At 40.4% G+C, this 136,599-nt stretch overlaps 1 protein-coding gene across 1 annotated transcript; it reads right to left on the reverse strand.

Annotated features, from left to right (window-relative positions):
• Positions 1–20,077: 20,077 nt before the first annotated feature.
• Positions 20,078–65,194, reverse strand: LOC148031808 (uncharacterized). Its single transcript, XM_087685478.1, has 6 exons — positions 64,653–65,194; positions 63,316–63,461; positions 35,082–35,250; positions 34,248–34,346; positions 21,190–21,272; positions 20,078–20,332 (listed from the first exon to the last, which is right to left on the reverse strand). The coding sequence occupies exons 1-6, from the start codon at positions 65,136–65,138 to the stop codon at positions 20,227–20,229; spliced, it is 1,089 nt and encodes a 362-aa protein (XP_087541604.1). The 5' UTR covers positions 65,139–65,194; the 3' UTR covers positions 20,078–20,226.
• Between the last annotated feature and the right edge of the window lie 71,405 nt (positions 65,195–136,599).

Consider the following 136,599-nt stretch of genomic DNA (forward strand, 5'->3'; position numbering starts at 1 on the left):
TCATGAAAGCATGGTTTGTGTAGACACGATTATGGTACATTATTTCAAGAGCTATTCTATGGCCCTATACTCCAGTTTGTGTAGACACGATTATGGTACATTATTTCAAGAGCTATTCTATGGCCCTATACTCCAGCTCCACTTCTCCGATTGGGACCATAACAACTATGAGGAAGTTGTGCTTGCATGGGATATAGATTATGCTTATGCATATTACACTCTTCTCCAATGCATTTTTAAAGAGGTTCCATCAACAATCACATCCTACAAGATAGCTTCAAAGGCATGGGAGAAGTTGTAGTTGTTGTACAATACGCTCCATTGGCTATGCATGTAGTGACCCTCTATGGATAGCTTAAGTAGATGAAGTTTGAGACTAAAGATACTCTTTAATTCTTGTTGTAGTGGAGGGAGAAGATAAGGGGATAGAGAAAGGCAATGGAGGGAGATGAGGGGGAGGTGAGTGTATGTAAGGATGAGAGAGAAAGAGAGAGAGAAAAGAATAAGAAAGAAAGAAAAGAAGAGAAAGAGGGGTTTTTCTTAATGTAGTTTAATTTAGATGTGTTAAATTGAAGTGGTTTTCTTTTTAATTTTTAAATAAATTAAAGAAAAGAAGATAAGGAATGAGCCACCCTCCCCCCCAATCCCATTAATGGGTGGGCATGGGGCGAGGGGATTTTAAAAAATTGGCATGATAAGAGGCAACATAGCACTAGTGGCACAAGGAGTAGTAGGCAAAGATGATGGCGAATCAAGTGGGAATGATACGACAAGAGAAAACAAGGGTAGCTTGGATTGCTATGTAGAAAAAAAATAGGCAAGTCAAAGGGAGAAATAGTGTGGGCATATCAAATCTTGGTTTCAACATCAAATAGGCATGTACACATGGAAAATGGACAAAAACACAAGAAAATCACACAAAAACTAGATATTTTAAATAACGAAAAATCTTTTTTTCAAAACAAGCAATAAAAATGAAAATGTCTAGTTCAAAGGGACAAATGAAGTCATAATGTCAAACCCAACTTTCGATAAGAAAAATACTTGATCTCATGGAACTTTCTTGAAATCATACTAAAAGCCTATTAAATCCTATGTGAAGGAATAACAAATGGTCCATAATGCAGAATGAGAGACAAAAAAAGATAATTATTCAATTCGAAGGCATAAACAGGACTATAAAGTCAAAATTCACTTTCAAGGAACAAAATGTGCATTCATATGGACGAAACAAAAGTGAAAAAAATAACAAAAGACCCAAGAAAAAGCCTTGATTAGTAGCTGTAATTTGATAAGCAAGTAGGAAAAGACCCAAAAGACATAAAGCAAAGAAGAAAAATCCATGTGGAAAGTTGGTGAGAGCATTTACATGGGAAAATGTAAAAATGATGCGCAAGGACACATCCCTACACTTAGCATGATAGACACACACTTATAGACATTGAGGATGGGGTTAGAAATATTTGACTCTCTTTTTTTTAAAATACTTGTGGGGTCAGAGAAGACTTCAAGATGCACCATAGCTCATCCCAACATAGATTGATCATGGTAGGGATCATTAGGGAGCACCCAAGGAGGTAAATTCACTATTGAAGACCGCCATGTTCACACCACTCAAAGAAGAAATATAAACCCTTGTTGCACACTCAATTTAGAAAATGACAAGATTGAAGGTTTAGAGGGACTATGCCAAGGTGCACAATTGATGGTGCAACAATGTACTCAACCCAACTAGCCTAGATGTATGATGGAAGGCTATGGAGCCTTATATTGTGATGCATACAACAAATGTATCATGTCATTGTGTTTGCATAGGCCCATCATGTGTGTGCATAGGAAAATGAGATTGTACACGTCTCCATATGTCATAACATCCCTCAATCCTCACCACTCAGTTGATTGAAAATGCAAATTTTATATGTCTTGTGTACAATTAATGATACAATCGTGCATCTTGCCCTACAAAGCTTTGTTTCACACATCTCACCTCACATTTGATTTTAAGAATAAAGATTGGTCATTTGCCCCACCCTTCGTCTGTCTGAGGCTCATCGAATAATTATAGAGGACAACCCATATATCCCCATCTAGTTAGGATAAAAACTCATGCCACTCTATTGTCGATGAAGGTCTGCTTGTTGATGACATCAGATCTTGATTATTGAGAAAGAGGTGTACCCAAAGAGTAGCTAATAAATCAAGAATTTAGTTGTAATAGCAAAGAGCATCTACTCAATAGTAGGGATAAGGTATAGATACTACTAGATCATTAATTTGTAGAAGGAAGTACATCAAAGTTTGAGACATATAGAGGAGCTGCAGGATAAAATGTACCAAGGGAGGTGGCTTATAAAGTGCAACTTGGAAATATCAGTTGATAATTCAAAGGGTCTATGGAGTGTCTCCATATTTTTTTCACCCAGCTTTCCTCCTGAAGGGTGTGATTACATTTTCTTGGAGTGGAGCTTGATATTACAAATAATTTATTCAATTTCTCCCATAAAATTTTTTTTTTAAATCATTCAATTGTTTTTTTTCTTTTTCTTTTTTCCTACTCCTGAATGTGTTTCCATCGTTTCTCAAGAAGCAAGGTGGCATGGCAGGGGAAAGGACTAAAGTCCTTTTCTCTCATAGCTAAATATTTTTCAAAAAAAAAAATTGTGTAAGTCATCTTAGTACCATTTATCGAATCCATATTTGCCACATTTGTACAATTCAAGGGGAGGTTAGTAAAATAGTGATAAGTGCTGGTGATAAGGGGACAAAAGAACTATAACACCATATCCAAATGAAAATAATAGATATCGTTAATAGTATTAGAAGCAATAATAAGTGACAACTAAGAAAGAAAGGGACTAACCATTATGTTCATCTCAATATCCCCAAGAAGGGAAATATTTCTTCAAGCAATAGCCATTAATCAAGAAAGAATCATCAGAAGCATCAATGGCTTGTACTTGGATAGAGCCATTAAGGTTGACTATGAATACTTTGTAAGGGACCCATCCAATGCTACTAGAGTTTTCTAGGAAACTTGTTGAAGTGAAAATTTTATGTGAGAACAAGATCACCTTCCTTGAATTCTTTGTGCTTCATGAAGCTATCATGGTAGGTTTTGTGAGGGGTCTATGTGACTTCCATACAATGTAAGCCCATTTATCAAATCTCATGCAAGCATTCCAAATAAAAAAGACAATGCTGTAAAGACACTCTTTGATGGGCACTCACGGAGAGGGTAGTTTGAGTTCAACCGAAAAAACTTTTGTGCCATAAACTAATCAAATCTCCTAAAACACATATTTGCAGTACTTTATCCTTGCCTTTCTTGTAGAGTATATCACCTAGCAGGGTGTGGGCATGGATTCCATCAAAAGTTTTTTTCTCAACCAGAGAATCCAGGAGTGTGTTCTTCTCTAGCCAAGAGATTGATGATATCGGTGTACCATGGGGTAAGAATCTCCATTAGAAATAAGAAAGCATCAAGAAGGTTTGAATCATCCTACTCCTCTTTTTAAATTCGAGGGACGCATAATAGATGATCAGCCAACACATGGGAGTGACCACACTTTGTGACCACTTCACTGGGATAGGAGTAACCACCTCATCATTCATTCTTTCACATCTGCCTTATTCATCAAGAATGGCAAAGCCTCATAATCCACGTAAAACTTGAAATGCATTGACAAAAGGTAGTACCAAAACTTCTCTAGAGCAAACATCATTGCCACGCACTCCAATTCTATCACTATATAGTTTCACTCCTTATCATTGACTTTATAACTTGCATAATCAATGGGTTAGTCTAGCTTTGATGAACCTTTCTGGCATATGAATGTGCTTAACCCTTCGAGTGATATATCAATGTACATATGAAATTCCTTCATCCAATGAGGGGGTTGTAAGATGGGTGCTTTAATCACAACCTGCTTCAAGGTGTTGAAAGCTCCTTCACAATCCGGCATCCAAATAAACTACCCATCCTTCGTTAAAAGCTTGTGCAAGGGGGATGCCTTTGTCACAAAACGTGCAATAAATCTTCTCTAGTAGTCAACATGGCCTAGAAATCCCCTCTACTATTTGAAAATTAGTTTGCGGTTAGGGCTACAACCTTTTCAATCTTCACTAGATATATCATTATCTCCTGTGCGGAGACAATATGGCCCAACAGAACTCATGAAGAAACCCCAAAGATGCATTTACCGGGGTGTGAGGAAGATTCCATACTCTCGGTATCGATCAAAGCATTGCTGCAGATTTCCCATTGCTTGCAAAGCAAGCTAAAGACACAGAAGTCATCCAAGTATACCTCACTGAAATCATGCAGATGGTTTTGGAAAGCGTCCATTATCACTTGTTGTAAGGTGGATTGGGGCATTGCAAAGCCCAAACAGCATCACTATGTAGGCATAGGTTCCCCATCCAATTGTAAAGATTGTCTTAGATTGATCTTCTTCTACAATGTCCACCTGATTGTATCCACTAAGTCCACCCAACAAGCAATATAGCTCATGTTGTCCTGCCATTGTGTCTAACAATTGGTCTGTGAAAGGAATAGGAAAATGGTCCTCCTTTGTCTTGGAATTCATATTTTGAAAGTTCATATATATTCGCAACTTCCCACTCTTCTTGGGTATGACCATGATACATGGCTTCTAAAAGTTTCAGCAACTCTGTTTCAATCAAAGTGGAATAGGTTGGATTCATGTATCTCTGATGTTGCTGTCCAAGTTTGGCATCAAGCTCTAGATCAATGTGGTGTTGGCACATTGTGGGATCAATCCCCTCAGATCCTTATAGGACCAAGTAAACACATCCAAGTTTTTTTCAATAGGTCATGGAGGACCGATAACTCCTCATCAAGAAGACTACCAGCCACTTTGAGATGACATCCAATCCTATCTACATCAACAAAGGTCATATGCTTTTATAATAGGGACCATCTAAGTTGCTTTTCTTTTGTGGCACTGGTGCTTGTTGGCACATCACATCATCATCATCTTTTCTTGAGAAAGGTAAATCAAGGTGACAAGAGCCACTTGTGAAGGAAATGAGTGTTTGCTTAATCAATTGTTTATGCATATTTTGCATATGATGAGATCCATTAATCAACCTAAAGGATACCAACATCATTTCATCCAACAACATGAGATCTTCATCCTTTGAGGCCTCTATGGCTACAACATCATTTGTATTCTCTTCTGATTGAATTGGTTCTTCCCCGGTGCCAATGCCCACCTAGTCCATGACTCATTTTTGTACATGATTATCTCATGTTTGGTATATGGATTCCATTTCTTGAGCATAATTTGAGCTCTATGCTCTTGTGTTTGCTCTTTTCTCGTAGTCTCTATTTCTTCTCTTACATTCTGTAGTGCCTTACAATAGTCTTATATGCTTCCATCATTGCACCTATTTTGACAAGCAAATCTTAATTATGCAATTTGAGTCCTAAACAAGTTCTAGATTGAACCTTGAGAGAACCATTAGAGAGTAGGGATGAGGGTGTCAAATGATGGACTATGGCATCACCTTATAGATCTAGAAATACCTTAGTTGGAAAAAGTGATTCAAATTGGGAAGGAGATATTGATTCCACTAAACCAATGAAGGACTATGGCATCACCTTATAGATCTAGAAAGACCTTTGTTGGAAAATGTGATTGAAATTGGCAAGGAGATACTGATTCCACTAAAACATTGAATAGATTTTGCTTCTCACTTGGATCACATTTAGCCGATTCGAGACTGATCGGACCAACAAAACACAATAAGGGGTTGTGAGGCATCAATGTCCCTTAATCATGTTGTGAAAATTGACTAACATACACGCTGAGACAAGGTTTAGGATACTCTCCTAGCCCCTAATTGTGTTATGTTGGTCCACTCCAATTCTAAACCAACACTACACGTTAAGGGCTTGGGGGAAGTTATTATGGCCCCTAATTGGGTTATGTTAGTTCAAGTTGTTAGTGGACCAATTGGATCAAGTCATATTGACCAACACAATGTGATAAGGGGTTTTAAGACATCCCCATGGCCCTAAATCATGTTATGTTTTTTCAAGCTATGAGTACAACAACAAGAACATGGTGATGAGGTCCAGGACACTTCCATGGCCCCTGATTACATTATGTTAATAAAATCCAAGATCAAAGCAACACAATATGGGAAGGGATTATGTGACATTCCAATGTCCCTTAATCGTGATGTGTTGGTCTTTTGAGGAGGCCATATCATTTTGCATCAGCTTTAGGCATCTCATCTCCTCATAAACAAAAAGGACTAACAATGCAATAAGGAGTTATTGTTAATGTTGGAAACCCCAAATCATGTTTTGTTTGCTAGGTCCACATACTAGGTGTATGAGACAAACAACATGATATAGAGTCCTCAATACCCTTGCGGACCCTTGATTATGTTGCATTGGTTTGATCTATGGGTGCACACCAATCCAACCAATACAACACACTATAGGGCCTTCAAGATCCTTGGGGATGCCAATTGCATTGCATTGCATTGGCTTGGTCTAAGGTTTAGATACATAATTGACCAATTAGGTGCATAGGACCAACACAACACTATATAAAATACTTGATGCTCTTAAGGACCCTTAATCATACTACGTTGATTTGACCCACTATTTAGGTGAGACCAATATAACATGATATGGATTCCTCAACACTACTAGGAACTCCTAATCTCATAGTGTTAGTTTGATACAAAGTTTAGGCTCATGGGCAACACAATGTGATATAGGGGATTTGTCTTCAATGGGAACTTGCAATCAAGTTGTATTGATTCAAAGACCAACATAATGCAATAAGAGCCATTGGCCACCATTGGAGACCTCTAATCGTATTGTGTTGACTCAATCCATAGTTTAGGCAAGTGAGATCAACATAATGTCATATGGGATCCTTGACACTATTGGGAACCCCTAATCGAATTGTGTTCACTCAATCCAAGGTTTAGACTCAATAGTTGTTTAGGGCCAATTTCTTGTGGTTGATACAATTAAGGTATAAAAAGGTATTCCATCATGTTAGCATACCAAATATCAAGAGATTCTCGTCGATGGGCCTAAAGTGAAAATCATCGAAGTCGCTAAGGATCCAATTCATTCTCATACAACTAGATTAAATGTATTGAAGATGGGGAGAAGAGACATCTTGAAGAAGTAATAGAGAAAGCCTTGTTGAGTACAAGGCATATGACTATACATATAGAGATTCTACTCCATTGAAAATGCTTGTCCCAAATTTAATGTTTTGCTTTCTACACATGGAAATTTTTGTTATCTGCCTTTCACAAATATACACATAAAAGTGAATGAAATAGTAATAATAGTTATTTAATCTATTGTTATGACTCCTCATTTAAGATGCTTTGCATTTTAGGAGTGAGCAGCACTTTCCAATTATTTTGCACATCTTACAAATAGCAAATATTGCATTCAATCATTAGCCAAGACTACACCTAACAAATTCACTGTTGTCCTAAAAAAACTTTTAATGTTTCTTTCTATGCCTAATTTATACATATGAATATTGCGATATTGAAGTTTTTATTAATGACTTACCATGAAGGGTTGTTGACATAGAGAAGTTTCTATTAACAACGTTGTTGTGAGTTTAACTTTTAGTTATTTAAACTCACTACATTTTATTACTTGCCATATAGACTACATTGAAGTCTAGTTGTATATGATTTGGAGAGAAGTTGGAGCCACTTAGAAAATTCAATTCAACGCTTCCAACTTGCAGTTCCATGAAAAGGTTGATGAGTTATTTAAGCCCTTATGGGAGCGGTAGGGGGAGGGAGGGAGGGATGAAGGTTGCCTCGGCATATTATTACGAATCTATTAGAAAACTAATAATCAGCTATGAAATGGCCATGAGGTTTCCACACAAGAAGATTTTTTTGGATGAAATAAGAATAATGCATTACAAAGCAAATAAGGTAATGAACATAGCTGTGGATGGATAGTTCATTGAAATGTAAAATTGCTCAATGAGAAGCTTCTGCATACAAATACAAATAATGTAAATGACTTTCTTTTATATTCACCTTACATATCTTTATTAGATACCTCATTCACTAGGCTTTGGGTATATTTTACAATTGGCAAACCATTAAAAGGATATCTTGATGCTATACAAATGATAGGCTATAGAAAAGATTCTTAATTGTACTAAAAGTAGCAATCCTTCTATATCACATGCTTTTGTGCATCCAACCCCATGATCACCACCCAAACTCACACCAAGGTATTACCTTATATTGATATCCTCTAACCCAGAAGTATATATAGATGTAGGTGATATTGACTTAAGAAAGGAATGACAATGCTCCTTACAATTAAAGGAACAAATACTTTCATGAGAGTAACATGTTGCAAATGCATGGACCTTCGGATGCCTAGAAGAGAAGAATGCACCTTCAATTTTTGCTACCCTAAAAATACATTTTTATGGTCACAATTTTGTAATCAATGTCATTATATAAGTCTTGCAACTTATTGATATAATACTTTCACTTATATGATGTAATTTCATATATATAAATATAAAATAATATTTTATGAGATAATCACATTGAAAGACCATAGACCTTTCTTGTACCTTACAAATAATCCCATGTTCCTCCTTCACATTCCTACTTTGACCTAGAAAGTTGCGCATTTCTATGATTTGCATTTAAATACCAATGACATTGTGTGGTTCACAAAGACATGTATTGGAATGAAGTTTGTGTTCTTCACTTGATGATTTGCTATGTTAAGTGCAACATCTTTGAATAGACTTTAGTTCTAGTATTGGCTATTCTAAATTTTCCAAAGGAAGGAAGAGGCTTTAGAGATCCATGTCTTACAACCTTTTAGGATGCTCAAAGGATTGTCAATCGTCCATACTTGAACATATATCTCACATCCCAACTTTGAGCTAAAAAGTTTTGTCTCTATGATTTGCATCTAAACATTGATGACATTTCCTGGTTCACAAAAACATGCATTGGCATGAAATTTGTGATCTTCACCTGATGATTTGCTATGTTAAATGCAACATCTTTGAACACACTTGTTTCTTGTTCTAAAATTGGCCATTCTAGATTGTCCAAAGGAGGAGGCTTTAGAGATCCATATATTGTAACCTTTGGGGATGCTAGATAGATTGTCAATCCTCCAAACTTAGATTTGTAACTTCAAATATACACATAAGACAACTTTACCAAATGCCTCAAAAACAACCTAATGCAAAGTCTTATTGACACGCTTTACTTTGCAACATGGTCCATGGAGTGACATTCAAACGGATCAATTCTATCAGCACAACTTTAAATGCATATAGATAATTTTGTATGAGCACCTGGTCTTTGTCCCTAGTCCTTTGAGCTTGAAGCTTTTGACTTAGCCCTTACGAGTATCAATGAACTTGTTTCTATGCCTCGTCTTCTTTGTCACTCACTCTTAATCTCAAAACACGCGCAATATAGATGCACGATGTAGATGAATATGTTCAAAAGAAATATCCTTTTAATTGGGCTATAAATATTGATCCACTATTATAGCTTCAAATTGTCAAGACAATATCTATTCAACTCATCTAATTTTTATTTGGTAGATTAGTAATAGGTGATTCCATGCCTTTCAAGATCTCCTTTATTCCAAGTTACCATGTAGCTTATCAACAAAGGGTAGAGGCTCACAAAGGTTTAAAATGATATTTTATGATACCTCTTGGAGAAAGGATAGTATTAATGCTGTTAAAGACAAGCGTATACAAAAGGAGGGTTAAGGCATGCTTAATGATACATCTATGAGGCTTCCAATTAAAAGCAAAGGACAAAGTCATTAATGCTCATACAAATCTCTATATAAAAATATAGCTATATAGGTGAAGTATTTTGTGAATCGCAACTTTCCATAGCCCAATACTTGCATCTTCATACAAATATGTGTATGGGCTACTAGCGTTTCATGCACGCGACTTCACTGCAACTTCACTGCCTCAAAGCGACAAGCGAAGTTGCTTCATTCAACAATCCATTTCTCCTCTTTCTCTCTCTTTTCCCTCTTTGTTTCTAATTTTTTTCTTCATCCTCTCTCTCTCTCGCCAATTCCTTGTCTATTTTTCTCTCTTTGCCTTCTATTTTAGTTTATTTTTCCTCTTGGTTCTCTCTCCTATTTTTCTCTCCATGCTTTTCTTCTTTCTCTCCTCCCTTTTATTCTCCCTCCTCTACTCTCTTTCCTTCTCTCTCCTCTTTTTTCCTTTTTTTCTTCCCTTCATTCTCTTTTTAAATTTGTTTCCTCTCTCTCTCTCTCTCTCTCATTTTCTTCTTTGTGCTTTCTCTCTCTTCTCTCATTTTCTTCTATGTGCTTTCTCTCTCTTTTTCTTCTCTCTATTTTTCTTCTCTTTTTAATTCTCTCTCTCTCTCTCATTTTCTTCTTTGTGCTTTCTCTCTCTTCTCATTTTCTTCTATGTGCTTTCTCTCCTCTCTTTTTCTTCTCTCTATTTTTCTTCTCTTTTTAATTCTCTCTCTCTCTCTCTCTCTCTCTCTCTCTCTCTCTCTCTCTCTCTCTCTCTCTCTCTCTTCCTTTTTTCTTCTCTGCACTCTTTAAATTTTCTTATTTTCTCTCCTTTCCTTCTCTCCCTTTTATTCTCCCTCCTCTACTCTCTTTCCTTCTCTCTTTTTTCCTTTTTTTCTTCCCTTCATTCTCTTTTTAAATTTGTTTCCTCTCTCTCTCTCTCTCTCTCTCTCTCTCTCTCTCTCTCTCTCATTTTCTTCTTTGTGCTTTCTCTCTCTTCTCTCATTTTCTTCTCTGTGCTTTCTCTCCTCTCTTTTTCTTCTCTTTTTAATTCTCTCTCTCTCTCTCTCTCTCTCTCTCTCTCTCTCTCTCTCTCTCTCTTCCTTTTTTCTTCTCTGCACTCTTTAAATTTTCTTATTTTCTCTCCTTTCCTTCTCTCTCCCTTTTATTCTCCCTCCTCTACTCTCTTTCCTTCTCTCTTTTTTTCTTTTTTTCTTCCCTTCATTCTCTTTTTAAATTTGTTTCCTCTCTCTCTCTCTCTCTCTCTCATTTTCTTCTTTGTGCTTTCTCTCTCTTCTCTCATTTTCTTCTCTGTGCTTTCTCTCCTCTCTTTTTCTTCTCTCTATTTTTCTTCTCTTTTTAATTCTCTCTCTCTCTCTCTCTCTCTCTCTTCCTTTTTTCTTCTCTGTACTCTTTAAATTTTCTTATTTTCTCTCCTTTCCTTCTCTCTCCTCTTTTCCTCTATCACTCCCCTCCCTTTTCTTCTCCCCCCTCTCTTTTCCTTTTTTCGTTTTCTCTTAAATTTTATATTTCCTCTTTATAATTGTAACATTCCGTCCCCTCTCCGCATAGAAACCCCCTTAAAACTAATTGAAATTTTTTTACTTCTTCCCACCTCCTATCGTCGCCGAACAGGTGGCGGGAGGAGGGAGAAGACAATGAAGGGGATGATAATGACAATGGAGAGGGAGGCCAAGGGCCTACCACCCCTCCCTAACCTTCTCGACCAGTCCGTTCCAACGCCATGCAAAGAGGGGCATGACAAACATGGCTACCCATGTGGAGGGAAGGGCCTCCATCATGCCCCCCAATAATACCCACCTCTCCACCATTATTACCCCTCCTCCCATTGTAAGGAGGGGAGGAAGGCCTCGACGCCGAATGACACTATAGAGAGAGAGAGAGAGAGAGAGAGAGAGAGAGAGAGAGAAGGAACCTTCCAATTGGTTTCCCCCTTTCCCCTCCCTAGAGGGTTGCTACACACATTTTCTATTTTCCTTTTCACCAAGTTCATCCCCTAACCCGCAAACCGATTTTCCCCAATTGCCCCTCTTCTTGAGCAAGTGGCTGTTGAAGTCTTCTGTGAATCATGTCTGAAAGGGAAGAAGATTGAGGATGGCCCCCAAGCGGAAAATGTCGCATGTGGATGGCAATCCCTCAACGAGCAACGAAGCTTCAAGCGAGAGTATAACTGCCAACCCAACTGCAGTACCGGTCATAAGAGATGTATTTTCAAATTGATGGATGCTTGCTTTGATTCCCGCATGAGATGCATTAGACCCATACTATGCCACATGAGAATAGATCATAAAAAATGATCAATTTCATATCACATATTCAAAAGATAGAGTTTGCAAAGTGCATATATCAAGAGAAGTAAATTTGCATCAAGATGATATGTGACAAATCCATACGTAGCATGATCAGCATATAAGGTTCCAAGGTATTGTTGACTCCCTCTTCTTGCAAATCAATAGCTATGTTTTTGACACATTGAAGGGATATGTTGAGCTTGTGCACCTGATGGATTGCATGGCAAGCAACTTAGTCTAAATGAGAATTATTTTCAAAGCTCTCGACCCTTGCCCAAGCTCTCACTAATATCACGAGCTGATAGCTCATGTTCAATAGATTGGGATCTTGACGATGTGTGTAGCTAGTACAACAATGGTCATAAGAATTAAAACTAAGATGCCTCGAGATCCGTGGGATAACTACTATGTTGTCAATTCAATTCGAGGTTAGGCTAGGTACAAACAACAGTTCTCGGCTTCAAAGGCAAGTGGAGAGCTCTAGGGATAAGAAACCCTAAGTCAAAGAGAAGACTAATACTTTTATACTTATTTAGGAAGAAGATTGGGTTATCAATCAATGTAGGTGCTCTATAAAACTTACATCTTGTATAGTGTTTGAACTCTTAGCATATGCCTTAGCCAAAGTGTTAAGTAAAATTTTGTATAATATCACTCTTAAATCCCAAGGGGGAGAGCAAATATACGATGGAAATGTTATCCCATCTATTCTTGCATTGTTCGAAAATACAACTGGTTTGGTTGGTTGTTTAAACATGCTTTTACATTTAGCTGATTGTTAAAATTGGCGTTTGGATGATTATTCCAAGTGCTTGTGATTGATGGTAAATGCATGGCAAGGGTCTGTGATGAGATTGCCATGGGAATAAGAAATGATTTCTTGAAAGATGATATTAGGTTGCTTGCCTTGATTGTGCTTGATTCTTAACTGGATTAATTAAGCAAAGGATATTTTACACAAGTGGATCATCTCCAAGGTCACACCGCAGTTCAATCCAAGAGGGCATTGCTCGATTCATGGGCCAAAGGTCGAGTGGTGAAAAGATCAACCATGGAAATTGTATTTCACTCCTAAGCAGCTTGTGGGTCAGGTGGAGCTCCTGACACCCCTTGCCCATCCGAACGGAGTTTAGGATTGTCGTGGCCCCAATGCCTGTGGCATTAGAAGATCCTATAAAAGATAAAGGACAGAAATTTTCGTGCCATGTGATTTGAACCAAGTACTTCTGCAGGGCAAACGGAATATATAATTTCTCCTGTATGGGCAAGAGACAAAGATTAACTTGAAGATAAGTTAAGGAGCTTGTTTAAACTTGGATGTCAAAAGGACTGCTTGCACTGTTTTCGTATATATGCTGTAAATTACACGAACAAACCCTTTTTCCTAAAAGGCTTAATTAAGGAAGCTGATTTTAAATGTTGCACATAAATGTGATAGAACCTAATTAAATAACTAAAGAAGTCTACTGAGGGAAACGGATGGGCAGAAACCCTGACGAGTCTGTCCTATGGCAAGGTGGTCCCAAAGAACTAGAAGGCTTCTTATAAGGTTTTACCATCGTCCATAGTAATTGTTAGGTTAGAACCCTGATTCATGCCATTTTAAGGGACCGAAATGGAGCTATGCCCTACGGTAGAGAGGTTAAGCGACGCATCCCCCTTGTTTCCCATTCTCTTTGAACCAAGTGCCGCATGGATTTGCTTCAAATTGGGTATCTCTGCGTAAAGTAAAATATCCAAGACCTGACACTAGAATGCTGTCAAGAGACCTTAACCACTAGGAACCGGAATTTCAGGTTGATCCTAATGCATTCGGCTCTGCAAACATTCCATTGCGAGGCGGACTCGACAAACCCTAGGCGACAAACCCCGTAACATTCGCTTAGATTCCTCTTGATGGACCGCTAAAAACATACCTGGACACCTGGGTGCGTTACAGTTGGTATCAGAGCGAAACTTCGTAATGACGTGTGATTAATTTATGTATCGCTCATAGACATATCCTAAACAAAATAACCTAAGTGGTATGGCTTGATTGCCATGCACCTTTTGCATCCACGAATACTAACGTGCAATAGAAGAATTTCTTTCTTAAGCAAATTAAGGCACCTGAGTTTGGTGAAAAAGTAATAGATGTCGCGGCGGAGGTGGAGATATGGATTGAGTCGATAAATGATTATTTCTCTACTGTGAGAACTTTTTCTACAAATCAAGCAATGATAGCCAAACTTAAGTTAGTTGGCTAGGCTCGGATATGGTGGAAGCAATGGTGCAAAGATTAAGGTATTTCTGAAGCCACTGTCATTTGGGCTCAGCTGAAAGATATTGTACGCGAACGATACCTTCCACCAAATCTACCAAAATTTGAGAATGAATGAATTCTTCAAGCTAAAGCAGCTGGAATTGACCTTGGAAGATTACTACTCAAAGTTTGTAACCCTCCTAAAATATGCACTATCTATGGGTATTGCACATCAAGTATCCAAGTTTTGCCATGGCTTAAACACTCCTTCGAACCACCATCTCGAAGCAATGCGTCCAACACACTTGCAAGATGCATTACTTCGAGCAAAGCCAATCATCCAAGAACTTAATTCGAGCAATTGTGACAAAGATGATTCCCGAGATTAGAACAGGAGATACCACACGTGCGGAGAGATAGGGTATATCTGTAGGCAATATTCTAATCGTCGATACTACCACTACAATGAGCTAGGACACATCCAAGCAGACTGCCCTAAATTAAGTCCTGAAGATATTGAGCCTCCCAAGAAATGAAGCTACACAAGTGCAGTCTTCATATATATAAAGGAATCAAATGAAGACAAACTTAGAACCCACTATACCTCTTCAGAATGACTAGAAATCTTCAAAATTTTATCAGCGTAAAATACAACTTGTATTGGAATAAACTTTACTCTTGTAACTACAGTTAACCCGAGTAATATGAGTTGCATCAATTTTGAGCTTAGAACTTACAAGTGATCAGAGATACTTTAGCAAGTATGACAGTTATAACTTACAATGAATTTCTCTTAAGCCGTTCCTTCTCAACTAATATAGATTGGGTCTTACCAAAATATCGAAGCTTGGGAGTATTCTTTGATGTTACAAGCAAAGTCGAATGTCCATGGATCTCAGTCTAGATCTAAGAAGAGGACGATCTAGAAATAGAGTTTCCAAGATAAAAGACCACTTTGGTCTGCAAAAAGAATCCTAGAACAATTTAGTCTACAAAAGAAAATCATGTCAAGGACAACCAAAAATCTTATAACCCCAAGTGATAAAGCTTCGTGTTGTTTCTATTGCAAGGACTTAGGTCATTTCAAAAGGAAATGACCAAAAAAACCTAGAAGATATTCATGAGATGTAACTACAAAAAACTTCTCTTATAATCTAGACTCCAATGATGTTTTAAAAGACCGTATGCTTATGAGTGAGCAACGAATGTGTGAGGGGTCCAACCCCACAGGTTTCAGAACAAAATCCCTAGTTCCTCCAAGATGAGGACATCTCGAGTTCTCTAAGGGGGAGAGGATGTAACATTCCGCCTCCTCTCCATATAGAAAACCCCCCTTAAAACTAATTGAAAATTTTTTTATTATTCTCACCCTCCTACCATTGCCGAATAGGTGGCGAGGGAAGAAGAGAGAAGACGACGTGGAGGAAGAAGGGGATGACGGAGAAGACAATGAAGGGGATGATAATGACAATGAAGGGGGAGGCCACAGACCTACCACCCCTCCCTAACCTTCTCGACCAGTCTACTGTAGCACCATGCAAAGGATGGGATAAACCTAGCCGCCCAAGTGGAGAGAAGGGCCTCCATCATACCCCCCAATAATACCCACCTCCACCATTATAACCCCCCCCCCCCCCCCATTGCAATGAGGGGAGGAAGGCCTCGACATTAAACGGCACTACAAGGAGTGAGAGAGAGAGAAAACCTTCCAGTAGATTCCACCCTTTCTCCTCCCTAAAGGGTGGCCACATGCATTTTCTCTTTTTCTTTTCCCCAAGCTCATCCCCTAACTCGCAAGCCGATTTTCCTCAATTGCCCCTCTTCTCGAGCAAGTGGCTGCTGAAGTCTTGTGTGAACCGCATCTAAAAGAGAAGAAAATCGAGGATAACCCCCTAGTGAAGAATGTTGCGTGCAGATGGCAATCCTTCAATAAGCAATGAAGCTTCAGGCGAGGGCATCACTACCAATCCAACTGCCATACCAATCGTGAGTAATGTATTTCAAAATTGATGGATGCTTGCTTTGATTCCCGCATGAGATGCATTAAACCCATACTATGCCACATGAGAATAGGTCATCAAAAATGATAAATTTCATCTCACATATTCAAAAGATGAAGTTTACAAAGTACATGTATCACAAGAAGTAAATTTGCATCTAGATGTTATGCAACAAATCCATACGTAGCATAATCAACATATAAGGTTCCAAGGTATTGTTGACTCCTTGTAAATCCATAGCTATGTTTTTGCCACATTGAAGGGATATGTTCAGCTTGCACACATGATGGATTATATGGCAAGCAACTTAGTCTGAAAGAAAATCATTTTCGAAGCTTTAGATCTTTGCCCAAGCTCTCGCTAATATCACGAGCTAATAGCTCATGTTCAATAGATTGGGATCTTAACGATGTGCGTAGCTAGTACAACAATGGTCATAAGAATTAAAACTAAGATACCTTGAGATCCGCGGAATAACTACTATGTTGTCAATTCAATTCGAGATTAGACTATACAAACAACAGCAAGTGAAGAGCTCTAGGGAAAATAAACCCTACGTCAAAGAGAAAACTAATACTTTTATACTTGTTTAGGAAGAAGGTTGGGTTATCAATCAATGTAGATGCTCTATAAAACTTACATCTTATACAGTGTTTGAACCCTTAACATATGCCTTAGGTGAAGTGTTAAGTAAAATTTTGTATAGTATCGCTCTTAGATCCCAAGGGAAAGAGCGAATATGTGATGAAAATATTATCACATCTATTCTGGCATTGTTTGGAAATACAATTGGTTTGGTTGGTGTTTCAAACATACTTTTATATGTAACTGATTGTTGAAATTATCGTTTGGATGATTATTCCAAGTGCTTGTGATTGATGGTAAATACATGACAAGAATCTATGATGACAAATTGCCATGGAAATAAGAAATGATTTCTTGAAAGATTATATTAGGCTATTTGCCTTAATTGTGCTTGATTCTTAATTGGATCAATTAAAAAAATGATATTTTGCACGGGTGGATCATCTCCAAGGTCACACCGTGCTTCAACCCGAGAGGATACTGCTCGATTCATGGGCTGAAGGTCGAGTGGTGAAAAGGTCAACCACGAAAATAATGTTTCACCCCTAGGCAGCTTATGGGTCAAGTGGAGCTATGGATACCCCTTGCCGACCATTGGAAGATCATATTCTAGATAAATGATGAAAATTTTGGTGCTATGTGATTTGGATCAAGTACTTCCGCAGAGCAGAAGGGATATTTAATGTCTCTTGTACGGGCAAGAGACAAAGACTAACCTAAAGGTAAGCTGAGGAGCTTGTTTGAACATGGTTGTCAAAAGGATTGCTTACTCTTTTTGTCTCTATGCTCTACATTACGCGATCGAACCATGTTTCCTAAATGGCTTAATTAAAAAAGCATATTTTGAATATCATACATAAACATTATAAGATATAATTAATTAACTAAAGAACGCCTATTGAGAGAAGCGGATGAACAGAGCCCTCAACGAGTCTGTCCTACGACAAAGTGGTCCCAGAGAACTGGGAGCTTCTCACAAGATTTTACCAACCCTTAGCAAATGTTAGGTTAGAACCCCGATTCATATTGTTTTAGGGGACCAAAATGGAATTGTGCCCTATAGTAGAGAGGTTGAACGGCGTATCTCTCTCGTTTTCTATTCTCTTTGAACCAAGTGCAACATGGATTTCCTTTGGATTGAGCATCTCTATGTAAAGTAGGATATCCAAGATCCGATGCTAAAATGCTATCATAAGACCTTGACCACTGATAGCCCAGATTTCAAGTCAATCCTAATGGGTTCGACTGCGAACGTTCCGTTGCGAGGCGAACTCAACAAACCCTGTAACATTCCATGGAAGTGTCGGACAGCATCGCTTAGATTCGTCTCTCGATGAACCGCTAAAAAAATACTTGGACAACCGATAAGCAAACACGTTACAATAATTCTCTTTTTCTTTGTTCCCCTCTTCTTCTTTTTTCTTCTCTTCTTATTTTTCTTTTCCTCTTTCAAGTAATTTTCTCGTGCTCTTCTCTCTATGTATTTTCTCTTTCCTCTTCCTCTTTCTCTTCCCCTATTTTCTCTTTCAAGTTATATATTTTCTCTGTTTCTCTCTAAGTCAAAAACTATATCAAAAAATATTTAATTAAAAAACTATTCTCTTTATTCTTTTCCTCCCTCTCCGTCTTTTTCTCTTCTTTTTTTATCCTTCTTCTCTCTCTCCTTTTATCTCCCTCTCAATCTGAAAAACTATGCCCAAAAATTTTTAAATTTAAAAAAAAGCTTTTACAATGTTTAATTTAAAAATAAAATTAAAAAGTTTAATCTAACAAAGAGAGAGAGAGAGAAGGGAGGGGGAAGGGAGCAGGGACAAAGAGAGATGTATGAAAAAAGAGATTTGGAAAAAGAGATTACAAACTTGTGCAAGGATTATGCTCTACCTAAGCCTTTGAAGGCTAGGATCTCTAGCAAGGCCTCTGCCAATCTAGTATGTGCAAATACTCCAAACAATATAATTTTGTGTGATCTTGTAATATGCATATAGACCTAAATTATATAAGGGTTGCTATGTTACTTTGAGCAAAGGTTCAGAGGCCAAAGGATTTCTAGAGTGCTCTACAATACACGACCATGATACTTTGTTTTCTCAACCCTTGACTTTTCACTGTCATGGCGGTTCATTTCCAATTATACTTGGCTAGCACTGCCCTGTAAGGCATAATATATGCTATACAATGGTGTGGTGATAACGTGCCGCAATTCCCAAAATAATTACGCAATGTAAAATACAATTAAGTTGTCCACTTGGTCCTGACTTAGGTTTATTTTTTAAAATTTACAAAAAAAGGCTGTTCTCTCTCATCAAGGCAATGCTCTTGCATGCGATGGCACGCCCTTGTTTTTCTAAACCCTGACTTTTCCCTCTATAGCCCTTCATTTCCAATCATCCTTGAACGTCCATTAACATAAAGAGGAAGCATAAAAGGTTGGCCTATGTAACGTTAACTGTTGATTGAATAAATAATTTACAGACCTGAAACCAGTATTTTGGAAAGGCAGGCAGTATCCCAAAAGAGAATGAAACGCCTTTCGTGTTGTAGGGCTTAGGCAATGACGTCGCGACTCGCATACAAGGGTTGCCGACTTCCATACGCACAGTAGACCCCATGATTGCATATTGGCCTTCCTGCCAATGCTGGTAACCGCACCAGCAAAACCAGTCGACGTTCGTAAGGTCTGATACAGTGCTGCAAGACATCTCTAGTACCAACAAAGGTTCTGCAACTCAGCCATGTTGGGTGAAATTGCAGACGCTGAACGCAAGCTTTCCGAGTTTGACTGCCTGCGTGCAAAACTGTATGTGTGCCCAATCTGTGTTCAAGGCAACTTGACTCTTCGCAGAAAATTTCCTCCATCTCTCAAAGTACCCCTCTCCAAGTTTATGGAATGACTGTACCACCGACATATCCGAGCTTCAACGATAGCTCGACCTAGGTGCGGATATGCACCTTGATTCACAAAATTTCAATCCACAGTCCTCTACCCACAAGATTGGATCTCATTGGTGCTTACTCTGTGATGAGAAACACTCAAATTGATGGAAGTGCAGAAGTCCCAAACCACAGTAATACATCTTGCTGACTTTTTCCTTCTTATTCATGGTACACAAGGACACGAGGACTTGAGAGTGAGTGAAACACAAGACCAAAGAAATGAATTATTTTATACAATGTGAACTTCGTGTATAATCACATATTACTTTTGCAGTTGATCATTATTTTGCAGTTTCATACATCTGGATGTCAAAATCAACTGAACAAATGTGCATCATGCTGTTCTTGTTATTCTGTGTTCCCTGTCCTTAAAGCAGGACGTATTATAAGATATATAGCAGGTCCAAAAAAGGGGATGTACGCTAGTGCTGATGCCCAAGAGCCTCGATATGGCCTACAGATATACAGCTAAAGTCAACAACGCTGATATACTGATTGTAAACATATAAGGTTCACAAGAGGCTGCTATTTAAAGGAGTGTGAGAAAAATGAGAGAACACTAGGCTACAAACAGCAGAATGCATCCCACAGAGAGAGAGAGAGAGAGTGAGTGTGGTGTGTGTGTATGTTTTTGGGTGGGGGGTCCGGGTGCACGTTCTTGCAACGTCTTGACATAGGCTATGTTCACACAGATCACAACTCACATTGTACACTAAAATAAATACAGCGGTTTCAACTAACAACCCAAACGCAAACCAACCCAACCCCCCCCCAACCCCCTGCGGAAAAAAGAAAAGGTATATGCTTGTAATCTACATGTGCACATGAGTTCGCAACATTCCTTGTATGTTCTACTATTTGGCACCTTATCATTCTGTGTGCTTTCTCTATTATATTTTGTTTTCTATGAATCTCCTAGCCTAGTTTGACTTCCTGAGCAGCAAAGATGCAAACCATCACCTATGACTATGCAGAATCAAACATTCTACAACCCACTTGCAACCTTCAAATGTTTTGGCCTCTGCTGCTTACTCATAGAGCCATATGGCATTTGGATACCTACCTGAGAAAGTAAGGATCATCATGGAGCACTCGACAAAGAATTCAACCAACCTACATTTTTTACCATTTGTGGTGGCTATGGAGTGGGTAGACTTTGTGTTGAGGAAGTGGTACTTTAGAATGCCACTAAGAGCAGGCTGTCTGAAATGTCTACTCATATTGATATCGTGCAAAGCAATATCCGTAATGCATAGGTGTTTGAGTTCACGTGCATGCATCAAGAGGAGGTTGTGAGGGTGCTTAGCATACCATTTTCGCACTTCCATGTCGTTGATTACCCAAAATGGGGCTAATAGACTCAATGTCAAAAAATCGAGGGATGTTATATGAGTCTGCATTATCATCATTGCTGCAATTAGTGATCCCAGTCAAGCAAACAAAATATAGAAATCATAGCTAGCTTTTTATCATATGATAATGACTAAAAAAGAGAAGCAATTGTCAGTCTCACTAAGATGCATTACTGAAAAAGAGAACACAAAATCTATACTCGTGATCTGGTGCCCCAATGACCTGTCCTGCCCTGCTGCTTGCATCTCTTTCTCAACTTGCAGCACTTGCACTGCCAAGCGCTCTTAGGGTCCTTAAACATTGATCAATCATCCAAGAAAAGGGATATCCACATACCACATCAGTCTCTAATTCACTCCTATAATCAGAAAACGAGCTTGCCACAGAAACTCTCCATGCATGCCGCTACATAACATCCTTGCGTGCACCACAAGGAGAAAGGAACCTTAATTCTTGAAACATTCACAGATGACAACAGTAGCCCGCGGGCAGCCTGGGAGTGTCCATCCCTGTGCATTGTTTGTGTGGATTCCTATGCTGCATTCCACCACCTTAGTTAATTATGATCTTTATCACTGAAGGTTTTAGAGAGCCTTCTTTTCCTTGAAATGAAAACAGTTAGCAGGTGCTCTATCCATTGTGAAATTTATGTGGTCATATGTTTTCAAATTTGCAACTCCCCAGATTCTATTTTCTCTCTACACCTGCCCGACACAATGCGCCTATTTACAGCAACTGGGATATCCTCTCCACTTCTCCCTTTCCTCTACACGTTCTGTCTTCAACACTGCAGTAAAGGGCTTCCGTCTTTGGCCAGCCCACCTACTGCCCGGTCTCTCCTGCCTGAGCCTTACCCTCATTCGTGCCCCACCTACTTGTGAACCCATCTAATTCTTCTTTTATTGATTGAACTCCGAGTAACTATGCTTCAAATTCTAGCCAAACGCCAACAGCAACCCCCGTGAAGCTTGATTACGGGACATCACAAGGCAGCATATGTTATTTCTCAACAGAAACCTGAAAAACATTGTTACTTGTCACCCCTTGAAGAAATTGATTCAAATAGCAGTCAAATGTGCAACCAATACTCCATCAAGGAAGAACCAACCATTTACTAATGAAGTATTGGAGAGGCACCCAAAGATCTTCAGAGAGATTGTGAGCAGCTAACCTAGTGCAAAAGCCAGTTAGCGATCGTGTGTCCCAAACACTTCAGGTGTCATTTGTCCCATACAATTTAGGTGGAGATCCTTCCTGCATTTCTCACTGGGCAGCCTGTTTCCCTCTCATTTCAGGCATGCATTTATTGCCTTGGGCAGGTTGGACATTATTTCAGGCATGGGAAGCATTTATTGTTTTTTTTGTGGCATTTCAGGCATCTGTGACAGGTCAACATAAGACTTAGACCCCCGGCCCTCAGTCGGGTAACCCTTATCAGAGGAGGCAGGGGGGTGACAAACAAAATCAGGGGCAGCGGCAAGCCAAACCAACACTGCTACCAGTTAGTAATCACAGCCAGTGTCGTTCTCAACTCCAAAGGGCATGTCCATCTTCGTGAGTTACCTCCTGATGAGGTGATTGCAGAGGCCCACTCTACCCAACCAAGCACATCTTCACCAGTTTGGATCGTGGATTGCAGAGACCCACCCTACGAAGCACATCTTCACCAGTTTGGATCATGGATAGTGGAGCCACACATCATATGCCCCCCATCCAAGACATTTTTTGTCTCTCAAGGCCCTACAACATGGAATCTTTGGTGTGGGAACACCTCCTCAGTCAAGATCCATGGTCTAGATTGTGTCAAGTTTGATACTTGCTAGCACCGGGATCTCAATTCACTAGGTGATATCTATTATATCCCCCCCAACTTGGAGAGAACCTTTTATCCGTTTAGCAACTTTACCAATTGGGGCAAGCAATTTTCTTTACAACAACCATGGTCTAGGTCATAGACTCTCATACTGGTTTAGTGACTGCTCGTGGCAAGGCACAGCCTAGTGGCCTCTACATGATGACCTAATTCCTTTCCCGGGCTGACAGTTGAGGACTCAAAGTTCCACCACTTCCAAGCTTTAGCCACTACAAAAATGAATGCGTTTGGCATTGTAGCTTTGTACACCCTGGATATGACTCATTTATGAGTTGTCATGCCATCAATGATGAGGGCCTTCTGAGCCTCAAGCTATCCAAGGATGTTTTTCCAGTATGTCAACTCAAGAAATAGCATCACACTCTATTTCCTCAATAGACCGCCCATAGAGTTGAGGCGCCTCTGAGATTGCTTCATGTTGATCTTTGTGGGCTGATATCCACCACTGCCCTTAATGGCAAGCTGTACTCCTTTTTGTTGGTGGATACCTTTTCTAGATTCAAGGTGGTGTCCTTTCTAAAGCACAAATCTGACACTTTCACCTACTCATCATGGGTGCTTCTAGTGCATAATAGACTAGTCGTCATGTAAGTTATATGAGGAGTGATCCTAGTGGTGAGTTTATCTCCCACGAGTTCACCAAGTTTCTATAGGAGCACCGGATTTTTTGCCAACTCACCTCTATCAACTCCCCTTCTCAAAATGGTAGAGCATAGGAATCGCATTGTGATGAATATGGTGCACTCTATGTTGTTCGCAACAAAGCTAACTATAACAATTCCCCAAATGACCCCCTTTGAGGCATTTTTTAGAACTCCACCTATGATTTTCCACTTTAGAGGCTTTGAGTGTCATGCTTATACACATACTTTTGATAATAAGATAGGAAAGCTTACTCCCCAAGCTAATCTCATGATTTTTGTTGGCCACTCTTAAGGCAAAAGCCTATTGTCTATTTGATGCTCATACAAACAAGGTGATTTTTTGGAGAGAGATCATTTTTTATGAGATAGAGATTGTACAAACTACTGCACCGGCCCCTAAGCCAATACCTCCACCTACCATATCAAAGATAGTGCCATCAAAGCCGAGTCTGCTGCCGACTCCTAACCCACTGGTAGAGTCTTCAGTACCCAAGCCTCCTTTGCGAGACCCATTTCCTCACTGGTACCAACAGGCCATGCAGGATTTGAAGATCAATCCATTGAATTCCATTATAGAGAGACCTAGAAGATCTACCCGGCTTGCACCTAGGATATCGTTTGTGTCTATTTTTATGGCAAATTATATAGCGCATCTAAGCTCAAGTTGGCAAGAGGCTCTAAAGCATCCCCAGTGGCAAGAGGTCATGGAAAAGAAGCTTAAGAACATTGATTGAAATGAGACTTGGACCTTGTGAAAAGTCTGAGCCACAAGGACTAAGTGAATCTTCAAGACTAAATAAAAAGCTGATGGAACTTTAGATAAATACGAAGCTCACCTTGTGGTACAAGGTTTTCCACCAAAAAATTGGCATAGATTATAAGGAGACCTTTGCATCCGCTATGTGGTTGACACCCTTTCATTTGTTGGTTGCACTAGCACCTCTATCAAATGGATGTCAAAAGTACATTCCTAAATAATTATTTGGAGAAAAAAGGAAGTCTATGTGAAGCAATCTCCAAATTTCCTTCTGCAAACCATAAATACAAGGTCTTTCATTTGATGAAAAGCTATTTAGAGCTAAAACAAGAACCGCGTTCCTTGGTCCATAGGATGGATGAGCTCCTTAGAACTCATGGCTACCATTCTATCCCTTATGATCTAAACCTATATGTAAAATCGACTTCAGAAGGAGTCACCTATATTCAATCATACGTTGATGATTTATTTATCACAAGCTTAGATTCTACTACCATAGCGTGTAAAGAAATATCCTAATGCACAAACATAAATGAAAGTGTATGACAAAGCATAAACTCAAAAGACAAAGCATAAACTCAAAAGAACACAGTTAGGTTAGAGTAACTCAAAGACAATGAACACATTGGAATTTGAATGAATGACTAACTATTGAATATGCAATGCTCATGCAACAAACAAACTGTGTAGGAATGAAAACTATACCCCAAAATCTCGTGTCTCAAGGACCAAGGCAAAGATGCTGAGCAAAAGAGTGTCATACTCCTCAAGGATTCCAAAATGTAGCAAAGATAACCTTCGAGAGTCGAACACCAACAAACGCAGCTATGGAAGCTTAATCTAGTACAAACAGGCAATGAGAAGAGACGAAGACTAAAAATGCATATACCTGAGGAGAGAGAAAAATTGGGTGACTAAAGAGGAGTCCAAATGCAGCCGCAAAGATCCACATGATAGGCAATGGAGAGAGAAAACACCAAATGCAGCCAACAGATGATGAGGCGACAGTGTAGGAGTACCGGCAATAGCCTGCTTTGCCCCCCAAACAATGCAACGGTGAGAGAGTCGCATGGAAAATAAAGCGCCGTCAGTAAGCTCCTCAAGTAGATAGCCTCCGTGGTACCATCAAAAAGAGCCCGATATTCAATCTTGGCTGTGGAAGCCACCACCGTCTCCTACGTACGGCTCACCCAAGAGATGGGTATTGTGCCCAAAGTAAAGAGGTAGCCGCCATGGGAACGCCGGGTGTCAAGATCTCTTACCCAATCAGAGTCAGTGTACCCCTACAAATATAAACAAAATCCATAAGTTAGGCCATAAGAATAGGTACACTACAAATATCTCAAAGCACGAAGACGTGCAATCCAATGTGACATCCTAGATACAGTGAAATACTGACTAAGCAAACTAACTGAGTAAGCTAAATCCGGTCTAGTATGAATCAACTAAAGAAACTTCCCTACCACAGATCTATGGGTTGATCTAGGGTATCCTTAGAAAGATGAACAATGGGATCAAGAGGCATGGCCACAGGGTATGTTTGGTCCATGCAATAGTGGTCCACTAACTGAAAAGCGTACTTCTACTATGATACACAAATACTACCCCCAAATTGAACAACCTCCATCTAAGACAACAGACCAAGGTCTGTCATCTCAGAAGTATAACAAATTTAGGCCTTTATTTCTGCTATAGCAGCAAATCTGAGCCAATGATAAGTATGTACAACAGGATATAGCTGATCCCCTCTAAAGTAGTACCAACATCTAAGTTCGAGTCATTAGGAGTTAGAATGGTATCCATGAGTCTTAAGGAACTCATCCATCCTTTGGAACCAAGACCACAGTACTTGCTTCAACTCATAAAGAGCTTTCAACAAGCAAAAGACCTTGTCTTTCTGGTCAACACCAAAAAATCCGAGAAGTTGCTCGACATAAGCTTTCAAGAAAATCCAAGAAGCTACTCGACATACGCTTTCTCCTCCAAATAACCGTTCAAAAAGACACTTTTGACATCCATTTGATAGATTGGCCAACCATACGCGAGCAACAAGCACAACCAATGGACGAAATGATGTCAACTGCGCAGTACGAGCAAAAGTCTCTTTATAGTTTATACCTTGCTTCTATCGATACCCTTGCATCACAAGGCAAGCCTTGTACTTATCTAAAGTCCCATCAACTTTTAGCTTAGTCCTAAAAATCCACTTTGTCCTTATAACTTTCTTGTGGCTCGCACGACCCACCAAGGTCCAAGTCTCATTTGGGTCGATACTCTTGAGCTCCTTTTCCAATGCCTCTCACCATTGGGGATGCTAAAGAGCCTCCTGCTAGCTATCTCACACAAAATGCACTATATAATCAACTATAAACAACAATACAAATGAAACCTGAGGTACAAGCCGAGCAATTCTTCTAGGACCTTCCGGAGTGTAATCAGTGGAAAAATCCCCGAATCCCACATGGCCTACAGATACCAACAAGGTAACCAATCTAGCAAAGGGGACCTAGGAGGTGAAGAATTTATGGGTGGATCAAAAGCAAGTAGGAGACCTAGCTCAGAAGGCACTATCTCAAAAGGAACAACGTGAGGAAAGAGCACAAAATTTGATATAGAAGATTGCACAATACCCCTCTCATCAAACACTACATCTCTCCTAATGATTATCTTGTTTGTCCAAGAATCAAATAGATGATAGGCTTTCGCTTCAAAGGAGTATCTGACAAAAATCAAGAAATTAACTTGAGGAGTGATATTTCCTATTTTGTCATTAGGGATGTGTGTGTAAGCATGACTCCCAAAGACTCTAAAGTAGAACACTACATATCAAGAAACCAAGAATGTCTCATACGAAGTCCTCTAAGGAACACCCGCAATCAAGCAACGGTTGCGGATAGACACCTAAGTGTAAACAACCTCAATCCAAAGGCACTCAAGGAGCTCTACTTTGAACAGCATAGAGCATGCCATGTTCATGATGGGCCAATTTCTACACTCTATGAGTCCATTTTGGGAAGGGGAGTCAATAGAGGTCAGCTAGTATGAAATGCATCATGCCATGCTCTTGTAGAAACTCAGAAAACTCATGGAAGGTAAACCCACCCCCACTATCACTCATGCATCCTACACAACGACTAGTCTGATTATGCACTAACAATAACCAAGTAAAAAAATATGTAAAGGCATCGAACTTATGCTTGAGAAAGTACACCCACATGTAACAAGAATGATCATCCACAATCGAAAAGAATTACAATGCCCTATTCAAAGCAGCAATGGATATCGGCCCACAAAGATCAACATGAATCAATCTAAGAGGTGCCTTGGCTCTATGTGTTAGACCGCAGAGGAATGGGATACAGTGTTGTTTTCAGAGTTGACAAGCTTTACAAACACCTCATAGTAGCTTCAAGTAGGGAAGGCCGTCAACCATCTATTGATACGACCACTCATAAAGAGGGTCATATCCAAGATCTTCCAAGTGAAAATGCCAAAGATGCTTAGTGATCTCATAGGCCCCCATGTAGCAACTAAAGCTTGGAATCAGTGGAACTTAGAGGCCTCAGCTATGTCGGCTCAAAAAGAAACAGTGTCATGTGGTACAAGCCACTAGATGTGCCTTACCACAAGCAATCACTAAACTAGTCTATCAAGGACCTCGACTATGGTCACTGTGAAGACGGACCTCAACTGTGGTCACTATGAAGAAGACACCTCAACCTAACTGACAAAGCTATTGAATGAATAACAAGCTCACCCCTAGCTGGGAAATATAGTATACATTATCTAACGCAGCACAATCCAAGCCCTAGTCCATGGCAAAATTCACATGACTATAAGCTTGAATCGTGACTGAGGAGTTGTTCCCAACTCAAACGTGCCCGATTGCAAGGGTTCAAGAAATAAAAATGTCCACGATGGGAGTCATATGATGGATAGCTCCACTGTCCACAATTCAAGGAGTAGCTGAAGTACTCAGGTGTGACAAGTGGGCCTCTATAATCACCTCGTTAGGGGACAACTCGTAAATATGGATGAGACTCACATCCTCAAATGTCTCTATGGAAACGATCTGGGCCTCTACAGACCAACTAGACAAGCCCTCTGGCATTGAGAACGTTGTCAACTGTGATGGCTGACCGATGGCAGCCTAGGTCTGCTGGCCTCGCCACTACCCCTACTAAGGGTTGCCACCACTTTACCTCCCCCAATGGGGATTTTCCAACTGAAAGGGGAGGGGGGGGGGGGGGGGGGGGGGCGGGGGGCGCAAGGTTCTGAGTCTTAGCTTTTGGTGTTGTGCTTCTTGCCTTTGATAGACATTCGTTGTCAAAGTGGCCAACCTTCTGACAATGTTGATAGTATCGATTTTTCTTCAATGCATTCTAAGAAGAAGCAACGAGAGCCCCCTCTATAAAGATCAAACTAGTTTGGTCTCACTAGTTTGGTTTTGATTTTGATTTTGAGTTTGTTTTTTATTTGGATTGGAATTTTGATTTTGTTTACCCTTCCCTTGCTACCCCTTCTAAAGAAGCAACGAGATCCCCCTCTATTGAGGTCAAAAACCGATCAAACAGCTAAGCACACCACAGTAGTTAACACTCAAATTCATAGTATGTGGGCATGGTGGAACGTGTCGTACTCCTGACAAATATCCCAAAATGCAACAAAGATAGCCTCCAAGAGTTTACCACCAACAAACATAGCTATGGAAGCTCAATCTAATGCAAACACGCAGAGAGGAGAGAAATACTAAAAATGCAAATACCTGAGGAGAGAGAAAAATTGGGCGACTGAAGAGGAGTGCAAACACAGCCACCAAGAGTCAAGCCACATGCAGTGGAGAGAGAGAGAGAGAACACCAAACCCAGCCAAAAAATGAGACAACAATGTAGGAGTGATGGCGATAGCCTCTTCTGTCCCTAGACAGTATAAATGCCGCACCATAGTAGTTGCCTCCAGCTAAGGATGAATGCCTAGCAGCAAATGTAAATCTGGGAGTGAGTGGGCCAATATGCAATAGCTAGATGGAGGAGACGGCGGCTAGAATCAAGCACCAATGGTAGCAAACAACAAGGGGAAGCTCTAACTGAGATGTCCTCCACGAACGGGGTGTGGGCAACAAAGATATAGCTCCTAAAACCTACAAAAACGAGATTGGGCTAAATGGAGGGCAACTTGCCTATTCATAGAAAGTTTCAAGACCTCATACGGCACACCGTTTTTAAACTCTCTTGAACCGCACAACATTTTAGGGTCTTGATTAATTAAGCATTTTTTGAGGCTCTAATACTTATGTTAGCTCAACATAGCAGACATAAAGGCCTAGCTTTGTCCCATATTCAAGATGACTCACCTTGGTGAGTTGTTCTATTTCTCGTGGATGGAGATAGTTTGATTTGGGGATAGGATTTTGTCTCACAACAAAAGTACGCCCTTCAGTTAGTTGAGCAATATTCCACCGATTAGACACAATTTATGACCATGCCGCTTGATAGCTTTTCCCTAGATTAGTTGTAGGGAAACTTCTTTGATTGATTCCTAAACGTATCAATCAATTGTAGAAAAACTTATTTGGTTGATCAACGCACCTATAGATCAATTGTAGAAAAACTTCTTTGGTTGAATCCTAGACCTTGTATACTTCGTCTCATTACTCAATCTGTATTTCACCACACCAAAAATGTCACATTGGATTTCTTGCATGCATATATTGAGATATGTTCAATGTACTTATTCTTATGGTCTAACATATGGTCATGGTTTGCTTTTGTAGGGGTACACTGATTCGGGCTGAGCTCGAGATCACGAAACCTGACATTCTCACAATGGCTACATCTTTTCTTTGGGCACGACTCCCATTCATGGTTAAGTCAAAAGCAACACAGGATGGTTGGCTCCAAAGCGAGCCAGAGTATCAAACCCTCTTTGACAACACCTCAGGGGCTATCTACTGGAGGGGCTTACAAGCGGCGCTTCACTTCCCATGTGCTTCACCAACTATCCCATAGTCACAAGTGACATAAAACAGGATGGGAATGAGGAATGGGGAACATGCAAAAATTGCCATCACTTGTGACTATATAGTGACATGGAATGGGACATGGGACAGAAAGAAGCTTCCATCCCCACAATCCGTAAGTCCAAAAATGACCATTACTTGTGACTATCCTCTATTGCGATAACTAGAGTGCCATTGCACTAGCTAGTAACTCGATCATTGGTCCACATATGCGACATATTGGTGTTCACTTCCACTTCACGTAAGAGCAATAGGTCCCATCTATCTAGAGTTTGTATCTAATAACAATTAGTTTTAGAAACATCTTGACCAAGGCGATCGATCATCTCGTTCTTTACTACTTGCTACCCAAGATCGGCGTGGTGAGAGAGGACGGCCTTTTTCTCTTGAGGGTGACGGGATTTTGATTCATTATTGCTTCATAGACATTTATTTTTTGTACATTGTATCATTATTCACATCCTCCGAACGATGATGATTGTAAAAGAGTGCTTGGGCAAGTGAACAATTCCCCTACAAAGGCACTTGTCCAAGCGGCACCATTGCATAGCATTTCGCATAAGCATGATGATTTGCATTGCCTCTTGCATAACCCTATACATTGGCATTCTGTTCATATAAACATGCATTCGTGTGCATTTATCCCTTTTCACTCAGAGTAGTCAAACTCTAGATCCACCATATTCACAGCAACTCACATGATAGTCTTCTAAGGTAGGCAGTCTCCCTTTGCTTCCACCTATCTTTTGTGCTTCACCGCATATCCCCCCATAGATTTCTTCATCATTGACACCCAATGGTGGTTGGGATAGCTTGTCTATTTTATGATGTATAGAGCATAACCATCCCTTTACTCTCCCCTAGGGGCACAAATTACTCAATAGGACAAACACTGATTAAAAAACCTATACTTAATGCTAAATCCAATCAAAGGTTTAAAGCCCTCAAAGGGCGGGGGAAAAAGGTAAAGTCCAATGTGGTTTCATCTACCTTTGCAAGTCCTAGTAGGCCAATGGACAGCCGACAAGCACCCTTTGTTCAATGCCTTGGCCTCTTTGGGGTGATCACTTGGAATCCCTTCTTGGAAGATGACCATCGCCCCTCTGTAGTCTTGGTAGGCCATTGGGGAGTTGATGTGCACCCTTTGTATGATGCCTTGGTTGCTTTGGGATGGGATACCTTGGGGAAAAGAAAAAGTTATGGGCTTAGGCTAGTGCAGTCCCTTTCGAGTTTCAATTTTGGGCCTAAGAGGGATATTTAGCTAAAAATGCATTATGCGCTGATTAGCCACTTAAAAACAACACCAAAATAAGTTTAATTAATTAAATTAGTGAAACTCTTATTAAAAGAAATACATCCATAGAAAAGTGTCTGTGTCCCATAAGCCAAACCCTAATTTGGGAGGACCCGGTCATCTATAAATAGACAAGCTGCCCACCACTCAGCCTCAATCTCGTTTTTACAGCTTGCAGGTGCCTTCTCTCTGTTGTCCACACCCCATCGCCAAGGATATTTCAATTTGAGCTGCTTCCCGCTCTACCTATCATTAGGTGCCTATTGTTCAGCCTATCTACTGTTGTTCATGACTATTTCCATCCTTCCAGCTTCTTGTCCAGTCAAATAGCTGCCACCTGCTGCCACATGGCCCATTTCTTGCATTTGCTGCACTGTACAACCAGCCTGATTTGTGGTTTGATGTTCCTGGAACCACCTAACCTGCCACGTCATCATACACATCTGCGTTTTCTGTTTCCAAATCTGCCTGATCTACCACATCATCAATAGTGTTGTGTCTACCAGATTTGCTGCATCACCAAGCTGCCACATCATCAGTACTTGCCGCATTTGCTGTCCATCTACTCCGACTGCCCATCTATCACTAGGTTGGCCATCATAGAGCTGCATTTGCTGCTACCAAACATCTTCGGGGGCTGCTTGTTGCGTTTCAAGATCCATCAAAGTACAACACACTCTTCTACTCATACTCTCTACCCCGGTCCTCAAGACATGGGAGTTCAGGGATCGGCTTTCACCTTACATAGAGCTTTTGTTGCATTGAGCATTGTATCTGTTCATTGTCTCTATGTTAACCCTAACCCTTGCATAGAGCGTTTGTTGCATTGGGCATTGTATCTGTTCATTCATCATTCTGATACCATTATCTTCTATGTTCATTGTCTCTATGTTAACCATAACCCTATCTGTGTTTCATTATCAGTCTATGCATTTGTCATAGAATTGTGTTTGTATTTTGTACACAAGCATTTCTTTAAAGAGGATGGTTGTGTTGTGTGGCTTTCATTATTCATGATGCTTTGCAGATATCAACACCTATGGAGACTGCAACTGTGTAATATTGAAATTTGATAGAGATCATTCCATCCTTTTCTTCAAATCTCATTCTTTGTTTTGGAGCTATCATCTTTTCTCTTCAAGTTCATTTCCTTATAATGAATTTCTACAGGGTCAAGCCATTTTTGGGAGAGTTGGGGTATGTTATCTTGGGGGTCAAACTCGGCAATAATTTTCGTAGCATACACCTTGCTGCTGTTTAGCTAGTTAGCTCAGTTTAGTTATGACCAGGCACCATAGCAGATTCATTGTTAGATGTTAATTTAGGAGTTTCACCCAGCAACAACTGGGGTATCATTTTCTTCTCAAGCTGCTACTTTGGTTTTAGTGCTAAGCAAGGTTCCACAAGCTTGCTGTTTGGCCAGCTATGGTGTAGACTTCTTAGTCACCCGAATCCTCCTGATACCTTGGGCTACCAGTAATGCCTTGAATACCCATCTAGGCTCAACTGGCTTCCATCTATACCTCCATGCATGCCTTCTTTGATGTCAATGGCTGTGCTTACTTGCAAAATTCTCCACCTAGATTGGCACTTGCACACAGTGGAAACTATTTCCTGTACTCTTGCCTTTATGGAATATTCTTGATCTTTGCAGTTGGCTTGTGCTTGCTAGAGAGGTGATTTTTTGTACTCAGTCACCTTTCTTTATGGGTGACACCTTTTCTCACTCTTGGTACCCTCTTTCTCATCTCTTGCATCCCGTCTGCTCTGTAATTTTCTGCATCTGCTGCCCCTCTTTTTTGTAAAAACCTATTCCTGGGCATAGGCAAGGCCTTTGGCACTGCGTTTCACCCTGGCTTGCTGTGTTTGGTGCTGGGAAATCCTCTTTTCAGATGTGTTTTCTATGGTTGCTAAGATCTCTCACCTGCTCAATTCCATCACCTTACTTCTTAGCCTTGCATTAAGGGGTTCAAACTTTCAACTCTGTTCCATTAACATACATCTACTCTTGCTTGGGGTTTAATTCTGTGTTAGCATGTCATTGAGTTGCAACACTATGCACTCCATTTGCTACTTTTTCTGACCAAGATACTTGTGTTAAGTCATTCTTTTCTCATTCCACATCATTGTCATTCATGCTCAATTTCTTACAATAGGAGTAACTTTGACTCTCTTAGAGTCAACTATGTTTTTCACCTTGTTCTGCAAAGGCTGCCCAGCCTTCCCATATAATGAACGTAGGTATGTCTCATGAACCTGGCCCTAACAGCTGTGCTAAACCTTTTCAAGAGCTAGATCTCCAAGGCAATTAAAAACCTATGGGAAAACATGCTCAGCAGGTAGCTGCACTTGAAGGGGACTGTGAAAGTGAATTAACACACCTACTGGAATCTTTTCTTAGCCCAAACAATCGGAAAAATGGCTCTTACCAGTCTACTTGAATTGAAAAGTTGAATGAATTCAGTCCATGACTCAGCACCAGAAGTAAGGGCCATTCCAATCAAGATTGATCCTGTGGCAGCCAAACCCTGCATAGAGACTTCATGTGTGAATGATAAATAAATTGAAAACAGGTTCAATAACAAATTCAACTCTAGAACTTGCCCGACATCAGAAGGAGCTGATGTAGCTGCAATATACCAATCCTTAAGCACATCACATAGCACTATCAGGATCAAATTATAAACAGCTATTTCATCAGACTCCATGGTGTTTAATCAATCACGCCCTTATACCATCCATTTAGAACATTTTAAACCTAGAAGCCTTGACTAGCCCAGGGCCCATATAGCAAAAACCATTAAATTCAAACCAGATCCTGTGCACATCTACAAGGAAAACTGAAGACCTTGATCATATTTTCATGTAACACCTACCAGCCCCTATATGCTAAATAATACGAAACTATCTCTGATCCTTCCAGAAAAAATTAAATGACAAGTCACTTCAGTAGTTAGCCCCACTATGCTTCAAACCAAGATAAATAACTCTTGCAGTGCAAAAAGCTCCTACAACAGGCACAAGTGAAAAGTGCTTTGTTTTTATCTCAGTTGCAAGCCAATCTGCTTAATCCTGTGAGAATGATGCAGAATTGGGATCTGACAAAAAACAGAAATTCACACCATTCTAACTGACCATTCAATTAAGTGCAAACAGCTGATTACAATCCCCCAGCCATTGCACTGGAATGGTGTACAATAAGATTAGCTTATTTATCTGGAATGAGACAGAGAGTATAAATGTTGATCAGGAATATGACTCACCACAGAGAACAGTTTAGAGTCCAAAATTTTCAGAGGCCATCCATTTATCTCTTCCTCTGAAACACTTGGAGCTGCTGGCCGCCACAAACCAAAATAAGGTAAAAGTGCAAAGGCACCAACAAATAACGACAAAGTTGCAAAAGGCCAAACTGGTACTCCCCCCTTTGAGCTGCGAGTAACATTTCACATCACACCTCTCTCTCTCTCTCTCTCTCTCTCTCTCTCTCTCTCTCTCTCTCTCTCTCTGCATACAGGGTAATTACATTAGTTAATATGAATGCACACTACAAGAGTCACAAGAGAGCTATATGCACGACAAAGGAACTGAAGAAACTGCAGCATGCCAAGACACCAAATCATCCTAGAAATGAGGCCCTCATATTGTATGATGCTAAACTGCCAATGTAGAAGACCTCTCAAGCGGCCAATATGATTGTGCATTCCAAAATGGAGATTAAAAATGAACACGTTCCGGATAGTCCATTTATGCCAACAGGCACAAAAGCACAAAAAGTGGAAAACAATCATATCATGTGTGGCTGCTCTCTTTTTCTTTTGGTAATGAGTAGTTTGATTATATCAAATCACAGAAGTACAAAAGTCAATGTAGGATCACTGAAGAGACTGCCCATCACCAGTGTGGCTGCTCTCTCTCTCTTTTTTTTTTTTCGTAATGCTCTCTCTCTTTTTTTTATTCGTAAATCTCTCTCTCTCTCTCTCTCTCTCTCTCTCTCTCTCTCTCTCTCTCTCTCCAACAAATAATTGTTTGGTACTATATTAATGGATCAGACCAACAGAGGCTCAAACTAATTCATGAGAGACACACACACACACAGAGGAAGAAAAGACAATGAGACAGAGAGACAAAAGTGTTAAGAGACCTAGAAATTGCCACAAGTTTATCACATTTTTCTGGCTCTCAAAACATTCCCAAAAACAATATTTCATAAATATGATTTTCTGGAACTTTGATAGGATAACTAGCTCAAAAGGTTCTACAAAAGGGAAGCTTTGGTATGCCACTTTTATCCCCCACTATTGCAAGTGCCAATTCTCCTATCACTCCCTATTGCCTTCACCATCCGCTTTCTTCTTCTATCATCATCGCCATCATCTCAGCCTGCTGCCTGCAATCTCCACGCAAAGTCACCTGCTGTTTTTGTCATATTCTCAGTAATTTCCAGCCCTCTGCAGCTGTTGCAATCATCAAATTTGTTGTGTTCATATTTCACCTTGCCAGCCCACCTGTGGCATCATTCAGCAACTGCATCCGGGCTTCTGTACTGAACTCCAAGAGAATGTTCAATACAATGTGGACTGATCAGTCCTTGCACACAGCCCAAAGCATCAATGAGGACTGGAATGCCACCAAAAGTTGGAGCGTGCTATGACCAGCCACCAGAGGGACTGCTATAAATAGCCAAAGATTGAAAAAACTGGCTGACTGCTGTCTCTACGGCCAAAAATGCTGGCTAACCTGATCTAGGAGATGAAAAGGCAGAAGAAATGCTGATTGCAATCTATATACCAGTCACCCTCAAACATCATTGTGAAAATCAGTTGAAAGGAGTATCTTTTGAATGGTAGCTTTGATGGCAATTCTATTGGTGCCAACAGCGTCGAAAGTGGAATGGCAGTTCAATTGATGAGCCCTCCTCTCCTATCGCTGCCTCACTGAGGCTGGGAAGGAAACCTGCAGCCCTTGTCCTATCACAATGCGTGATCAACTGCAGCCTCTCTTAGAGCTCATCTAGCTGTGGCTCCTTCCTCTCTCAGCCTCTGGATGCTGGAATGACCCTCAGCCAGCCTGCAAGCAACCTTCTCTCAGCTTGCTTGAGTAATTTTAACAAGTGGCAGCCTTTTAATTGTAATTTCCAGCTTTAACTAACTTATTTTCAGAATACAATTTCCAAACATTAATTAATTAACTATTTGACCCTACCCAATAACTGGCTAGTGCCCATCCACAATTAGTGTGCTAACCCCCATGGGACATCTAATGGTCCCAACATTGATTGGCCTTGGACTAGCATAATTCATTAATTAATGCATAGAATGCCTGGTCCCACAATGTTAACACTAGACATTTAATGGCCCAATTAATGGCCTAGACCCCAAATTGATTCCAAGTATCCACAAGTACCTGCCCCACATAACCTTGTATAACTTTTGCCGATGTCACCCATTGTTCACTTGGGTTACTTACACCATCACCATGACTTAACTGACTTGCACTTCACATGTGTACCTCGCATGTGCATAACTTAATAATGCCAAAGCTAAGCATTGAAGACACACATCCTCGTGGCACATGGAAGCATGAAATGAAGGCTTCATGCAGAGGTCCATTGTATTGTCCTTTGTGGGACAGTGGGCCACTACTAACTCCGAATTGAATCTCCAATCTGCTCATTAGCAAAATGGTACAAAACCTTGATGTGCTTTAGTGAGCATGAAACAAAAGGTTCTTAGCGATCATATCATCTACATAAAGGATGACTAAAACACATCTCCAACCCACAAACTTATAGTAAAGGTTGGGATCATGGTTTGATAGGTGGAAGCCACTCTATAGAAAGAACCGATTGATCCATTGGTACCAAGCCCTAGGAGCTTGTAGCAAGCCATAGAGGACCTTCCGCAACCTATAGGCATGATCCTCCTTACCCTACACATGGAAACGAGGAGGTTAATCAACACAAACCTCCTCCTCAAGGACACCATTCAAGAAGGCAAACTTGAAATCCATCTAAAACATAGGCCACCATTGATGGGCTAGAAGGATCAAGCTATCCCACATAGTCGACATATGGGCCGTCTGTGCAAAAGTCTGAGTAATCCAAGCCAGCCCTCTATGCAAAACCCTTGGCAACAAGCCTGGCTTTGTACTTGTGCAAGGTGCCATCGGTCAAGTATTTGGTCTTATAGACCCATTTCACACCTATCACCTTTTACTTTCCTAGACACATAATCAACTCCCAAGTATGATTTCACTCGATACAATCGAGTATGATTTCGCTCAATACAATCGAGCTTCCTACATAGCATGGTGCCAAACATCCTCTCCTAGAGCTTCCTCAAGGGTCAACGGTGGTAGACTCAAAATCTTGTAGTATCTTGGATACGGGCATAGTTCACACAAAGTGAATTACCCTGCTTTATATGTAGCCTAGCTTATCTACGTGGGTCCACTAGTGTCTTGGGAAAGTGAGTAACTCCCAAATCTCACATAAGCTATTGAATCCACCAGGGAAACAACAAGATGATCTTGCTACAATGGAGACCTAGAAGCCTCGTGTTCTTATGAAGTACATGTCTAGGTAAGAGACTCACTCTCACAAGGCAAAGATGCATCCCCCTCATCAAAAGAAGATGGATCCCCCTTTGATGGCTCAACACCCGCTAAGGAAACCTAAGGGGATGGGGTAGGGTTAGGAATACTTGGTGAAGGAGGAACCAACAAGACTGGAGGAAAAGCATTAGAAGGAAGAGAAAAAGAGGGGCGGTCAAAGACAAAGGAATAGTGCCAAGAGGTATCTTGGAAGCAAGTGGAGAGGCCGATGACAAAGACTCATTTGATAAAGGACCACCTGCAAAAGAATCACCATCAATAGGAGGGCTACTATCTAAAACATCATCAATGCTATCAACTCATATTACATGGCTGAAACTTGCAATTTCTATAGCAACAAAGAATAAAAGAACAGCTATCTCTAAACTTGGGCTGCTCAAAATAAGAAAGAAGCAGCCCCAAATAGCCAAGTTAAGCTTTCCAAATGAGTAACCAGCTACTCCTTAATCAAATCTCATTTTTTTAATAAGGACTAATTAATGACTTAGTCATTAATCATAAGTGAGTTGCTCACCGAACCAAATTTAAGCTCAAGGCTTACTTTATAACTCTAGTGCCCTAACTAAGCTGCTAACTAGGCAAAACTTTCAATGTAACTTAATTCTAAGGTGCAAAGTTTCAATTTAATGAAAGTTTCACATTGCACCTTGTTACTTTTGCCTTGCTCTTGTACCACACAGCCCATACACTTGTCCATTGTATGCCTAGTGTCCAATCCCTCCTTACTTGTGCATTGGTCATTTCATCATGCCAAGAGCTAGGGGTACCAAAATCAAAGTTTATTTTACTTAAAAATCTTCGTAAAGTTCAATTAAATCATCAAGTTCATTTTCCATTATAGTAACAGAGGTAGTCCACAATGCTCTACCATTAAATAGGTCATTTCCAACATGGTCCCATTCGCATGCTCCACCACACTAGTCTCTAATGCTATATTTGGCTAGGAGAACTCCATCCAAATCCCATGCTCCTTGCAAAACCTATCAATCATATCAGATCAAAACTTGTTGCCGTGATCAACTTAGACACCTCAAATTGTGAAACTAGCTTGCATTTCAACAAACACCTTCCAATCACAAAAGTTGGAATATGCCTCATGTTTTGTATTCTAGAAAATAGGGCTCTACATATACTCGCTAAAATCATCAACAGTTGACATTAGATACTTGGTCTCCCTGAGGGAGACTCTACTCATAGGTTTGCACAAGTCAACACAAACCGATTGAAACAAAGTAGATGCCTTCCGAGAGGCAACTTGTGGATGAAATTGCTAATGCTGCTTATCCCCAATCACCAACTTCCTCTAAGATACTTGTCAAATGGAATCAGAATTCAAGTGCCCATAAGGAGCATGCCAATGTAACCCAAGCTCATGTGATGACTGCGCTGCAAAGGTGATGGGCCTATAGAGCATACCCCCTTGAGTACTTACTCATAGCACAATACTGGTAGATACATCTTCAATGGTAACTGCATCTTGGGTCAAGATCTCTCAAGTCCCTAGCTATGTGAAACCATGAACACACGAGATTAAAAACAAATCAAAAACATAAAGTATTTCAGCAAAAGAGTCCTAACAATCTAGTAGAAGGGGTATGCTCCTCGCTCCTTGACTCACAAAAGAATTGTCACCAATGGTAACGAAACCCCCTTTAGAACAAGGGTCCTAAAGCCAATCCTAACAATGAGTCATATGGGGTGAAGTGCCACTATCCATGAGCCATGGCTTCTCTAATGTGGAAGAAGCAAGTGCAATGTCCTCAACCTTGAACAAATGGACGAAGACTCGACTCTCTAGTCATCGGTGTAGCCTTCAAATCTTTAGTATTATTCTTGGTGCTTGGCTTTAAATGGGAGTATTTTTTCCAACACTTCTTCTCAAAACGAGTGCCTTTCCCATACGATGGGCACTTCGGCTTTGACTTCATTTCATCTTTCTTATCTTTCCACTTCTTGTTCTTAAACTTCTTGTTGTCCTCGTTCCCCCCTCCCGAACCTTCAATAAAAGCCTTAGTAGAACCAGATCCACTAGCTCCAATCTCCTTGGGTTGCTCTTTGTGCTCCAAAACAAGCAGAGCTGATTCCTCCCATACAACAATGTCTTAAACTCAAGAGGTGAGAAATCATACTTTGGAGATGAAAGATGGGTGATGAGAATCATCATCATATATTTTGATGAGCTCATCTTACCAAGGGATGCAAGCTCGTCCCATAATTTGTCCATCTTCTTGATGTGATCCTTCGTACAAGGAGAGCCATCAACAAAAGTCATTTGGAACTTCTTTTCAATGACAATTCGATGAACAAAGGTCTTCTACTAATAGAGATGAGTTAGATTTATCCAAACCTCCATTGCAGTCCAAAATCAGCACATATGTACAAGGACAAGATTCTACAAACTCATAAGAGAAAATATCGTGCTCTAGAGTTGATACAAATCCAAAGAGTTGTTGGGTGTTGTAAAGGCCCTTACACTACTCCAGCATATATATTTATTTACACATGTGGATACATCCTTGCAGATGTAAGTGTATCGTACCCTAAGTATAAATACATTCTTTTATTCTTTGTGTGTACCACACTAGTACACACCCATTTCTCGACTCTCCACTCTCTCTCTACACTACATTGCTAAATACACTTCGATTGACGCACACACTATCTAGGTGCTTCCTCTCACACCCTTCAAACTAGTATTTGAGCATTGGCAAGAGTGTGCGTACTTCCCAAGGAGTGGATCGGTCAATCTCTGCATGAGTGTGAGCTGACATGCAGTCATGATCAATGAGCAGTCAATTTAACTAGCAGGAGTGAGACGACAAGCAAGCGTGTAAGTCTGTAGCAAGCACAATCGCGACCAAGCAGGCAACAACCAACAGCACCCCGGACCCTGGGAAAGTCTACCTAGGGAATAACCATGCATGTGATATTGAAGGAATGGGCACCATACACCTAGCTCTTGAAAATGGTCAAGAACTGACTCTTCATGATGTTAGGTATGTACCTGGCATTAAGAAGAGCTTGTTTTCTATTGGGCAGCTAGAGAGCAGCAATTACTTCACTACCTTTGGTGGTGGAATGTGGAAGATACAGAAAGGATCTATGCTAGTCACTAGAGGCGGTAAAAAGGCAACTCTATTATCTTCACTGCAAAGCACTTCCTGAAAGGTTTATTGCAAATGCAAAAGTGCAATCACACATGGAGTTATGGCACAGGCATCTTGGACACATGAGCCAAAAGGGTTTACAAAAACTTTCTTCACTTGGAAGAGTTGATGTAAAAAACTCAAAGCTTAACTTTTGTGATGACTGTGTTTTGGAGAAACATGTAAAAAATTCATACTCTCATGGAGCCTCTGTTAGAGATCATAGCCTGATCAGGGGATCAAGGGCAGCAGGGCAGGTTTGGTGGCAGTCTGCACAGTCGGACTGCCACGTGGCAGTCCGACTGCCTGCAGCCCAGTCAGCCGAACGACCTGTTCTGGTTGCGCCCTATTTCTGGCAGATCTCGGCTATTTATACCCGACGTTCCCAGCAGTCTTACACACTTCTCTGACGCAGATTACAGACCGGTGGCGCGCAGATTCTGTCTCTGTTCACAGATTTCAGACAGCAGACAGTGCAGACTGCAGCAAACTTCGAGGTGGACAGCAGGTTGCATCGTCGAGGTGGAGACACGCAGTCCAGCGCACTGCGCCCGTGTATATCTTTGTATTCAGCATTCTTTATACAGCAGATCTTCATCATCCACTATCTCTCTCTCTCTTCTCTCTCTGCGTTCTCTCTCTCTCTCAGTCCTACGCTTCCGCACCGCTGCACTCTGACATGGTATCAGAGCAGTTTTTAAGGGCTGACTGAGCGCAGAATCGACCTGAAGAGGAGTTTCCATCGCGACACAAATTTGCGTTTTTTGCGTTTAAGGGCAGACAGGAGGGCTGCGCCTTGGAACAAGGCTGAAACGAGTGTGGGCGCACAGGAAAGGAGTACAGGTGGTGGATTTGCTGCTGTTTACTGCTGTTTGACGCGGAGGAAGTTTGAGTTTTCAGCCTACAAGTGCAGGTTTTGCTTTTTCATCGCCTCCGGCGGGTGAAGAAGCTTCAGGACGCGGAAGAGCCTTAGCAGGCTGAGTTTTCCCAGTCAGAGGGGACTGCTTTTGCGTTTGTGAAGGCATTGCAGGTGAAGATGTCTACAGAGATGGACTTGGAGTTCCAGGTGATTATGGACCGGAAGGTGCCTGTCTTACCGGCTCTTCCTACAGATCAGAAGCTCGACGGCGACAACTATCACATTTGGCGCGTCATGATGTTGGCCATCCTTGAGTCCTATGATTTGGCGGAGTTGGTACAGGAGGAGATTGACCGGCCCTCGGTAAGAGATGAGTCCAAACTCTCTTCCGATGCTCGTGCGGAGTTGGCCAAGGCCCAGTCTCATTGGGACAAACTGAATGCCAGGATTCGATCCTTTCTCTTTCTATCATGCACTACAGCCGTGATCGCTCACATCGAGCACTTGACGGTGGCTCGGGAGATATGGCAGGAGCTTGATCAAATGTACAATCGGATGACCCTAATGAAGAGGGTTTCTTTGGAGGTACAGATGCGGACCTTGTCCGTCAATAAGTCTTCTTCGCTACGGGAACACATTAACAAGCTAAGGCAGCTACAGATGCAGGTTCAGAATGCGGGGAAGCCGATTTCCTCCGAAGACATGGCGATCACACTATTGTCCCAGTTGCCGCCACGATTCGGTACATTTTACTCTACCCTTATTGCTTCGAGGCAAGAGTCTACTCTTCGCTGGGAAGAGTTAGTTCCTATGGTTTTGGACCAAGAGGAACAGTTAAAGGGACAGAATGCTTCCAAGTCGGAGGCGCTGACAGGTCAAGCCTCTCAGAAGAAGGGGAAGGACCAAAAGAAGAAGAAGGGGGATAACAAGTCCAAGAATGACAAGGACAAGGACAAGGACAAGGACAAAGATTCCACATGCCATATTTGTGGAAAGATTGGCCATTGGAAGAAGGATTGCCCTGACAAAGACACGAAGGACACCAAGAAGAAGGACACTAAGGATTCTGGAGCGGTGGCTGCACCCTCATCAACTGCATTTCTTCATCTAGCTGTCATTGAGGACGCTTCACCGAATGCTTCTGATGTTGCGATGACGGCTCCCCAGGCTCGAGAGTGGATTGTTGATAGTGATGCCTCACGGCACGTGACTCCTTCATCAGATGGTGTTGCCCAGCTGCGACCCTCGCATGGGCAGATTCTCATTGGAGACAGCTCTTCAGTTTCTATTGCAGGTCGGGGTAAGATGCAGCTTATTCCGGATGGACGAGGTGGTACCCATACCTCAAAGGTTCTGCATGTTCCTGGATTAGGGTACCATCTCCTTTCAGTTCATAAGATTTGCTCCCTTGGTCTTTTGGTGGAGTTTGACAGTTCTATGGTGCGAGTCCTTGATCGTGGATCAAGGAAGGTTCTCTCATCCGGATATGAGGAGAACAGCATTTATAAACTGAAGTCTTCCACTGCCCTCTCTACTCTTCTTCTTACCTCACAGTCACAGTCAGAATTATGGCATGCTCGGTTTTGGTCACCTGAACTATGACTATCTTCGGAGGGCGTCACGTGGACAGCTTGTTCGAGGGTTGCCGGATATAGTGGTGAGCCAGCAGCCATGTGTCTCCTGCATTCGAGGGAAGCAGCATAGGGATCCCATTCCCCACACAGCTTCGCGGCGGTCTACTTCACCAATGGAGCTAGTATCTACGGATCTATGTGGCACTATGAGGAATGAGTCCTTGCGTGGGAGCTCATACTTCATGCTGATCGTGGATGACTATAGCAGGATGACATGGGCCTACTTTTTGGCATTAAAGTCAGAAGCTTTCTCGCACTTCAAGGATTGGCTTCTCTTTGAGGAGAATCAATCAGGCCGGAAATTGAAGACCTTGCAATCCGACAAGGGAGGTGAATTTGTGTCTAATGAGTTTGCTCGGTTTTGTGCAGATAGAGGAATTCACCAGAAGTTTGCCAATACTAATACTCCTCAAGAAAATGGTATTCTTGAACGGAAGAACCGCAGTGTGATCGAGATGGCGCACACCATGATGGAGCACCGACAGACCCCTCAGGTTCTATGGGCCGAGGCTGTGGCTACTGCCGTCCACATCCTCAATCGATCCCCTACTTCGGCCGTGGAAGGAATGACCCCATCTGAGGCTTATTTTGGAACGAAGCCAAATGTTTCTTACTTTCGGGTCTTTGGGTGTGATGCCTATGTTCACATTCCCAAGGCTCACTGTGATAAATTTTAAGCGGCTTCCCGAAAACAGGTATTTGTTGGCTACAGCTCCCAGTCCCAAGGCTGCCGACTGTATGATCCCGTCAAGCGGGATGTGTACACTAGCTGTGATGTGCGGTTTGTGGAGGTTCCGGCTACTTCAACGTGTGAGGAGCATCCCGTTCTTGGAGATCCAGGGGAGAGTTGGGCTCCTTCTACAGTTCCACTGGAGCCCGTGCCTTTTGATTATGATTTTGTTTCTGACACAGAGTCTACTGTTCCACCAGACACCTCTGAGGAGTTGCCGCTGGTGGATATTCCAGAGTCTTCTGCTGATGGAGAACGTCGAGGGGAGGTTCGGCCTCCTCCTCGCTGGGCCCGTGACACACTCCGTGATTCAAGGATCGAGGGTGTTCTTGAGGAGTGGGGACCGCAGGATGGTCCGCGGCGGTCACGGAGGCACCAGGAACATTCTACGAAGCTTGTTTGCTCCAACTATTGTTTGATGACCCGTGTTATGCAGGATCGAGAGCCCACCTCCGTGAAGGAGGCTTTACAATCCGCCCCATGGAAGAAAGCTATGAAAGCTGAGTTGGAGGCTACTGAGAGGAATGACACTTGGTCACTCGTGCCTCGCCCCCTGAAGAAGAAGGTGATTGGAGTCAAGTGGGTCTTCAAGACCAAATACCTCAGTGATGGTACTTTGGATAAGCACAAGGCTCACCTTGTTGCTAAAGGTTTTGCACAGCGCCCAGATATTGACTGTCATGACACTTTTGCCCCCACAGCTCGTATGGCGACCATTAGAGCTGTTCTTGCTTTGGCTAGCCATAGGAGATGGCCTGTTTATCAGTTGGATGTGAAGTCCGCCTTCCTGAATGGTGATTTGAAGGAGGAGATCTATGTTGAGCAGCCTCCTGGCTTTGGTTCTTCAGATGGGAAAGTCTACAGGTTGAAGAAGGCCTTGTATGGCCTCAAGCAGGCTCCGCGTGCATGGAACGAGAAGATTGATTCGTTCCTCCAGTCTCACTTGGGATATTGGCGGTCCAAGGCCGATCCGCAGCTGTATGTTCACACTTCCGAGGATGGTTGTGTGTTGTTTGTCTTATATGTTGATGATTTGATTGTCACAGGTGATGCTGCACAGCAGGTCCAGGAGACGAAGTCAGCTTTACATCGGACGTTCGAGATGACGGATTTGGGTCTACTCCATTTCTTTTTGGGCCATGAGATTTATCACTCTCAGAGGGGGGTCTTTATCTCTCAACAGAGATATGTACAGGAGCTTTTGGTGTCTTTTGAGATGGAGGATTGTCGGGCCCTCTCTACTCCTATGGATCCGAACTGGAAGGCCACTTCCCATTCAGCTTCTCCTTTGGCGGATGCGTCCCGCTATCGACAGTCGATTGGGTCCTTGATTTGGCTTCTCAACACCAGGGTTGATCTATGTTTTGTTGTTGGGCTCTTGGCAAGGTTCATGAGTGAACCTAAGACGGTGCATTGGCAGGCTACTCAGAGGATACTTCGGTATCTGAGGGGGACGTCTGATTTAGGGATTCATTACCCCGCAGGGACAGATGGGTCAGATCTTGTTCTTGCAGGTTGGAGCAACTCGGATTGGGCCGGTGACGTAGACCACAGGCGGTCTACTACAGGTTACTGTTTTACTTTGGGTGCAGGTGTTATTTCATGGAGTAGCAAGAAGCAGCCCACGGTAGCCCTTTCGTCTATTGAGGCGGAGTATCGGGCCGCGTCTTCCACCACCTGCAAGGTTGTGTGGCTTCGGAGATTATTGGAGGAGCTTGGGTGCCCCTAGACTCGTCCTACACTGCTGCGATGTGACAATGAGAGTTGCATTGCCTTGGCAAGGAACCCTGTTTTTCATACCCGGACGAAGCACATTGAGATCCAGTACCACTTCATCCGAGAAAAGCTTCTGGATGAGACCATCACTGTGGAGTATTGCAAGACGGAGGACAATCTTGCGGATTTGTTTACGAAGGCACTTCCTCAGGCTCTACTTCGGAGACATTCCAGATCCCTCAGGCTTCTGCCCTGTCCAGGCTCTGAGAGGGGGTGTTAGAGATCATAGCCTGATCAGGGGATCAGGGGCAGCAGGGCAGGTTTGGTGGCAGTCTGCACAGTCAGACTGTGCAGACTGCCACCAGGTAGTGTTAGAGATCATAGCCTGATCAGGGGATCAGGGGCAGCAGGGCAGGTTTGGTGGCAGTCTGCACAGTCAGACTGTGCAGATTGCCACCAACCTTAGAGATCATAGCCTGATCAGGGGATCAGGGGCAGAGGTTGGTGGCAGTCTGCACAGTCTGACTGTGCAGACTGCCACCAAACCTGCCCTGCTGCCCCTGATCCCCTGATCAGGCTATGATCTCTAACACCCCAGACTGTGCAGTCGGACTGCCACGTGGCAGTCCGACTGCCTGCAGCCCAGTCGGCTGCATTTAATGCAGCCGACCGACCTGTTCTGGTTGCGCCCTATTTCTGGCGCCCTATTTTCTGGCAGATCTCGGCTATTTATACCCGACGTTCCCAGCAGTCTTACACACTTCTCTGACGCAGATTACAGACCAGTGGCGCGCAGATTCTGTCTCTGTTCACAGATTTCAGACAGCAGACAGTGCAGACTGCAGCAGACTTCGAGGTGGACAGCAGGTTGCATCGTTGAGGTGGAGACACGCAGTCCAGCGCACTGCGCCCGTGTATATCTTTGTATTCAGCATTCTTTATACAGCAGATCTTCATCGTCCACTGTCTCTTTCTCTCTCTTCTCTCTGCATTCTCTCTCTCTCAGTCCTACGCTTCCGCACCGCTGCACTCTGACAGCCTCTAGGAAGGTATGTATCTTGGATTTAGTCCATTCTGATGTATGTACCATGCCAATAAAAACTCATAGTGGTTTTCATAAAATGGGGGCTTTTATTGATGACCATTCTAGAAAGCTATGGTTTTACTTGCTTAAGCTAAAAAGGCCATTGGACATCTTTAAAAAGTTTTATGCACTTGTTATTACTCAAAAGGGCTTAAAATTAAAATGCATAAGGAGAGACAATGGAGGAGAGTATGTATCTAAAGAATTCACTAAATTTTGTGATGTCAATGGGATTAAATGAGAGCTTACAGCTCCTTATAATCTATCATCTAATGGTGTGGCTGAGCGAATGAATAGCACTTTATATGAGAAGATTCGGTGCATGCTGTCCACAGCTAATCTCCCGCAATCATCTTGGGGAGAGACACTTAAACCATAGTGCATATTTGCAACCGATCTCCACATTGTGCACTTGAAAGTGACATCCCTGAAGAGGTTTAATCTGGCAAACCTGCTTCACATGACCACTTAAGGGTCTTTGGTTGCAAATGCTATGTCCATGTACCTATTGATAGCAAAACCAAACTTAACATGAAATCCCACAAAGGCATCTTCATGGGTTATGGAGATGAAGGTGAAATGGGCTATAGAGTTTGGGTTCCAAGCATGAAAAAGATGCTACGCAACCGAGATGTGGTATTTAATGAGTCAAAGCTGCTAAAAAATGCCACATCTAGTGACTTGGACAAAAAGAAAGTGAAATTTCAGTATGATCGGCCACTTGAACAGCCATCAACCACCACTGAAAATTCGGCTCCATTTGATGTTGGTTATGATAATCAGTGTATCATCGTTGAGCCAAAAGACATTGGGCAGCAAAGAGATGCCAAAAATCAGCTTGGGCGACAAAATCAACATGCTGAAAATGAATTACAGCAACCTAAACATGTACTACAGCAACCTAAAAATGCAGTTCAGTAGCCAAATAATGAGGTCATTGACATTCCTTTGGATGTGGATCCATTACCTAATAGCACAGTTCATTGGGTGAGAAGGTCTACACGTATCAAGAGACTCTAAATAGACACGAGCCGCTCTTCAAAGTAGGGGATATGGTTTTTATTCGTGTACGACCCTAGAAGAGTTCCTTATCATTGGGAGAATTTAAGAAACCGAGTCCAAGGCATTGCGGGCCCTAGAGGATCCTCAAGTGCCTAGGGCCCAATGCCTATAAACTCCAACTCCCCGAGACCGTAAAAGTTCACAATGTATTTCACATTAGCCTACTAAAGAAATATGTATCCAATCCTAGCCATATACTCAATTATCAACAAGTTGTAATGCCAAGCCAAGGAGTGCTTGAGCTCTGGCCAGATAGAATCTTAGATATTCGAGAAAAGAGATTGAGTAGAGCCCTCAAAGAGTACCTCATCCAGTGGAAGGACTATCCAGAAGAAGATGCCACATGGATCAACGAGAGTACTCTCAACCAACAATACCCCCAATTCCTTTCGAGATGAGGACATCTTGATTCCTTAAGGGGGGAAGGATATAATACCCCCCCCTCCCTTGGTGGCCCCCGTAAGACTCCCCCCCCCTTTTTTTATAATCAAACGAAAAAAAATTTAACGCTCCCCCCTGTCCATGCCGCCAACTGGCGGACGGAGGGGGAGCTGCAATGAGATGTCAAGCACAACGACAAAGCTGCAGATGTGGCAATGATGTCGAGGGCGCTGATAAGGACAACGGGCACACCACGATTCCTTCTCTCCCCCTCAACCATAGTCTACATGGCGGCAGCCCACCTAGTCGCCTAAATGGAGATAGGGGGGAGGGGGCTCCATGCCACACCATTCCCCCTCTCCCCCCCCCCCCCAATAATGCTATAAAATCCACCCCCCCCCAGGCGAGACCACACCATTCCCCCTCTCCCCCCCCCCCCCCCCCCAATAATGCTATAAAATCCAACCCCCCCAGGCGAGAGAGGGGGGGATTCCCCCGCCCCCCACAATAATGCTATAAAAATCCCCCCCCCCCCCCCAGGCGAGAGAGGGGGGCACCTCATTTTCCATCCCCCCCTGCTGTCGGATTGAATGTGAGAGAGAGAAAGAAAGAAAGTAAGTAAGAAAGTAAGAAAGATATATTAACGTCTACATAAGGCCAATGTGGCCTATGAGACAAAATCCAAAGTACATCCATGTCTAATGTCATCTCATCAGTAAGGTAAAGATAACATTACAAATAAGTGGGTAGCCTATGAAACAATACTGAAAATAACTATACAATGGGACTATACTAGGGTTGAACCATGTGTAGTGTTGTTTCATCGATAGAAAAGAAAAGGAAAGGAAAGGAAAGGAGAACCAGATCTGATAGAGCCATGTACAAAAGTGTGGTGGAGACTATGGACTGTAGCTAATCTCAAGATCTACATATGATCTCAGCTATGATGCGGTCCCTAGCTCCTTCACTGATATGCCTGGTGGTGAGTCTTTAGTGTCTTGTGATAATGGCTCCAATCCAACTGTGGTGTGGCCTCCTCGGACGTGGTCCTGGTAGACAGGGTCGTCGTGCTCGACGAAGGGAAATGGCTCTATCCAATGTGACTCCACGGCGTAGCCTGTAGGGTGTCTGGCAGGGTGGCTCTGTCTCTACTAGGCTGGTAGTGTCAGTAGGGTCGGCTCTGTGGAAAAAGTCTGTCACTACTCTCTGTGTGTATCCTTCTGGATGAGCTGGCCTCCTGTCTCGCAGTCGTGCAGTTCAGCGTCTCTCAAGCTCCAGGAGGAAAAGACCTAGGCATCTCTATTCCTCATACTCCATGACGCAACGAAGAGGTCCAAATCCATCATGGAAGAGGCAGTGGTACCGTCCTCGTATGTCATAGTATATTGTGCATCTGCATATGTAATGCTTCTCCGTCTCAGACTCTCGACCACAAAGCTAGCAAGTCCTATCCTCCGCTAAGGTATTTGTCCATCTACCTGTCTCCATCTAAAGCCTATGTGAGGAGGTGCAAATCTGTCCGATAGCAACCCGTACGCTATGGGAGAGATGGGTGTCCATATATGCTGGCCGAATAGTGAAACCATCATCAAAGAGACACAAGAAATGACTCCTATAGAACTCCATCCTCGATCCTAGAGGGAGTAGTGAATGGATCCATGCCCTTGCTGTCTCAATCCTCAAGATATCAGCTCTGATCACCTGGTTTAACTTTGATCGGCTGAGAGAAAGTGTAGGGCAATCAATGCTATAATCCAAAGGTGGAAGACGATCAATATCCAAACCATGTAGACTCATCCAAATAGCCATCTGTGAAAACCAACAGTTATTCTCGCCTCCTCCTGCTAGTTGTCTAGATGAGGTTAGTGCCAATCTAGAGTATCTATGGCATGGAAGTTCCCATAGTCTGTGCCAAAAGGTCACTGCCCTAAAGAGTGCCTCCGTAACTATAGGTGTTGCCCCTAGCTCTGCTCTGACAATGGGATGTGGAGTGGAGGGCTTACTCCTAATCATGTGTGCTATCATCATGATCAATGACCTTTCCATGCTATCCCAACCATCATAATAATCCCTCTCTACTCCGATCTGATCAATGAGTGGGCTAAGACACTTGTGGACAAGCTGCAACCCCATACCTCTACTCCATATAGTAATGTAGATGTGACTAGGGTGTCAAACAACCAGAGTTTGGTGCGGGGCTCCTGGAACTGTATGTGAGCATATTGACTCTCGAGTGCCCCTAGTGTTGCATATCCAAGTGCCAGATGTGCCTCTAATGCCCCTCTCAACGAAAAACGTGGGCCAGAGAAGGTGACTCCCAAATAGATATATTCCCTCACGTTCTCCAATATGTCTCCCCCAAATGTGAACTGGTACATAGATCTAGTCACCCATGCTACTAAAGTATTGAAAACCATGGTTTTGGTCTTTCCAAGGTTCACTGTGAGGTCTTTATCTCTACAAAAGATATGCAAAGCATCTAGATGGCACTACAATCCCTTCCGTGAATCTGAAATGAGAACAATATCATCTGCATACAGTAATATTGGTATCAGCACCCTTGCCAGGCTGGCTCCAGCTCCTCCTCTTTGATCTATGTAATCAAACACTTCATCTATGTATAGACCAAACAATGTGGGTGAAAGTGGACATCCTTGTTTCACTCCTATGGTACTGTCAATCCTCTCTAATAGCCCCCCAGGTGCTCATACATGACCTGTCACTACCTCATATAATGCATAGACACCCCATCGTATACCCTCTGGTACTCCAATGTCCTGCAATCTCTGCATGATGCGTGTACGAGGCACTGTATCAAAAGCTTTGCAAAAGTCTACAAAGCAACAATAGATCCTCTTGTCTCGGGCTCGACCCTCCTCAATAATGGCTCTAAGTGTGAGAATATGGTCCAGCGTGGTATATCCTCATCTGAAACCTGCCTGTCCTTGTGCTCTCTTGCCTTGCATTTCAGCCCACTCACTGAGTTCATGCTCCAATATAGATCCATATATCTTGGCCAAAGTATGACCGATCATGATAGTCCTGTAGTTGCTAGGAATCAAGGGATCACCACTTTTAAATAGCGGGATTATAGTATTGTCTGACCAAATCATAGGGAAACCTTCACATACTACTCTATTGAACATATGTGCTAATATGGGTGCTAATATGTCACAAGCATGTGAGAAATGTTCTACTACTAATCCATCCTCATCCTGTGCCCTCCCATTTCGTAATCTATACATCGCATCCCTGACCATTTTCCACGTGAAGAAAGACCACTGTGTTGGCCTACAAGCTTGTGGGGGCTGCATAGGTGGCTGTCCTGGCAAGTCATACAGCTGTCTCCCATAGTCAAGCCAAGCATCTGGTGATGTAATTTGTATGGGGGGCTATCTTTCATGAAACATCTTCCATGCGCTCTTGCTATCCCACCCCAAAAATAGTTGATATATCGCTGCTTATGCTTTTGCTAAGTAGTCTCGTTTCTTCTTCCATACAAGGCGTTTGAAGAACGCCTTTGCTTGGCAATGTGTCTGAGTGCCTAGCTCCACTTCTCTCTGTAAGCGAGCTCGGGTGACTCTACACTCATCATCATACCAGCTATTTTGGGGAGCAGTAGATCGTGTGGGTCTACATCAGGGCAAGGTGTGTGAGAATGCATACATGGCTGATCCATGTATAGCCTCTGCTAAATCCCTTGTACATTCTTCGAACGATCTACTCAAGTCCAATGTATGTAAACTGGTCTACAAAGAACCACTATAGATATGTGAGGTGTCTTCTGTAAAGTAGTATTTGGGATGCCTAGGAAGGCATGGTGTTTCATGTTTCATATGTACACGAGAGCATGAATGTCGAAATAGTATGATCTGCTGCTATGCCAATTGGTCTCTTAGATATCTTAAAGTTTTGGATGTCTGGTATCAATGCTGGTGAGCCCATCAAGTAGTCCACAGTACTTACCCCTCCTTTGTGATTCCAGCATGTCAAATTGTCATATCTTGGCCATTGTGGCAGACCATTAAAGATGGTTAGTCTATGTGCACTTCCCAAAGTCAATAGGTGTGTCCCATAGGTACTCACTTCTTTATCCTGGGCTCTCCTACGTAGGCCTATTTCATCTATGTCGATCTCTTTGAACATGGCATATCATGCATATAAAAGTCACTCTGTCTATCTCCAGTTCGTGCATTGAAATCTCCTACTAATAATATGTGCCCAATGCTAGCATATCTCATGATATCTTCATGAAGTACATCAAAGGGAGATCCATCTCATGTGGCATAGGTAGAATTTGCAGGAGGGAAGTAGCATATTGCGATGAATATATCCCGTGGTCTTCCTGTATGTATCCTAATTCATAAATATCGTGCATCATCATCTCTTTTCATTACTTGCACTATCCCTTTGAGGTCTTCCCGGTATAGTATGGCCACACCTCCAAAACCCCTAGTGCTTCTCGGTTTTCTAGCTATTGGACGAAATGCGCTTTCCCACATGTATCCCCGCACGTCTGGTAGTCAGCTACCTTTACATTGATGTGTTTCTGTGCACATTGCTATATCTATGTTTCGAAAGCTATCTTCAAAGGAACCAACATCCAAGCTTTGGGCTCCATTACAATTCCATATTGACATCCAAAGTGTCTCATAGGCCTCATACTGTCATGAAGTCCTTTTGTCAGTGAGGATGACTCATTCATCCCTATAAACAGCCCACTTTCCCTCTTTCAGAGCCTCCAATACCTTGGGCATGTGTTCTCTGCGATGTGCTATTTGTGTTGGGGTAAGGTCCTCATCCAAATAGATCTTCTCACTCTTGAGGGCTCTCCTCTTGGAGAGGAATGCCTTTTTTTCTCTATATCCCCAAAGCGAAGAATTAGAGCCTTGGACTTAGAGTCCTCTTTCCCCACTCTCCAAGCACTGACGATAGATACGTCTGAAGCCCCAATTTTGTCAGCAAGTGTCTTAGCATCTTCCTGTGGGCTGCTCTTCTCCTCCCATCCTACTACCTGTACGTGTAAAACCCTAGCCCGTCTCCTAGCCTCTTCTTCCAAGGTAGCATTCATTACTTCCGTCTTATTCACGGATGTTCCCTTATTCTTTTTTACTACCTCAATCCATGGGCTGGCTTCTTCTATTTGCTTCTGTGTTGTCTTTGTCACTTCTGCCCATAAGTGAACCTCCCTTTCACATGCCTTCAAAGCCTCTTTCTCTTTTTGTAGTTATTCTTGCACATTTATTTCTTTTTTCTTAAATGTATTCAATTCTTTTCCCAGTTCTAAGATTTTAGATTTGTAGGCATCTACCACTTTCAACATTTCAGTTTTCAGCGTATGCATTTTGGACAGCATTTGTGCCTGCAAGTCGTTCTTAATCTTTATCTACATATCTTGCATTTCTGCCCTCTGATTTACTATTTGTTCAGCTTTGACCTGCTCTTGTATTCTTTCTCCAATTCTTGTCTCATAATTCGTAGTTCAGAGTAAATCATGAGATGAATTTCTTCGTATTTCTTTTCATTCATGATGTGTGAGGTCTTTTCATGCCTGTCAGATGCTGGGGAGACGGTCCAATCACAAACCCTTCGGCCATACGTCTTGTACTGTGTGTGCTTAGAAGGGGTGTTGAACATTGCTTCCATGGACGGTTGTGTTAGTTCTTGATCAGATTCGTCTCCCAGATATTCATTTTCCACGGTTTGATACTTGCATTTGTCTACATTATCCATCTCTCACATACTGTGTGCAAAGCCACTTAGCTTGTACTTTGTACTATCAAAATTAGAGCAAATTCTATGATTCCTACAAATTTCCACGGTTTCCCTAACCCCTCACTAAATTTTTGCAAGCCCAGTAATCTTTTACGAGCCCAAATGCCTTCACATTGTTTACAGTCACTTGCAGAGCAGCTCCTTCGGGTCAGCACTCACGCCAATCCCGCCAGACTACTATCACTGCCGTTGCTTCCACCAAACCACCGCCTCTTGTAGGACGGACATGACAGTCACGTCAGCTTTTGTCACTCGCGCCAAACAAGTCCGTCACGCCAGGCACATCTCGTCATGCAAACATCCCGTCACTCACGCCAGCATCCCCGTCAGCAGTTTGTCAATATTTCATCAGCAATCACGATCACGATAGCTCGGGCGATCCCGTCACAGCATCCCCGTTAGCGATCATAGTGTCACACTAGAGTCACGCCAGGCCCGCCACGTCACTCCAGGCCCATCCCGTCACACATGCCAATGTCCCGCCAAAGTGACGCCCGTCACGTCACGCACGCCACAAATGTAAGACCATGGCATCTATGGCACGAATTTTTTGCGAGTGCATCTTAGGTTACCAATATGTATAATATGCAAGACCATGTAAGACCATGGCATCCTATAAACCATTAGAGAGATGTGGCTTGCACTTACATTAGGCATGACGAATTCATGTACCTCGCACAAGGAAAAATATAAGTCACAATTTATGATTTTCCTGAGTTCATTGAAATGAATTTCCAAGAATAGAAGCTCCGCATTGCATCGCCAACTTAGGAAAGACTTGTATCTGGGCTTGCGTAGCATCATGGATAGTCCCGATTGCACTACATGATAGGGACTCATCCTAAAAGATAGACTTGGGATGCGCGTGTAAATTGTTAAACTTAACTGCGAGAGACAGTTCAGAGAACAAAATCCTATACGATAAGTAGGGTTAGGGTTTATTTTGACTTATTTAGGGTTAAATGTAAATAAGCTAAGAGCATAGGATGACCTAGTATCAAGTAAATGAGCTTACGGGTCTCTATCCTAGTAGCTAGCCGCGATGAGCCCAATAACACCTTTAGGGGTATTATTCTTAACCACGATACAACTCGATGATAATACAAGAAAACTCAAGTGTCGTATCCGCAAGAAAGAACGACCAATTGCCACAGGTCGTTTAATGCTCACAACTACTCAAGGATTGCAAAGGACTTAGTTTGCTCTTGGCTTGCGGTAGGAATGAACAAAAGCTTTTGTTACAGATTCTTAAGAGAGTGAAACCCTAGGGTAAACTTAGAAACCCCGATAAGATTCTAAGGAGAAAAATGATTACAATTAACCAATTAAGATCCTAGATTGAGTTATTTAAGATCTGTGATCCCAAGACAAGAACTCGGGACTAAAAGCCAACAAATTAGGGCAGCTACCATCCGAAAACTATCGGATATAAATCCAATAGCGTAATTACTCGCTCCTATCACATAGGAATGAGTTCGGAATGAGAGTATTCTCTATCCCTTAGATGGTCATGGCAACTGACACCAAAGCAAGAAAGACCCAAGAAGGGTGAACGCTAAGAATTCAAAAATGGAAACTCCACCTTAGCAGATGTCCCGAGGACTCGCCTTCACTATTGTTTGTGCTTGTAAATTTATAAACACCGTCTCTGAAAGGATTGTATGACCCCAAACTCACAAAAGAAATTAAATTAATGAATCAAGCTGAATTCATGAAGCACGTACCAAACCACTCCCAACTGACCGCCAACCCTATCCAAGGGGGTTCTAAATAACTGTGACACGAAAGTGGACCAAACCTGCCATGAGAGGTCTCTCTATGGGTTAGTTTGAACGTAGAAGGACGCTTGGATGCCAGGGGGGACTCTGGCTGTAAATTCCTTGTCTTCGAGTCCTACTCAAACGATCTACAAGACTCGATATGAATTCTCGAGACACTGTTACTAGTGCAAGAGTGGAAACTTGGAGAAAATAAAACAATCCTCACAAATTGGGGGAATCGTCCTTTTTGGACAAGACTTGTATCTCAATTAAAATGCTAATATAAAGTTTACGTCTAAGGAACCTATCTCAACTGTTTTCGTATCAGTGCCATAAGTTACGTGAACGACCCGTGTTTCTTAAAAGGCTTAATTAAAGGAGCTGATTTTAAATATCACACATAAATGTGGTAAGACCTAATTAGATAACTAAAGAATGTCTATTAAGGAAATCGGGTGGGCAGAACCCCCGACAGATCCGTCCTACGGAAGGGTGGTCCCAAAGGATTGCGAGGCTTCTCACAAGGTTCTACAGTCGTACGACCTTTAGGTATTGTTAGGTTAGAACCTGATTCGTGCTGTTTTAGGGGACTTGAATGGGACTATGCCCTACGGGCAAAGAGGTTAAGCAACACATCCCTCTCATTTCCCATTCTCTTTGAACTAAGTGCGACATGGGTCTGCTTCGGCTTGGCTATCTCTATGTAAAGTAGGATATCCCAGTCCCAACGCTAGAATGATGTCAAGAGACCTTGTTCCCTAGGAACCCTGATTTCAGGTCGATCCTAGTAGGTTCGGCCGCGAACGCTCTATTGCGAGGCGGACTCAAAAAACCCTAGGCAATAAACCCCATAACATTCCATGGGAGTACTGGGCAGCGTCGCTTAGATTCTTCTCTCGATAGACCGCTAAAAACGTACCAGGACAGCAAATAGGCAGCACGTTACACCTTGTGCCCTTCAAGAGTAGCTTAGTCCATATTAGAACCAATGGGAGAATCCTCCACTAGACACGGTATCAAGGTAGTAACAAACGCCCTTAGGCCGAAAGTATAAAATATACACTCCACTTTGCAAAACCAAAGGAAGTAATCTGTGCCATCAAGGCGATCTTCTTTGGGCAATGATGGAAGAACAAACACTTGTACAAGTAGTGCAAAAAGAGCTATGCAAAGCCCTATAATAGGAGCCCTACTAGAAACATATAGACAAGCAAGCAAGGAACAAGACTGCTCCAATCTTCTGGACCTGTTAGAGTGGCAATTTTGGTGTTGGGCTGCCCAAATGGAGGAGAAAACAGCTACGTCCTACAAAAGGAAGTTATAGATATCCCCACTTCATAGAAGGCCTAAACAATGCAAAAAATACATGTTCTTTGTGACAAATCTGCACCAAACAGCAAGTAGAGTGTGGTTTGCTCTCATAGAATCTCCAAATCCTCTCTTTTGGCAATGATACCATGTGAGAATATGGAATGGAAGGACAGTCACAAAAAGAGAAGGGAAGAGAAAGCCTGCAATGAAAGAAGAGAATGGAAGACGAAAATCTCTACTCAACTCCAAGAGATTGCTAAATACAATGTTGACTGGTCAATCCCTACATGCAACCCAAAGCGTTGGTGAGGGCACCGGATCAAGCTAACAATGGAAAGAAGCACTCAATGACAAAGGAATGCTGGCTGATTGCTATCTATAGAGGTCATAAATGCTGACCGACCTGATCCAAGGATGAAAGAGCTCACAACCAAGAGGTGACTGACTAAAATAGAACAAGCTAACACATCCAGCATTGGACATTGGTGGTTTGCTACACATAAGATCCATTTTGGGGTACAACACTCTCTCAACCCACTCTCATGATAGATTGGACAATGCTCCACTCCTAAAGCATCTATTGTATCAAACCTTGCATGCTCAATTTGTTCATTGAGTTTTCATTCATCTCCATCTTCTTCATTTGTGTTTTCTTTGATTCATCTTGTCAATGGTGTTCATACACCCTCTATGTTTTATCTCCAAACTTGAGCATATCCTCACAATAAGTGCACATAATGATGCATGGACTTAAATAGATTTGATAGGTGCATATTTACAGTTGTGAGAAGCACAAAGCTTTGGGACCTAACCTCACAATTGGAAGTAAGTACGTGTTGTTCCTATTGATAACTTTGTAGAATGCTTACCAAGCAACTTGTTTGACTCATATTTGAATATAAGTCTTCCTAGATGTAGAAGCTTCTTGACTTTGCATTGTGGAAGGGAATTCAAAGGGTGCTCACATGGAATGCACTTTCTAAAACACACATGTTCACACACATAGGAAGGTATAATATCTAAAACAAATGCCATGCAAATTTCACAACTCCCACCCAACAACTTGGAGGATGCTCAAACCAAACACCTTTTAAAACCGTGTATTCATACACATAGAAAGGTAAAATATCTTTAAAAAATAAGACGAAACCTAAAAGGGGCACACTTGTTGTTCTAAAGACCTCCATAGCAACACATGTATTAACTCTACATCCAAACAAAGAGACGTTATAAAACCCTCAACTCAAAAGGTAGTCTTACCTAATGCAACATGTATCAAATTTCCAAGATCCATGGGACCTTGTGCAAGGGCTAGAACCCCAACCTGGCCCCCATTGTTCCCGTACGTAAAAGCAAATATGCTATGGCCATCTTTAACCTTATGTCGGGTCAAAGATGGGGTCATGCTCTAGTGCCTATGGCTCACCCCCCACTCCCACAAGATGCTTGCAATGATCAATGAAGATCGACTAGTCACATGGACACTAGACGACCCCCTCAAGCAGCCCCCTTCTCAAGACCAAAAGGGTTGTCTAACTAGTCCATTACTCCAATAGACTTTGGTCCTCAGGCATTTCTAGCCTTTCCGGCATGTTCAGCTCTTTAACACAGCCTCAAAAAGGCATTTTGTCCATTTTGTATGACACTAATAGTTGTACGACACTCTAAACTTCTTCTTGCTCCAAGTGATTTTATAGAAGGGACTCAATGAGCACATCACTCTTCATCTCTTGTATCCCTATCTCCCACAATTACTCCCATCATCATTACCATCATTATCTAGCCTCATCCTCACCATTCGGAGGTGCTACCCTTGCTGCTAACGATCTACATCAGCTCTTGGCTGCTGTCAACCTGTTCACGAACACTATAGCTGCTGCCACCAGATGCCATATGGCATCCATCAACGCCATGAGATTACTGCTAGCCTTCCCAACCTGGTCTGCTGTTGTTCGCAGTTCTCGTACCCTGTTGCAGCTGCCACAACATCTCCTACAGCTTCGTCTCTCTCTCTCTAGTCTGCAAGTGACTTGTCTCTCAGACCTGACAACTTGACCCCCAGGCTGAAGACCTATTTTTTACCTACATCTTTGGACTGGGACTGCTGCACTTCCATCATCCGCATCAGCTTGATGTGTGTTTTGCTGCTACACCAGGTCATGATCAGATTGTACACTGTCTACTTTAGATTTCAATGATATCCCCTACTGGCCCTCGACTGCTGCATGACAGCTTCCTCAGCTGAAGTCAGCTACATCTACATCATATTTGGTGGTGTTGCTGCACTCATGACCCATATATGAAGAATGATAGTCCCTCATCTCATGCTCACCAGAGTCAATAGTTGTTGGACACCTCCACTCCTTGAGCATCATATTGATATCATCTTCTTCTCTCATTCATATTCAACATTCATTCATTCATCAAGTTCTACTTCTTTCCTCTTTTGCATGTGTGTTTTCATCTAAGTTATTGTGTTTGGTTGTGTTTGTACATTTTGTATGTTTTATCTATGCTAACCCTAGCATATCTTCACATTGTATCACAATAGATAGTATCTATGGCTATCATGAATGCTGGGTTTGTATGTTTTATCTATGCTAACCCTAGCATATCTTCACATTGTATCACAATAGATAGTATCTGTGGCTATCATGAATGCTGGGTTTGTATGAGTGACAAAAGCGACACATAACTAATTCACAATGGTTGAGACACCTTTCTCTTTGGAACCCATCATACCTTCTCAAGCTTCTCTTTCATAGGAGACCTTGAGGCAGTAGTATGCTCTCAATGAGGAGGACAATGCATCCTCCACCTCATCCTCATACAACATACCAAATGTTCATCAAATGTTTGATACAAGATTCCCAGAGTACTTGCATTAAAAATCCAGCTCGTGACATAGCCACCTATCCACTCAAGAAGAATATACCACATTTTGTACAACTAGCAAACCTTCATCTTTATCTCAGCTAGGGCCCAAAACTAGTATCAAGTTCATGTAACCTTTTATTAGCCGAAACCCCTCTATTTCTCCTTCTCTTGTGCAAGATCTAGTGGTAGATCACCATGGGGACCATGACAAGTATTGGTATGTTAATGTCCATAGAGGAGGCTCTGTTGGTAGATATACTGATCGTTTAGAAACTCTTTCTCATGGATCCAATTGTTTGGAATTAGATTCCACACTACTTGCATTACGTACATTAGGTCCCATTCTTCAATATCAATTGCATAAGGCTTAGGATCCTCTATGTCATCCCAAAGTTCATTTTTGCTTTTAGTTCCACATGTTACTTACCCACAAGTGCATACCACTTTGTTCTTTCAGCATCATTTAAGCAAGTTGTTGGTGCTTATCATTTAGGATCTCTTTCTTATGTTTTCAATAGCTTAGGATTAAATTCCACACTGGCATCATCTAAACTAGATTATGTTCCTTCCATGACAATTACATTAGGCTAAGGATCCTCCCAAAGTTCATTTTTACTTTCAGTTCCACACATTACTTACCCACACATGCATGCCAATTTACACCTTGGTACTCCATTGTTAGAGATGCCACTCGTGCACACCCTACCTCACCCCTATCCGCAAGTGAGCACATCTCTCTTCTAGGATGGTTGCATCGAGAATCTCCCTCAAAAGCCCCCTTTACATCTCCCCATAGTCACTCACACATAGTTATATCCATCTTCTACTTGTGGTGCATTTTCCCTCATACCATGGGCCACTCCAACACAAGGATATCCATCCACTACTTATCATGTGCTATCCATCCTCCCAAGGCTACTCATTCGGTGACCATAGCTATGCTAGTCACCACTCATACATGGATCCATTGTGCATACCTCACCGATGCACAATAGGCACTTTGGGACAAATCACCGAGTATACTGCAATATGCTACCCTATCCCCACTCAACACTCACACTTCGTTGCTATGACCAAGAATACCTGAACTGGAAAGACTCGCTTGGATGGGTCAAACTTCACACAACTTGGTCGAACCTCCAGCAATAAGTGCTTGTGTCAAGGTCTTCGGGACCTATTGTTACTTCTCAATCTACAAGCTACGTCAAACCGTGGACTAGCCCATCTTGATCACATCCATCAATGGAAGACTCATAATGCAACAACCAATGTTGAGTTAATGCAAGGGTTACTTCTCGAATTTCACTCACAAGCTTAGCACTTTTCCCTGGCAATGGATCATTGGAGTCATCTTATCAACCACTATATGTGGCAAGAGATCAAACTTGACATATCAATCTCAATGATGGATTACTCTAACGCAAAGATATCCATCCTCTACTTATCGTACACTATCCATCCTCCTATGCTACTTATACAGTGACTAGACTTTTGCATAGTCTAATAAGCCACTGGTATTAGGCTTTGCACTTAGATAGAACCAAGGTCCATTAACCACTAATTTAGCCTCCTTAAAACAGCTCCAAAAAGTAATTTACATTAAATTACCAAAATTTAGAGGCTTATTTTTTATAGTAGGACAAAGAGTCTTGTGTTTTTCATCAACAGCTGATCTGATCTGGAGCACTTATACTGCTGCACCCTCATCATCTACCGGCTGCCTTGTTGCCCACAACATCATCTCACCCTGCGACTTGATCCAGCCTACTGTACTACTATATTTTCTGATCAGAAAGGCTGCCCAACTGCCAAGCTTCATCTGCAGACTGTCATCTTCAGTCTAGCACCTTTGTACGTTGCTGCTAGGATGTCTTTGGCTGCTGCCTTTTGTCATCAGGCAGGCCGCCGCCTTGCTGCCTGCCCAATCATCAGTGCTGATCCAAGTAACTGACATCATCAGCCCTCCAACCTGATATGCTTGTCAGCCTTCTGGGTTGATTGCATTGCTTCCACTTTCTTCATCATACATATTCAGGGTGCAGCTATATTTCAGGATCCATTCAAGTATGACACACTCTGATACTCCTTCGGCAACCTCTGCCCTGATTTTATTGCTGGACTGTCGAACAAATGTCAAGGAACATCCACTTGATTATTATCCTGCCAGCTGCCATACAAGACTACTTAGGGTATTGTAGTAGATAAGGAAGGCAATTGATAAGTTCCAAAATAAGAACACTTTTGCATGAGCTTCAACATGCACGGAACTATGGTGGAGCTTTTCCTCCGCATCATGTATTGCCTCTTGCATTATGTCCAAGCGAATAAAGGTGAACTACAGAAATCCCTTTTCTTTGAGGCTCACAGAAGGAGGCACTCATGAGCCAAACAGCAGCCACAAAACAATGCTAGAATGGATTGGAACAATACTAATGCAGAACAATACTAATGCAGCATAAAAGAAACAACTACACAGTTGTAATGACCCAGTAAGTTGGGAGGTAAATGAAATATCGAATTGGAATAGAAGCTGATAGTATCACATACCTCCGCCCACTTGGAATAAGCAGGGTCAGGTACATCAAAGGCCAAACACCCATCACATTCCACACACAAAATAAGACTGTGTTCAGTTGGTATCCCTCATCTTGTTTCAAAAAGAGCAATCTCTGCACGAGATACTGATCAAGTATCTGCAAATGCCAGAAACCAAAACAAGTAAGCAGGAAGAAGTGTGCATAGAATTGTGTGCATTAATCTATCTCTATGGTAAACTAAATCCATTATGCGGGCCACTCATTTGTAACATGTTGATCTTTGAGGTGAAATGCCTTGTTCTTCTTTCAGAGTCATTTCGAGAATCCTCTTTTGACACTCTGGCAAAGGACAGTATGTTGTCTATCTGGTGTTTTAACAAGTAATTGTAAATGTCTATCTGGTGTTTTAACAAGTAATTGTAAAACATAGCAAATTTAAAAATGTGTGTGCATCTCTCTCTCTCTTTTTTTTTTTCGTAAAGATCTCTCTCTCTCTCTCTCTCTCTCTCTCTCTCTCTCTCTCTCTCTCTCTCTCTCTCTCTCTCTCTCTCTCTCGCTCTCTCTCTCTCTCTCTCTCTCTCTCTCTCAAAGGGTAATTGTATTAATTACAAGAAACACAAAATACAGGCCAACGAACTATATGACTGACAATACAGGAATCACAATTGAACTATATGACTGACAAGGAGACTGAAGGAACTGTAGCATGCCAAGAAAGCAAATCATCCTTAGGAAGAATGTCTGAACTGCCGATGAAGAAGGCCTGCCTCTCTCTCTCTCTCTCTCTCTCTCTCTCTCTCTCTCTCTCTCTCTCTCTCTCTCTCTCTCTCTCTCTCTCTCTCTCTCTCTCTCTCTCTCTCTCTCTCTCTCTCTCTCTCTCTCTCTCTCTCTCTCTCTCTCTCTCTCTCTCTCTCTCTCTCTCTCTCTCTCTCTCTCTGGTGCACACGCATGCGCTTGTCTTTCTGGAGACTATCTACACTGTCGCAAAACCGTTGGATATTTTCACCGGACCAATTCCCCTTCCTATTACATTTAAGACGTTCTCTCCTACTGTCTTTTGACGTCGCCTGCTTTGAAGATCTCAAACTCAACTAGGACTTCCATTGTTGTTTCTCAGCTGATTCTTGTGTGCTTCTGACCATAAGCTGTCTCACCTTGCGACTTCTATGTATGTGTTAGAACCGTTTCCTTTAGAAACAAGATTTCCACGGGGAGAAAGAAGAGGCGCGCAAGGGCGTGCATGTGTACCTTTGCGTATGAATGAGGTGGAGAACAGAGAAGTGTCGTTTTTTTTTTGGGGGGGGGGGGGGGGGGAGAGAGAGAGAGAGAGAGAGAGAGAACGCGCACGGGTGTCTGGTTTGGCGAGAGGAGAAACGCGTAAGCGAGGAAGGCAGCCCAGAAAGCGAACGTAAAGGCAGTGGAAACCCACGCAATGGCGCCTCCTCGCCCGTCATTCCCTCCCTCGTCATCTCCCCCTCCACCATATACGCCATTGTTGTAAGGAGGGCTTGATTCTTCTTCGGCTTCTTCTTCCTCCTCCTCCTCCTCCTCCTCTTCGTCCACGATTCCTGCGGGCCCTCTCGAGGGGATGCTCCTGGCGCTGATCAGCAAAGTCCGGAGCTTAAGGTGCGGGACGAAGACAGGCCACGATGAGAAGCCATATGGAGGCTGGTTTTTGGCAACATTGAGCTTGGCATTGTCGTGACGGGGAGGAACAGGCACCTGCGATTGAAGAAGATGACGACGACGATGGTGGTGGTAATGCGATATCGTCCTCGTCCCAGACAAGCTACTACACGACGGTGCAATGCCCAACATGTAGACGGCCATCATCGCCACTTACCTTCGGCCAAATATCTGTGTGCTCTCTCTATATAGGTACGCTGCTAGCAACTCGATTACCTGCCTTTCCATACGTCTTGTCTTTATTGGGGGGCCTTGAGATACCATCCTGTTCACTCATTGCTGGCGGTCGTCTCGAAGATCATCTATAAATAAATCCTTGTGATAGATGTAATCGATGAAAATGAACCAAATTCCTTCACATCTTAGGATCTCTTCCCCCCTTCAAGCAAATTGCAAATTGGTTTGCAAACTTGCAAGTTTCCATGGCTTCTCTACTTGCAGCTGTCTATCAACCTAAACTAGAATCACAATTTATGCCCTCCTAGCCTTCCTACCAACATCACTTCTAGTACTACACGAATGCCTTGGGCAACATGTAGTTGTCCATGGGATGAGACTTCATTTTGCCATTGACATAGAAGGATAGACCGATCTCACAAGTCCTCAAGACTGAAAATTAAACAAAAACGAAACCAAACATTAAGAAGAAATAAAAGAGAGGCCTACCATCTCTAGGATGCCAATGCAAAAACCGCATAGAGTGGGATGAGAGAATGGAAAGTAGGAAGACAAGATTAGAGAGAAAAATCTAGTCGAGAAAAACCTTGAGTGCATGGAGTAATGCGCAAAACAAAGACCACATTGGAGCAACAAGCAAGAAGCCAAGGAAAGACTCGTGTAGGGGGATTTGGTAGGACCCTACAAGGCAAAGCTTTGTCTTGGTTCTTAACACCAAAGGGAGGGACAACATGAGCTGTGCTAGTCTAGAGAATGAATTCATCTCATCATTCTCTAAGATAGAGATCCAACATACAATGGTCGCAAAGATTTAAAAGCTAAAACAAGAAGATAAAAATACAATCAAAGCTAGTATGCCTCGTCTAAAATAGCATATTAGTTTATGCCTTAAGAAACAAATGTCAAATCAAGAGCAACTCATTTCAAGCTACTCAAGGGACTTAGAAGTAGGAAACTATGTGGCCAACTCTACACATGTAGGATGAGATGCTCCTTGGCTACTGCAAATATGCAATGGACTTTGATGTTAATTTTGAGGGGATTGGGATTATATAAGAGTCCTTTAGTAGAGGTAGTGAAAAGAGCTCTCGATTTGAGGCCTCGTAAAAAGCTTACTGAAGAAGTGAATAGCATACAATTAGGAAAGATATGTGCCAAGTAGCAACAAAACTTGCCAAGAACCATTAGACCCTTGCAATGCATTAGAGGCATATGCATGGATGTATAATCATGGAGCATGTAATGGAATTGACCCTTTGAATCCACATCTAATACTATAAACTAAAACTCAAGTGCCAAATCTTAGGCCTTTGAAACATTGTTGGCACTATGAAAAGCTAGGAAATTATGTTGTAAAGGAGTGCTATTACAAGCACAGACTTGAGGAACACTCACCAAGACAAGACAATATTAAGAGTCCCTCGTTGTTGCTACTAAGCATCATAGGGGTTATGTATGCAAAGCCTCAAGAGGTGCCAAAATGCATGGATGTATAAATGTGGGACATGTAATGGAGTTTACCCTTTGAACCCATTTATAATATTGCAAACTAAAACCCAAGTGCCAAATCTCAAGCCTTTGAAGCATTGTTTGCATTGTGAAAAGCTAGGAAATTATGTTATAAAGCAATGCTATTACAAGCACGAACCCAAGGCACTCACTCACTAGTATAAGATGGTATTCGGAGCTCAATCACTATTGCTAGACATTGTAGGGGTTATGTATATGAAGCCTCAAGAGGCACCAAAAGAGCAAGTTGTAGTCCTTACCAAGTATCAATATGGACCGAGGGTGAAGCCATGGTCCATGAAAATTCACAACTAGCTCACACGTGCAAACTTTTCTCAAATTGTAAAGTCATTTTCTTATTTCATTGGACAAATTTTAGAGTTTTGGAATTTATATTTTATATATTAAAAATTGTTCCCACATGCAAACAAGTTCCTATGGATTTCCAACTAGTGCTCAAAGTGATTGAGAACTCTAATCATGGTTGAGAAGCATCAGTTCGTAACTCCAACGGTCATGTTCAAACGAAGAAAATCAAAGGGTGCAAAATGAAGAGTTTGTAACCGTCTAAGAGTATGTAAGTTTGATCAAAAAAACACTTCTATTGCACCTACAAGAAGCTTATATTAGCTATTGTTTAAGCATTTTAACATTTAAAAAAGAAACAAACCATTGGTTATATTGTGGCAAGATCTTGTATATTCTAGACTTAGGTTGATTTTCATGAACTTTAGTACCTAAGATGCATAATTATGCAACTATGAATGAGATCTTAAGGACTACTTATTGTGAGTACATTAGGTAGTTCAGGGGAGTATTAAGGCATTGGGACAATCATCCACCTTGGCATAATGGAAAGCATGTCTCTTGTGAATGGAGAGACGAGTATCGATTTTCCACCATACAGCAAACATGGCAACCTAGTTAGATGCACTTATCTTATTTCCATTTCACCTCTTCTAGCCATGACACTTTGTTCATAGGTGCAAGTTGCACAATTATGCATCTTACATAGTTCATGAAAATCAACCTAAGTCTAAGCTAACCAAGCACACAAGCTCTTTGGCAAAAATTGATAGAGAATGCCCCAAGTAAGCTCAAAAGGAAGAAGATAAAAGGCTTAATATAACAAGTACTAGTTGGCCTCACTAGCAACGCTAATAACAAATCATTCACATCTAGAAGACCCCCTCCTCCCCCCCCCCCTCTCTCTCTCTCTCTCTCTCTCTCTCTCTCTCTCTCTCTCTCTCTCTCTCTCTCTCTCTCTCTCTCTCTCTCTCTCTCTCTCTCTCCCCCCTATATATATATATATATATATATATATATATATATATATATATATATATATATACATATACATATATATATATATAAGGGGCAAACAACCATACATTTCAAAACCCATATATATATATATACATATATACATATATATATATATATATATATATATATATATATACATATATATATATATATACATATATACATATATATATATATATATATATATATATATATATACATATATATATGTATATATATATGATAAGGGGCAAACAACCATACATTTCAAAACCCAATTCATTTTAAAATATTAAAATTTGGATGTAAGCTATTATTGTCGATCATGGTGTAGTCTTGTTATTTTGTCATACTTGAAAGGGATACTTAAGACTCTTTAGCCATGTCCATACTACACTTATATATGTATATGCATCCACACACATGCATTAGTGAATATAGCATTCATTAACACTACCAATTGTACTATAGCATAGTTGAAGGTCCTTTGACTAACCAATTCTTTATATTGAGAGACCAATATGCACAATGAAGCAAGTTTCTTCCTCTCATAAAATGCTCTTTTAGTGGCATTGATTTTGAGATTAAAAATGATTGTGTTAGGAATCAAGTTCAGTGATACCTTCTCCACATGAAGCAACATTTACTACAATAAGGATGGAATCCAAACCTTTGCATAGAAAGACTAGACATGAGTAATTAACTCTTGGAATGTTGAAAAATTTTCAGGTCATTGTTTTACATATCCTAATAGGATGGTGTTCTAAATAAGATTCAAAAGGGGGCTAGTAGCCATGCCTAGAAAAGTGTCTATCATCAACTTTGCAAGTGTCTTCATTTGCTAAAGTTGATGTGAAAAATGGATCATTACTTGTATAGAATGAAACATATTTAAGTTGATGGCATTAATTGACAGTGGATAACTTATGAGATTATCCTCACAATCTTAACTCGAATCATAAGAACTGTCTTGACCCATCTCCTAGCCTTAGAGATTAAGAGGATGATCTTACCCTATAAAATATAAGCAAAGGCAACAACCATCCAAAGGCATGGCAATAGATCTACCCATGGCTCTTAGATATCACTTTCTTCCAATAAGTAAAGTAGCATCAAAGAAAGGAAGAGTTTTACACCAACCATCATACAGACCAGACCTTGTCAATACTCTATCTTGCTTCAATCTCATTTATTTCCTATTTATCCTTGACTCTTAACTTTTTTATTGACAAGTTGCTGCCAACAATGCAAATAATATCATGCTTTGCAAATCTAAATTTGCAAGTTCCAGGGCAATCCTATCCACATCAAAAGATAACAAATCATAAAACCCACTAGGTTCACATTTTTTAGGATGCTCCATTCTTTCACACCTTAGTGTATGCTTGTAGAATGCTCTGCAATTGGTTTCTATTCTACATGTTTCCTCTACAACTACTTTATAACAATTTGATGTAATCTTTTAAAGATGCATCTTGCATTCAAATGGTGTATGCAAATAGATATGTACATGGTTAAAATAATTAGCAAGGTGTATAGAAAATGGTTTATGCTTAGGGCATTGGCTAACTCATCATTGACATGTAAAGCCATGTAACTAAAGAGACTTGCATGACTTTTATGTATGAGAAATGCTACTTTATTTCACCATATTGCAAATTACTAGCATGAATTGAACAATCCTCTCTCTCTCTCTCTCTCTCTCTCTCTCTCTCTCTCTCTCTCTCTCTCTCTCTCTCTCTCTCTCTCTCTCTCTCTCTCTCTCTCTCTCTCTCTCTCTCTCTTTGTATTTGTTGGCATTTAATGACAAAATTGTTAGATATAGTATGCATAATATATTGATTTCAATTTTCAAAGAAATCTTAAATATGCATTGTACCATAAGCAATAGACATGTCCATCATCTTCTTGCTTCGATCCATTACCATTGAAGCTGGCATCAACCTAATTCAAACACAGTAAGTTTTAAACATCAACCATGAAAAGTATCGTGTTGCTTTACTCCATTGCTATTGCAGTTGACATCATATCAATGTACATATTTACATTATATCATTTTTTCTCAGTCAATTGCCATTTACAGCTCACAATAACTATTGGCTCACAATATGTTTTTGATTGTTATTAATAATCCACCATGAACCACAACTGTGAGGTGCCTCCTCCAATAGACCTGGATGAGTCCTCTAGTAGTCGACTGAAATTCATATTCATACACATCACCATCTTGTCTCCCCCTGGGAAACCTTGGACTTAGTTGAACATGGGTTTCTCAATTCTACTTCACAGGGGAAGCGTGGACAAGTCACCCCTAACAACAATCTAACACCCACCTAAGAAAGACCACTTTGTAATCAATCAAAGGCAGGTGTGAGGTTAACACCACACTTGGTTCAAAGAGATTGAGAGTCGGGGAGAGTGTAACTCGATCCCCCTACCCATAAGGTAAAATCTCAGCTCCGGCCCCCTAAAATGGTGTTAAACCTGGTAACTAATCCTACTTGTATCTAGAGGGTCACAATTTAATCAGCTCTATCTAGTGTTGGAAAGTTACCCGACTTATCACATCCACCCAGCCACAGCATCCAATCGTTAAGATCGAAGCCTCCCACTTTCCTCGATGGGTTTGCTTGGTTTTCTAATCAACAAAGCATACTACCACACTGTTTGGACATATAAAATCAGCTTCCTTTTATTACTCCGTTAAAATGGGTTAGTTAAACTCAATCTTTAGCACATAACAAACAATTCGAAAATCGGATATTTTATTTCACCATCACTCCATAGAGTGATACAAAATCATATTTCTGCAGAAAGACACCGTTTAGCCTAGGATAGGACCTTCCAATCCCTTAGGATTAGGCTGTATGTGATCGCACTCCATCCGCGGTCAACGCGGAAATTTGCTGGCTCAAAGCCCCTCTAAGCTTCCCTAAGCCTCAGGAGTCATCCTACATAATAGGGGCACTTACCACTCGGCCCTTTGCCCTCTCAGGTGCTCGAGTGATCAAATCAAAAACACCTACCTCCCTCGGGAGGGTAGGACCCCCACCCGCATATGAGTTTTTCCACACTCTGCAGAGTGTAAAGGAGCATTGGGTCAGGGATCCCAATGTCCCAAACCACCATGATCCACAATTCATCCGACTGTGCAAGCTCGGAATCATAAGAGCCATAATTCATCATTCACAAATCCAAAAGTAGGTTAACACAGTCGTCAATGCGATGCATAGAATCTATCCTCTTCATCAATTTCTATGTTCCTTCCTAAAAAGCACTTGATAATACTAACATGCTTTTACAAGTCTAAGTAAGTTCTAACTAATCATGATCCATATCTTAGGTACTAACCTGATTATCTCCGTTTGGCCATCCATCGTGACTATGGTTTATAGCCACAACCTCGATTTGTTGTGGAATGGTTGGCTCTTTGGTTTGAATGGGTTCGTGGTTAACTTCTGCTTGTGCTTCTCAACATTATGTTGAGTTTTGTCAGCAACAGTGGCGACCACTTCCTCATGTTGGGGAGGTCTCTAAGCGTGACCTCGCTCAGTATCTCAACATTTGTTGGGAGCCATGGAAGAAGTTTATGGATTTGAGCAGCACTTCCGCATAGGTGTGGATAGAGGCAGAGAGATTCTCTGAGCGTGACCTCGCTCAGCATCTCGACATTTCTTGGGAGTCATGGAAGAAGTTTGATGGGTTTGGGCAACGCTTTTGCGTAAGAGTGGAGAGAGAGAGAAAGAGAGGCTTGGTTGATTGAAGTAGAGCTTCGCCACAAGGTTTCAGATACAGGCTCATCCCCAATGTCTAGTAACCATTCAACAAAGGCACTGAACAAAAGGTATATCTTAACTATCCTTAGTTGTTCAGCCCATCAAATCCTCCATAGTTCATAATGAAGAAGAATGTTATGCTCACAATATATCTCCATATGTGACCCATTGCTTGGCCATACATCTCTCATGTACCATGAGTTAGGATGAGGTTGCAAAACAATTGGAGGAATAAAGATCATCTCCATTATCTCAAATATAGCATCGCAGTATGAGAATTTATTCAACCCTAAGGCTACTTGATACATGATGGGAAAAATATCCCGCAAATGTGTAGCTTCCTTATCACTAAGTTCCTGATGAACACAATGTGTATGCTAGTGTTAGTGCAAGATAATCAACAACAGTTTCCTTCAAACAAGTGTGGTTATTTTCTTAATTCCTTTTATACGTTGACTACTTAACCTTACATTAAAAGCTCTTTTGAAACCTAGGCTTTGATATCACATGTGAGGTGCCTCCTCCAATAGACCCAGAGGAGTCCTCTTGTAGTCAATTGAAATTCATATTCATGCACATCACCATCCTGTCTCCCCATGGGAAACCTTGGACTTAGTTGAACATGGGAATCTCAGTTCTGCTTCACAGGGGAAGCGTGGACAAGTCACCCCTAACAACAATCTAATGCCTACCTAAGAAAGACCACTTTGTAATCAATCAAAGACAAGAATGAGGTTAACATCGCACTTGGTTCAAAGAGAGTGAGAGATGGGGGAGAGTGTAACTCGATCCCACCTACCCATAAGGTAAAATCTTAGCTCCAGCCCCCTAAAACGGTGTTAAACCTGGTAACTAATCCTACTGGTATCTGGAGGATCACAATTTATTTAGTTCTATCTAGTGTTAGAAAGTTACCCGCCAACTTATCGCATCCACCTAGCCACAGGCATCCAATTGCCAGGATCGAAGCCTTCCACTTTCCTCGATGGGTTTGCTTAGTTTTCTAATTAGCAAAGCATGCTACCACACTGTTTGGACATATAAAATCAGCTTCCTTTTATTACTCTGTTAAACTGGATTTGTTAAACTCGATCTTTAGCACATAACAAACAATTCGAAAATCAGATACTTTATTTCACCATCACTCCTCAGAGTGATATAAAATCGTATTTTTGCAAAAAGACACCGTCTAGCCTAGGGTAGGACCTTCCAATCCCTCAGGATTAGGCTGTATGTGATCGCACTCCATCCGTGGTCAACATGGAAATTTACTGGCTCAGAGCCCCTCTAAGCTTCCCTAAGCCTCAGGAGCTATCCTACATAACGGGGGCACTTACCACTCGGCCCTTTGCCCTCTCAGGTGCTCGAGTGATCAAATCAAAAACACCTACCTCCCTCGGGAGCGTAGAACCCCCACTCATATTTGAGTTTTTCAACATTCTGTAGAGTGTAAGGGAGCATTGGGTTGGGGATCCCAATGTCCCAAACCACCACAATCCACGATTCATCCGGCTGTGCAAGCTCAGAATCATAAGAGCCATAATTCATCATTCACAAATCCAAAAGCAGGTTAACACAATTGTCAATGCGATGCATAGAATCTATCCTCTTCATCAATTTCTGTGTTCCTTCCTAAAAAGCACTTAATAATACTAACATGCTTTTACAAGTCTAAGTAATTTCTAACTAATCGTGATCTACTTAGGTACTAACCTGAATTATCTCCATTTGGCCATCCATCGTGACTACGGTTTATAGCCACAACCTTGATTTGTTGTGGGATGGCTGGCTCTTCAGTTTGAATGGGTTTGGGGTTAACTTTTGCTTGCACTTCAGCATCGTGTTGAGTTTCATCAGCAACAACAGCAACCACTTCCTCGTGTTGGGGAGGTCTCTGAGTGTGACCTCGCTCAGCATCTCGACATTTGTTGGGAGGCATCTCGATATTTCTTGGGAGTCATGAAATAAGTTTGATGGGTTTGGGTAGCACTTCTGCGTAAGAGTGGAGAGAGAGAGAAAGAGAGGCTTGGTTGATTAAAGTAGAGCTTCATCGCGTCAGCAATAGAAGCAGAGAGACTTTTGCATGGGTCATTGTGTGTCTGTGTGTGTTTGATGTGACGCCCAACCTTTGTTTATATAGTAATAAGGGGGGGGGGGGGGGGAGGGTAAAGAGAGGGCACCTACTTTTTGCCATTTGTGATGACATCATTGATGAAAAAGATTTCGTTTTTTTCTACCTTGCAACTTGTTTGGATTATAACTTCGTCATATGAACTCCAAATATAGTCATTTGGGTACTTAAAATGATCGAAACACATTTGGTTGACAAGCCCTTGCAAGCAAAATTGTGAAAATATATCAAAAATAGGTGAAAATAACGATTTTCATAAATTGCTTTATTTCGATATTTTTTCTTGGACAACTTATTTTCTTCAAAATAAGTCACAGTATATATTTGGATCCATCTAAGGTGGGAATTAAGTTATCTAAACATGATACTAGAGATTTCAAACTATTTTAGTAAACCAGTCTTGCTTCTTGTAAATCCTATAGAGATTTTGCAGTTTTTCTCCATGTGTGGATGCACAACATAAATCAATTTTCTTTGGAATGTATACGCACATTGTTTATTAAAATAAACTAAGTAATGGGGACATTACAACAACTTAATAGCTCTCTTGCACAAAATTGAAAAATAACACAAAAAAGAAGAGAAGAGAAGAGAAGGAAATACAAAAAGTGAGGCAGATATCAACTGGGTGTAACTTTTCTCCCATGAATTGGGAAGCTTTTTCCAATGCTCGAATGTATAAAAACTTATTGATTTGGTACCCATGTGTTTGGGTGCAACTTTTCTCGCATGAATTGGGAAGCTTTTCCCAATAAAATTTTATTGATATGGTGCCTACGTGTCTGGGTGCAACTTTCCTCCCATGAATTAGGAAGCTTTTCCCGATGCACATAAATATTTATTGATCTGGTGCCCAAAATAGCATATTGTATCTGTCTTTAGTCTCTTTTTGTGAATGACTCTCTTTCTCCTAATATCTAAATAGTATTCAAAATCATTTACAATATCCTTGGGCTAAAAATTGATAATAATGCACAACCTTAGAAGCATACAATAAAAATCTCTAGCACTTCATGCATGCAAATATATTATTATAAAAATGTCAAGACTAATTATTTGTGCTTTATCTAGCACATCATAATTTCCATGACTTTTTCCAATTCATGAGCCTAGTGGGGAAGGCATCAAGCCTTGAGCCTTATGTGTGAACCAACAATGGTCTTGGATTTCTTCAATATGGTGAGGCCAAATAGTACAAGTTGTACTTGCCATCATGTCTTGGACCTATTGAGAGAAGCCATGTTCTTCTGCTTATTAGGGAAGATCATGTATATCTCCACCTTCGAGTTGTCATAGATGCTACTCTTGCCTAGATGGCTAGTCCTTCTCAATGGTCTCCCTTGACTACTCATTGTTGATTAATCGAACCTCCAACAAGTGGGCCTCCTTACCAACATGGAATCCCTAATATGGCTCTTTATCCTCTTGCTCTCTACCATGTGTTTGGCAAAGCCTATTTAGGAATTCCTAGCCTCCTAATATAAGTTGAGTGGGCCTATTGACTAAGTGGTTATCATAGCCTCCCTCAAGGTCCTATGGATGCATGCCAATGCCTTCTAGAAACCATTCCAACAGCATTAGATACCGGCCTAGTGTCCCCCTTGGACTATAGACTCAAGGACAACTAGCTAATCAAGGCATTTTCTTCTCCCTCACCAGCTTCTTTGCATCCTCACCACAATAGCCTCGATGGGCCCCTCTCTTGCATCCCATTTCTTCCCTTGCTAACTTCTCTTTGATAATAAATGCTCATCATTTGATGCCATTAGTGCCCCCTATGCTCCTAATATCTTCTCCCTCCTTTCCTTCCTCTCCTATGTTGGCTAGCCCCTTGACCTCACCCAATCCTATGAAAGGGTGAGTAAGAGTGAGAGAGAAGAGCATAAGTGGAAGTAAGGGCAAAAGCAATGGAGGTTTGAATAAGAGAGAGTAAGATTGATATGTGGTGGGAACTTCCAACTAACACAATGTGTGACCTACCTTCCCATTATTATTCTATCATAGTAAAGAATAAGAAATTGAGAAGACAATGATGGGCGGCCACCACCTATAGTGTATAGGTATACATGTATCAAGTACAAGGTAAATACAAGTAGTTAGACACATGTTGCCTTTAACCCCCAAGAACCTCCCACTTAAAGGCAAATGTGCTTGTAGTGGGAGAAAAGTATAATATGTATATATAAGTACAACTGGATTAAGGAAGACATCATCTCATCTACACCCATCAATTTTCTAAGGAAGACATAGTGTTCCCTTGGGAGACTTTTAGTGAGCAAATAGTTAGAGTTCTCATCTATAGAGATCTTGACAAGCTCTATATGCTTGTCTTCGATCACCTCTTTGATGAAGCGATAACACACCTCAATGTGGTTGGTCTTCACATGAAAGACTAGATTACATGTCACTTGGATGGCACATAGTTCTGAATGTAAGGTAGGATTCATAGAAGGAATACCAAGATCTGTAATTAGATGGCCTCCTTATACGGGCCTCCATAGTAGAGACACAAGTATACAGTGTCCTTAAGGTATCTCATGATACCCTTCACATGGCATCCCAATGTCACTAGACATGTCTTGCCATGTAACAGGCCATAACTCCCATTGCAAATGATGTGTGCCAAGTCTAATGGTTATCATGGCATACATCAAGCTATCTACTATAGATGCATTCAAAATCTTGGCCATCTCGGCCTTCTCATCATCTGACTGGAGACAATATGCTTGACTAACCTTCACATGAGAAGATAAAGGGGTGCCAATGGATTTACCACCCTACATATGGAATTGCTCAATTATCCTCTAAATGTACTCCCTTTGCAAACAAGTAGAGGAGTCCCTTAGAGCGATTGTACATAATATGCATACCAAGTATATGAGAAGCATACCTTATGTTCTTCATCTCAAAGCTCCTCTTGAGTTGAGTCTTTAAAGCATCTTGCTCATCATGAGCACTCCCAAGAAACAATATATCATCAATATAGAGTACCAAAATAATAAGGCTACAAACAAGCCTTTCTCGTGTAGAGACATGGATTCATAGCACTGCAATAATAAGACTATGAATGCATGAAGTCATCAAATCTTTTATACAATTTCCAAGTGCCTATTTAAGTCCATAGGGACTCTTCCTCAACTTGCACACTAGACGTTTCTTACCCTTTTCCACAAAGCCCTTAGGTTGCTACATATAAATGTCCTCATGTAGGTCTCCATGGAGAAAAGTCATCTAAACATCCATCTAAGAAAAGTGCAAATCTAACTATGCAAAGAAGACGAAAACCAACCAAAGGGTGGTCATTTCGACAATGGGAGAGAAGAACTCATCAAAATCAACTTTGCTTTCCTATTTAAAACCCTTTGCAACCAAAGAAGCCTTATATACTAGCTTAGGGTGACAAAGGGTGTTCTTTAGCTTATATACCCACTTGCATAGCAATGCATGTTTTCCACCAAGTAGGGAAACCAAATCTGGAGTATAGATTTTTTATAACGAGTCAACTTAGATTGCATAGCCCCCCTCCCAAGAAGAAATTTCATATTTATGCAAAATCTCCTCAAAAGTAAAAGGCTCAACAAAATTTGTCATTATGACATAATCCATAGCGGACTCATTAGGATCAAGAGGACACAAGGGTTTAGCAGTGCATCGTAAAACTAGTTATGGAGGCTATACATCATGTCCTCTCTATCCAACATCAATATGATCTTGCACAATCGGCGGGATCTTGGGCCATTGGAACATAAAAAATAACTGCACGCTATCTAACCGAGGCTAGCCATATAGTAATAGGAGTTTCTCTTAAAAGATCACTTTGCACACCTCAATCACTTGCTTAGGTTTCTTATGCATCTTATCCTCATGAAATACAACATCATGGCTATGGATAATTGTCCTATCATGCAAATCCCAAAGATGATAGCCCATCTCACTTGCATCACCATATCTAAGAAAGATGCATTTGACAGGTTTTTGATCCAACTTGTTGTGCTTGTCTTTAGAATATGGCATAATATATCCAAAGACTCTCACGTATGCATATGAGGGAGGTTTACCAAACCATACCTCCTTTGCATCTCTACCACTAAGATTAGTGCATGGGGATTTGTTAATCAAATGACATGCAGTAGTAAGTGCCTCTGCCTAAAACATATCTACATGACTGAGTATACTATCAATCCTCTCTCAAATGGTCCTATTCATATGCTTGACACCATTTTGGGGTGGGTATAAGGAGTGTTCAATTGACACTTAATGCCCTAATCATCATATTATTGCTCAAAATCACGGGATACATACTCATCCTCATTATCAAATCTTAGGCATTTTAGTCTATGCCCATATTGGTTCTCAACCAAAGCAACAAAGCACTGAAAAGTAGCTAAAACATTTTATTTCTACTTAATGGGACAGGCCTACACTTTATGTGAAAAATCATCACTGAATGTAACAAAATACTGATCACTACCTAAAGATTGATAGGGCATGGGACCACAAAAATCAGAATGAAAAAGAGCAAATGGATCACCTATGCACGTAGAGCCAAACTTCTTATGAGCATTACAAGTCTACCTACCATACAAACAATGATCACAAGAATCAAGTACCTATCCCTACTTTCCATAATAATGGCATGTAAGTGAAGACTTAGGACTACGAGATTTATTACAAGCCTACCCATGAGATCTAAACTTTGGCCTATTTTGATGTGGGTCTCTACCATGATAGTCATTATTGCCTCCAACATCATTCTTAGCTCGAACAATGAGAGCATGAGAGGCATGAGCTACATCAACATTCTTCTTGTTAAACTCTACATCTAAGTATGTAAAAGCCACCCTCGAGAGCATTAATGCTTATAGTAGTACAAAACGTGTCCCATGACTCAAGGAAAGTGATAATTAATAACATATACGTAATATTGTCATAAAAGATAATCTTCTACGATGTAAGATTATTAAAAATAGAATGCACCTCATTCAAATGAGTAGACGTAGGAGTTCCTTCCTTCATACAAAGGTCCACAAGCTTCTTGAGCTAGCACAATTGTGAAGTTGGGCTCTACTTATCATAAAGATCACATATCTCTTCCTATAATTGCCATGCACCACCAGTAGTCTCAACAACATTAGAATAGGCTTGGTTAGATAAATACAAAATAATCATGGACTTGCACACCTCATCAAGTTCCCCCAAGTATCAAAATCAAGGTCTTCTAACTTTATGCCTTTGCATTTCAACAACTTAACCTACTTCCTTTGGACCAAAACTTGCCAAATCTATCTTCCAGTAGTTAAATTTATTACTATCTAACTTGTATATGTTAAAGATGGCACTACCTCTAGAAGCACCTACTATAATGATTGCAAAATAAAGAGAATATGAGCTATTGTAACTTTAGTAAAACAGCTCCAAAACTGAGCCAAAAGTGTATGTAAAAGGAGGAGCTCAAAGCAATGTACTGCTTTCACAAACTAGAAGCACTAAAGTGCCCAAAACAAGTATGTGCCCTCAATAAAATAGCTCAAAGACAAAGTACGACAGTGTTGTCCACGAAAATGTAGTAAATGAGAACTAAATTGTAGTCAAATGTCCAAAACAAAATGCTCCCACCACTATCAAGAAAGTTTAGATAACAACAAAGCTTACAATGCAGCTAGTGCTGACCAGTGAAAAGCATATAACTCCAACTACCAAGTACTGTGAGAGAATCAGAAAAGTGTCAGGTACATAGATGAATCTTGGACCAAAGGGTAACAAAGTATGTAATCTAATTATGCATAAGAGATCTCCAAGTAATAGAGAGATCTACCAAGCTACAACCAACTCACTACTCATGAATAGTGAAGCTTAGTACATAACTTAGTATATATCGATGACAACCCGTCTGATAGGAGAAAGTACTGGGTAACCAGTAATCAAATGAAAATCAACCCATAGTGATTAGTAACTATAAATACAATGTTTGCATAAACCAATGAGCATATATGAGAGACTTCCATAGCCTCTAAAAGCCAAGCTCTATAATAAAATCTAAAACTTCTCCCACTTGAAGCAAATCAAAGTACCCAAGAGAAAAGTAAGCTCAATACATATATGTCATAATATCCAAAAGCCCAAATATACCAAATAATACATCTAAAAGCATGTAAATAGCATGAGGATCTAAGCTCATAAATAAGAGATCAATGGACCATGCAACCTCTATTAAAACATTAAGGAGCATGCTATGATGGATCACTGATGAGTAAGAAGGCAATCATAATGTACCATAAGTATTGACAAAAGAGAACAACTAACAATAATGAAGCATAATGCAAGTACAATTGAATGAAAATGATGGGATAATATGAGTGTAGGGTTGAGTTCCTTTTATAGGCTTACGGTAGGTGGTATTGGTAGGTGGCAAAGAGTGGAATAGAACCATGGTATTTCAACTATTATGGTTTTAATTAAGCATGCAAAAAGTGACCTAGTCTAAGGTTATTGTTAGTGTGATCCTTTGCCTTGATATTCCATACAAAGAGGCTATGTAGCGGGTGTGATTGCACATTTCTCAATAGCCCTCCTCAATTCACAACCATAAAAAGCATTGAGTATACATAGGCTGTTATGAGTAGAACCTTGCTAAGTGTAGACATGAAAAAGGCAACCATATAAAGCTAGAGGCTATCACGAGGCCTCACTAAGTGTGCAGAGGCTATGGTGCATAGGTTACATGAGGAGTAAAAGAGCTTATGGAAAGAAAATTAGGCAAGTACATACACAAAAGTAAAAAAAGTCTATCAAAATTTGAGGTGCAAAACAAGGACCGATGGGTCCTATCCTTTTGCTCTTGAGTGTCTTCTTATTCTTCTTCTTCATTATTGTCTTCATCTTCTTTGATTGTTGTAAGGTATTATCTTTGCGATCATTTCCTAGCATGACAAAACTTCTCAATATGCCCAGGTCTTCTAGCAAAAATCACAAAATATATCCTTCTTTCCTTTGTCCTTCACATAAAGGAGTTGTTGGTCTCCTCTTGAGGTGCTTGTTTCTCCCTTTTTAAAAAATCTTTTTTTTCCTCTTCAAGGAGAGAGGCTTTAATGTCCACAAGCTTCAGCTTTGGCATGTTGATTAGTGTGGTAGACACATGATTATATTCAGGTGGTAGACTCTTGAGAAGCACACTGATGCAAATGTCTTCAACCATCTTCAAGTTGATTCCTACAAAAAAGCTTTCCATCTGATTCAAATGAATTGTAAGTAAAGTAGTACTCTTCATTTCAAGCCTAAAATTTTCAATTAGCAAACCATATTTGGAGGATTTTGAGTGAGCTCCAAACAAGGTTTATAATTGATCCCATGCTGCTTGAGAGGTTTCACAATCATCAACATAATTATTATAAGAATCAAAATACTTATAATTAAGGGGCAGAAGATACTGCAAATGGGTAAGCATTTTCATTCCCTTTAATGACATATGCCCAAGATAGCAATGCCATAAAGATACATTTATGAATCTTATCCCATAACTACCAGGCGATCTACCCACAAAGTCAACATTATAATAGACCTGCTCAAGGAGTGACAAAAAAATTATCAATTTACATAACTCATCTAGTTCAGCCCAAGCCTCTATATCAAAGCATTAGGGCTTTACACCCTCATATCTCAATGGCTTGATTTGCCATTTTTACACTAGAACCTGCCAGATTTGGGCCTTCCAATACTTATAATTTATGCCATCATCCAACTTCTCAATGTTAAAGATAGCATTGTCATTCGATCCACTAGCCATAATGCAAGAGATGAAAGCACAATCCAATATAAATAGTACTATAATTGCAAAGCAATCCCAAAATGACAACCAAATCAAGGGCTAAGTGAAACAATGTCTGCCTTGAAACCTTGAGTTGAAGCTTTGAATTTGGGCTAAAGCAAAGGATGAAGAAGCTCCTCAAATGGTCGGCTCTAATACCAGTTGAAAGGCATAGCTCCAATGGAAGCACGCAAGTGGAAGCAAAAGCAAAGCAAGGGCTATGGTGGATGGAGTAAGGGAGAAAGAGAGACAAACATTGTATTTGAAAACTCCAATAATTACAATGTGTTACCAGCCTTTCCTTATTTAAATATCACTAAAAGAATAATGAATAAAGTGATAGATATGGGCATTCGCCACCACCTGCAGTGTACATGTGTGCATGTACTATTAGTGTAATGAATACACGAGCAATTTGATGCATGTATCTTTACCCCCAACTAAGGCTTAATTCCAATAAAAGCTTTTTCTTCTCTCTGTTAGAGATACTAGGGGGATATTGTTGTGTAGCCAAGAGATTGATGATGCCCACATACCATGGGATCACAGTCTCTACTAGAAATAGAGCTTTATTAGGAAGGTCTGGATCATCGTGCTCCCCTTCTTCACATTGAGAAATTCACGATAGATGATCAATTCAGACATGGGAACAACCAAGTTTAGTGACTATCTCAAAATCAAACTCTTAGAATAGCAATAACCATCTCATTATTTTGCCTTTCACATTAGCCTTACTCACTATGAAGGATAGAGCTTCATGATCCACATAAATCTTGAAGTGGATTGACAATAGGTAATACCGAAACTTCTCTCCAGGGAAAATACATTGCCAAGCACTCAAGTTGTGAACTTTATAGTTTCTTTCCCTATCAATGACTTTTTAGCTTACATAATAAATGGGTTGGTCCAACTTTAAGGGGCCTTTCTGGCAAAGGATTGCACCTAAGCCTTTGACTGATGCATCACTATTCACATGGAATTCCTTTGTCCAGTTAGGAGGTTGCAAAATGGGTGGGTTAATGGGACACTTCACGATGTTGAAGGCTTTTTCACAATTATTTGTCGAAATAAACTCTGTATCTTTTTTGAGAAGCTTATGCAGAGGGACTGCCTTAGTTGTAAAGTGGGCAATGAATCTCTTGTAGTAACCCACATGGCCTAGAAATCCTCTCAATTATTTTAGATTGGTTGGTGTAATTAGGGATGCAATCTTTGTAGGATCTATTGCTATCCCTTACGTAGAGACAATGTGGCCTAATAAAACTCCCGAGGAGACTCCAAATATGTATTTTTCGGGGTTGAGGGGGATTCCATACTTTGAACAATGCTTTAAGAATGGATCCAAGTGTCCCAAATGTTGGTAAAGCAAAGTAAAAATACAAAAATCATCTAGATATACCTCAACAAAATAATGCAAGTGATTTTGAAATACAGCTATCATCACTCGTTAGAAAGTGACAAGGGCGTTACAAAGCCCAAAAGGCATCACCTTGTAAGCATAGGTCCCCCATTGTATAGTGAAGGTTGTCTTGGATTGGTTCTCTTTTGCTATCTCGACTTGGTTGTATCTAGTAAAGCCATCTATTAAAGAATAGAGCTCATGTCCCACCATTGTGTCCAACAATTCATATGTGAAAGGAATAGGAAAACGATCCTTGTTTTCTTGGATTTTAGCTTTCAGAAGTCCATATAGATTCACAGTTTCCCATTCTCTTTATATACTACCACAATGGGCAAAACCCATTTACTATTGGCCACTGGATAAATGAACTCTGTTTCTAAGAGCTTCAATGACTCTGCTTTCACTAAGGCTAAGTAATTTAGATTCGTGCACATTTGATGTTGCCATATTGGTTTAGCGCTAGGCTCTAGGTTGATATGGTGCTGGCACACAATGGGATCAATCCCCTTCAAGTCTTTGTAAGACCAAGAAAACACATCCAAGTTCTCCTTTAATAAGTTGTGAAGGGTCAATAGCTCTAGGTCCATATGGTGCTAGCACACAATGGGATCAATCCCCTTTAAGTCTCTATAAGATCAAGAAAACACATCCAAGTTCTCCTTTAATAAGTTGTGAAGGGTCAATAGCTCCTCTTCTAGAAGACTGCTACCCACTTTGTGATGTCATTCCATACCATCTACATCAATAAGAGTCAACTGCTTTTCACCTTCTACCTCTTTAATGAAGGTCCCACAAACTACCTTTGGCCCAACTCCTTTAAGGGAGTAGCATCTTTCTCTAATGCTCCACTAGAACCATCTTCGTCAACCTTCAGTGAGGACTCATCATGCTCTTTGGGATATTGAAATGGTATCAAGGCTATTTTTAATTTTGTATGAGGTGTAATTACTTCTTGACTTAAGGACTCATCTTTTGAGGATGCATCCAGGAATACCATATAACAGAGACCATTTGAGTTTTGTTCAGGTTGCGGAATCGATGCTTGCTGGCAAGGCGCATCTTCATTATCCTTAGAGTAGATTAGGGTGACTAGAGCCATTGTCAAAGGAAGGCTTATTTTGCTTAATCCACTTCTTATAACTATTTTGGTTATGATAAGATTCATTTATTAGTCTGAAGGGTACCATAGTCATTTTATCTAACAACATGGGATCTTCAACTTTTGTGTCATCTAAGACTTTCTCCTCATTTGTATCTTATTTGAATCAGATAGATTCTTCCACTTCACATTTATAATCTTCCTCTTCTCTTTCATCAACATTCTCTTTAGGCTCTATCTCTACCTTTATATGGGCTCTATAAGAGAAGAACATGTTCTCTGCTATGTCTTTTGCTTCTATCTCTGGTTCTGCTATGAGTATATAATAGGGAGAGTAGTACATCCATGCATCTATCTCACTATCAAAGGTAATTTCAAAAGTCATTCCTGGTTCAGGTATGAGGTATTCACCCATCGATATGACTTTACGTCCTTGGGGGGATGGGTTACAGTGCTCACTGTTAAGGACTATGCTTTAGGTTTCTTAAGGAAAATTTGATTGACATCTTTAGCTATCAATGTTCCATTTGCAACTTCATTGGAAGAGTCTGATGAGACTTCTATATGGAGGTGGATCCGTTTCCTTTTTGCAAACCATAGCGCTTCAACACTGCTTTATTTAGTCCCCTGCCTAGGGTTAGGGTTCTTTTAAACCAATTAGTCCCTGCTCTCGCTTCAAACAACCACGGTCTTCCCAAAAAATTAGAGAATAAGATGTCCCATAAGAGTTTGGCTTCACCATCACGTAAGTGATCTTGTCATGCCAAGGTAGTCTTTACATACAAGAGGATACCTAAGGGCTTGATTCTGCTTGGATCTGCCAGTTTGATAAGCCACTAAGTAGGTTGCATGCCTTGTAGACCTAGAACTTTCATCATCACATCCGTCATGATATTCACTAAAGAACCTCCATCTATCAATGCACTTGTAATGAAATAGTCTTGTATCTAGACATTATTCTCTAGAATGCTCGAATCCAGGAAGGCATTGGCCACATCTACTTCTTTCATAAGCTCTAAGGCCTTATTGGTTTTGGTAGTAGTTGCAAGGTGGGAAATCCTTAGACCACATCTTCACATGAGGATGCTTTTAAACCTCTTTCTACAACTAGAAGAGATCATCAATAGTTGTTGGAATGTCAAATTAGGGCGGAAGGTATCTACGTCCTTGACTAAGCCATTCTCTTTTATGGGGTCTACTGGCTTCTCTAGTCGATTAGGAAATGGGACAATACTCACTTTTATTTTTCCTATATCTTCAAATAGTGGTTGCATCACTACTTCTTCTATCACTAGAGGTACATCCACCTCTTTTGTCTCCTAGACCTCTGGTCCTATCTCTCGAACTATCTCTATATCCTTCTGTGGCTCTAGAGTGCTCTACACTATGCTTCCTATTCTATATTGCTCTTTAGCTCTATTGAGAGCTTGAACTTCATAGTATTTGTAGGCGGGACATTTTCTTTCAGAACTATTGGTTCTCTTTTCTTAGCATGCATAATTGTAGCTACCTCTAGTTCCACCAAGTTGGAAGCTGGCTCCTAAGCTTTCTATTGACTGCTAGTAGCACTAGCTTTTACAAGGGTGGACTAGGGTAGTCCTTAGTAGTGTGGTCTTCTTCTTTGCATCAACTGTAGAGGAGCTTGTAATCTATAGATCTTTTAGGATTTGGACAATTTGGTGAGATGTGAGCTTTCTCTCTGCATTTGTAACACTCCACTTCCAATCTCTATCCACCACTAGATTGTCTTCCTCTGTAATTTTGGGAGGGAAACCTCATTGGGCCAAAATTAGGACCAAACTCTTTGGCCTTTATCCAATATCTTGCATTGTCATCTTGGATTCTATCAGAGTGAATCTAGCTTCCTCATCTTTCTTTCTTCTATCATGCATCTCTTTTAGAGAGCAGATGTCATTTGTATGGTTCTTCTTGAGGCAATAGAAATAGAAGGCTCTAGGTACAATTGGCTTTTGGGTAGATTTAGTGGCTAAATGTCCCGCTTGATGGCACTTTTCTTACAAAGTGTTTGATCTCATGCCATCTCTTCCTGCTCCTACAATGTTTGATAGGCTGTTAATATTCACTTTTAGTATATGTAATTGTTCTGTAATCACATCCATCAACTCCTTATTGATATTTACAACTGAATTGGATCGGCAGTCCTTCAAATTTTCTCCTCTTGGAGCACTTGGAGTAGGATTTTGAGGTATCTGTGTAATCACTGCATAAATTGGTTGGGTTGATGGAGAGGGTCCTTTTTTTATTTTTGGTTTAGAGCTCCTATTTGGACTATTGGATACTAGTTTCAATTGGTAGGCTTCCATTGTTGTTGTGGTTAAACCATCGGCATTGTACGTGGTCATTATGGATTCGTTGCATTATAGTGTGGCATTGTTTGCATTTGAGAATAAGGGTAGGGAATAGTCCCTGAGACTGCGTTTGGTGGATACACCATTCCTTGCATTGGAGGAGGTAGGAGTTCTCTTTCAAAGGTCATAGACATCCCACCTTCAAGTTCATTGTACAGTCTTATACCTTCCACTACAGCTGCATGTTGACTAGTTTTCTTAGCTCCATAAACTTACAGACTTTTGGTTGTAGGTCCTTAAGATAAACTCCCTTTTGGTGCCTTCACTCAAGTTATGGTTGGTCCATCTCTTCAATACGGATTCCATTCTAGAGACATATGCTTCCCCTCATTCTCTAGTGGATTGACTTAAATTCATGAACTCCTCCCATATCTGCTCTTCAAAACCTTCAAGCTTAAATTTGGTGAGAAAGGCTACGTCGCATGTATCGAAAGTTCTTGTTACTTGTCTCTCATGCCACTGAAATGCTACACAAGAATTGTCATAGTGCCATCATTTTGGTAGTACCAAGCTTGGAGGGTCTTAAAACTCATTCTTGTTGAGAACTGTCATAGTGCCATCATTTTGGTAGTATCAAGTTCGGAGGGTCTCAATGGCATAAGTTTTGAAAAACACTCTATCTACTAGCTTCCAATGGGTTACCAATTGGATAAGTAGAAGGTTGTTAGTATAACACGCATCCCATGTGTCTTCTTGTTGTGTATCCACGAAGATGTCACAACTCTTTTTCTTCTTATTCTTATGGACCTCCACTAACCATGACTCTTGGAGTTTCTTTACAATCTCCCACTTAGTAATTTCTGAAAACTCCTTAATGACAACCAAATCTTCCATTGATGTTCATTTTTTTTATTTTTTATTTTTTAAAGTTTTCAAGGAGATAGTTGGCTAAAATGATACAACCCTCTATAGCTTCAGAAGATAGTGGGATCGATCTATGCCATAGAGGGTCCACATCAAGATGGTGATGTATTTGTGCCATAGAGGGATGAAATTCTTATAAAAAGTGGCTTTGGCAATGAAACTTTCCAACTCTTCAAGGGTAGCAAGAACTCTATACTCTTTCATTGCTTTTCTTCCTCTCCAATAGTGCCATCGGTTCTATTTTCAACCTTTGTTGGATGCTTGTTGATGGTGGTATTTCCCTAGCTGCATATCAAAACTTGGAGCTCTTTAGATAAAACCACAAAAATAGGGTAAATAATGTAAGAAAATCTATATTGTCACAACAACAAGCTTATTCTTTATGCTTCAATCAACCACATAGGAAGAAAAAGACCACCATAAACAACAAATTTTCATGTAGTATCACATGTAAGATCTCCCAGGGATTTATCACAATAAATATTTAACATATTCTTCATAGAAACCACCAAATTTCTAAAGGAACACAAAAGAATGCTCAATATTGAATGAAGTTGATCACATGGTATTCATATTTTAGAGTCTTCATAATCTTTCTCATATAGATACAAGGTTTCTTCATAGAAATTGACTCTCTCTCATACAAAATCTCTCTCATACATGCTCTCTTTGAATAGTACATGAGAATAACAAATAATAACTCTCAATAATCCCCTATTGGTCATGGATACAACCCCCAATGGGTGTGTCTGATATGAAGATGCACCAGAGCCACTATGGTGACACTTCATTTCCCACTTGAGCTAGCTAATTTGGGCTTATATTCTTCCCCTTCTAAGATTGGATATGACACTTATAGAAGCATACAGAAGACAATAGAAGGTATACAAAAGCTCAATAGTACATTACAAAATGTCAACATAAAGTATAAAAGTCATACAACTCATATTAAAACCAATCCAATCCATCAAAAACCATGCAACACACTCTCAATCATTCTTTAAACAACTTATCTACTATCTCAACCTTTTAAACAGAAAGAAAATATATCAAAATAGAGGTAAAAACAAACCTATCAACACCAAATAGTCACAACATAGAACCAATCAGAACATCATAACCCAACCAAAAATCATCATGAGCTTCTCAAACCTACCCAACCCATTCCAACACACTCCAAAACACTTCCAAAATATTCAAAAACCAATTAGTAATCCACAAAATCAACCATTCAATACCAAAAAAACAAAACAACCCAAAAATAAGTCAATTCAACCTTTAACAGTATTTTGAGTTAAGTTCTCAAACAAGCCTCTTGAAATTCATTGGAAAGTTAGGATGCAAATGCTTGTGTGTTTGTGGGAAACTCATGACTATGGTATTAGTTACAATTTTGAAACTTCTATAATAGGGAGTTATGACTTAGATTGGGTAGGAGATATGCTTCAAAAAAATCAATTTCTATGGTATCACTTATAGTTTTGAAATTTCTTTAATAGGGAGTTATGACTTACATTGGATACGAGATATGATATTAAAAAATCAATTTCTAGCCATTTGGTTATGGAAATTTTTCTTGCATGAGCAAGAAACAACCAACAATGGCATTGTATTTTATCAATGCTAAGCACAAGAAGGTAACTTAATTTGTTACATGTGAGCTAGTGTGGCTAAGGAGGGTTCTATGGCATATGAGGAATGCAAGATGAAGAGCTAGTTATGCTAACATGTGACAACTAGAGTTATCAAGGATCAAGTTGTGTAGTGTGGAAGTTATCAAGGATGCCTATTTTGGGGGTTCCTAAGGAATATCCTTTAGAATATTCTTTGACCTACTCAAAGGATGATAATATGCCATATTAGTCACATTGAATGACCACCTTAATGGGCTATTAAAAGGATAACCTTTTAGAAAGATCACCATCTTTCACTAGGTTAGAGTTCATCCATCAAGATTTAGGCAGTTCACCTTGAATTTGTTTAGATTTTCATCTAAGCCTCATTGTAGAAGTGCATAAATGCAGAGAACCATCATTGAATTAAATTTTTTACAAGTAAAGAAATCTCAAATCTTGTCTAATTTGTCAAGCTCTTTAAAAATCTTTTCTTAGATTATATTCATTTTGACATGTAATTTTACAGCACGATTACACACAAAATCTATATCTTGTATCATGTAAACACTTGTATGCTAACTACCATGAGTGATTAATGTTGTATACCCACAACCACCATGATTGGAAGCTTCATGTGATGCATGTGTCTCACTCAACATGAAATCACTTAGATTTCTTGAACCAAACACTTCCATGCATGCTTTTCAAATCCTGAACCCTCCATCCACCATGAGGTATTGCTGAAAGCTTGAACATCGCCTAGATCACATCTTGGAGACTCTATATGCCTTGTGTATATGCCATGTAGACCACCACAATTGACATTGGACAATAGTTGACCATGAAGATTGGCACTTTTTTGACCTCCTTGTGTGTCTAGCATATCATCAAGGCTACCTATTAGACTTGTTGACATCTAGAGATGCTGTATCAATTGAATATACCAAGATCCAACTACTAGATACCTTGATAGACACTAATCCACACCACCATGGTTGCTTTGAAAGGTGTTCTATATGACCATGAGTGGTCAAAAAGGTGATGCACACCACCTTGAATAATCAATAGACCACCTCACTAACTAGAATCATCATTCATTGAGTCAGACCACCCTATGCATTTTTCTACACACCTAGAGTGTTTGAAAAAAACACCATCATTGTTAGATGTGGATACTTGGAGATACTACCATGAGTTTGCCATGAGTCAAATTCCTATCTCTTCTTTTGACCTTGAGTGCCCATTTTTGGTGTAATCTAACCAAAGATCCTCAACAAAATATCCTAAGTATCTCTCAATCATCCTTCCTCCAAGGTGGATTGCACAATAACTAGTAGAGTTATCCAAATGGTCAATATGGTTGGTCTACTAGACCACCTTGACTGCTATCCTTGATGACTAGTAATGACATTTTGTGTATCCTTGACTAGTATCACGTAGACCATCTCGACTAGTATCCTTGACTAGTAGGAGTGACATTTTGTGTATCCCACACTAGTATTGAGTAGACCACCTTGACTAGTATCCTTGACCACTAGGAATGAAATTTTTTGTATCCTTAGCTCTAGACTCATTGAAAAGAGTTTTCTTATGGTGTCAACAAACATGGTTTTGAAGCAAACCAAGTGCAGAGTGTTTGACCTTGCCATGCATAGACAAACTTTAGGCTTCCAACAAGTCCACTACATTTAAAAAATCTATTAAGATTTAGAGCTCAAAATATGTCAAGTGATGCATTTAACTCTTGTGTTTTGACCCTGTACTCTGAAATCTAGTATTGTCTTGATTAATGGAGTGTTGGATAACTATAATTGAATCTTGAGTGAAACCATATCTTAATTGCTTATAAGCTAAATTCATAATTAAGAAGTTGTTAAGAAGGACCAAATTCCCAAAACCCATTGATAAAACATTATGGATCTTGAGACCTCTCTAGGATTCTTGATCAATCCACTTGGCTCTTAGAACTGATTGAGGATACCTACCAATCAAGGTAGAGGATAATCCCATCTTGTTGAAGGAAACCAAGAAACTAAGTTATTTGAAGACCCATCTGTTGGGGTAAAGGTGCCTCCGCCGTGCCGCCCCGTGTATTACTACACTGACAGTACCCGTCACTGCACACTGCAGGTGGCAGGTGCCCATCACGTCACTTTATTCTTTACATTCATTTTAGTGACTAGTAAATAAAGGAAGGCCCGGTCACACATTGTGACTGTTGGAGTTCCCATTTCTTGTCTCTCTCTTTCTTGCTCTTGCTCTCCCGCCATAGCTCTTGTGCAAGCTTCGATCCTTCTCACCTTTCAACTAGTATTAGAGCTTGGCTTCCTCTTGCTCGAGCTCAACTCTATGCTTCTCTACCTTCGCATCAACTCCCTTCACGCATTGGATCTCCATCCCGGCAGCCATATCCGATCTCCCCGAGCTCCCGTCACTCCCCAGCTTCCCGAGCACCTTCCCGGCCTATTGAGGCACCTTCAAGGCATTGGTACTGAGGTATTTAATCATTCTTTTAGGGTTTTATTTTAGTCTAGAGGTTGCAAACAGCAAGGGCAGCCATGGCTTCAAATCCTTGAAGCTTATTCCCCTCATATTGTGCCTTACACTTATCAAGGCTCAAAGAGGCTTGTCATAGGCCTTTGATAGGCCCTTCTTGAGCCCCCCATTACCCCCTTTCAGCCCATGTGGAGCAGCAGCAAGTTCAACACCAACAGGGCAGATTGCATAATTTTTTTCCAGGCTATTAGCACTCGTCTACTTCAGCTCCACACTTGGCCATTGCTTCTTGCTCTCTACCTTGATCAAGAGGGCTATTAGACTTCATGTTTGATGTCATTCAAGATTTGGGCATTGGTCTTGATCATTCGGGGCTGATTTCTTCAGATTTGGGACTGTCATAAACTGTCATAACGGGCTGAAAACAGGGCAGCACCATTGGCATTAGCATTTGTTGCTTACACTCCATTCCAGTTGTGCTATTTGATGCCCGTATGCGGTCTACTTGATGCCTGAATGCCTTGGGAATGTATGCACATGATTATGCCATGATTTTGGCCTGAAATATTGGCTGATTTGGGACTGTCATTTACTGTTATACAGTGCTAGAAACATGGCAGCCACACTTGGCATTGGCATTTGATGCTTATACTCTACTCCAGTTACCTTGTTTGATGCCCGTATGCGGCCTACATGATGCCTAGTGCCTTGGGAATGTATGCACATGATTATGCCATGATTTTGGCCTGAAATATTGGCTGAAATTTCTCAGTTTTGACAGTCCAAACTTGTCTGTAATAACAGTGGGCTAAAGGTACTTTGGATGCTTTGTCACTTACCTATTGGTACCGGATGTATGCTTTGGGATTTGCCATAATGTATCTGACATTTGGGGACGACTTTGAGCTCATGTTTGAATATATGGAATGTATTTGAGCTACGCATAAGCTCCGTCTTGGTTGGTATTCACTGGCATTTGGACCGACTTGGCATGCTCTTGGACTGCTTATGCCTCATGTCTATGCTTGACAGTTAGGCTTCATACATTACATGCTTTGGTTCGTAATATATACAGCTTGGTTTGTCTATGCTTTACCAACATTAGGAGCTTTGCCTTGGATGTATTTGAGCATTTCTGACTCAATTTGATCATTTACTTGGTTGCTTCCATTAGTTGCTTCATGTATGTCATGCTCTTGGGATGCGTATGACGCATTGACTTGGTCACTTGTCACTGGTACTTTGTCTTGGGTTGCTTGAGCCCTTGAGCTCGTTTGTACGCCTTTTGTGCCAGTGGGAGCATCTTGCATGCTTACTTGACCTTGAGCAGGGATTACATGCTATTGGAGCAGTTACATGTATTGGAGCAGTCTACGTCATTGAGCAGTTACAGATGTATTGAGACTTTGGGATTATACTTCGACAATTGGATGTTGCATTGAGTATATGTCTTGGTTCACAGGATGCTTATGAGCCGAGTCTCAGTTTTGGATCCGCTTTCCTTTGAGCAGACACCTATTTGTGTCAGGTTTTGGCAATTGCAGGTACATTTTGCCTGGATTGTCTGGGGGTGTGCCTCTTACTAGCAGATGCTATTTGACATCTCTCGGTGTTATGCTCATGTATTTTCACTGTCATTTGGCTTTGCTTTGTCCTCTTTATGTCGGCTTTGCACTTAGCATTGTTTAGTTGACATTAGATCCAGTTTTGGGACAGTTTGCTCTCATTATTGCAATTCTGAAATTTATTACAGCAAGCATTTATTGGTGGACTGAGTGGTATTTTTTATGCTGAAATATCCTGATTTGGTGTATTGCACCTAGTACTAAGTGGGCAGCATCTTTTGGCACACTTTTCTCGCCATTTGGAGCTCATTTCAGCGGATTTTGAGCATTTTTTACAGTAAAACAGCCAGCAGTTTTACATTGTCTGTGCATTTCCAGCCTGCATTATGGCATCCTCTTCGACTGATAATGCCATATTTAACATCACAAGTTGGATGGTACCAACTACTCTTATTAGAAGAGTCAAATTTGGCAAGTCTTGGTGCAGAAATCTCAGATTAAGCCACTTCGGTTGAGCGCGGAGTAGCCTGAAACTATGGACAATGACGACTGGCTTGAACTTGATGAGCTATGCAAGTCCACGATTGTATTGTCTCTCACTGAACATGTATATTATAATGTATTTGAGGAAGCACAGAGTACATGGGATCTATGGAATAAGATCAAGAAACTTTATGATAAGAAAAGTCCGGCGAGTCAGATGTACTGGTTGAAGCAGCTTATGGATCTGCACATGAAGGATAATTCGATTATGTGTGCTCACTTGAGCCAGTTCCATGCTATACTGAAGAACCTGACTTCGCAAGATATCACCTTTGGAGAGAAAGTAACTCCTCTTTTCTTGCTTGGGACTCTGAATGAGTTATTGGATGTATTCCACACTGCCCTATGTGCCTCTAGTGCTACTCTGAAACTGAATGATGTTGAGAGTGCTCTTCTACAGGAAGAGGTTAATCGCAAAAACTTGGATGCCTCTCATGTTTCACATGCTTTGACAGTTAGAGGCAGGAATGACAGGAATGATCATGGTCATGGCCGTGGCCGTGACTCGCAGAAGGGTTGGTCTAAATCTCGTGGAAAGTTGCGTGGACGCAACGCTAGTGTCACTTGTCATCATTGTGGGAAAAAGTGCCATATCAGACCACAGTGTCATGAGTTGCACAATGAGAAGTGCAAGTATAAGGGGAAAGAGAAAGTGCAGGAGAAGTCCTTTGATCGCAGCATAGTACCTGTGAAGTCCAGCGTCAAGATTGAAGAAATTAATGTCACGCAGACCGAGGATTCCAATGGTAGTGATGAGTTCATATTTGCAGCTAGTTCTTCTGATGCCTCACACTTGACTGAGACACCTAGTATGTATGCACATTGCTGGTTATTAGATTCAGGTGGGTCCTTCCATGTGATGCCTTATCGTGAGTGGTTTCACTCTTACCGTACTGTATCTCGATCACTCAGACTTGGAGATGACAGGTCTCTTGATATTGTGGGCTGTGGAGATATTTAGTTGCAGTTTTCCACTGGCAGTTCCTTTTTGCTCAGGGATGTACGTCATGTACATGCGCTTACGCACAGTCTTATGTCTGCAGGACAGTTGGATGATGCAAGGTTTCATGTCTGTTTTGGGGATTCTGCCTGGAAGATTACCAGAGGCAGACTTGTGCTTGCTAGAGGCACCAAGGCTGGTAGCCTCTATCCTCTTATTGTATCTGGGTCTTCTGTAGACCATGTTTTGGCAGTGGCCTCTATCCCACATGTATCACTTTGGCATGCCCGTTTGGGGCATATGTCTTTGAAGGGAATGAAAATGTTATCTAGTTTGCAGTATCTTCCGCCTTTGGACTATGCACGTTTTGACTCGTGTGATCATTGTCTTTATGGTAAGCAAAATAGGTCTACGCATAAGAAATCGGGTAGGCCATGCATGAGTGAGCCCTTGGCTTTGGCGCATTCAGATTTTTGTGGGCCCATGCCATGTATGTCTATGGGTGGCGTGAAGTACTTTGTTACCTTCATTGATGATTTTTCTAGGAAAGTATGGGCTTATCCCATAAAGCAAAAGTCCGATGTCTTGGCAGTCTTTCAGCATTGGCTTGCTCTTGTTGAGAACCAGACTGGGTATAGGTTGAAATGCCTTAGGACTGACAATGGGGGAGAATATGTCTCACGTGCTTTTGAGTAGTTTTGTGATGATAGGGGTATTAAGCGTCAGTTGACCGCCCCTTACACCCCCACCCAGAATGGTTTGGCTGAGCGGATGAATAGGACTATTCAGGAGCGTGTCCGCTCTATGCTTAGCCATGTAGGCCTACCACAAAGCTTTGGGGCTGAGGCAGTTAGTACGGCAGTGCATGTCATAAACCGATCGCCTTCTAGTGGATTGGATTTCCAGGTTGCAGAGGAAGTTTGGGCTGGTAAGCCATCCTCTTATGTGCATCTCCGTGTCTTTGGATGTGAGGCATTCTGCCATGTGCCCAAGGACAAGAGGAGTAAGTTGGATCCAAAGAGCATTAAATGCATCTTTCTTGGTTATGGTGATTCAGGAGAGATGGGCTATCGCCTATGGGATCCACAGGCGCAAAAAATAGTACGTAGCCATGATGTAGTCTTCCATGAAGACAAGATGCACAAGCAGCCTGAGAAGGTGGTTGAGATCCACAGAGTGATCTTTCAGGAGGAGCCTAGAGCTCCTGCACAGCTAGTTGGATAGCCTATAGCTGCAGCAGATGCTCATGGTCAGGGTATTGGACAGGCAGCAGAGCCTGCAGTGAGAGGGTCTGCTAGAGACAGACGTCCACCTGATAGATTTCAGCCCTCTATGCATTATGTTTTGGTTACAGATGTAGGAGAGCCTTTCACTTATGATGAGGCTATGCGCAGGGGTGACAGTCACTCCTGGGAGAGGGCTATGCAGTCTGAGATTGACTCCTTGCACAAAAATGAGACTTGGGATTTGGTTGCCTTGCCTAAGGGCAAGAAGGCTTTTCCATGCAAGTGGGTGTACAAGCTGATTTGGGACAAGCCTCTCACATACTTGGTATGTGCATTAGACGCGACAGGCATCAAGGACTCCTCTACTTATCACAGAGGGAGTATATTCATAAAGTCCTTGAGCGCTTCGGCATGCAGGATGTAAAGCCTATTGGCTATCCATTGCCTTCTTATGTGAAGGTATCACAGGCCGATTGTTCGCAGACAGATGAGCAGAGGGCCGAGATGGCCCAGATCCCTTATGCTTTAGTCGTGGGTAGTTTGATATATGCCATGATAGCCACTCGTCCAGATATTGCCTTTGCAGTTGGTGTTCTGGCACGCTATATGGCTACACCTGGCAGGAAACATTGGGATGTCGTGAAGGGTATCATGAGGTACCTGAAGGGCACAACAGATATGTGTATTTGCTATGGCAGCCAGGATACAGGGGTCGTGGGGTACACTGACTCCGATTATGCAGGAGATGCAGATAGTAGGAAGTCCACTTCTGGCTATGTATTCACCTATGCTGGAGGTGCTGTCTCTTGGATGTCCAGGGTTCAGAAGTATATGGCTTTGTCTACCACTGAGGCCGAGTATGTTGCAGCCACCACTGAGGCCTGCAAGGAGGCCATATGGCTAGGCCGTCTTGCTGACCTTGGGATTGATGCTATACCTACACTGCATTCGGATTCTATGAGTGCCATTCAGTTGGCTAAGAATCCGGTCTTCCATGCGAAGACAAAACACATTGAGGTGAGGTATCACTTCATATGTGGTGTCATGGAGGACAAGTCTGTTGACCTTGTCAAGATCTCCACTGACGAGAATCCTGCAGATCTGCTCACGAAAAGCCTCACTACTGAGTGCTTTGCCTTCCTCAGGAGATTGATGGGCATTGGATGAGATGTTACCTTTCCTCATCCCTTGTACCTATGTACAGTTGTACCGTCTTTTTCTTTTCTTTTCTCTCTCACTGGAGCAGATTCGCCTTTAAGTGGGAGGTTGTTGGGATAAAGGCGCCTCCGTCGTGCCGCCCCGTGTATTACTGCACTGACAGTACCTGCCACTGCACACTGCAGGTGGCGGGTGCCCATCACGTCACTTTATTCTTTACATTCATTTTAGTGACTAGTAAATAAAGGAAGGCCCGGTCACACATTGTGACTGTTGGAGTCCCCATTTCTTGTCTCTCTCTTTCTTGCTCTTGCTCTCCCGCCATAGCTCTCGTGCAAGCTTCGATCCTTCTCACCTTGCACCGTCTAACTTTTTGAGCCTAATCCCTAAAGGTTCAGACATGGAGTTAGGTAATAGTCTTGAAAGACCTCGACAAGACTAAATAGAGTTAATTTGATTGTTAGTTGAGCCTAAAGGATAACCCAAACATTAGGAAGATCATGGAATCTTTGCATATTAATAAAATCCTCAAAGATCAATAATAATCATCCAATTCCTTGGATCCTTAGAGATCAAGAATAGTCACCAAGTTCCCTAGAGCAAGGAGAACTCAAGAAAACAAGCACCAAGAGAGGCTTAAGGAAAGAGCCTTAACGTTGAGTAAGCATGAGCAAAAGTGAGTATTGAAGAGAATCAAAAAGCTTGAAAAGATCAAGTAAAACAAAACTTAGAAATAGAAAGTAAACAAAACTTAGAAATAGAAAGGCAAAGAAAACCCTAGAAACTTAGAGCTACCATTGCTCTTGAAGAGCTAAACTCACCTAGAAGGACTTTAGAGACACAAAACCTTATAAAGACTAAAGCTTATAGGTAGGAACAAAAATAACCACTTGACCTAACAAGGGGTAATAGGAAAATACTTGACATATAGTTTGACCACAATAAATGTCTTAGAAGAAGGTATTCTTGTAGTTCAACAAGGTGGGCCTCAGAGGGTCTCAAAAGGCCAAAGTAGCAAGGGTTGGAGTACTCATTGATTCAATACCTTGGTGCACCCATCATAGCAACAACATCTTCAAATCTTTGCAATAAAATGTCGGCTAGGAGGATATGGAGCCACTCCTTGACTCCATGTCCTAGTGTGCCTATCATAGTGCCAACATTTTCAACTCCTTAGAACAAAGGGTAGGGTGGAAGGATATAAACCCTTCATTTTCCAAATATCTTGGTGGACCCATTGCAACCCTCCAACATCATTTCCCTTCCTTGGATGAATTATGTAAGTTGTTTGCAAGAAGTAAGGTACTAATTTATCTACTCTTAATTTAGTAATCTCTCTTACGTCTATTGGTAAAATTTAGTCTCTCTTTATAAGGGAAAACAATAAGGCACTTCAAGCTTGTAGCTCAATGAATTTTTCTAAATGTGTCATGTCATGTGAGCGAAGAAAAGATGGTTTAAGCTTTTTTGACCTAGATGTACATAAGGGATACCTTTCTATGGATTCATCTACAAAGGGTTAGTAAATTCTAAGAAAAATTAGTACACATACAAAAACCCTTTAGTAAAAAGGAAAATGTCTACATCACACGTCATATAAATTAGCTCATAGATGCATACGTGGGACTAATAGTGACTAACTTAGAGAATACTCTAAGAGCTTGAAACTCTCAAAGCCTACAACATATGGCAAAAGCAATCATCATCCAAGAAGCTCCAAAGCTGGATTTAAAAAAAGAAGGAATAGATACAATAAAATATTATAGCTATAATACAAGAAGTGATTGCAAGCAAAAGGAACCTAGAGCCCCAACAAAACAGTTAAAAGAAGCTCCCTGCAATAGAGTAGCCCACTATTCCATTGAATGTGTATGTCATCGAGTAGCATATGTTGCTACATCAAAACATATAGCTCATCCCTTTCCCTAAATTATAAGTTGGTCAAATGTCTTCAAAGATATAAACCTTTCTTAATATTTTAGGCTACTATCTACATGATGCTATATTATTGAAGTCTTTTTTTGGATTCCATTAAGTGCCCTTTTTATAGAGTCAGCACATTTTTGAAAAGCATATTTCAACAAAATGAGTTCGTGAAGGCTTTTTTGGGTTCTGATGAATCCCCTTACAAAGTCAACAGTTTGTTCATATTTTTCAATGAATTCGAGTTCCAAATTTTAATATTGTTGTATATCAATTCTAAATTATTGTACATCAATTTTATAATATCCTATATATTCTAGCCTCGAGATCATGAAATATTTCCATGTAGGATAAGAGGTAGGTTTAGAGCCTTTATGAATTATGACATATAATGTATTTTGATTGATTAGAATCCAAAATAGCACAAAGGAGGTTTCATTCTTAATGATTCCCACTTTGTAGTGGGCTCATTTTTGTAATCGAGCAACATTTCCACCAAAAGTGAAGATGCTAGTGTATGTGAAAAGCATTGGCGCTGTAACACTTTTTAGGTGTTTTTGAGAGCTAATATCACGAGAAAGCATTTGAAAATAGAGTGTCTTTTGAGTTGGCTTTGCAGTTTAAGCCTAAACACACAATTGTTGTCACGATTCATCTAGTTTTGTTAGAAGTTTGCTAGCCTCAAGTCATAGAGAAAGAGACTGAGCGAGTGAGTAAGTGATTTAACAAAAAATTAATATGCGAAGAATGAAACATAATTACTCCATTGGAAATGGAAGAAACACTTAAGAAGCCACTTGAGTTACATTACATTACAAATTGAGTAGCAAAAAGTGAGCTACTTACTCACATATCCATAAGAGCCAAAACATTGGAATTAAATGAAATTGGACCTACAAAATTGAATAAGAAGATCATTAACAAGGAATAAATGACCTAACCTGCATTGCAAGTGTCATTAGAAGTGTTAGATTAATCACTTTAAGTGAGGAAGGGGAATGTAGGTTTGGCTAACATAGTCATCTATGTAGATGATTTGATAGGTGATAGCAATAGTGGGATTGTTGATATCAAGGACCTTTTGAAGCAAAAATTTGAGATAGTGAATCTTGGTGAGCTAAGGTACTTTTTTGGCATTGAGGCTATCAAGTGTGAGAATGGTATTTGGCTATTCTAAAGACAATATGCCTTGGATATATTGTCCAAGTATGGTATGGCCATGTGTAAGCATTTTTAAGTGCCATTGGCGCAGAATGTAAGTTGAGTGCATATATTAAATATGAGACAGAAGACCCTACTTGTTCACCTTTACAAGCAAATGTTACCTTTCTTGTGGCCATAGCTATGGAAAAGGATTGCAAACAAAAATAGCTAAAAGAGTGACTAGATAATGTAAGAACAACATATGATAGAGAAATAGATTAGGACTAACCCTATATAAGGCCTTCAAGACTTTAGGAGAAGGTGAGTTGTTTAAGAGAAGAGAAAAGAGGAGTCCCACAAAGCCAAAAGACTATCCTTAAGAGCTATTTAGGACTATGTATGAGCTACCAAAACATACAATATAAGGTTATGAGGGCTACAAGAATGAAATGTTAAGTTTGAAGCATTAACACACTTGTTGAGAAAGTATTCAATTTATCTCTCTTATAAGAGAAATCTATAAGAAAGTGTATCAACTTAACTAATCAAGTTTTAACCTCCAAATTTTAAAGAAGATATCAATTTTGAAAATCCTCTCATAGACAAATATGTGTATGGGTTAGTAAGGTATCATTTTTTGTTGGCTCGTTACTATTGCCAATAAGACAAGTTAACAAAGCTAAGGAAAAAGTATCAAGTTATCAATATATTGTCATATGAGATTACTGGTCGCAAAGGTTAGATGTTCCATCCATGTTGCACTGCAAGATTATATGAAGTATCATAGTGCTAGAAATAGGCCGCCATCATTAACTATGGAACAACATTAGCTTCAAGCCTAAGGGAGTTAGATAATAAAAGGGAGGACAATATATCATCATAGTGAATATAATATGTTGTCAATATTTGGTGCCAAAAAGACCTTAGCTTCAAGCATTAAGTATAATCTACATCTCCAAAATAACTATCGTAAAGATGCATGAAGTGATGATAATTATTTGTTACGGAAAGTCATGCTCATGAGAGTATAGCTCAGTAAGCTGGTTAGTTATCTTACAAATTGCCTACAATAACATTTCACTCTCACTACAATAACATTTTATCAAGAAGTGAACTGGAGAGAGATAAGATTGCAGAAGAAAGAGAATAAGTGCAAAAGTGAGAGAAAGAGAGTGACGAGGAGAGAGAAAAAATGGAAAGAAGAAGAGAGATGGGTGGAAGCCATGAAAGGATAGTAGGAGCTAGAGAGAGAAGAAGGACAAAGTTGTATTATCGTGTAAAACTGATTGCTTGTACATGTGTCCTTTGCCCTTTTATATGCCCCTAATTTAGTTCTTTACATTCCATCCCCACTTGGATGTTTTTGTCCTTTAAAAAAAAGGACTTATTACAAATGGCCAAGCGGTGGAAAGGGGCAGAGTACTCTACATGGACTAAAACAAATTGGCCTAATCTTCAAGGATTCACCAAATCAGTACAAGTAGAGGGCTAAGAATCAAGTACAAAGCATTGAGAACCATTGGAAAATATGAAAATGAATTTTCTCCAATTCAAGCAACTTTTGCTGTGCTAAACAACACGCATGTTGAGCATCAAGACTTGATTGCACCATTTTTAGCTATTCCAGAACTACCAGCCCATTTAGATTAACTCTGAGAGATGACTTAAGTGAAGAAGTTGAATTGGCAAGTTCTATAAGGAAAGAAGTAGACAATGACAGCCCTAGTTTGCTGCAAACTAGTGGTTATGATTCCTTATCCTTTTTGAAATTGACAAGGATTCCTCCCTCAATGAGCTCTCATGAGCTTGTTTAGTTGATACTTCGATAGAAGTTTCAAGCAGCTTTTGCTATCCACTAATAAGAGTTTCTCCTAATTCTCTATTCTCTTGGAGAAGTATTACAATCTCTTGTGCAGCTATTGAGTCTCTTTTTTAATCTTTTTAGGAGGTGAGAAAAACTTATGGATCCAGTTTGGTTGAAGAGAGAGAGGTCTTCTCTTTTATAGCAAGATCGTCATTGATCTAGATTGGAAGATTGGTGTTGCTACCAAAGATCGGGCCAGTATTGCAAAACATGACATAATTGAAGGAATTGAGTTAGAATTAAGAAAGCTAAAAGATGTTGTCTAGCTCATTCATGACAACATGATGTATTTGTGAGCAAAGGAGGAACACATGTGTAATGTGACTGAGATCATGAATTCCAGAATGGCATGATTTAGCATTACATCTATCCTTATATGCCTTGCAGTTGTAGGTCTACAATTGTGGCACTTTCCAATGCTACACATTGAGCCATCATTGAAGGCTCCCTAGTTGATATTGATAGATAAGAAGCCCCCAATCTAAACCTCTTTGTTGAAAGCAATAACTGATGGCACCTATATCTAGCAAGCCATACTTGCCACTCAACTCAATGAGTTTGTCAAATTCGGAGAAGTATAGAAGGGATCTATCATCAAGTTCATCGAGTACATCTTAGTTCAATAACAAGACATCAAACAAGAGAGCTTTGAGGATGAATCTTTTGAAGATGAGTCTTCTGACTATGATAAAGAGGTGCTAGCCTCAAAGCTTGGTGTGGGAAAAAAGAATGGCAAGGCAACACCTCAATAGGAAAACTCATTTGATGACTCTTCAGACAGACATTTATAAATTGGTATTGGCAAGCTTTTCTTCCTGTTGGGGGAAAGAGAGAGCACCCTACTTGTAATCCTTTCTCTCCCTTCGCATCACAGTTGGTTGAACTAAATATTCCTATGGGGTACTTCCTCCTTGCTTGCATGATGTTGATAAGGTCGTAATACAATCTGGTTTGCTTTGAAAAGCGGAATCTATTCTTCTTGGCAACCAACAACTTGACGGTAGCACAAAGAAGCCATGTCACCTGCAAATTTAATATGTGCTACATTACACCCAACAACGCTAGCATCTTTTGCCTAACTTCATGCAACTGCACTTAGTGGCCCAGTTCGGCCTCTTCCAGACAAAATAAGGATGTTTAGAATAGTTTGAAGCTGTAGAGAAGCATACTCATTGATCTCCTGACTTCTATGCAAAAGCAACATCATATATTTAGCCAACTCAAAAAAAAATCAGCACCCTTCTTTATCTTTCTTGGGAAAATGATTAGTCACATCTCAAAATTTCCTGCCCCAACAGTTCACACCCTCACCATCTGATTCTTGTCAGAATATGATTCCTTGAATTGATTTCAATGGCATGGGCATTCAATTCCTTGAAACTCTACTTAAGCATCCATTCTTTCAGTACAACAGACTTTCTGCATTAACTACGGAAAGTATGTCAGCCTTGATGGCAAAAGTTTGAAGATGCCGTCTTCTTTAAGAGTATAGGAACCTCAAAGATTTTCATGATGTTCTCATATCAGGTGCATGACTCTCAAGCATAGAAGGGTCACCTTGACAAACAAAAAAAGAATGACAAGGCAGCACCTTAGCAGGAAAGCTCATCTGATGACTCTTTGGATAGTGACATTCCATCAGATCATCTTGTCAAAGTCATCCCTACTACTGGAGCAATTAAGGGTAAATGCACTAATGTTATAGCCAAAAAAAATTCCATCAAAAGCCGAAAGCTCTTCTAAAGAAGATTCTTCTAACAGTGATGAGGAGGCACTAGTTGTAAAGGTTCCTCAATTTGATATTGATGAGCAAATTAAAAGTATTTTTGTAGCTCTATCTATGAGGTTGGACTTCCAAGATCAAAAGACAGAGCCAAATTCTTCTCTTGTATGCTGGAAACATTGTTGAATCTTCTTGAGCAGAAGTTTAATGAAGGCACTAAGGTTGACACACTCCTAGAGATTCCAAAAGCACCAAAGAAAATTTGAACTTCAAAATCAGAGAACCAAGTTGATCCTTAAGCACTTTTGTTATGCCTTACATGGATGCCTTAAGCCCCTTGATTTGATCCTCTCCTTTGCACAACCAATCTACCTCCAGGGTTGCCACAACATGGTGCCAATCCTACTTGAATGGTGCATGCACTCTTGATGGGATGAAACGCAAGACTTCAAGAAAAAGATGTCTTCGAGAAGTATTACAAACAACAACTTGCAAAGTGACTTCTGTTTGGGAAATATGTGCCAAGATGAAGCTACTACTAGAGGTGGGACTCAAGATGGCCTTTACACCAGTAGTTTAGCAGGAGCCCAAGTAGGCCAATCACAGTTAGGAAAAGCAGCCAGCCAAGAGTTGTCCAAGATCTTCTTCCATTTTTGCCTTCAACTTCAGAAGAAATCTTCAATGTTGATTGTCTTTAGGGTTTCAAGAAGAACAAAATATGAGCTCTCTTTGAAGCAGTAGATGCCTTAGTTAATGTTTAGCACCTAGAAGAAGAAACATTGAGCATTTCTTGCCAAGATTTGCAGGGAAAGGCTATTGATATCCCTAATCGTAGTTTCTGTAGCACACATTTGTGTAAGAAGATCATTTCACTGCTTGTTGGTTCTCATCCATGAGGGTTGAAATTTGAGGTCATTAGGACCTACTAAATCTCTAGCTTCACCATCACTAAGATTGTCATCTTCAACATCCTCGACATCTGATGATGAGACATTGGATGCCAGATGTAATGCGGCCAAACTTTGGTAGAAATGAGTTCATGACAGCCAACATTTCTATAGCCTTTAAATTGTCTCAATCCATGTTGAGAAAGAGCTGAAAGGGTAGCAACTAAAGCACATGAAAGGGCAAAGAGGTTGTAGCAGCAACAACAACAGTAGTAGCAAGTGTGAATAAATTTGCATCAGTAGCAACTATATTGGATGATTGGACATCCTTGCTCAACCTTGTTCAATACTAGACCTGCTCCTATGGTAGAGAAAAAAGAAGAACCAAAGGAAGAGAGTGACAAAGACATGGGTTTTATCTTGTTCAATTAGACAAATCAAGAAACCGTCAATTTAATCTAGAGGGTAAAGGATCCTGAAGCAAAAACTAAAAAGCTTACATAGAAGCTGCTCTTGCATGAGAGAGCTGTGGAGAACTATGATAATATTCAGGATGGGGGGAACGATGTTCCTAGAACTAGTTTTGCATAGAACAAGCAATGTGCTAATGTGTCCCATATCACAATATTATAGGGCACATGGACATGTTATGCATGCCCTAATACTACTCAATCAGTTAGTGATTTGCATGCATCCAGTTTCGTTAGCAATGAGCTTGGAAGAGAGATACTGGAAAGCCTTCCATTAGTGGGATTTCTCCTTACCATTGTCCATCTTTAGGTGAACTTTCACCTTACAGGCTTGAGCAAAAGGAATTCAAGTCTAGATCCTTGGATCAAATAGTTGAAGATTACACATTAGAAGATGACTCCTATGTTAATGAGATTGATTCTTCCAATATCAAAGAAGTCTTACAATCAGAGTTTATGAATAGCAACTAGGAAATTGAATCTACAAGAGCCCAATGGATCAACTCCAGGAGCAGACTCTCTACGTTCTCACTCAGTCAGGATGACAACGAAATAAGCTCAATGAGAGATTCTGAGCATTCTCTGAAAAGGAAAGACATGATAGGCATGACAAACACTCTTTAACTATCAATGAATTGGGCAGTAGAGAAGACAACTATTATCTATATAATGAAAGTGACTTTGCATATGAAGATGATGCAAGCTTTGCTAGTGAGGTAGTGGATGATGCTTCTGTTGAGCAAAGGAATACATGGTTTCTGTTTGCTCATAGCTTATTTGATGAGACAATTTTCCTTGGTTATGTGGTCTCTGACTCATCAATGAGTTCTCTTAAAGAAGGAAAATGGGAAGAAAGAAAGTGGTGAATTTCAGTCTTCTCTTTGGCTTAGCATAAAGAAGTACATGGTTTATGAGCAATTCAAGAATAGCTTGTGGTCACGCCCAAGCACGCTATTCAGATATGCAAGATAGGCAGGATTCATCCTTTTCAGATCTATATTGACTGCACTGAAGAAGCTCAAAGGTGTGTCTATTGTAGTGAGCATGAGGGATGAAAGATGTCATTCTGTGTAGGGCTATATCACAAGGATACTCTATTGTCATTAAGGTTTTAGAGTATACAAATTGGTCAGCTTTGTTTTTTTACAAGTAAATCATTCAATCAGCTCTCCGGGCTATAGACCTACAGACATTGTACATGTGATAATCGGGACTTGATATCACAGATATAGACTAATCACCGATCACACTCACTGTCCAAAGCAAATAATGCCTATTTTTAGCATGCTTTTAGGACAATTCTTGTAGCAATGCAAACTGAATTTTGGGAATTGGCAAATTTGAGAGGTGGATTATTCAAACAAATGTTTGATAGAGAATACAAGGCTTGCTAATCAATTGAGTACATTGCTTTGCTGAATATCTACTTCACTCACACAACTTGTTGATGAATCTGGAAGAGATTATTTCCCTTGCTTCGGTTACTTGCAAACTAAAAATGAATAGCATTGAGCCACCATGTTTCTAAGCATTTGGAGTAGCTATGTAGGAACAAGTACACTATGGAAACAAACATCATGCTTATCATGAAGATTATGAAGAATACGCAAGGTATGGACATCAATCTCATGATCAACAGCATTATGAACCACAATCTTCTTGTCATGGATATTATGGACAACAATATGACTATGATCCGGAGTTTTATTATGACCGTGAGTACAACAAGCATCGGTATGACCAACAACATGTACATGATAGTGATGAGAACTCTATTGAGTTGCAGCATACAAATAATGATCATCATATTTTTGGACAACAACAACATGTCAATCATTATGTTTATGGTCAGTCCCAAAAGCAAGGACACCTTGCTGTCATTTTGGACACTCTTCCATGAATGAGAATCGTGTGGGAAGGCCACAAGGATTTGAGAATGGTTGCAACTCTTTTGATATTCATACGAATGGACATTCATACATGAATGGGCAACAACACGTATATGATCATGAGCTTGGATATGATTAGCATTATGCTAGTGAACATGGCCAGCATGTTGATCAGTACTTCTATGATGATCAACCATCCCATAGTCAATATTATGACGATGATCAATTGTTCTTGGACATCAACATTATGTTAGTAGAAATGAATGTGGTCATGACTATGGAAAACCATTTTATTATGAGAAGTATGATAGCCATAGTGGCCAACATGATGTTATTCGAGGAAAACACTTAACCAGTGATGATATTAGAGGATTACATGCACAAGGCTTATGTTATAGATGTGCTGAACCAATATCTTCTAATCCTAAAGATATATGCAAGAAAAGGAATGCTAAAGTGATGCTAGTTATAGAGTTTCTGAATAATGAAGAGGAAGCTGAAGAGGCCGAAGAGGAAGTGGATTGTGAAGTCCAAGATGGACAATCTTACAAATCCTTTGAAGTTGATCATGGTGTCTACCAGCTTTCTGACCTACATCATGCTAATGACCAAGTGAATGCAGTAATTGAAGAGGGACATGTAAAGGAGCTTAATGAAGCCATACACCAATCTACGATTTCAAATGGCATGCTCCCAATTAATGACTTTATCTTCCCATTTGATCTGGGGGATCATGAGGATGCTTCCTTGTTTCTATTTGACCCGGGAGGCAATGATGGGATATATGTTTTTGTAGAAGGAACTTATGGTTGTGATGACTATTTTGATGGTTATCCATTTGACCCTGAAGGCATATTGGACTTCAATGAATTTCATTGTTGGTAGGTTGTAAATAATGCTTGCAATATTGATTCCTCAATATGTTCAATCATCCTCTCTAGGGCTTCATGATTCCTTCAAAATAATGGGATTATTGCAATTATAGGACAGTGGACAGCTTGCTATGTGAATTTTTTGTCAGGAATTAAATTGCCTTAATGACATCAAAAAGTGGTTTTGATGGTATGGGCTAATGCCTTAGGTTGTGTACTTCATTTTTATACCTCAAGCACTCAATTTGGACACTCCAATCAAAAGTTATGGCAGTTTTACAAATTCAGCCATGTTTGGACAACGAGCAGTCATTTCATTGTTTCAGGTTCATTATGAGATTTCTTCATGGAAAGTGCTTCCACATTCTTTTGGATCTTCATTGACATGATTTGCTTCATTAATGACTTGTCTATCGCCCCATTATCTTTAGTTTTGAGGACAAAACCATCTTTGGGAAGGGATGGTTTTCAATGAAGCAAAATAAACCATGTAAATACCTTAGCCATGATAGTACTAGGGTGACTATAAAATGGCAAGAAGTGCTACTATAGGGAGCTTTTTGACACTTACACTATTTTCTTAGAGATTTCTTATTCATCACCATAATACTGTGATGAGAGGAAAAAGTTTGATAGTTGCTTCCGAACTTCTTTCCTCATGGCTCCTTTGCATCAAACAAGGAACAATAGTGTTTACCAATAAAGAAGGAAGGCAACATCATCACACCTTGTCATGCATATCCCTTCTCACAAATGATGCTGATGAAAGCTTGGATGAGTCAATTATTCTAGGAAAATCTTTTGTGGAGACACTTATCTCCAACTTGGAATCATGTTTTAGTGATTTCTCTTTTTTCATTGCTGCTAGACTTTTCTCTCCCAAAATCTATCGTAGGGATGATGAGATTCATCATCAACAAGTGAAGGAGTTTCTAGATCAACTGACAACTAAATTTGGTGCCAGAAAAAAGCTCCTCATTGACCAAAAGTAATGTGAGCTACATTTGTTTAGATTTATTACCACATTATATTCTTCTTATCCATCTTTAGGGCTTCTTGATACTTTGAATCAATGTGGCGAGGAGATAGAATGGAAGCAAATGTACCCTAAGCTATTGGAAGTATGGCACATTGTTGTCACATTGCCAAACTAGCTTGCCCATATGCAAAAGATGTTTTTCTAAGCAAAATCATTAGAAGAAGTTGTTTGAACCTATCTACACTCGACATGCTTATGAAAGATAGAAGACATCAACATGTACATCCTTTGTAATGACATTATTAAGATAGTTTTTTGGCCCAATTATGACTTGCATCTTGTAACTTGGCAATCTTTGTGTTTTTTGCTTTTAAATGATAACATCTAAGAAAAAGCTATGTTGATTTTGACCCTTCAAATCAAGGTGAAGATTAAAAGTTACTCTTCTTGCCATGAAGGACTTAAAGATCAGAGTCCTTTAAAAAAATGCATTAGTTGTGTCAACCCTTCCTCAATCTATGGTGAGAAAGCATAAGCCCACCTGAGTATATGGGTATACATATATATATACATAAAACAATGGTGTTTCTGTCAGTAGGCCTGTCTCTAACCATCTCCTTCAATATAGTAAGGAAAACACGAGTTTGTGTGTAGGTGTGTGTTGATGTGTAAAAATGGTATGCTTATTACATATCAACATAAAAATGATTGTGGCCCACACACATAGGTGCATATGTCTAGCCTAAATTCTTGCGTGGTACTTAAGTGTAAGTTTGAAAGAATAGGAATAATAAAAATTGCATGTGCATTGCCAGTATAGGTGGGGTCCTTGAGAGAGGTATGTATGTGCATTGATGGTACAGATAGGATCCTTGAGAAAGGTATGCATGTGTGTAGTATATGTATTTATCTATATGCATGGATGTAGAGTAAAGCGAAGTATTATGTATTTGCATGTATTCATATTATGATGGTATAAATTTTTTACTTGAAAAATAAAAAAAAGGGTACCCTTTTGAATTCAAGGATTATTCAAAGCCCTAATGATTGTGTGGTGATTAATTATTTGAGGTTTGCAAAATCATTACACATACCCATCCACATTCAGAGCAGCCACTAAGGCATGTTGTGTGTGTTTTGGAGGAGGTACATGCTCCTACAACTTGCCAAACATTCAAAAGCATGTTGGTCTGAATGCCATAAAGGAGGATGCTTTGCAAAGCTGCTCTGGACCAAGTAAGCAACCTTACCTTTAGGAAGATTGCTCTCAGGGAGGTTGTTCCTTACCAAGATCAAGTAAGGCTTGATTTTATTGACATATTGCTGGATGACAATTCTGATGTTGTTGATGCCTTGCTAAATGATGACTCTGTTGATGTGTCATCTTGGATTCTATGTGACAATTCTATGGTGACAAAGAATTGGATATAACTTTCCAGAGTGGGCTTGATGAATTATGAATTAAGCAAGCAACTTGTGGAGAAGAAGAAGAGGAGGGACACCAGAATGAAGCTGTCAAAGTAGAGGGCCATGTCTGTGGTGAGCCATCCTCGCTTCTCCCATGTGCACTTCAACCCTCGCTTCTTCCAGCGCGCCTTCAAATGCAAGCTCAAGATACCTGTGAAAGGGCCGCAGTGTATGCACCACCATATGATGTGCCAGATGCATCAAGGTTCACATAGTTTACTATCTTCTGATTGCTGGTATGGAACCAACACAAGTCTGAGTGGAGAGGAAAACTCAGTTCCCACAGACTCTCTGAACATGCATCTGTTGTGAGACTCAATAGCTGCATCAGAAATGTATGATCAGCAATGGTGCGAAAATGTCCAGAAGCATGAAGAACGGGAAGGGTTTCACAATGGAGGTTATGAGACAAAAGATCACACGGCCATCAATGTGCCTTGTAATGTTGCTTAGGTCCTGTACGAGGATGGGAAGGAGAAGGACAGTGCAATTCGTGATTCTCCCCTTCCATAGAGAAGCCTGATTAAACCTTGAAGCTTAACCTGATTCTCCCCTCCTGCATCATCACAGAAGGCTCTCTCAATTAACTTCTAACTACTTGCTCTTTCATGATGGTTTTGATCTGCCAGACTTCCTCTTCTCTGAACAACCTCTGAACAACCAGGCTTATCTCTGTCGTTGCAGGTGTTGTCAAATCAATGGCCCTTCATCATAGTGTTGAAGAACAGACACACACATGACTCTCTCAATTGCTAATCGTAGGCCTACAGTTCAGAAGAATGGCCTGCTCGTAGGCCTGCAGTTCAGAAGAATGGCCTACTCATAGGCTTGCAGTTCGAAAGAATAGCCTGCCATTCCACAACAACTTTGACAAAGCTTGTACGATAGTCAAAATGGTACTCCAACTGATCCTTAGAATGCAAGGATTAGTGCTACAGAAGTTTAGAGAAGAGATATTGCCATGGAAGGAAGATTCAAGGTAAACATCTTCCATGGGAGAAAAGAATAGACAGGGAGAAGAAGAACATATGTTGTCTTCTCTAAAGTCTTGAGGACTCCATTTTGTCCATCTTGCCCAAAAATTTTGGTTACAACTTGCCAAAATAGTTGCAGCCCGCCACTATCCATTGGTTCATGCCAAGGATCTCCATCTTGGTCACAGTTTATGACAGATCTCTATGTCTGACCATGGTTATGAAAGAACAAACTCCTATGACTCAATTTACACTGCGGTTTTCACTCTCTAGTCACTGCAACTAAATCTAATGCATGAAAATGACTTCTGACAGGATCTAAACTAATGCTCTGATACCAATGTAAAGAAGGACTATTCTACCATGGAAATCAACAAGAAAACTAATGAACTGAACTAATAAAATAACAGGAAATAACATGAAATGCTTCAATCATGGCCATGCCATAGACATCTTCCATTATACCACAGCACAACCTAGCCATGAAAGTTGAAATCAAGATACAAGAAAACAAAGCTTGGTATTCACCCCAAGATGGTGATGAACAAGAAATCTCTAAGAAAATAGTGTAAGTGTCAAAAAGCTCCCTACATTAGCACTTCTTGCCTTTTGTAGTCACCCTAGTACTATCATGGCTAAGGTATTTACATGGTTTATTTTGCTTCATTACATCTTCCTACGATTGTTATGTCAACATTGTCATGTTGAAACTTGACACTTAGTAAATTCACCTCCTTTAATATATTTGCCAACAAGTGGATAGTAAATTCTAGCTCCAACACCATGGCTATCTTGTAAAGACTTGGAAATTTCCCCTTTCAACAAGCAAGTAAATCGGGCATGATTTTACCCAACCTGTATATAAGAACACTTCTTAGTTACAAAACAATAAAGATTTTCAAAAGAATATATAATAAAGCACAATAAGTTAGATAAAATTACCTTATCATAACCTTTCCTCTAGAAAACAACCTTACACTATGTATTTTAAGGACTTCATATCGTTTTGCTAAGATTGAATTCATCAACTTGCCTAATTCTTCTCTATGGAGATATGAGTCTCCTAAAACCATTTGCTAACTTTATTAACAAATTTGTCTAAATATTTATATTCTCCAAAGTGCTCACATGTGTCTTTGATTGCTAGGGCTTCTCTATGTGCCACATAGTGTATACCAAGGAGATGAGGCACCTTAGCTTGCAATCCCACAAAGAGACATGTCCTTACCCCCACCATGGCTGATGAAGCGCCATCAAATGCAAAGCCCACCATCTTCTTGAGTGAAAGTTGCATAACTAATAATACTTCCTTTATTCTTTTAAGAAATGTTTATGCTTTCCCATCCTCTATTCCAATCAATTTTGCAAATTTAGTGACACGTTTTCCCTTACACCCATTTGTTAGACATGAGACATAGGAATTAAATGGTTTTCATACCTTCTATTCGTGCTTTCATCTAGTAAGATGGAAAACACTCGACTTGCATTCACCTCATTTTTAAGTTTGTCCCTATATAGAAGATGTATAGCTTCAAGAAATTGCTTTCTACTTTTAGAGTTAATGTACGATGAATATTCATAAGATTATGGCATGTGAGGTGTTTTCATATACATATGAAATTTACATTATTCCTCAAAGCTTTCTAGGGACACATCTTTCCTAACTACATGATATAAGACCTGGATGACACTTATGATTTGTTTTCTCTCTTCATCTATCATTAAGTTTACATATTTTTCTAGTACCTTCGCTTGACGTTTCAAACACTTCTTTTTAAGAATTGCTTGTTTGTGTTCTTCTGAAGCCTCATGTATTTGCAATGCTTGCCTTTGAATTGTCCTGCTACCCTCATTAGTTTTCATTTGACAAGCAGTACATATCTTATATCTAACTCTATCTCTCCCCTCATTATCTTCGTGTGAGGATAGGCCCACTTAAATTGTAACTTACAAACTACTAAAAACTTATGCTTATATAATTTTTTCTCAATAAAATTTACAATGATGTTTGAACCACTAGAGCTAGCTTGATGTTGAGGATTTCCATTCTAAACATTTAGCATTGCATGGAGTTTCAATTGTCTTTTATCTTTTATCGGATGGTATACCATGACATTCAACAACAATTGGAATTTTGGCAAGAATGGTTTGAAATCCTTTTGGTTGGAGCTTCTTCATATACATTATTAGATTGTGTATCCATATTTATTCAAAACTAACAATCAATATTTAGCCACTTCTATTTCCATCATCATTAATCTCCCTTAATACCTTAGTTATGATGGATCAAGCTCCTCTACTTGATGGATGAATGCTATAGTGACAATATCAAGCAAAGAAAGTTGATGGCCACTTCTATCTCCATGTGATAAAGAATTTACTTACATAAATGATTTGTAATGCTAAAATCAATACGGAAGATTAACTAGTGTCTCTAAGTATGATATATTGGTTAAATATGAAACATGCCTACCTAACAGATATAGATAGCATGTGTTTTAGTAGCCCATCAAGAAATAATCAAGTCTATTGCTGCTCAAAACTCTTTAGAATAGCCAAACATTTGTAATCTTGAGCTATTGAGTCTACCCCACAGGGAAAGCTTCACCTCAAGCCCACAAGGGTTGGCCTAAAAACGAGAACTTGATTCAAATGCTAAAGTCTCCTATTAGCCATCTAGTGTTGGTATCTAAGGTGACTGCGTTGCTGTCCTCCCTTAGGTTGAAGCGAACCATTGCACTATTTTTGTACTTGGTTTAAAGAGAGTGAGAAATGAGAGGAAGCGACGTGCATCAAGTCTCATCTCCAACCCCCTAAATGGCATTGGTTGGATTCTAATGATGACACTCTAGGATAGTCAACATTCAATTGTTCCTAGAATTGCCTAATCTAATGCTTAAATTATGATGGAAGCCTCTCGACGAGCCAAGACCACCATGCCTTTGGCAAGACCCATCGGGGATCTAGCCACTTGGTTTCCTTAGGGATTAGTTTAGTTTTCTAATTAGTCTTAACATGATTTAATTTAGACTTTAGAACAATATTTCTTAATTAGCCTATTTAAAAATGTTCATTCACGTAAATTAGGACATAAATACAGTTTCAAACAGTCTTTTAAACATAGTTGCAAGTAGTGTATTTATTCACACCTTTTTCAAGGCACAATGTTGTATTGGCATTATGTCCCTTACATTGAGATCCATGTCCAAAGTACGGGGATACCTATGCATGGGAACAATGTATCAATCTGTCCTTATCTAGTAGCACGGCCTTCCAGGAAGACCATCCTAGTGGGCTCATAGGGGTTAGGCTTGTCCTTGATGATCAAGGAAGAGCCCTCTTGGTACCCTTATCGCCTCCTAGCCTAATGTCCTTCCTATGTAGAGATCTCTCACATTTAGGGCCGGTCCTAGCACCCATTATGGACAAATCTAGTCCCTTGGTGAAGGCCTCTGTGCCACTAGTCTTGGCAAGACCTAGGGTGTATCCAAGAATCCAGTCATGTGAGCACAATATCTCTTTTTAGCAAGAGAAGGTGCAATCCATAGCTTAGTTCTCCTTAGAGTGCAATCATACAAAGTGATACATGATAATCCCCCTAGGGTTTTAGTGAAAATGATGGTGAGAGAAAGAGAGAGATATAATGAGACAATAAGATGGAGAATGAACCACATACTTGTAATGCACACTTGCTTACACTCTTACATTGCAATAGGAGAGAGAGAGAGAGAGAGAGAGAGAGAGAGAGAGTGTGTGTGTGTGTGTGTGTACACACACACACAGAGAAATTCAAGTAAAGAAAGTTGGCTGATTTAAAAATATTCATTCATGTAAATTAGGACACAAATACAATTTCAAACAGTCTTTTAATGTTTGAAGAGAGAGACAGAGAGAAGGGTTGGAGCAATTGAGAAGAGTCATATGCTCACACTCTCTATATTTCTCTTATTCCATAATCCATATATCTAAAAGTGAATACAACACTCTAAGGTCTATAAGACCATTTACACATAGCCTTAATCCACTAACTTATGTAATGTCCCGCACTTGCTGATATAGCTGGACATAGCTAAGACTCTGTCGGTCACACACACGAGCTTGAAGTCTCAACACTCCCCCTCAAGCTCAAGAAAGCCTATGCACACCAAGTAGTTGTCAAAAAACACTGAACTTATCTTTACCCAAAGACTTGGAAAAGATATATGCAACATGTTCATTAGTCTTCACATGCATAAGATTTACTTTCCCTGCAAGAACCATCTCTCTGATAAAGTGGTAGTGTACCTCAATGCGTTTAGTCATGGCATGATAAATTGGATTTGTTGCCAGTAGTACACTACTAAGATTGTTGCATAACAAGGTCATTGGAGCATACCTTACATTTCATCAAAATTGACCAAAACTGAAGGATATATACATGAGTATAGAAATGAAATCATTTGATTCAACTGCCGACCTTTAAATCAAAAGCTTTAGCTTCAAAGATAATTGCAAATTCACAGAGCAACACACAATTAGGAAGCTGAAAAGGTTGAAAGGCATTTAAATAGCTTGTAACATGAACTGCAACTATTATCAGTGTCACAAGGCAACATCATATTCAGCTAGTAACTGGCACGGTGCTGCCTCAATACATAGCAGAAGTTGCAGTTATGTAATCTGGTCCTATGTCCAAATCAGCCATAAGCTTGAGCAGCCATGCAATCTCACATGCTGCCGATACAACACCCCTATACTCTGCCTCAGTACTAGACAATGCAGCCGTAGGTTGCTTCTTGCTGCTCCAGCTAATCATTCTGCTTCTAAATCCAAAAGCATAACCACTCATAGATTTGCGATCATATGAGCATCCTACCCAATTTGCATCTGTGTATCCAACCAGTGTTAAGGGCTTATCTTTCACATAGAACAACCCATAATCTACAGTGGACCTAACATATCTCATAATCCGCCTAACAACATCCAAATGTGGCTTTCTAGGCTTCTGCATGAACTGATTTATGAGCCCAACTGCATAACTCAAATCAGGCCTTGTGATGGTTAAGTAGATCAAGCTTCATGTACATAGTCACATCATCAATTTCAGCTCCAGTGCTAATGTCCAACTTGACATTCTGATCAAGAGATGTATCCAGTGGTTTACATTCAGGCATGCCATATTTCTTCACCATTTCCATGGCATAGTGTTTTTGCATCAGCCATAAACCATTTTCAGCTTTGACCACCTTAATACCCAAGAAATACTTCAATTCACCTAAGTCTTTCATGTCAAATTCAGATTTTAGCATATGCATAACATGCTATATCCCCAAGTTATCATCACCTTGATTATCAAGTCGTCAATATAGATGACCAGCACTACCAGGCCTTTGTCTTTCTTTTTTGTAAACAGACTATGATCATCCCTGCCAATAGTAAATCCCAAACTCTGCCAAGTAATTATTGATCCTTGCATGCCAGGCTCTCGGAGCCTGCTTCAGCCCATATAATGCTTTTTTCAATTTGCATACATAATGTTGAAAATCAGGGTGTATATACCCTTCAAGTTGATCCATATAAACATCCTCTCCTAAGTCACCATTGAGAAAAGCATTTTTCACGTCCATCTACTGCAATTTCCAGCCTTTAGCGATAGCTAATGCGATCATCATTTGTATGGTTGCCATCTTGGCAACATGACTGAATGTTTCCTCATAGTCTAACCCATACTGTTGAGCATATCCTTTGGCAACCAGCCTGGCTTTGTACCTCTCTACACTAACATCTTTAATCTTGTAGACCCATTTTGCACCCAATGGTATTCTTTCCTTCTGGCAGTGGCACAAGATCCCAAGTACTATTTTCAGCCAAAGCATCTATCTCCTCATCCATAACTGTGCACTATTTGTTATCCATCACTGCTTCAGCAAATGTATCATGCTCTTTGACCTCTGTCACCTTTGTCATATAAGCAAAACACTTCGCAAAAAAACCATTATAAGTCAATCTATCCATAGGGTACCTGACTCTTTGCGATCGTCTAAGTTGTGGTGCACTACCTGATTCCCCTCTCTCATGAGGCAAAATGTACATGTTCTTCCTAGTACTAGGCGTATACACTGTCAGAATACTAAGCTCAGTGTCTAGACTATCAACTAGGTCATAACCTGAAGTCATCCTGCGAGGTGTCATCACACCATATGTATCATCAATGAATTTTTCTTTTCCTTTGTTGTCCACCACATCATATCTCCCCCTCACTGACATAGTGGTGTCAATGGATGGTGAGCCAGAGCTCCTCAATCTCCTTGTCCATGGAGATATTGTCGTACCACTAGGGCTTGTCACTGTAGTACTCTATTGTGAATCAATTGTAGAAACATGTGTAGAAGGCATGTCTGATGGCAATGCAGTCAATGATACATACCAAGAGGCCATCTCATCAAATATGACATCTTTGCTCACTAATGTATCCTGAGTAGAGGGATCATAGCATTTGTATGCCTTCTCCTGCGAATATCCAATAAAGACACACTTATGTGCTTTTGGATCTAGCTTCTTTCTCTTCTCATCAGGTATATGCACATAAACAAGACAGCCAAATACTTTCATGTGAGTGGCATCAAGCTTGTAGCCATACAGTTTCTCAAATGATGTCATCTCATGAGTACCTCCAGTGGGAGTCATGTTCAAGATATACATGGTTGTCATAATAGCCTCAGCCCAATAATAGAGTGACATACTCTTCTCATTCATCATTGCCTGAGTGGCTTCCATCAATACCTGTTCTTCCATTCTGCTACACTCCTCAATAGAATGGGGTAGCAGAACTGTCAAACTCATTTGAGACATACTGCCTACCAGTGTAGATCTCAAGCAAGAGATGTAACAATCAAATTCCTTTTCAACCTGCTTCTTGAATTGTTGAAAAACAACAAACACCTCGTCCTTTGTTTTCAAGATATAAACCCAAGTAGAGTGACTGTAATCATCAATAAATGTCACATAGTACCTGGAGCCTCCCATGGATGCATTATGGGCTGGCCCCCACACATAAGAGTGAATTAACTACAATGATTGCATACTATTTCTTACATGCCTGACAAATGGCAACCTTAACTATTTATGAAACTGACAAGCATCATAGACATGACCAATATATGTATACTAAAACTTGGGTAAACCTGTCACAAGCTGTTTCTTCTGCATCATTTGTAGCCGCTGAAGATTAACATGTCCCACTCTCTTAGGCCATATTTACAAGCCTTTAATTGTGCCAGAGCCATGGGCAAACATGATTGATTTCAGCTGTGGCAAAGTGGCATTAAGAGTGAACATCCTGCCATTCTTATGACCGCAAGCAATCAATTTGCAACCATTACCAAACTCCTCAATAAAGCATCCACGCTTGTTAAATTGGACCTACAAATTCTACTCAGTCATTTGACCCACAAACAATAGATTTTTAGTAATTGATGGGACATGCAATACATCATGTAAGTTCTTCTTCCTGCCATCATGGATTACCAAAGGTACTTTGCCTTTATGTTCTATGCTATGTTGCATGTGATCCCCTGTGCATACATAGCCATTCTTCTCAGGCACCATATCTATAAACCAGTCCACCACGAGGTGTCATATGATTCGATGCCCCCAAATCAATGTACCAAATAGCATCCTCATGAGACTTCTCAGCATCCCTGTCTTTCACATATGTCATGGCAAACAATCTATTCCCACGTGCATCTTCTGCTTGATTGGATGATGCATAATGTCCATGCTGTTTGCCTCTTTGATTGCCCTACTTCTTCTAGCAGTCCTTGGCAATATGACCATACTGTCCACAATAGTGACAATCCTTATCCTTATTAGGATTGTCAAATGGGTGCTGCTGCTACCAGGAGCCTCTGCCTCTAGGGCTAGATCTCCCCCTGCCTCTAAAATTTCCACCTCCTCGTGCATTTAAACCTTGTTGGTTATTATGACCATGGGATACATTTTGTTGGCCTCCTTTGCCAGAACCATAACCTCTACCATGGCTGCCACGACCACGTTGATTTGAATAAAATACAACATCCTTATTCTTGGAGCTACTAGAACTTGTAGCCAATCCAAGTTTAACCTCTTCATGAATAAGCAATGCAACTAGCTCATTGAAATTTACATTTCAACCTACATAGAGATGGAAGTATCAAATGACTTATATTCAGATCCCAAACCATTTAATATCACTGCAACCATATCTTTATCCTCAGCATGTATGTCAATGGAGCTGATCCGCAATAGTCTTAATCTCTGTGACATAATCATGTATAGATCTACCTTTTCTCTCCATGTTGTTGAATTTCGGCTTCAATTGTATCTTCATGGCACTGGTAGTTGTGCCATAGTACCTAATCAATATGTTCCATGCATCTGCTAGTGACTTGCAATTCATGATCTGCATTATCATAGCATCTGAGATGCACAAAGATAACCAGTGTAGCACCATATGAGCTCTTTCCAACTATACTTGGTGCGCTTGTCTTTGATCAACTGTAGGATTCCTCTCTAGAATTTCAGGTTCAACTTCAACACATGTCACCAAGTTCCAATATCATTTTCCTATCGAGAAATTCTCCATTCGGAACTTCCATATGGCATAATTATTGCTATCAAGCTTTTCCCCCACTATTTGGGTTATATTGTCGGTTATGTCTGCATTTGCCATGTTGCAAACAATGCCTAACTACCTAAAGCCAACAAGTCTAATTGAATAACTGTAGTCTTTGACTTCTTATGATATTTTTTGCAACAAATTCGCTGCTGGAGCCAGAGTATTTCAGCCCCCAACATCTCAAAACGTCCACAACATGTGGTATAACCCATAGGTATATCAATCAATACATAAACCATGTAGGTGTTTTAACTCTGTCTCATGCAACCTTACTGTCAGAGGACATACATGCAGTTTGAAATGTGTAAACTATTAGTGATCAACGACTTATTCATAGCTAAAAATGATATGTATACATGTCATACATGCTCCAAAAACTTCATAGACATCTACTACTACATATAGCATTCCAAATATGACCATACGGGCACAAATCAGTGCATAACCAGTAAGTACAAGTGTCAAAACTCCTATTCATAGATTGCAGTCAACAAATATTCAGCAAAGCAAGGTTTATCCAACTCCAAATTTTCTTCAAATCAGTTCATACATTTGCTTTAGTGTGTTGGGGTCAATACATGACCATACATACAACCATAGACACTCTATCTTCAAGAAGCAATGTCATGGATTGCATCCCTTGCTTGTAATCAGTCAAGACACTTTAAATGCATTCGTTTTCAGCTCTAGACTTCAGTTTTTAGTAGCATTCAATGCTTGTTCTAATGCTTCAAACATTTCTAGGCGTATCCCAACCCATACATTTGATAGGGACCAATCAACGTCATGTAGTGCTTCACGCAAAGACCATGTTTGCTGTCCACATTTTTATGAAAGTTTTTAGCTTTTTATTTTTAGATCTGTAAATGCATTCCAAAACTAAATTTTTGATCATTTTAATCATGCCCAAATGTGTACATGGGTATTGCCTAGACATTCACCCAGCGTTCTAACTAGTCATAACCATCATTCCAAGGCATGTATGGATCAAACGGTGCCCTGTATTAGTGCTGGAAATTCCAGGATAGATTTCAGCCTATCAGATACTTCTAGTCCTAAGTATTTTTGTCGACAAACTTCAACTCCAAGACTTAAGAGTCAATACATATGTCCTTCTTGCATATACCTATGCTTCAATTATGCTTTCTGAGCATGACATAGAGCTCCAAGATCATGTCAAGGCGGCATATATGCTGTGTATTCTATGTTGCCAATAGTTCAAGACTAAATTTCAGATCTATACATTCATATCTCACCTCATAATTGAGCCCTCTCCATAGTATTTACATACAACATTCTTCAAGCACCTTTCAAAGGGTATGCGAGTTGTAGTTCACTTGAGTAGTGACTACTTTACTGATTTGTAGTCATAGGGAGCAATTTGGACAGCAAGCACAATCACGTCGGCTGGTCCAAAGGTTACTACTACTGCTCATGTGGTTAATGATGACAAATGCACCCTTACAAGTGCTCAAGCAAGCCTTAGCAAGCCCCCAAACAAGCTACAAACATTGCTTGAGCAATGGTGAACTCAATGTCTCAATGTATACCTTTAAGAAACAATGGCAAGTTGCATCTCTTCTCAGATACTCTGGCCTTCAAGTTCTTCAGGTCTTCTTCATAGACTCATGCTCCAGAGAGCCCACTCATGGCTCTGATACCATGTTTAAAGAGAGAGACAGAGAGAAGGGTTGGAGCAACTGAGATGAGCCGTATGCTCACACTCTCTATATTTCTCTTATTTCATAATCCATATATCTAAAAGTGAATACAACACTCAAGTCTGTAAGACCATTCACACATAGCCTTAATCCACCGACTTATTTAATGTCCCACACTTGCTGATACAGCTGGACACAGCTAAGACTCTGTCGGTCACACACATGAGCTTGAAGTCTCAACATTTAAACATAATTGCAAGTAGTATATTTATTCACACCTTTTTCAAGGCACAATGTTGTATCGGCATTATGTCCCTTATATTGAGACTCGTGTCCAAAGTATGGGGATACCTATGCATGGGAACAATCTATCAATTTGTCCTTATCTAGTAGCACGGCCTTCTAGGAAGACCATCCTAGTGGGCTCGTAGGGGTTAGCTAGTCCTTGCTGGCCAAGGAATTTATAGCTAGAGCCCTCTTGGTAGCCTTATCGCCCCCTAGCCTAATGTCCTTCCTACGTAGAGACCTCTTGCATTTAGGGCCAGTCCTAGCACCCATTATGGAAAATCTAGTCCATCGCTGAAGGCCTCCACTCCACTAATCTTGGCAAGACCTAGGGTGTATCCAAGAATTTAGTCATGTGGGCACAATATCTCTTTTTAGAAATCTACAAACAAGGCAATCAACCTATTCTAGGAAATTATATTTTCCCAAGCAACAAGTATATCTTAAAACATTTCATTAAAAACCAAGACAAGTTATCTTTGAATATCGTGCAATCCATAACTTAGTTCTCCTTAGAGTGCAATCATACAAAGTGATACATGATAATCCCCCTAGTGTTTTAGTGAAAATGATGGTGAGAGAAAGAGAGAGATATAATGAGACAATGAGATGGAGAATGAACCACATACTTGTAATGTACACTTGCTTACACTCTTACATTGCAATAGCACATAGAAAGAGAGAGAGAGAGAGAGAGAGAGAGAGAGAGAGTATATATATATATATATATAAAGGTGTGGATATGGTAGGTTCTCTTAGTGAAAATATCCTCCACACGTTCTAGATCCATCTTATCTAGTTCTCCTAAATATCTAGATATTGTTTTCCTTGATATTCTCTAAGTATATGTTCAAATGAGTGCATTCTAATATTCTAACATTCCCCCTCTCTAGAAAACGTTAATAGCTTATAACATTCTTCCTCCCTTCTTTAAAAAAAAAGGATTTTCTTTTGCAGTACAAAAACTATTTGCCAATCATTTTGGCTACAAGAGAAGTAAGATTACAATAATAACTATAGTATGAAACGTTGTCCTTGTTGTTGCAGAAGATATACATCAATCTTTGCTTACAACATGATTTAAGGGATGTAAGTTGATGATGAAGATCTTTGGGCTTTGGTTGATGGATACCTTGATGAAGAGTCGATCACCATAGTTTGCTTCATGATAGACTTGATAAGAGATGGGCTCATCATATAGATAGATGATGTATTGCAATCGAAACTTGATGGTGGTGAAGTCAAACAATGGTGAGAGCATGTTTGTAGATGGAGATATGATTCCAATGTGACTAGATACCATAGTAAGAGGGAGATTAATAAGTTGCTTGTGACTTGATCTTTGGAAGGTTGTTGATGAATAGCAAGTGACTGATAAGGAATTTCAAGCATATTGTCTTTTAGAGGACTTCAAGAGTTGGGCATAACATCTTCAGTAATAGCAAACTTAATGTCAGTATGCTCCTTTATCCATACAAAGTAGTTTGTACGAATATTCTCATTCATTTCTTTGTATTTTGTCCATTCCTTGCCCCTTCTTTGAAAGGCCAAGATAGTTGGTTGATTTGAGAAAGATACAATCGGTAGATGACAATTTGGGTAAGGCAAGAGGTAGACCGCTTCATAATGATATTGAGAAAACATTGAAAGAGAAAGTAGTTGTGATTGTTGATGAGGTTGTTGCCATGTAAAGAATAATGATTGAGATTTGAGTATACAATTAGAGCAAAATGATTTTTGCAAGAGGAAGATAGGATAGCATAGGATAGAAAGAAATGATGACTGGATAGATTGGGATTGATGGAACATAAATAAATATAGTGTGGATGGAATGTGATGGTAGGATAACATCATGTGTAGGGATTTAGGATTTCACATTGAGAAGTAGTGATGTGAAAATGAGAAACTCGATAGGACTTTTATGTGAACTTGGAAACATTGTGAGAATCTTGAATGTATAGGTGAAAGCCAAGAGTATGTGTAATTGCATTTGGTCAAGAGATTGTGGCACACAGTTGAAATGGAGAGTGTGTGTTTGTGACCATAAAAATATGAGGATATTGAGTCCATAGAGAGAGTGTAAGGTGAAGACTGAGATGTGATCTTGAGATTGAAGTGGAGTTTAGATAAAGACAATATGTTGAGCAACAAATGTACGGAAATATGATAGAACTCACATATGTAAGAGGTGGAAGCAATGTAACTAATGAGGGAGTGACCTTGAAGATTGGTAGAAATATCCAATAAGAGTTGACAAGGAACGGTAGAAGTATCCATGTTGTCTGAGAGAGTGATGATATTTTGCCATCTTTTTTCCACTAAAGTACCATAAAATTTTCTTGAAGAGCACAATTCAATAGAGAGGCCACTGACAATGTCTTCTTGGGCCTAAAGATGTAGGGTACGAAGGGCATTCCCTTCTGCAACTGTTGTCCCAATTGAGATAGAGTCCTCTATTTGAGGATGCAAGATGAGAGATTGATAGTGGTATCGAGAGTGACTAGGAGACCTAGAACATTCTTGGATGGATGAGTTGAGAGTAGGAGAGCACAAAATGGAAGAGTCATGATAAAGAGATGGATGTGAGGGGCCTTAATTTGGTAGAGAATTGGTGTTGTCCATCAAAGAATTTTCTATGTATTCCACTAGTTGTCAAGAAAGAGTGAACAATGGACTTAATGAGGATATAAGGATGGAACATATGTGTTGCATGATGTGATAGAAATATAATTTGACAAAGACTTTAGATAAGGAAAAACAATCAATTTTCAACAAAAGAGGTGAGAGTAAACATGTGGCAAGGGCAAGGAGCTAGGAAACTATGTGAAGCATATGAGTGTTGGCACAAAATATTAAGGTAGTCTATGTAAGTGAGGATAAGATTAAATATAAGGTTTGTGAATAAGGATCAATAAAAGTAGAAGAAAATGAAAGATAATGTAAATGCTTAAGCTAGATTAGAAATGAGCGAAGTATATGTGGCATGGATAGCTCAATGTGTAAAGGTGAAAAGGGCGAGCTTGGTTTGGGAAAGGATAGAAAATATGTGTGGCTAGGAAAAATATTCTTGGAGGATAAGGTTGGGAGAGAATTAAATGGAATGTGTGTGGGAGATCACTTTAATGGGTAATGGATGGGTGGGTCACAAATGAGGGTGAGAGAGAAGGGGTTTAAATCTTAGCATGGCAAAGGACCAAAGGGATAGGTAAGCAGAGAGAGGAGATAATATGAGATAAGGATGACAATAATGATAAAGAAGAGGACAAATATATATCTCTCTCTTAAGGAGAGGTGATAATGAAATCAAAAAGAGTAGGTGAAGATGATAAGAATAGACAAAAAGTAGGTGGATAGGATAAAGTATGATCAAGATAATGAAGATAAGGTGCATGTGAATAAGGTTAGTTTACCTTGACATGGATTTAAATCCTACTATCTACACAAAAAGTAATTGATTTGGATTGCATGCAGCAAATATATCTAAGGATTAATTAAGTAGACAAAAGCTGGAAGCTAATAACCTAGGCCCTCAAGATCTTGGTGTGCTTTGATACGATGTAGTAGCTATCTCTCACATAGCCGCATGCGCCCGCACACACACATACAAGTGTAGTGAGCTCATCTTTGAATTCGATTGAGTTGTCTCCTTCCATGAATCCGCCGAAAGCTCCATGATCCAAGATGCACTTTCGAACAAGCTCCATCTCCAAGCTCTAAGCTTCAAGCGCCATATCCATGCACATGAGAAAAGAGAAGATAAGAAGGAGAAGCTGAAGAGAGGAGAAGAAGAGCTTCTCCATGGTCCCTCACTCTCTCACACTCACACTCCCTCTCTCATACACAAGAATGAAGCAAAAAGCAAGAAACAAGAAGAGAACAAGTTTGGCCACACACCAAGAATGAGCTTCCTCATTCACTTTTTGACTTTTATACATGGCCTATCTCCTCCTTGGGTGGTCATCCCTTCTTTGATTCAGGCCTTTGTTCATTCCTCCACACTTTTTCCTCCTTTCCTATTAGCATGGCCTTAACCTGTGCCTCTTATTCTTTACAACTTGCATGGGAGGCTAACCTAAGGTGTTGTCCCCCACTTAAGGACCTAGTTTGTGTAAAGGAAAGTGCTATGTGTGACTTAGGAAAATAGGTCTATCAAAATGCCCTGCCCCTGATGTGCCCTAAGTTGTGAAGTGGGAAATGGGCTAGGATGGTTCCTAGGTGTAGCGGCTGTGACACTCATAGAGTACAAATGGAGGGATTTTATTTTTATTTTCTCTTCTTTTTCACTTGTTTTCTCCTTTAAAGAAATATTTTTTACGAGGAAACACGTTAAGTGGCATCCCATTCATGGGCGGGCTAAGCTACAAGGAGGCTTGAGGGACTTGCTTAGAAAAGGTCAGCTTTGCATATAGCCCTTCAAGTTGATTCTTACATTGAGGGGTGTGTTGGATAAAAATGGGTGGTTGCACCTAGTAAATGTACTATCGCTCATATCTTCTAATAAGCTCATACAAAATGTTGGCAAGGGGTAGCTCTCATCATGAGGTGGCGGGTCATTGTGCAACTATCTATCCTTGCATTAATGTCAAAGAAGAGGGTTAGTAGTAATTGCTCTTCCTCTACAATAGGCTATAGTTTTAGTAAGATTCTCAAGAGACAGAGATAATTACAAGTGGTGATGAAGGCAAGAATTGGGCAATAAGAGAATTGCTTGAGGAAGCATGTTATGGATGGGCGAAGGTCCCTCTCTCTGAAGGTCATGCACTCCTCTAGAGATGTGGCATTTGCATTGTAGATCTTAGGGAAATCATACCTACCATGCACTTTCTAGTTAAAATCAATTCTAATTCTCAATAGATAGGGTATGTAGGTAGGATTATTCCTCTCGTATGGTAGTGTGTTACATAATGCCATCCAAGCATCTAAGTTAGAGTCCCAAATGCTTCTTTGCCACTTTGGTTGTGCTTCATACCGTTCCACTTTCATGGGCACCATCATCACCTTGTCCTCCCAATAGTCTGTAGGCTCCCATTGCCATCTTGTGGGATGTCTAATTCTCTCCTTTGACCATCGCTTTCCCAGCCTTGCCAAGAGCTTTATCAATTTCTCCACTACCCTTGGAGATAACACTCTATCCAATGTTCGAGGAAAGGTGAAGGTGAATTCGAAGGGTCAACTACGATTCTCCCACTGCTCCCATATTGCAAGTTCCTGGTTTCAGTTCACAGGATAGCACTCCTCTCCTTTAGGAATAACCACATTAGGAACTTGTTACCGCTTGCTTGGAGTTTTCTTTTGTTTCCTCACCTTGCTATTTTGTTTATGCTTGTGTTTGCAATGGGGGGCGTGGTTCATGCAGTTGCTCTTCCTCATCATGGTGTTGCTTAAAGTTTGGCCCCTCTTCATGTATTGGCTCTCTAGGCTCCTCAAGGGGAGGTTGTGCTTGCTGCTCTTGCTCCCCAAACCCTAGAAATTCAACCATGGATAATCTAGCCATGATTAAATGAGCTCTTTGTTCCTCCACACCTAAGTTGGTGCTAGGTTTGGGCGCCTTAGCATGGAGTCCATGTTTAAATGCTCTCCTTGCCAGCTCTAATTTCCTTTTGAGTTCAGCAATAATCTCTTTCTCTCTTGTTTGTGTGACATTTAGTATCGTGTTCAATAAGGCATTTTTGCTACACAAGTATCCCTATCTCCACAACTTTAGCTTTGCTTTTTCTGCTATAATGTGTTTGCTCTCTGAATGTGCCAAGTGGTAAGCTAAATCTTTAAACTTGTCATCATTTTTATTTGCCCATTCTTTCACCTCAGGTGGTAAGTTGGCCAACAAAATGTCCCCCACATGTTGAATCATGGCACTCCTCCAGAATAAATGGCACCTCATCGGGTACTACATAACGACGGTAGATATCATCTACTCCTCTCTGATACAAGACACTTGCTATAATTGAAAAGCGTAATGCTTGTTGCTTGATCTTTCTCTTTTTAGACTTTGATAAAGCAACCCCAAATCCTCCTATAGATAAATAATGTGTTATAGCCGCATACCAGGAAGGGATGGAAGCCTTTCATTTTCACCAATCCTTGGTTTTGGTATTGTGCAAGGGTAGTGATTACTTGCTCTTGCTCTCACCATAATGCACTCAATTGTTCCTTCTCTCGATTTCGGTGCTCTATCTATTCCCTTAGGATGGCCTGCTCATGGAATACTGCATGATGTTGATTATGTAGCTTAGCCATCTTCTTCATGGTCTCTTCATCTTTATGCATCTTTGTAGCGTGCAGTTCTTGTTTCAACTCCTCTCTCTACCTCTTCAACTCCTTGTTTTCTAACTCCAAACATTTATTTTCCTTGGATTTTGAGGCACACGGTTGCTCTAAAGATATATGGCTTTCCCTTACTTCTTTGTACAAGTCTTTTATATTTTCTTCAGCTTGACTTGCCTTCAGAGCCTCTCTCAAAGTTGTCGCCTCCTTGGTATATATAGTCATTTGCATCATTCTCTCTAGTCACAAGGCTATGAAAGCCTCTTTTTCTGCTTCTAGCTCGGTGAGCATAGCTTTTCTTTCCTCATTCTTTCACCCATATTGGCTCTGGAGCTCTTTCAATAGCTCATTATATTCTTCTATGTTGCTGCTATTGTCGAGGATAACAAAGCGGTAGATATTTCTAGTCTTGGCACCTTTGGACCTTGGCAGGATTTTACATCTGCTATCGGTCTCTTAGCTCCAACATTGGGGCTACTTTTAATGCTGTAGGTGCCAGCTCCTAGACTTTGCCCAATAGATATTGTACCCACACCATCACGTTGCTTTCAGTAACTACCACTTTTGTGGCTTCTTATGTTGGGGTGATTATCAGAGCCATGACTGGTGGGATTACATGCGTGGGGGCCTTTCTTCTCCCTTACACCACTAGTCTTTGCTTAGCCTCCTCTACAGTAGCACTTGTGCTAGGCACATCCTCACATGTAGGGCTCATCATGGATAGCTCCTGAGATCGAGAGATTTGCTCCACTGATCTTCTAATAGCCATGGTCACCTGCTCCTCTCATCTTAGTCTCTCTTCCTCTTCATCCTATTTATTTTTACGTTTTTCTTCAGATCTCTTTGACTCCTCTTATGATCTCTATAAGCGCTCATCTTCTTCCTCTCGTTTCTTTTTGCGTTCTCCTTCTAGTCTCCTTGATTTTGGTTGGGTGGCTTCTAGGTCTTTGTCCCTTTCTACTATAGCTCCGATCTTTCTATTTGGGATTCTCAACATGATTCTTCTTCTTTCTCCTTGGCTTGATGGTGTAAAACCCTGCTCCCCTTGTTCACTAACCATCCTCTTGCTTGAAGTTTCTTGTTGTTGAGATTATTGGTCAAATTCTCTCTTCATAGCAGCTTGTTTTGCCTCATGCTGCTGCTGAACTCTATTGAATTCTTCTTCCCCCAAAGTCCCTTTTGAGAATGAAGTAAGAGGGCTCATTGGAGTGGGAGAGTGATATTCTTCTTGGGTTGGTGATGATCATTCAGGGGTCTCCTCCACTACTTCTTCTCTTTCCATCTCTCCCACAGCTTCCTATATTATGGCTGTCAACACACCTATAGTCAATGCCTTGGATGGAGGTTTTTTTCTCTTTGATTGCACTATTGTAGCTGGAGACTCTCCTCATGTTTCCCTTGGAGCTATTGCTAGCACCTTTCCCGATGCTTGGACTATTTTTCAAACATAAGCATTCCAGTTCACCTCATCCAGTGCATTTGCTACAAGGCTTGCAAGTAAGGGCACTCCTATTCTGTTCATAAGGGATCTTTGACTCAAAAAGAGAGTGTGGACCATTTTCGCTTGCAATCTGATAGTGGGTTTGGAAATATAAACTAAGGTGATTCTATCATTCATGTAAACATTCTTCTTCTCCATTCCTAACACTCCATAGATATCTCTCTTCGGCCTCTTTTCCAGCTTGTCCACTAACCCTAAGGCCTTCTCCATGACCTTTGGGCTAAGTTGACTTCCACCCTTCTAGTGGCATCTCCCTATCCGATTGTCGCCATGCCACTGTTTTTTTGGACATCAAAAGTTTTTAGAAATTTAGTGCATTTGCTATGATCTATGTCCTAGCCCACCTCTAAGTACTTAGCAAGATTGCATTGTTCTATTATTTGTTTGACTGCCTCTTGCAATGTCACAAGCTCCTCTAGGTTATGGATGCCGCAATATTTTAGCTAGTTGAAGACTCATGTCTTAGTGGCTAAGCAATATTTTTTGTGTTCTTCCTCTAAGAATGGGAGCTTGTTGGTTTTATCTTGCTACCCTACCATTTGGATTTCTGTCACCACACAACAACCACAATTTCTCTTTGAAGGACATTTCTTGCATAAAAGGTAAAGTGATTAGAAATAAACACTATCAGATGGTGAAATGTATAAACCAAAAATGAAAATTTCCATATCAATCAATCCATACATTCCATACAAGAACTTCATGGAGATTTTTTACTAAAAAAAGAAATAACATAATTCATCATTTTATTTTGAAGTTCAACTCCTATTTTGATTTTTCATTCACCTATTTTGATTTTTTATTCACCTTCCACTTTACCCCCCCCCCCCCTTAGAAATGATGAAAATCCTTCCGAGGATTGTGAAAGTAAAGGTGTAAGGGCCTTCAGTGCATCCTTGGCATGCCTCATTGCTTCAAGAGCTAGTTATAAAAGGTTGGGTTATACTCTAATGTCTCATGATAGTCCATATCCTACGGACGAATGCCCACATGTGTGATATAAGTCAATACGTTAGACAAGAGGCCACCTAAGTTGCTTCAACCTTGCAATTTGGAGTTCTTCCTTTGTTAGGATCCTATCCAAGTATGGATATAGCATTATATTGTCTTATAATGGTCAATTTCTTGTCATTGCTAATAATAAATGAAGTTAGGCCACATATGTCTAGTCATACTCGAAAGTCTTGATGGCACGTCATTGCTCTGCATTGGTCATGATTTGATAATGCTCTTGTTTCCATTGAATGCACATAGTATACCACTTACGTAAGAAATTGGACCCAGATTCAACTAATAGTTGGAGCTCAGTAAGTTCCTATGGTGGCATGAGAATTTTGTTCTTCCTGAAGAATGTGATTAAGCATTGGCTTAAGGCCTATTCTCTTGACATTTCATTAGCAATGAACTCTTCTGCAATGGTAAAGGACTTTATGAAGATGAAATTATAGTCTTCCCAAGAACATTGCAAGGAATGTACCTCATTTGCTATGCGTTCCTCAAGTAGACCTAGGTCCAAGAATTCGTAGCTTCTAGCAAACAATGTGAAACTTGAGTCCAATCGTTGGATGCACATTACTAAGTCATCTTCTATGTCCATGGTCATGTTGGAAGCCAATTCAAGAATGCATCATCATTGTTGCAATGGCTTAAGGCCTACTGGTAGGTTTGGTTTAATTGGACTGGACAGGTTGATACGTGTTATTTCTACTTTGGGATTCTCATCAAGTTTGGTGAGCATGGTTTGAGCAGTTGATTGGGTTTAACTTTTGGTTGACGCTTTGTCATCGGATTGTGTAGTGGTGATCATTTCAAAGTTATTAGGTTGGAAGCTCATTGAGCTTTTGGTTGATAGACCATTGGAGCACTCGTGGATTGAGCACCCTTTCTCTTGGCTTTTCTCTTATCATGTTTTGATTTACATTTTTGGAGTGGATTTGACACTTTTGCGAGTTCATCTAATGTAGTGACCACATACATTACTCCGCCATGAACTTGGTCAAACAAGTAGAGAAGCTTTGATTGCTTCTCTAACACCACCTTCTCCAAGCTAAATGTCGGAGGTATTGTTGCTTGGTCAGGGCTCAAATTTTTGTGATTGTTTCCTCTTCTTGTGGTGAGTACTTCTTATGGAAGACTACCAAGTCGACAATAAGGTTGCCTATGTACTCCTTTAAGGCCAAATCCTTCCATTGATTTGCATGACAAGATTCTCCTTACCTCGATACAAACTCATATATATACAATATATCTTGGATGACACTGTCAAATCAAACAACATGATTAATAATTGACCTAGAGTTATCAAAATGCGATAAAACCTTGACTATTGGGTGATGCCTATAGCTACCCTATTTGAAGTTCAGTGTTTGGGGTCACTTTTGTGCCAAGAAGTGGCCCTAGATGCTAGACTTCAAATAGGGAAGTTACAAGCATCATTTTTCACCAAGATTTCATCAATAGACTTTTGGGACCCGATGCACCTTGTTATCAAGTTTTATCATATAATTATACATAATCGTTAAAAATCTCAAAATTTCTAGATCAACTTGTATCTTTATTTCCTTGTTGTAAAGAAGCTCATTCCCACATGAAACTATTAAACTGAAAATACAAGAAATAGGCATAAATTTCCAAGAAACCATAGTTAAGGTGGCTAGGCATGAAATGATATTACCAATGTTGGCTGAGAATCAAATGATGAGTGCCTGTAGTATGGTATGCACCCCAAGCTATGGTGCCTAAGAGTATTCACCCTCTAAGATGGTGGGATGTTGAGACCTCAAACATGTAATGTTTAAAAATGGAAAAAAAGATCCTTCACATGTTACATATTCACCTTTTATACTTAACCCTAGCCTACCCTAGACTAAGGCATTTATGCTTTACTACAAGCCATCCCGACCTAAAAGAGCTTTGTCCTCAAAGCTTGAATTGGAACAATTTACAAGGATAGCTTTGTAAGTAATAGATCCATGTTGAAGAAGATCTCATACAAGTATGAAATTTGAGTATATTGTTGGAAACTGTCCAAAATTGGCTGTTGCACAAGAATGGCCATAACTTGAAGAAGAAATGTCCCATCACCATAATGCATGAGCTATAGAAATGTAGAGAACAATCCCTAGTATCCATCCATGCCATAAAAATCCAATTTTGATGACTGTAGAGCAATTATTTTTATGAGAGAAATCTAATACAACAAGCTAACTTGTTCAGATATTACTCTGTTTCCTGCAAAAGCCATGGAAAAGAATCAAGGTATGATGATGGTTTCCAAGTAGACTCCTCCATGGGAAAATCTTGCCATTTAATAAGGTATTCCAACATTGAATGGTTCCTTAAAACCTTTTCTCTTTTGCAAATAATGTTTTCAGGCTCATAAATGATGAGACCATCTTCATCTATGGGAGGTAACTCCTCTAAAACCTTTATGGTTGGACCCACATATTTCTTGAGTTGGGAAACATGGAAGGTAGAATGAATCCTTGTTGAAGAAGAAAAATCAAGCTTATATGCAAGCTCACTAACTCATTTGAGGATTTGATAAGGCCCATAGTAATGATGAGCCAACTTATTATGACCGCCTTTGGGAGAAGCATACCTAGATTTAGGCACTTTGAGAAATACCCAATCTCCTTCTTCAAACTCCAAAGGCCTCCTCTTTTCATTAGCATAAGCCTTCATAACATCTTGTGCCTTTCTAATGTTTTCTTTGCATTCATGTAAAAAAGCTTTCATTTTCTCAACTTCAACCTTGGCCTGTGGATTCACATCTTCATGAAAGAGAGCTGAAGGTATTTGCACTTTATATCCATAAAGCACTTCAAATGGTGGCATGCCAATGCTCATATGATGAGTGGTATTATAACAAAATTCAATAAAATCATTGCTTGGGAGACAAATTTGGTTGTGAAAGAAAGTATTTCAGCACACTATGATTGCTTTTGACCTTGAAATCCCAGAACAATACATCACGGCCCACCTCTCTCTCTCTCTCTCTCTCTCTCTCTCAAATTTCTACATCTCTTTACTCTCTTTTAGTTTCTCTTTGTACATGCAATTTCTCCCTCTCAGTCTACATTCTTTCTCTCTTTGTGTTATATAAACACACACACGCCACACAAACACACACACGTGCATCAGCTTCTCACTCTCTATGTTTGTCTCCCTCTCTCTCTCTCTCTCTCATGCATGCGATCAATACACATTCTGCAATAATGCCTTACATCATATTATGGCATGTGTTGTAACAAACACCTTCCTTAAGTCATAAATACATCTCTCTCTCTCTCTCTCTCTCTCTCTCTCTCTCTCTCTCTCTCTCTCTCTCTCTCTCTCTCTCTCTCTCTCTCTCTCTCTCTCTCTCTCTCTCTCTCTCTCTCTCTCTCTCTCTCATAATGTGAACATTCATGCAGTCACTCTATATTATTAGAACTTTAATTGCAATGGATTGATAGCTCCCTCCCCTCCCCTCAATGAATTTGATACAAGACAATTCATGCCAGCAATCCAAACGTGTATTTATATTGCGTTGCACACAATTACGAGTTGGAATCCTTTTTATAGCCCAAATAGTGTTGTGAAGGACTTCTCCACTACCATTTCCTCTGAAGAATTTGGTGATACTACCCTTGATTTGTTGGAAGGAAAAGAATCCTCAAAGTTTAGTTTTCTTGTACCCTTTCTTATAGGTATTTTTTTAGTCACATACTCAGGCTTGGGAGAGGTGTTTGTTTCCTTTAACTCCACTTTTCCATCAACCTTACGTTTTCTCGCTATAGTCACATTGTCCCCTCATGATGCAATTCAATTCCTCTTGCCACCTCCTCAACCATCATTGTTGCTACTTGAGGTGTGGGGCTACTTTGTTGTTGTAGTTTACTCAAAAGCTTCTCTGCATTGGGTTCTACGACATGGAACTTTCCACTAATGAATGCATGCCATTTGGTGCTATGTAGTAGAGCATTGGCCAAATCAGAACACATGCATCGTACAAGCTAATACATCCTTTGAATCCCTCTCCTACCAAGCAACTTGCATGCATTGGCTCTATTAGATTCGTGGTTAGCATATGAGCAATGTCCTCGACCACTTAGACAAAATACCAGCACAAGAGGGTATGGAGCGTGAGAAAACAATTGCACCACACATCACATCTTACTATTACAGATTAGTCTTACCCTAGCAAAGTGTTGCCTCCAATGTGGATATTTGATATGCCACCAACTAAGATAATAATCCATTGTTGGAATATTGCAATTTACAACTTTCCCTGAGGCCCACTAAGACTAAATGAATTGATATTGCACTATTGCATCATCTTTAGTGGCTGCACATCTCAACATGCTGCACAAACACTTATGCTTGTCTTGGAAACTCTTGTACACATAATGTGATGTGTGTATTTGGAGACTTTTTTTGCAATTAAGTAAGAAATATCTCTCCCTTCCTTGCATTATGTTGTTTGGATTACCATTGGACATTGTGCAGATGGCCCTCTAGTTGGCAGTTGTCTCATCATCTGCCATGAATTCTCAAAAATCAACACTTGAGTAGCCACACTTCTCCATCACTTCATTCATCTTTCTCCAAAAAAGCGCATGTGCATGTGTATCCTCTTTCTTCATCTCACATATTGCTAAAGTCATCAACTCTTATACACTATAAAAACACAAGACAAGAATGGAAGATTAAGGAGAACTATGTTCATTAAGTTCATGTTGTGATGGTAGAATCATGTAAGAGAAGCTACATTGGGCCATACACATCTAATTCAATGGTGGTCCAATCATTAATGCAATGCATATGATCGAAGCATATCCAAATATTGTGTAGTTCCCCAATGCCATTCCTTCACATATGATTCACTAAGTCAACCCCTAAGGCTGGCCTAGTTGTTGACATTTTGAATATAAATCACTTGATATCATTGTCAATGGCTTGCCTAAGAAATAGGCTACCATGGAAAAATCTATATGCACAATGTTGCTTTAACTTTAGAAGACAAGATTCCATCCCTTGATTGCGCTCAACGTGTGCTACACAGACCATGTGTTTGAACCTATATGTGTAGAATATTAATTTTCATATGCATGGATTTTTTATGATATTTTTTGGATGCGTTGTGAATGGAATAATATGTTACATGTTCCTGTGAATGAGTGGTTGGAGTTCCTCAAGCATCATCGAGAGTTCAATCTTAGACATGGGAACACCTTGCTCATGAACTAGGGCACTCGTTGCTAGTCTTCTAGTCATAGTCATTTGCAAGTATCGAGGTCTAGCTGCGCTAATGTCTCTTACCATTTCCTTATGGTCTTTCGCACCTCTTTGACATTACCTCTACACATGCCTCTTTGCACCTCATGGTTATGTGTGCCTTGATGGATGAACAGTCTTGACATTGTGCTCATTGACATCATATAATACACTACACACAAGTTCTTACAATAGAAGCGTCCAAGGCTTCCGAGACCATCAACTGACTTTTTGACATCCAATATGCTGGTATTAAGTTTTCCTGCATGGCATGTAATGGGACTTAATTAGTATGATTTACCCGTAATAGGATACTATAACTAGATCATGCTACTCCGCAATCATTTTAATGATAGTGGAACAAATGAAGAGTCTTATACATGTCCATGCCACTTAGTTTGGTGAGCTAGAAATCTACCGACCAGCACAATTTCTATTTGGACACTATAGTTCTCCAATGCATTTTCTTTGGCAAACAGTACTATGCAATGCTATCAATGTTGACGTGGGCTTTGTCCAATAATGGACATAGTACTTTTTCCATATACCCTTCATTGGATGCATATTGTCTACTACTGCTGGTGGAAGCTCGTACGCCACATTGCCATCATACAAAACTGGGATCTCCTCCACTCTCTCTATGATGCTTGAATTCTGAAGCAAACAACATAACACTTAGTCAATGTCAAACCACCAAAGACATTATGTACTCAATCACACTTGCAGCATAAGAGGATGGCTATATCCCCTCCTCTTCCACGTCAAGTGTGATTGGAATGGTTTTGTTTTTCACAATGTCTAGGGGGTGGCGAGGCTTTCACATTGATTGTTGC

The sequence above is a fragment of the Lygodium microphyllum genome, chromosome 9 (genome assembly GCF_053477565.2).
Source record: "Lygodium microphyllum isolate KBCC chromosome 9, Lygodium_microphyllum_v1.1.10, whole genome shotgun sequence".
NCBI classification, from domain to species: Eukaryota; Viridiplantae; Streptophyta; class Polypodiopsida; order Schizaeales; family Lygodiaceae; genus Lygodium; species Lygodium microphyllum.

Bases quoted from the DNA above. Each gene is read 5' to 3' on its own strand.
- LOC148031808 (XM_087685478.1), bottom strand. From the start codon at position 65,138: ATGATGGCCGTCTACATGTTGGGCATTGCACCGTCGTGTAGTAGCTTG. The intron at 35,251-63,315 runs GTATGTGATACT...TGTTACTCGCAG, and splicing joins CTTATTCCAAGTGGGCGGAG to CTCAAAGGGGGGAGTACCAG. The intron at 20,333-21,189 runs GTATGCTAAGCA...GTATATCTGTAG, and splicing joins GACATGGAAGTGCGAAAATG to GCCATATCGAGGCTCTTGGG.